General features: G+C 38.4%; 5 protein-coding genes and 1 long non-coding RNA gene across 10 annotated transcripts in view; 2 read left to right on the forward strand and 4 right to left on the reverse strand.

Annotated features, from left to right (window-relative positions):
* Positions 1-654, forward strand: part of LOC119779313 (basic proline-rich protein-like) — an 828-nt gene extending 174 nt beyond the window's left edge. The window contains exon 1 of the mRNA XM_038278913.1: positions 1-654. This exon is cut by the window's left edge and continues 174 nt beyond it. Coding sequence (XP_038134841.1) covers positions 1-654 — 654 coding nt within the window.
* A 19452-nt stretch (positions 655-20106) lies between these two features.
* On the reverse strand, positions 20107-114524 carry LOC119779305 (opsin-3-like). Of its 5 annotated transcripts, XM_038278902.1 has the most exons (5): positions 113806-114524; positions 103019-103347; positions 45820-46053; positions 23793-23858; positions 21748-23550 (listed from the first exon to the last, which is right to left on the reverse strand). In XM_038278902.1, exons 1-4 carry the CDS (start codon positions 114176-114178, stop codon positions 23802-23804), a joined length of 993 nt encoding a protein of 330 aa, XP_038134830.1. In that variant the 5' UTR covers positions 114179-114524; the 3' UTR covers positions 21748-23550; positions 23793-23801. The 5 variants fall into 5 exon arrangements, with proteins under 5 accessions (XP_038134829.1, XP_038134831.1, XP_038134830.1 ...); XM_038278901.1 differs by lacking the exons at positions 21748-23550; positions 23793-23858 and adding an exon at positions 20107-21179 and having other exon boundaries at positions 113806-114522; XM_038278905.1 differs by lacking the exons at positions 21748-23550; positions 23793-23858 and adding an exon at positions 41365-41535.
* Positions 114525-129816: 15292 nt separating this feature from the next.
* Positions 129817-131172, forward strand: LOC119779314. Its single transcript, XM_038278914.1, has 3 exons — positions 129817-130048; positions 130267-130451; positions 130560-131172. The coding sequence occupies exons 1-3, from the start codon at positions 129893-129895 to the stop codon at positions 131170-131172; spliced, it is 954 nt and encodes a 317-aa protein (XP_038134842.1). The 5' UTR covers positions 129817-129892.
* Positions 131173-131303: 131 nt separating this feature from the next.
* Positions 131304-132959, reverse strand: LOC119779320 (G2/M phase-specific E3 ubiquitin-protein ligase). The gene is made up of 3 exons (XM_038278923.1): positions 132849-132959; positions 132554-132768; positions 131304-131932 (listed from the first exon to the last, which is right to left on the reverse strand). The coding sequence occupies exons 2-3, from the start codon at positions 132762-132764 to the stop codon at positions 131688-131690; spliced, it is 456 nt and encodes a 151-aa protein (XP_038134851.1). The 5' UTR covers positions 132765-132768; positions 132849-132959; the 3' UTR covers positions 131304-131687.
* On the reverse strand, positions 132958-139493 carry LOC119779315 (G2/M phase-specific E3 ubiquitin-protein ligase-like). The gene is made up of 10 exons (XM_038278915.1): positions 139464-139493; positions 139345-139392; positions 139147-139272; positions 138891-139061; positions 135240-135425; positions 135037-135152; positions 134618-134928; positions 134351-134529; positions 134198-134271; positions 132958-132967 (listed from the first exon to the last, which is right to left on the reverse strand). Exons 4-10 carry the CDS (start codon positions 139029-139031, stop codon positions 132958-132960), a joined length of 1017 nt encoding a protein of 338 aa, XP_038134843.1. The 5' UTR covers positions 139032-139061; positions 139147-139272; positions 139345-139392; positions 139464-139493.
* A 28-nt stretch (positions 139494-139521) lies between these two features.
* Positions 139522-142507, reverse strand: LOC119779304. Its single transcript, XR_005280207.1, has 4 exons — positions 142385-142507; positions 141372-141620; positions 141166-141285; positions 139522-139535 (listed from the first exon to the last, which is right to left on the reverse strand). It is a non-coding gene; the product is annotated as an uncharacterized LOC119779304 (long non-coding RNA).
* Between the last annotated feature and the right edge of the window lie 1672 nt (positions 142508-144179).

A 144179-nucleotide genomic window follows, 5' to 3' on the forward strand; every position in this document is an offset into this window, starting at 1 on the left:
CCCCGGGGCACGCCAGGACCGAGCGCAAAACGCCCCAGCCCCAGAAGCCCGGGACAAGCAGCAAAAGAAAGCAGCGCGCGACCCCCCCACCCCCGCCACGAAAAACAGCACGACCCACCCCGCTCCGGCCCCCCAGCCACAGGCCGCGAGAGGAGGACGGCCACGCCCGGCCCGGTCGTCCCCCCCCCCCCCCCAAAACCGAGCAACCTCCCCTCCCAAGCCCCGGGACGTTGCACCCACCAGCGTCACCCGGGACCCCCCCCCAACAGAGCGAAACCACACCCCGCCCCCGGGGCACTCCAAAGGGGCCCCGAACCCCCAACCGCCACAACAGACACACAAAACCCGGCACAGGGGCGAACCCAGCCCCCCCGGCGAAACCACGGCAAGAAGGCCCAACCCCCGAAAAACCCCACCCGGGGGAAGGAGGCCCCCCGAGCCCCGCCCCAGCAGAAGCCCCCGGCCAGCAACAAAAAAACCCTGCCGGCGCCCAGCCCCACCAGCAGCAGACAGCCACCAGGGAGTAGCCCCCGTCGCCCCCGGAAAACCCCCAAGAGCACCCCACGCGGCCGCCGCAGGACCCCCCCCCGGGCCCCCCGACCCCCCCCGCGGGGGCAACAGTCCCCGGGGCCCGACCCCCAGGCACCCCCCTGAGCACCCCCCCAGCCCAGGACCAAGGACCCCGAAAAAACCCCCCCGCCCCAAAGACCCCACCTAGCCCCCCCAAACTAAGTGAGGAGGACAAAGGGGGCCCCGAGAGATCGGTTGTGGGGTGCGATGTGTCTCAAGATTAATATGATCCCAAAAACGTCTCTGTAATGATTTATGTTTAGTTTTTTTATCTTCCCAAAATGGGATAGTTTTCTTTGCGATACATAATGCAGTGAATGCCAAGCAAACCGTTTTTTTTTCCCGGCTTCCCCCCAAAATCACCCAGAAGCAAATGAAGGGGAAATTAGGATTTTTTAAAACCCCCGGGCCCGTGATGATCCTTAATACTGTACCAGAATTCTGAACCCGGGTGCAAACCCCTAGGCGTGAAAAATAATTTCAAGCGATTGCTTGCATGTGGACAGTGTTAGATTGCGCAAACCTCTTGAATAATCTTTGACTGTAAGTGACTTGGAGGGGTTTTGTATTGTATTAATTGTAAATTGGGGTTTTTTGGTCATGTTAAAGTTTTTAGACATATCTGAGCCCAGATGTTTTGTTCAAAGCGATGATAAATTTTCCTCCCCCTTTAGTAAAAGGAAAAGGGTTTTGTATATCCGTTTAGTCAGTGTCCTGTATAACTTAGACAGTAGTTTGGGGGGGGGGTTAATCTAGAAAATTATTTTTAGTTGGAATTTTTAAACCCCCCATCAATATGCTTAAAAATTTTTTTTTAATTATAGCTTTGATTTGTCATTTCTAAGAAAAATTTTTTTTTGTTAATGCCCAATTTTAAATTTTAATCTAGCGAATGTGATAAATGTACCTTAAACAAATGACCCCGATAGTAATACCTTTATTCTTTCCCGTAGGGGAAGTTTTCACTTTTTTTTTTTTGTAGAAAGTCAGGGTTTTTTTCCCGATGGGTGTACGACTGACGGGATAAAAGGGTGGTTCGTTATTTTTAAATTTTCCCCCCATGCTGAGGGGGAGAGTGATGTTAATATTTTTGAAAAGGGGGTTCCCTTTGATTTGACTAATAAACGGCAAATTGAGATTATTATATTCTGCAATATTGTTTTGTGTTATCCCGGGGGTATTAAGGATTATGTTTTATCCCCTTTAGAGATGTATTGTAAACTATTGCTAAATAGTTTATTGGAAGTTAGGTAAATTGTCCCCCTTGTCTTTAGTTTTCTGTATGTTTTTAAGCTGAACGGGGGGTTTGTCCTTCCAAAGAAATTTAGAGATGGAAAAATCGAGATTAAACCCATTCGGTTTATGGTTTATTTGGGATCATTTAAAATAGGTAGTTAATTCTGGGTAAAACCTCATTTTAATTGAGGCTTCCCGACCCAAAAAGGGGGATCGGAAGCGATTTCCAAAACTTTCTAGGTCCCCTTTTTATTTTTTTAAAAGAGGGGTGTGTTGGTTTTGGAACTCAGCTAGTTTAGATGAACAGTAATTCCCAAATATTTGATATTTCCTGATTTCAATTTAACCCGGGGTTTGTAGGAAACAATTAATTGGTGTATTACAGTTTGACCAATTTATAGAGTATTCTGAGACTTTTGAGAAAGATTCTAGTAAACTAATCACTTGAGAGAGGCAAGTGTTTGAGTGCTGGAGATAAAGTAATACATCATCTGCGTAAAGACTAATTTTATGCTCCATTTTCATGCCTTTTATACCTTTAATCATATTTGTTTGTCTGATTGTAGCAGCCGGAGGCTCAATAAAAATAGCAAAAAGTGAGGGGGAGAGTGGGCATCCCTGTCTGGTGCCCTCTGGAGACAAAAACTGGAAGATGTTTGATTGTTTGTCCTGACACAGGCTGTTGGGAAGCTGTATAATATTTTTAACCAATTTATAAAGGAATTGCCAAAGCCAAATTTATGTAGAGTAGCAAATAAAAATTTCCAGTTTACTCTATCGAATGCTTTTTTCTGCATCTAAGGACAATATATAGGATTTAAGATTTTTGCTGTAGGAATAATCTATTAAATTCAGCAGTCTGCGTGTGTTAGCAGCTGACTGCCTCCCTTTAATGAAACCAGTTTGATCTGGGTGGATTATGAGAGGAGTGACTTTATCTAACCGTTTTGCTAAAGCTTTACAGACTATTTTAATATCCACATTAATTAAGGATATGGGACGATAGCTGGTCGGAAACATAGGATCTTTGCCTGGCTTAAGCAGGAGACTAATGGTGGCAGAATTCATATTAACTGGAAATTTGCCATTATCTAGAGTTTCCTGCAGCATTCTGTGGAACGTTGGGGCCAGAATGTTCCAGAACTCTTTATAGAACTCAGTAGGGAACCCGTCTGGACCTGGCGCTTTATTATTTGGCATGTTTTTTAATGCTTCCTGAACTTCAGCTGTAGACAGCGGTGAGTCCAGGGTCGCTCTTTGACTCTCTGATAATTTAGGAAGAGTTATTTTATCCAGAAATCGCTTGATATCATTATCTGATGGATTTAACTGTGATGTGTATAAAGATTTATAGAAATCTCGGAAGGCATTGTTAATATCCTCCGGATCCTGTAATGTATTACCAATTGAATCTGTAACTGCAAATATAGTCGTTTTTTCTTTGTTTATTTTTAGCTGGTTAGCTAAGAAGCTTCCTGACTTATTGCTATGTTCAAAGTTGTCAATTCGAAGTCTTTGAATTAAAAATTTATTTTGTTTTTCAATAAATTCGTTTAGTTCTAGTTTTATTTTACGGATTTCCCCTAACTTTTCCTCATCTAGCGAGCTTTCTAGTAACTTTATTTTTCCCTCTAATTCCTGGATCTTTTTTTGTTCTAACTTTTTTTTATGAGATGAAAATGAAATAATTTTACCTCTCATCACTGCTTTCCCTGCCTCCCATAGTATAGATGCTGATGTTCCTGGTAAATCATTGCACACCAAGTATGATGCCCACTCTTCCTTGAAAAATTTGAGAAACTCTTCATCTTTAAGCAGTGATGTATTTAATCTCCAGCTCTTGTTTTGTGGGACTATTTTTTTTATTTATTAGGGTTAAAGTAACAGGAGCATGATCACTGACAGCAATAGGATGGATTACAGCATCTGAGACGTCAGACAGCAGTGAGCTGCTGATTAGGAAATAGTCCAGACGAGAGTAGGAATGATGGACATTGGAAAAGAAAGTGTATTCCTTACTGTTAGGATGAAGAGATCGCCATGCATCGCAAAGACCAAAATCACTCATGTATTGTTTGACTACATTTAATGATTGCCAACTGCGCTGAGTCCCTGTTGTACTCAACCTGTCCATTTCTCCATTTAGACCAAAGTTGAGGTCACCCCCAATAATTAGAGAACAATCCCCGTGCTTTGAAAGTGCATGAAAAACTTTGTGGAAGAATGAGGGGTCGTCAACATTTGGAACATATATGCTGACAATACACAACTTTTGGTTATAAATAGATATTTTAATTATGATGAATCTGCCTTCAGGATCTATAATTTTGTCTAATAAAGTAAAACTGAGGTTTTTGTGGATTAAAATAGCTACCCCTCTCTGTCTCGAGTTATAGCAGGCTGCAAACACATCAGGGAACTCAGGGGAGTTAAGATCACTTATAGATGCCGCTGATTTATGGGTTTCTTGCAATAAGACAACATCTGCATTTAATCTTTTAAGCTGGTTAAAAATCTTAAGCTTTTTCTCTCTGGTGCCAGCCCCATGCACATTCCATGTCACAAACCTTACATTCACCATAGGTGTGAGTGAGAAGATGAAAAGTACATGCCTCTGAATAAATAGTTATACCTAGACCCAGGTAGCATCAAACCGTGTGCTTGTGATTGTGTGGACCACAGGGAAGAAGCAGACGAATAAGGAAAAGGAAGACAGAAAATTAAGAGAGTGCAATGAGTGAGAAAAGGTGAAAGAAAAAGAACCCCAGCCCATGCATTCTGTACCCAGCTGTAACTAGCAGTCATACCGTGCAAACGTGCTCTAGAGCTGTGCATATATTTCATTTATCACTGTGAAATGTTCTATACACTTTAATCAGGTGTCACATGCTTTTAAACCTGCCTGTTGTGCATCTAATAAAGCCAAGGAGTGATCTTCTGATCCCTGAACAACTGACCATTAATATAAAGTTTGTCAACTGCTACTGTAGCTCTGACGCCTTCACTGATGTATTTCTTCCTGATTGGGAATAACGCTCGCCTGCGATCTAATATTTCCTTTGGATACTGGTCATTGACGCTGAAATCTGTTCCTCTCAGCTCTCTGCCCTGACTCCTGACCTGCTCTTTCTGCTTGTAATGCTCAAACTTAGCTACAATTGGTCTAGGACGGGATTTATCAGGCTTCTTACCTCCGAGCCGGTGAACGCCATGGAAGGTGATGTTTTTTACCTGGTCCGCCGGGATTTTCAGCTTCTTCTGGAGGAACTCACGTACTATCGCCTCAGGGTCCTCGTCCTGCTGTTCAGCGATTCCAGCGAAGACGAGATTGTCTCTCATGCTCCGCGACTGAATGTCCAGAATGGATTCCTTCATCTTTCTATTTTCGCCGGACAGCTGGATCATCCCCTCGGCGAGTTTGGTGACTTCCCCCTTCAGCGCTTCATTCTCGGCGGTGACGGAGGCCAGCTGAGCTTGGCTGAATTCCAGCGACTCTCTCAAAGCTTGAAACTCCTTATGCAGGACTTCTACCAGGGCAAGGCGGGCGTCCAAGCTAGTTAGCTTTTTGTCGATGGATTCCAGGACGTCGCTGTAGCTCCTGTCTGGAGACAAAGTAGATGTAGAAGCAGCACTGGTTGAACTAGACCGACATCGTTTGGAAGACGGTGTGTTCGTGGATGTGGGATTCTTCAGCTTCCCCATTACGATGTTGTCAAAACACTCGTCCAGGTAGCTCTCCAGGCTCGTCAAGGTCTCGTCTTCCAGTTTGTTCCCTCGGAAATACGGTACAATTGTCAAAGTTTAAATCTGCTTGTTTTATTTACATTTATTGGCTTACTTACCAGGACTGGAATTGTTTGTTTGCTCTGCACATAAATGCATTTAAGTGCAGAGCAAGAGCTACCATGGACCTATTGACTATTTTTCTAATCAATAGTCTTCTTGTCTGGACAGTCATTTTAAAGGTACACTATGCAACCGGTGTTGATTTTCCAGTGAGGCTCCTTCCAGAGGGCGAAAGTAAAAGTGCACTGTCGTAAATATGCTCAGCTGTTCTCCTGGTTTCTCCGTCAAGCCAGGCGCGGTTGTTTTGAGCTTAGCAGCGAATGACTAACGCTGCGTTCACACTGGACGTAGCTGGCGCGACAGAAGCAGCGAGTTTACATGCAAAGTCAATGGTTGATGCGCGTCAAGGCGCAGCAAAAGGTCCCGCGGCGCGTTTTGAGCACCAGGCGCAGCACGTCTGAGCAGCTGAAGCAGCGCGTCGGGTGCGTTTAACGCAGGGAGAGAGACACAGCGCTGATGATCACTCCTCTTAAACAGTTTATTGACGCCTAAATTAACTTAAAATGCAGAAATCTGCCGGCAGAATATGCAGTTTGGATTATTTAGATGAAAAACACCTACCAGCTGCCGCGGTGAACCGCTGCTGATGAAGGGATCCATACTGTCGGCGCCCCGCTGGTATGTGGGGGTCTGAGCGGCTCCGACAGAAAAAATATTGAAGGCAGGATAATAATCTGAATGAACTGACGGCACTGATTAAGTTTTCAGGTGTATTTTCTCACTTAAACACATATTAAAACTACTTTATTCCCACTGATCACAGCAAATATAGCTGCAAGGCAGAGAAAGGATAGTGAAGCTCCGCCCAACGCGCCTCAGACACACTTTTGCACCGCGCAGCCAGAGCAGCAAAGCTGCTTCAGCCGCGCGTCAGTAACTAACTGGTACAAGCAGCAAAAAGGAAGCAGCAGACGGGATTTTGCTGCTTTTGCTGCGAGAACGTAGCATAACTGCACAAAGATTGCCACTGTGCTAGCAACGAGAATGCTTTTAACAGGGGGCGTGTAGCAGTTCTCGCCGTAAAGCAAGACTGACTCTCACGAGACTTCTGAGCCTGTGGGTGCGCGTCGGTGCTCCTGCAGTTGCAAGTGCAGTATTTCTCCCACAGACCACCAGGGCGGCCGAGAATACCTTTGTTCAACCTGAAATGACTCATTTAGTCATCCAAAACGTTATGGAACACATTAATTAACTGAAAAATGTGTCCCTTTAAACTAACAGCCATGCCTTTTTAGGGTTGTACTGTAATTTTGCTGTCCTCTTTCTGTTTTAGAGTGATATATTGAAAAGAGCTCAGAAAATGGGGAAAGCTTAAGACATTGGTTTCTGACCCAACCTTGCTTTGATTCAGTTTTAACCCATACCTGAGTTCTGTCTTTCATGATGCTGTTTGTTCACTGATGCCCTCTAAACAACCCCTAAGGCCTTTACAGGGCATTTTTTATACATTAAATTGCACATAAGTGGGTTATTTCCTCATAAGTTGATTATTAAAAAAAAGAAGGCTGCACATCAAAAAATCATGTGTACTACAGTGTGACAATATCTTAAAGTTCAAGAGGTATAAGTATATTTCCGATGAACTGTGTACCTATGTCTACAGCTTCCACCTCCCTAAGGAAGAATCAGTCTTAAAATGGCATCTCTTGCAAGGTACTTTTGAAGAATTTACATTAGAATATATAGAAAACCAGCTATATTTTCTTCTTACATTCCTGCCTAGTTTAGAGCTTTATCGAACAGCTATAGAGTGCAAGGATGACATCCAAAAGCAAGGTGTATAAAACATATTTTTGCTGAGTACAAGTTTGACATTCTAGGGATGAGGCTTTCAGTGCAATACAAACACAGCAATTCCTAAAAATATGTATTTCCAGCACACACTGTTCATTTTATATTTGTAGGATGAAAGCTGTTCCACCATCTACTTAGGCAGCTGTGGGAAGAATGGAAATTGCAAGTTTTCAAACTAAAGTAAAAACTTCTGAGAATACTTTTCCTTTTTAAAATACCATATGAGAGTATTACAAATAAAAAAAATGTAGATATAATGATAGTTTTGATTAGCATTGTTTTATACTGTCATTTATTTGGCATTTAATGAAATTTTGGTATAATTTACTTTCAGCATTTGAACAGTTTTACAGTTCGCTTGGCTGTTATGTTTTGCATCTTCGATCCATTTCATGTCACCACACCACATATCATCTGAAAGACATCAAGATTTGGACATCAGAGCTCTACATGTTTTAATTATCAGCCAGTCAATGGTGAATTTGCTGGTATGCTTTGTGTTACATTGTCTAGTTCTGCTCCCTCATTATATTGGTGTGCACTGATGGCACATGTTTTTGGAAGCACTTTTAAATATACAGTGGAATTAATTAACCATCTCTTGGCATGTCCTGCACCACCAAACTATGATAAATGTAGCTCCATGCTTGACAGTTGCTCTGGGGGTCTGCCTCCAGAAATGCAGTGTTTGGTTTATTCCAGGTGTATATTCTGGTATCAAAATACCAGAGTACCTGGGTGTGACAGCAGTTGTTGGTATTTTACTCCACTTCTAGACTATCTTCTATTCAATGGCTAATCACTTATTTCGAGACTTTACTAAAACTCTTCCCAGATTCTTAGAGTGCTACTCTGCTATCAGAAGTCGAGGTCTGTTTCCATATCTTTATGGTTGTTATTGTCACTTACAAAGTCAGTAACACCAAAATAATTAACTGAGCTCCAGGTCAACCCTCTTTCACAATAATTAACAATATTCTAATTATGTGTACTTGATGTGATACATTTCTGTGATATTAGCCACTATACATTTGTATGGGGAACGAAAAAGCCAATTCCTATAACTGAGAAAACAATGGATTTGATTTTAGTGTAATCAAAGAAGTTTGTGACCTTCCCTGCTGATTTTATTTTCTACATGCAGAAAGGACTTCTTTGTCTCACTGCCATTTAATGTTATGACATCGTTATTTCAAGATATTTGGTCTTGCTAACCTTTACATTGACAAGCAGTGTGCTAGCTACGATAAAAGTACACACACACACATACACATATATACATATAAGTCATGGTGGCTGCTTTCTGAAACAGGGGAGGCTCTGTGGTGTTAATTAAATTTACATGTCCTGTATTCCATTAACAAATGTTCAAACAAATAAAACACATTACTAGAAGGAGTGAAAATAGCTGTAGTGAAGCACTCTGATATAACAAACTCCAGAAACTATGGCAGGAGTTCAGCATAAGACGATTGTTGTGACTGAATGACAACTTTTCCCTCTTGACTCATGAGGAAAACCTCCTCGCTGTCTGGCCACTGGCATTCAACAATCCTTAAGTATGTTTGACAATCAGCATCGAGCAGCCAGCTTCACTATATATATATATATATATATATATATATATATATATATATATATATATATATATATATATATATATATATATATATACACTCACTGGCCACTTTATAAGGTACACCTGTCCAACTGCTCGTTAACACTTAATTTCTAAGCAGCCAATCACATGGTGGCAACTCGGTGCATTTAGGCATGTAGACATGGTCAAGACAATCTCCTGCAGTTCAAACCGAGCATCAGTATGGGAAAGAAAGGTGATTTGAGTGACTTTGAACGTGGCATGATTGTTGGTGCCAGAAGGGCTGGTCTGAGTATTTCAGAAACTGCTGATCTACTGGGATTTTCACGCACAACCATCTCTAGGGTTTACAGAGAATGGTCCAAAAAAGAGAAAAACATCCAGTGAGCGGCAGTTCTGTGGGCGGAAATGCCTTGTTGATGCCAGAGGTCAGAGGAGAATGGTTCAGACTGGTTCGAGCTGATAGAAGGGCAACAGCGGCTCAAATAACCACCCGTTACAACCAAGGTGGGCAGAAGAGCATCTCTGAACGCACAGTACGTGGAACTTTGAGGCAGATGGGCTACAGCAGCAGAAGACCACACCGGGTGCCACTCCTTTCAACTTAGAACAGGAAACTGAGGCTACAATTTGCACAAGCTCATCAAAATTGGACAATAGAAGATTGGAAAAACGTTGCCTGGTCTGATGAGTCTCGATTTCTGCTGCGACATTCGGATGGTAGGGTCAGAATTTGGCGTCTACAACATGAAAGCATGGATCCATCCTGCCTTGTATCAATGTTTCATGCTGGTGGTGTGGTGTCATGGTGTGGGGAATATATTCTTGGCACTCTTTGGGCCCCTTGGTACCAATTGAGCATCGTTGCAACGCCACAGCCTACCTGAGTATTGTTGCTGACCATGTCCATCCCTTTATGACCCCAATGTACCCAACTTCTGATGGCTACTTTCAGCAGGATAATGCACCATGTCATAAAGCTGGAATCATCTCAGACCGGTTTCTTGAACATGTCAATGAGTTCACTGTACTCAAATGGCCTCCACAGTCACCAGATCTCAATCCAATAGAGCATCTTTGGGATGTGGTGGAACGGGAGATTCGCATCATGGATGTGCAGCCGACAAATCTGCGGCAACTGTGTGATGCCATCATGTCAATATGGACCAAACTCCCTGAGGAATGCTTCCAGCACCTTGTTGAATCTATGCCACGAAGTATTGAGGCAGTTCTGAAGGCAAAAGGGGGTCCAACCCATTACTAGCATGGGGTACCTAATAAAGTGGCCGGTGAGTGTATATATATATATATATATATATATATATATATATATATATATATATATATATATATATATATATATATATATATATATATATATACTACTGTTTTCTCACCCCTCTTGGGGTGGTATGTGTCATCCTCAAGCTCGGGTCCTCTACCAGAGGCCTGGGAGTTTGAGGGTTCTGCGCAGTATCTTAGCTGTTCCTAGGACTGTGCTCTTCTGGACAGAGACCTCTGATGTTTTACCTGGAATCTGCTGTAGCCACTCTCCCAGTTTGGGGGTCACAGCCCCCAGTGCTCCAATTACCACTGGCACCACTGCTGCTCTTACTTTCCACATCTTTTCTAGCTCCTCTTTCAGCCCTTGGTATTTCTCAAGCTTCTCGTGTTCTTTCTTCTTGATGTTGCTGTCGCTTGGGATTGCCACATCTATCACTACTGCCTTATTCTGCTGTTTGTCGATCAACACGATGTCTGGTTGGTTAGCCATCACCTGTTTGTCAGTCTGGATCTTGAAGTCCCATAGGATCTTAGCTGGGTCATTCTCAACTACCTTAGGAGGTGTCTTCCATTTTGACCTTGGGACTTCCAGCCCATACTCATGGCAGATGTTCCTGTACACTATGACAGCTACCTGGTTGTGGCGTTCCATGTATGCACTTCCTGCCTGCATTTTACACCCTGCTGTTATGTGCTGTATTGTTTCAGAGGCATCTTTGCACAGTCTGCATCGGGGGTCCTGCCTGGTGTGGTAGACCCTGGCCTCTATTGATCTTGTACTGAGTGCCTGTTCTTGTGCTGCCATGATTAGTGCCTCTGTGCTGTCCTTCAGTCCAGCCTTCTCCAGCAGCTGGTAGGATTTTTTGATATCAGCCACTTCTTCTATTTGTCTGTGGTATATGCCGTGCAGTGGCTTGTCCCTCCATGATGGTTCTCCTTCCTCTTTCTTGTCCTCGCTTTCGGTTTTCTCCTGCCTGAGGTATTCACCAAGCCATTTGTCTTTGGGGGCCATCTTTCTGATGTACTCCTGGGTCTTAGTTGTTTCATCCTGGACAGTGGTCTTGACACTCACTAGCCCTCGGCCTCCCTCGCTACGCTTGGCATACAGTCTCAGGGTGCTGGATTTGGGGTGGAACCCTCCATGCATTGTGAGGAGCTTTCTTGTCTTGATGTCAGTGGCCTCTATCTCCTCCTTTGGCCAGTTTATTATACCAGCGGGGTATCTGATGACTGGTAGGGCATATGTGTTGATGGCTTGGATCTTGTTTTTCCCATTCAGCTGACTTTTCAGGACCTGCCTTACTCTTTGTAGGTATTTAGCTGTGGCAGTCTTTCTTGCCATCTCCTCGTGGTTTCCGTTAGCCTGTGGCACCCCAAGGTATTTGTAGCTGTCCTGCACATCTGTAATGTGGCCTTCTGGTAGTTCAACCCCCTCGGTTCTGATCATCTTCCCTCTCTTTGAGACCATGCGACCGCAGCTACAGTGATCCTAGAGATGCTTGGCTATAAGACATATATATATATATACATATATATATATATATATATATATAGATATATACATATATATATATATATATATATATAGATAGATAGATAGATAGATAGATAGATAGATATAAAACCAAATTACGTTATATACAAAACCAAATTTGTTATTTGTTTATCTTTTGATTCATTAAAGTTACACATAAGACCGAAAGTAAACATCCATAGTAAGTCAAGCATTCTTTTGTGAATGAAGGGATTAATCTTGCTTCTGCCTTCGCACACCAGATGTTGACTGATGTCATATAAGTCATCAAATCCAGCAGAGGATACCGATGTCAGTGATAATCATGCTACCTAAAATATGTTATCTTTTTGTGAGAAGAAATATAGAAAGAGGCCTAATTCTCTCAAAGAGAGGTGAGTGAAAGAAACATAGTTAGTAAGTTATTCATATAGACTTGTCCCTTTGCCTATGGCTTCATTTATCAACAGATGAATTAGAGTCAGTCGCAGCCATGACTCATTACACCAGCATTACATCCTCCTCCCTGTTTCAGTAAAGGTGAGCAATACTCTTTTGAAGATAAGCCATTTAGAATTATTAATTAGCACATACCGGGACTTATCTCCCTATATGTTCTTTTACCATTGTAAAATAGAGCTGTGTTTATTTTGCAGATTTTATTTTGATAAAAATAAAAAAATCAACATTTAAGATGATGATATAATAAAAATTATATTATAAATTTTGAGTATATTTACTTAAAAGTAGTATATGTTCTGAGTTATTTATTGATAAAGGTATGTTTAAAGAGACAATATGTACGTTTTAAATAAACATATTAAAATAGCCTTTTTTTTTTTGCCTTTACAACTAAAATATTGTTTGATGAGCAGACTGACACCTCGGTAGTTCAGTGCAGGTGCATCTATAAGCCTGTAGCATATTTCCTTAATGTACTTTGGGTCAGAAGTTCCCACACTGTTCGGCGGATGTGATGTCAAGTACATCCATGTTAAATGTGTCCTACCTAACAAACAATTGATGTGTTACAGTATATTCAAGGTAGATTTTGTGGATCCAGCTCAACTCAGACACCAGTGGGAACTCCACATAAGGTGAAAAATGTAAAAAAAAAATAAACTTGTTAATTCCAAAAAAAGAAAATTCAAAGCAATCCACAGGACTTTGTTTCAAAGATTGAAAGCATTCCGCTTCCCATCCAATAAGATTTTTCTATTCATTCATTGAAAAAGCTTCCTGGATGAGAAGCGAAAGGTCTTCAAACTTGGAAACAAAGTCCTGTGGATTATTTTTTTGTTTCTTTTTTTGGAATGACTATGACCTGGATTACTGAGAATCTTCCCCAGCATAAACTTGTTAAGTACAAGTGCAAGCTACGAGAACAAGCAGAAGAGTGCTGCAGTTCTAGGTTTTGGCCTGTTGAAATTTAGATTTCTCTTTTTTCATATTTTAATTTACCCTATTTACTCACTATAAAAATTTTCATCTGCAAGGCCACACAATGCCCCTGTGTGAGGGTGTTTGTAGACCAGACATAGCTTCTTCCCAAAACAAGCCAGATTCTTTCTCAAGGTTTATTCATAACATGTTACTGTTAACCAAAATGTCTGTAATTTGTTTTGACTCTGACTACTTTTCCATTGTTGTAAGTAAGGGGGAACGAACGCTGCTCAGGCAGAACGCGTTAAAACTGTGCCATGTTGAATACTGTGTGTATAATGAACTGTTCTCTCTTTGCAAAGATATGACAAAATAGTTCGGACTGAGTGAAATCCATCGATCTCCGTTTATTTAATACTTTTTCCCACTACAGGCCAAAGCCTGTTGAAGGTTGCTACTTTCCTCATCTTTCAAGAAGGTTAAAAAGGGCAAAAAAAAAAACTTTTACAGTGTTTTTACAGTGAAAAACAGAGTAAATAAAATATTACTTTTATAAACATTCTTTATGTTTGCTGGTAATCTTAAATAAAAAAGTGATTAGCATATCTGAACAGTCTACAATCAGGATTAGTCTGTTATTACTAGCATTATACTGCAGGAAGAAAGACAGTGTGAAGCACATGGTACGGAAATCTTTTGGATTCTGTTAAATTCGAGAGATGTGGCGACAGCAGCTGCTCAGAGGCTTGGAAGCCAAATTATTATTTTTTGTCATGGGCCCAAATACCTGACAGCATCCCTGCCAATAAGTCTATGATTAAACCAAATATAACAAACGCAATTGCATTTTATCTCACTTTGAAGTCAAGTTTCACTCTTAATCATGAATCTTAGAAGTAGGCCTTTAGTAGAACTAAGTTTTAATGTAAAAAAGAAAAAACAAACAAAAAAACCCCAGCAAGGATCTCTAAATAGAACATAATACAAATATTTAGGGTTCGAATATGCATTTTAGTAAACATTCTGATGAGATCATTTCGAATCTAGAGGATAATGTGAATTTATTTTTCTCTGAGTAATAAGGCTTATCAAGGTGCATCTCACTTTTTTTCAGCATGACGTTTAAAACATAAAAGAAAATCCTTCTGCTTAAAGTTATCATAGATACACAGCTAATATTTGAAGTCATTTTATAAGTTGAGTGGATGCCTGTGTGGCTTTGGGACTGTAGGGAGTTTATTTAGTAGAAAATGTCTTGCAATGATGACTCTAGAAGGAAAATGTCATACTTTGCATATTTCATTTATTCAGCTAGCTTTTATCTGTGCCCACCAGGGGCTATATTGTAAACAGGGGAGACTCAGGCCCAGCCATTACACAGTAACAATTAGCAGAACATCCCTGAAGGTGCACTAGAGCCTGGAAATGATTTCAAATCGGGTTTGTGGGCAGAATCACTAAATCCGTGATAGAGTCAAAAGTTTTCAAAATATTTTTTTGTGTTGTTATCTAGATATAGACTAGAGAGCTGCTAACTTAGTAGTCCTAAGGGTTAAAAGGTTTGGGCAAGATAGCATCTGCAGTGACTAATGGTGGAAACAAATAAAGAAACTAAAATATAAAGAAAGATAAAGAAGCAAATAACCTTGGTTGTATTGGTGCACAGCTAGCTGACCTAAAAAAAGTTGGTGAGACTTTTTTGCAAGTAAAAACAGTAAGAAAATCAAAACTGTTAAATTTGAGGGACTAGTGGCCAACAAAAAACCCCATCAAAATGGAATCTGAGTAGATTAATTCAGCCAGTCATTATCCTTATCACCTCTTGTTCAGCCGTTCATTAGTATTCACCATGGTTAATGGATCATCAGAGTCAATTTCTGGCTCAAACATGGCCAGAGGCAATGAAAGTATATTCTTATCAGCACAATTTGAAAACAGGTCATTTGTATTGGAGTCACCATTCTTGTCATTGCAAAAATCTGGAAAATGCAGCTCTCAAAGTTAAACTTTCCCGTTTCAGTTAGTAGAAGTGCTTTGACTACATACTACAGAAGAAATTGACTCTGCTCAATGTTTGTGTTTATTTAAAAATGTTCAGTTTCGAAATGAAGGCTTTGTCCAAAGTTTTCGGAATATTTACCCTGGATCTGCCCACAGCCCCATCAGAATCTTCTGTATCTCAGAAAGTACAAGTCTTCATCTAAAATCCATGTCATAAACCCATATTGTATTAATGTCAGAATAAGTTGAAGTTTTTATAAAAAAGCAGACCTTTGCTAATGCCAGTGGAGGCTGGAATAGTCTCCCTTTAATAGCATTTTGAAAACATATCATGCAGATTCAATTTATCACCTTTTCTTTTTGCTGCCTACAGCACAATGTGAACTATCAACTTATTAAAAAGGTTCTGGAAAAACAGAATAGCTTCCAACTGCATCAGATTAAAAAAAGATTTATTGAACATTCCTCCAAAAATATTAAAATGTGCTCTGCTTTGGTATCAACTCATGTACTGTACATTAATAATACAGACTCTCTTTGTGCTTAAATTTAAACACCAGAAAAGAAGTATAGCACAGAATTTACAATAGCACAGTATTTACAGCTTCTCCTGCACATTTTATCTTAAACAATGGGAAGCTGAGTGAACAAGATGCTGGTAGGAGCATAGCAAACAATTTATACAAACCAAACATATCACGCTGAAAATAGATCTTTAAACAATAAAGTATTTTGTTCCCTTATGAAAGTATTTTCATTGGTAGACTATCACCTATACTGCATGTTAATTCAGAGAGTTTAAGACATTGCAGAGTGACTTTTAAAAAGGTAAATTATGAACTAATATCTCACTCATCTCTTAATTTGCCACCTTGATGACAACTTTTCCTTAGACTGTGGTTGCAGTCTTTAGCTGATAGTTAATAAGTTGCACTTTTTATGCATAAAATGAAATATTTGAAAATAAACCAACTTATAATTTGAGTACATTTAGCAAATGGAGCCAAATTATAACAGATAATTATTTGAAGCACAGGTACTAGTTGCACAATAATGAGTATCCTAACAATCCAGAGAAATCAAGTATTACCAGGTATTTAAATATTCTTTTGTTGATCAGAATAGGGAACTTCTACTTAATAATTCAGGTTTTCTGTCTGCCTCAGTAATAAACAATGAAATACAGTGGCCCTTTTGTTTTAAGCTTGTGGCCACAAGGCTGGACCAGGATCCATCTTTGCCATCATGCACAGTTATCGCAGTGGTAAAAAAAAAATAAAAAAAAATCAAAAGTTCACTGTAAAGTGCAGCTTCTTTCAAGCAACCAATTTTCTGGTCCCATGTGCATTACAGTACAAAGACGTCTGTCTTCTGCATTTAGCCCAATTCTTAGGGGAGCAGTGGGTTGCTTGCAGCACCCAGGGAGCATTCTATGACTAAGGGTCTTGCTCAGGGACCCAGAAGCAATTTGTGGGAATTAATTCAGGTACTTACAGTTTTTGTCAGAAGAGTGTGTGCTTGCGTTCTTTGTCAGAACGCACGCACACTGCTCTAACCACATGGCTCACCATGTCTCCATAACAACCATTCATTCCTATTACCATGCCAAAATGTTTTTTTTTTTTTTTTTGGTTTTGGAAAGTTTAGAAAGACAAAAGCAGTCTATCCATAAAATATTTCTCATCTGCCAGCAACAAAACCAAGCTAGCAGCAATGTGGTATAAAAATTCTGACCTTGAACAAATTTCAAAATATTTACCTGATAATTTAATGATTTTTCTTGTTATGCATTCATGCAGTCACCAACCAGAGTCATTGTGAATTACACCATAAACTAGAATGGCTTCTATTTGCAACAGAGACCCATCAGTTTTAAGTAATGCTTCAATTCACTTTTATCAGACCGTCTTCTTTTGATGCCGTGTGCGGGGTCATAATCATCACTGCTTGAATCCAGATCTTACCTGAGGCCTTTTGCTTACATTTATTTTTTAATACTACAAATTATGTTTCTTTTTTCATCCTATGCAAAACAAAAATAATGTGCTCACTGCAGCTGACTGAAGGGAACAGCAGACATTAGCAAGAGAGAAGCTATAGGGTCAATTTATTGATGGATACAAATACTGTTTAGTGGCTCTCAAAATAGTTAAAATGCCAAGGTTTTAGGGTGTTAGAAACCTGATTACCATAATGTACATATCCGCAAATAATTTTTTTTTTTTAAAAATATATAGTATTAAGTCTCTTTTGTTGGAATCAATCAACACCAAACGTTTTTACTTGTATTTAACATAAATGTTTTTAAGTCTATTGGACATTTTTTAAAAACACTCATATTAACAGCAACGTTTATGATGTAATTTAACTTTATGCTTAATTTAGTTCTGCACTCTAGCAGATACCAAAAGCTACATTTAAAACAGATTGATGGGTGGAAATGTAATCATTTTATCTAGTGCTGTCAAAATTATCGCGTTATTATCGCGTTAACGCGAGGCCATTTTAACGGCGATAATTTTTTTAACGTGAGATTAACGCTATGTGGTTTTATGGTAAAATTTTCCAAGTACATCCCGCTGCAGCCTGCGGGGAGGCGGGGCTATTTTCCCCCAGTGTATGCATTTCTCATAGGCTTCAAGAGCGGAGCTCCTCAAGGAAAAAAGACGCTCATACACTGGGTGACGCTAGTGCCTTTTCTTTAAGCCCCACCACCAACAAACAAGTTGAGTGTCTGGTAACTAGTAGCAACCTGAAATACGCTGAGAAAACAGATTACTGAGGTGAAATGGAATCTGCTACGGCACTCTTGCTGTCACAGGTCGGTATCGTGTGTGTGTGTGGGTGGGTGTGTCTGTGTGTGGGTGGGTGGGTGCTTGTGTGTGTGTTCTCATTTTTGTTAATAGTCTGAAAAGTAACTTTCATAGACTACCTCCATCTAGTGATGTCGGTCTATTGATTTTGATGTATTGATTGAAAATTGTTCATTATTATCTTGGTTAATTAACATCTAATGTTAACTGTACTACATTTTATAGCAGCAGGGTAAAATGCTTGTCTTTGTTCAAAAGACTGTATTAACTGTAAAGACTGTCTTTTACATCAGCCTGTTTTCAGGGCCTTTTTTTTGGCTACATATTTGTTATTTTTTGCTACATGCCTCCCCATCTTCTTGCCATATGTTTCTATGGCATAAATCAGTATCTGTGACCTGTTTTCATTTAAAAAAAAGAACATTGGCACAAACCTAGCCTGTATGTATTTTTTGTATGTCATCGAGAGTATTTAAATGATTTTCAATCAGAAAAAAAATTTGCGATTAAAATGCGATTAATCGCGAGTTAACTCAGGCATTGATGCGATTAATCGCGATTAAAAAATTTTAATCGATTGACAGCACTAATTTTATCTATATAGCCAGAAACCTCAATTTCATTGTAAGAAACATCACCTCAGAGCATCATGATGTTAGACTGGCATTTTCATAGGTTATAATCAGTGTTGATTTCCCTCAAGCACAATAGTGAAGCAGCATTCTATCAGATCCTTTAAATGGTATTCCAATGGGTGTTTCAAAAAAATAAAAATAATTCTTCTCCTGAGATACTTTTCTACAATGAGATCCTTCTGATTCTATCACTTTTATGGCTTTAAACAGACAACAATGTCTTTCAAGCCCCACATGCCTCAAAGAGCTTTGTTTCATTTTTAGTTAACCTGTGAAGCATTCATGTGACATCAAATGTGATAAACAGTTGAAACTTGTTTATCACAGTTTTGTTTCAGAAGTCCTCAAGAACTTGGCAGTTTACAAGTTTAAGAGCCGCTGTACTTTATAAAGCATGTCAAAAGCATAAAAGGTGTTACTTATTCACAATTTTAGCATTTTATATAACATAATCATTTATTTCAAATAAACCTTTTATAATTAACTATAATAAGTAACTGAAAATTAATAATGACCAAATGTCTTTCTGATACGCAGCAATTTCTACTTGGGCTTGGGGGAGGTGGCATGTGGTTGCCATGCTTTCATGCTGCTGTTCATCTAGCTTTATGTATCAGTCATCGAAATTACTTGCATGAAGTAGCAGCTTTACACTTTATATTTTATTATTCAAATAATAAGTTTTTTGATACAAGTTCTAAAAATGCAATTCCTAAGGTTGCTATAGTTTAGAGAACCACAGTAGAAATATATTTCTGAGACAAAAACATAACTATATGGTAACATGGACCCATATCTGCAATTGTTCTCATATTGTCTGTGGTTCCCAATCCTGCGTTTGCATATATTTTTAGGTGTCTTCTTGCTGCAACCCACCTAATGTATATAAATGAGAGACTAACAGGCTTCTGCAGGACTTGATGGATACTTAGGAAGTCAAGAAATCATTTGAATCAGGTTTACTGAAACACGTGCACCTAAAATAGGCAGGGCTGTGGCACCAGAGAGCCCGACATACTGTATAAACATCAATATCGCTATTTTCTGGCTTTTCGTAATTTCTCTGCCACACCACTAGCAGGTGGTATGTGTACAACCACACTTAAGAGATTTTGTAGATCAAGATAATATTCCCATGGATTGTCTGTCATTCATCTTATCCTAACAATGACCTTATATCTGAGAAAAGATGGAGCTAGCTATTAACTATATAGGCCTATTAAACTCATTCTTGTTATTATTATTTTTTAAAGCTTTTATTGTCATTACACTGTCACAAGTACAGAGCAACAAAATGAACTTTCTGCATTTAACTCCTCTCCTTGGGGAGCAGTGGGCTGCCTTTGTCCGGCGCCCGGGACCAATTTTGGGGTAAGGTTCTTTTGCTCCCACAGACTGCCACTCTGGGGCTTGAGTTCAGTACCTCTTGATTTTAAACGCAATGCCCTAACCAGTAGGCTGCCACTCCCCTAATAATGAAAATTTATTCAACCAATGCTTCAACTAATATGCAATACACTGTAATGGCTTGGATGCATGATTATTACTGATAGCCATGTCACTTCACAGGAACTCCAAAGTCCTAAGCATGCTACAAAAGCAATGCTACATATAAAAGTCCCTAATTTAAATAAGGTTCAGTTTGATGCAGGCTGTATTTCTAAAAATAAAATGGCAAGAAAATAAAGAAGATTAAAGATCTAAAGTAATATTTACAGTGTTTCTTGTGCCTCAATCTTTTTGTCAAAGACTTACCTTTAGTAACAAAACCTTAAAAGACTTTGGGTCATAATTAACCAAAGTTTCTTTACTGCACTTGAATTGCTGTCACTAACAAATCGATATAAAAATATAACTCAGTCCTTCTTCAGCTACAAAACACATTAGGCCCTTGAAATGATTCAGATATTTTCCTTTTTTATAACAGTGCTTCATCAAAATAAAAAATGTTTAAAACTCCTATTTTTTGCAGATAAACACAGGCTCCAAGGTGTTCAATGTTCACTGCTGTAGATTTTTGCTCATGTTGTCCAGAGGCATTTCACGGTTTCCCTTTGTTCTCTGTCTGACACCAGGACCAATTCAGCGATGACGTCAGAGCTGCTTTAAATCCCCCTGCAGAAGGAAGCTGCTGCTCGCTGAGCTCTGACACACCTCCTCCTTTATCATTAAAGACTATCAGGGCAAGGATTTGGAGATTTCACAGCATTATCCACTAATTAGCCATCAAATTGGGCCACTAGTGATACCACAACCACAGGTTGGTTGTCAGAAGATGGGGCCTTGGTGAGATCAATGGTTGGTTCACAGGACGGCCCCAGCTGGGGAACTGTAGCGGCAGGTTGACCCAGAGAGGCAACCATAAATAACAAATCGTTGGTTCGACGAGGGCCGGTCACTGCTACCCCCTTCATAGCCTTGGTAGCAGCCTTGGAGGAGCTCTTCATGCTGGAGCTTCCACGTGGAGCTTCACAGTGTAGCAGGGCTTGGAAACACCTATAAAACTGGGGCAAGTAGACAAACACACACCAGTAATTTAAAACAAGACATGGAAATGTAATGTTTCTAGCTTTGTCTCATCATATTGATCATAGACAAATGTTTTTTTTTTTTTTGTACAGTTACTAAATCTACCTCCTGTTTAATCAAAAGGACATTATTTTAATCATATTATGCATTTTATTTTAATGCTTATTTCCACAACTAACTATCCAACTTTTTGGTACTTAATGTTCCGTCTCAATTGTCTGTTTTCTCCATATATTTGAAATATTTATTTTTTGTGTTTTTATTGGGTGTTAACTGTGTCACTAGCAAAATACATCATTGAAAACAGGTCATTTGTGTCTAAAATGCAAGTTAATAAAATCTATCAAGTAGGGAGCAACACTGGTTTGCAAAGGTATGCTTTTTATTACATAACAAGTGATAGAAAAAGCCAAAAAAACAGTAATAACCAAGCATTGAGCAAAGAATTGACATACAATTCTATTCATAAAGCTCTTTAACAATAATATATGAAACGCATAAGATTCCAAAAAAATTTATAAAATAAAAAATCAAAGCATCAAACAAGTTGAGGCCATAACACACTAGGAACGATCAAAGACAACATCTCAGACCAGGTTAAGCCAAAGTAAACATTTGTTCAGATGGATTGTCTGTGAAAAGAGTAATGATTATTGTTCTTAGCAGGAAATGATTGAGGTATTTCATTAACAACATCTTTGTTGGCCAAACTACATTTACCTGCAATTTTGTTCCTCTTAAATAAGGCAGCTCCATCCTGTTCTTGAAGCAAGACTGTGTTACTTTGCCTTTGGGGTCTTAGCAAGTAACCTTTAGGTTTAGCATCCCTTAGATCAAGTGGCAACCCTGTGCTGTCACAAGCTTAAGCAGTCTCCCTTCATATTTTAAAACCTGATATACAGAGGACCACTTTGGACCAGCAGATTGAGTTGATCAATCATCAAGTTAGTTTTAAAACAAAGCCATATTCACCCTTCTAGATTAAATCCTAAATTAGAGACTCAAAAACATGTCAGGTAAAAGTTGTATCTGTTTTGTCGCCTAACAACAATTTTTAGCTTAGTTACCTCTGTGTTTAAGGGGGGCTCAGATGACTGGCTCATCTAGGTCACATGATTCATTCAGTGACATCTCTTTGATTTTATGGGTAAGTTTTTGAGAAGTGGAGTCTGCTTAGAGCCTCACTACGCATCAAGTGGCCTAATGTAGACTGACCTGAAAAATTCTTAAGTCGGGCATACACTGTGATTTTTTTCAATTGTTGCACGCAGCTACGACGAAAACGCAGGATTTTGTCGTACAGTGTGAGTTTACAGCTCACAATGCATGTTCAGCCCGACGCTCTGATGCGATCTACCTGCTCACACTGTATGATGAGAAAGTTTCCATGTCCAGGTTGGGCAGATGCAGTGTAGCTGACTACGAGTAATGATTACACTTTGTGTTCACAATAGAACATTATTTTTACCTCTCTTATCAGTGAATTTTAGAAGCAGTTGATCTTTCTTAATTCTTGCTAAGATTTACTGTTGATGCACAATAATCAAACAGGACCTCTATTTAACTAATTAATTCAAGAAATTTTACAATAAAATGACTTGAGCAATATTTCGGTGATGTGATTAATAACAAAAACACTCAATGCAAAAAAGGTACAGAACTTTCACATGTGCCAAGATGGTGTCATGTCCGTGTTTGTGTATTTTTACTGGGCTTCAGCACTTAAGTTCCACAACACCTCCTTTCTACATTTAACACATTTGTACATTTCGTTTGGCACATGCGCCTGGACTGTAGGATGAGATGGAGTTGGCAATAAAAAAAAAAGTAAATAAACATCAGAGACTGCAGCAAACCTGTCAGTCCTGACTTGTCCACTGCATGGGTCCATGTCACTGAAGCATAGGTGTAAATATGCCTTGAATGTGGTTTTGGGTCATAAAGACGATGATCAGTGAGTGCCCCAGTTTTGCCTACTATGATTCAAGTAGTGAGAAAAGTTTTATCATCCCCCTTCAAGAGGATAAAAAAAAGTGCCGGTAGTTCATGGAGAGCAATGACCAAACTGTCGAGCTGTGTCTGGTGCTGATATTGAACAGTCCACTCCACTCCTGATCAGCTCAAAACATGTCAAGAGTGATGAAGCAGAGGAAGCTTTCTGACTGTACACCTTTCTTTGGGTCAAAGTCGTTGGCTGTCGATCTGGGGCACACAATTATATTGTGCTGTGATAGAGACGCTTGCCAACCAGTTCCCTATGGCCACAGACCCATATTTTGCCTTCTTCTTTGGTACTCTGTGTCTCCGTTCAGCCTCTCTTTTTTGGGGGGTCCAGAGTTTCCTCATCTGTAGGGTTAACATATTTTTAAGATGTGAGTTTATGGGCTATCAAATGATGTGAGCAATGGAAACTCAAACAAAGTTACACATTTAGGCAAATATATTTTTTGATTTATAATCCCCAAATATCTCAAGTATCCTTGTATCTTTTTTAAAATCTTTTCCTAAAATACAACTGCCAAAATTGGCAAAGGAAATTAAGATGTTTGAAAACTCTTACCAGAACAAATTTCAGAATCTGGACTCACCTGAAGGTTTTAGTGTTCTCGATCTCTCTCACAAGGGTTGACTTGATTCAGGATCATGTCCAAAGCCTGCTAAGTGATGTTGATTTACATCATCTTCATTTCTTAGCGGACTGTCATACAGCATGAAATAGTTAAAGACAGTAGAAGTATAAGTATTATTTTTGAGAGACCTATTTATCCACTTTGGTCAACATTATAGTTATGCCCACCCTTCCTTCACAACACCTAGTAGGACTGCTTTTTCATCCATACATCCATCCATCTTTTTTATTGTCATTGTTTTGAAGGAGAATATCTGTGTTTGTCCACAATTAAAGTCAGAAAATACGTAGATCCAGGTAGCAATTTACAACAACCATCAAAACCATCACTTATAAATGGTAAGGAGACAATTCATTAATGACTAACAGATAGTTCTTCTGCAGTTTTAGTTTATCCCCAACCACAAAAATCATTTGCTTCATGCCTAACCCCAATCTGATGGATTTATATTGCTTTGCCATGTTGGTTTACCCTGAACCTAACATCAGTGGTCTTTATGCCTAACCCTAATCGGGCTGATTCAAACCATCCTGCCATGTTGGTTAACCCCTAACCCTAACACCAGTAGGCTTCATCTGGCTGATTTAAACCACCCTGCCATGTTGGTGTATTCCTAACCCCAACATCAGTTGACTTCATGTCAAACACTAATCTGGGTGATTTAAACCACCCTGCCATGTTGGTTTAACCCTAACTCTAACATCAGTAGGTTTCATGCTTAACCTTAATCTGGCTGATTAAAACCTCTCTCTTACATGTTGGTTTACCCTTAACCCTAAAATCTGTGAATTTCATGCCTAACCCTAATATGATGGACTTATATAGCCCTATCATGAGTGTTTAGACCTTGCCTTAACATCAGTGGATTTAAGACCTGAACCTAGCCTTTAAAAATTGTTTCGATTCAGTTTATAATGTAATTAAACTGTAATAAACTATCTGTTAATCCTCAATAAATAGCCACTTGATAATTCATAAATGATGGTAAGTGTAAATGTAACCGTAACATTTATTTAGGCAAGAAAAGACACTCCATGTGAACTCCTACAAATAAGATGTACTTCACAACACTCTTCAGTTCAGACTTTCAGAGGGTCAACTTCATAACAGAGTAAAAGAAAAACACAGTTGTTATCATGTAATAATGCCTTGTCTTGAAAGTCAGGTGGCTTGGTTACCAGAATTGCATTTTTGTGCCCTTGATATTTGGTGGAACAACAGAAAAGCAAAATATATATATAACATTTATGTTATTATTGTGTTTACACAAATAGGTATTTGTAGTTAGAATTGCCTACAAGTAAATGGCTTATTTGGAAAAAAGACAAGGGTGGGTTATTGACTGTTTAGCCATTATTTGTGAAAAAAATCTACACTGTTTTTATCTATTCGAAATTTCATCCTTACCTAATTTAGTCTACTAATTGACTGATACTGAATAAAGGGTACATGAAAAAAGTATGAGATGGTCAAAAGGTTATATGCTATTGGTGATGACTGATAATAGCGTGTTTTGAAAGCCCCTATGAGGCCTCTATGCTCTATTTAAGCATCATTGTCCTGCTGTAGAAGATAGCTGCTTTCAGCTTTGGATCATCAACAGATGGCCAGACATTCTCCTTTAGGTTTTTTTTTTTGGTAGACAGCAGAATGCATGTTTCCATTTTTTACAACAAGACTTCTGGCTCCCAAAGCAGCAAAAAAAGCCCCAGATCATCACATTACCCCCATCATATTTTACTGCAAGTATGATGTTCTCTTCCTGGAATGCTGTTACTTATAGCCCAGTTATAACAGGGCACACACCTTTCGAAAGGTTAAACATTTGTCTAGTCAGTCCACAAAATATTTCCTTAAATTCCAAATTAGTTAAGAGTTTTAAACACTTTGATTTTTTAAATTAAGTTGTCCTGACTGAGAGCAGTGTGCTGTTTTTTATTCCCAGAGTTTCACACCTGGAAGTAGTCAGAGATTACCAAAACCAGAGGAACAGATGGGCAAAAAATTGCTATAATGCGTATTTATGTATAGATAATTTTTAAAATGTGGCCATAGCCTACTCTGTTGGCCTCTGGCCACTCCAGGGAAATGAAGATAAGGGACCTAATTTTCTGTTTTTTCCACACTTACTCATATCCATATTTATGACCCAGAAAGAAAACGCTTTCTGCGTTTTGGTATCTCCACAAACAATGTGGTACCAGCAACACAGAAGATGATGTGACACAGGTTATTGAACTTTACTCAACAATAGGCCTGGGGGCTGTCATACTTTTTGTTTTTGTTTCTTTACATGCATTCATGATTCATCTAGGTCATTAACTCTGAAACTGGATATGGATGTCTCTCTTGGGGTGTGGAGCAAATAACAGGACAGTTGAGATCCAAAGGGAAATTATGTAGTTGAGCTAAGTTAAATACACTAAATTCAAATTGGAAATATAAACAAACAAGCAATAATCCAGACCTGGATAATTTATTCATTAGATGGGGAAAACATCCCAAAGGTTGGGGGCAAGCAGCAGTGGTAGCAGCTGTGTCCGTGGTGCGTTGTGCTGCTACAGAGCAGCTGTGGAAACGAATAAGAACTCTTCAGAGATAAGAGGTTGAGAGTTCTGGTACCCTCTTTATCTCTGTGTATCTCAAAAGAGACAAAATATGAAACAGAAGAGGCAAAGCTTGGCACTATTGTTAGATAATGACTGCATGGGAAATGAGGAGGGCAAAGTGGAGCAAAATGTACTCTTTTTCATAAATTGTGTGCAAGAAAAAAATATTGTTTAAAGGGAGTGTGAGGACTATATTTGTCCCCTATTGAAAAATTGACAAAAATCCCAGGAAGGTTTGTGTGTTGGAACTGCACTCAAGACACAGATAGAACAACTTAGTGTTATTACATTCCTAACCTTTTTATTCTTAATACTTTCCTCTTCTTTTTGCTTTCAGTCATGGCTTTAAAGTCTTTACTTATCCTAGTTTACCTCGTTTCAGGTTGTCTGTGTTTTGTAGTCACAGAAAATGGATTTGGGTCTTAATAAAGAGCTAGTACAGGTGCTGGTCATAAAATTAGAATATCATGAAAAAGTAGATTGATTTCAGTAATTCCATTTAAAAAGTGAAACGTGTATATTATATTCATACATTACATACAAACCCATATATTTCAGATGTTTATTTTGTTTAATTTTGATGATTACAAATGACAACAAATGAAAATCTCAAATTCATCATATCAGAAAATTAGAATATTGTGAAAAGGTTCAAAATTGATGGCCCCTGGTGCCACACTCTAATCAGCTAATTAACTCAAACCACCTGCAAAAGCCTTTAAATGGTCTTTCAGTCTAGTTCTATAGGCTACACAATCATGGGGAAGACTGCTGACTTGACAGTTGTCCAAAAGACGACCATCGACACCTTGCACAAGGAGGGCAAGACACAAAAGGTCATCGCTAAACAGGCTGGCTGTTCACAGAGCTCAGTGTCCAAGCACATTAATAGAGAGGCGAAGGGAAGGAAAAGATGTGGTCGAAAAAAGTGTACAAGCAAGAGAGATAACCGCACCCTGGAGAGGATTGTGAAACAAAACCCATTCAAAAATGTGGGGGAGATTCACAAAGAGTGGACTGCAGCTGGAGTGAGTGCTTCAAGAACCACCACACACAGACGTATGAAAGACATGGGTTTCTGCTGTCGCATTCCTTGTGTCAAGCCACTCTTGAACCACAGACAGCGTCAGAAGCGTCTTGCCTGGGCTAAAGAGAAACAGGACTGGACTGCTGGTGAGTGGTCCAAAGTCATGTTCTCTGATGAAAGTAAATTTTGCATTTCCTTTGGAAATCAAGGTCCCAGAGTCTGGAGGAAAAGAAGAGAGGCACTTCATCCACGTTGCTTGAAGTCCAGTGTAAAGTTTCCACAGTCAGTGATGGTTTGGGGTGCCATGTCATCTGCTGGTGTTGGTCCATTGTGTTTTCTGAGGTCCAGGGTCAACGCAGCCACATACCAGGAAGTTTTAGAGCACTTCATGCTTCCTGCAGCTGACCAACTTTTTGGAGATGCAGATTTCATTTTCCAACAGGACTTGGCACCTGCACACAGTGCCAAAGCTACCAGTACCTGGTTGAAGGACCATGGTATCCCTGTTCTTAATTGGCCAGCAAACTCTCCTGACCTTAACCCCATAGAAAATCTATGGGGTATTGTGAAGAAGAAGATGCAATACACCAGACCCAACAATTCAGAAGAGCTAAAAGCCACTATTAGAGCAACCTGGGCTATCATAACACCTGAGCAGTGCCACAGACTGATCGACTCCATGCCACGCCGCATTGCTGCAGTAATACAGGCCAAAGGAGGCCCAACTAAATACTGAGTGCTGTACATGCTCATACTTTTCATGTTCATACTTTTCAGTTGGCCAACATTTCTATAAATCCTTTGTTTTTATTGGTCTTCAGTAATATTCTAATTTTCTGATATGATGAATTTGAGATTTTCATTTGTTGTCATTTGTAATCATCAAAATTAAACAAAATAAACATCTGAAATATATGGGTTTGTATGTAATGTATGAATATAATATACACGTTTCACTTTTTAAATGGAATTACTGAAATCAATCTACTTTTTCATGATATTCTAATTTTATGACCAGCACCTGTATGTGGTTTTGAAACACAAAGAACAAAAATATGACCTAGATTTGAAAATAGTTGAATACGCAGTAAGGTAGCAAAGGGGGTGCAGCATTGTGAAGTAAATGAAGGCCCAGTAAAAAGAACAGCAATTCTGTGCTCAACATGGAAAGAAGAGGGCAAAAAAATGTAAAGTAGGCTAAAGGTCCTGAAAAGGCACCCAACCATGAAATTCACAAACAAATAAGCAAAAAAGGTATAACCCTCAGTCACTGCGCATGATTCAAAAAGACTTTTAGGGAAGTATTTTATAAATCTGGCAAATAAAAAACAAAAAAACGCTAGTGAGGTATTTCAGGTAACACCATGACAGCAGAAAACATGGTGCAGTGTGTTTTATTGATTGACATTGATGTTGTACAGTGATTAATGGTATCAATGGTATCCAAAAAAGTGGAAAAAAAAAAGTTAAAGAAAAACCACTGGACTTTGTTTTACAAGTTTGAAGACGTTTTGCTTTACATCCAGGGGACTTTTTTAATTCCAAATGTCTGGATTAGCATTGAGTAGCCCAGCAAAATCTTGTTATGGTTTAGAAAACATACAAATTGAACTGAAAGAGCAGGTCTGCCCATTAGTAACGGGGTGTCGTTAGGGTCATTGTTGGCCTGGCTGACAAGGTGAGATATTTTGGTCCCCTGCATAGCGATGGGGACAAAAAACAGTGGGGTGAAGTTTTCCACCAGAGCAATGTAAAGACTCATTGCAGGTTAACAGAAACCCTTGCTAGTAGTTTCCACCACATTGGGGATAGGTTTACCTTTAATAATTTAAAATATGATTTTCGTATTAACTCATGTTATATCCCTTATATTACAACTTTTTTGGTTTTGTAACCATTAAATGTGAAAAATGGTAAAAATGTACCCTGCATTATGATTTTTCACTTAGTGTTGAATAAAATATTAACTCAGCAACACCCTAATATAATACCACTCCTGGATTTGGTTAATCCCTTTTTCTTTCAGAACAGTTTGCATAATCTTAAAATGTTTTAAGAATATAGTGAATATTCTACTCAATTGGGCCAATTTAGAAAATGTGGTCTTTTTTACTAGTAGGTCAACATTACACCAGTGTCTCCGTGTAAAGTACATTGCATTGACACAACCCTTTTTGCAGTCCAACAGACTATTTCTTTCTCATGTGCTTAACAATAGCACATTAATATATTCTTGACCTTTAGTTCATTTAGACATTTAAAACTCATGTTATGCCTAATGGAAAAACATTTTATTTATTTATTGTTTAACTAGAATACAGGTGTGAACACATCAAGTCTTCCAAAATTACAAAAGTTAAGCTCTGAGCTGTACTTATCCAGCAGAGGGGGAGCAGAACATCTTTAGAATAGGCATGAATGGCAATATTATGTAAACATTTTTTGACAGAATACATCAGTCAGATTAACTCTTACAAAAATTTTGAACATTACACAACAGATTGGAATGCATCGGCTTTTTTCATGCACATGTTTACTTTATTACAACACCCCCTGCATAAAACTGTGCCCTTGTATTCCCAAGATAAAACCTGGCCAGCTCCTCTTGATGATGGACAGATAAGGATATCCTAAATAATTGAAGGCTCTAGCAACATGTTGAAAATAATGCAATATAGTCCATGTTTTTGCCTACATGTCAAATTTCTTGCACATAGACACACATCCATGACACAATGTCTCAGCACAAAGCAAAGCTCTGGTAAGTTCCCGTTGAGGTTTGCTGCGAAAAGATGCTGCTCTCGAGTAAACGTAGTATACTTAGTATACTTCCAGATTTTCATGTATACTCATAGTCTACTACATTTGCTCGCGAGTGCAATATCTGAAGATCTCTCACAAAGGCTGTTCTTTTTTGAGAAAACAAAGTGTTTTATTAGAAGATTTTTAGAGCATTTCTGATACAAGCATATAAGTTAGAGATGAAACCACATATTTACATTTTCATAACCTTTTTTTCTGCCAGTTAAGAGCCTAGTACCTAGTCTTTATTTGCTATTCACAAGAATGATTGATATTACAGAATTCTCACTGTTTTAAATTGAGAAATGTAGTACAGAATGATTTATATAACTTGAAAATAACTGGGGGAAGCTCAGTTGACAATTGTATGTCTGTTAGCTTCTGTTAGGTTGGTCTTAGGTGCCCGTCCCGATACTGGTATCGGTGATGGGGCAACACTACAAGTTCAAGTCATAGTGGACTGAAAGCTGACTGAAGACCACATTACTCTAAACGTATTATAAAAAGTGTTAGAAACATATTTTGTGATGTTTTGGATGATGTGTTTTAATATATTTGATTCATTTGGAGAAAATAAAGCTTGCAAGGCTGAGACCACTACTTCATCTGTAAAATATAAATGCATTAATGATGTGTGTAGTTAAGATACATAGAAATACATTTTATCAAAGACTTAGACTTACAAAACAAAATTTTGTTTTGTACAGCTTTCATAACATTTCCATTTCTTAAAGTGCAGCACTGATCAAATGAAGGGACAAAGAGACTTTATCTTGAAGAAGATAATATTGTTTTGAAATGCTGAAGAATAAATACTATAATGTGTTGATGGTCTGTGGCTGACAATGCCATGGACCATCACCTAATTTTCTGGCACAAGCTGCACTTTATGCAAATACCACATACCACATGTGTCCACAAGCGGGACACATGTGGTACACATATTTCTCATTGGTCATAAATGGTCAGTGCTGCAACTGCTACAAACCATACCAATGACATAAACACTGTTCTACCTGGTATCGCTTCTTCTAGGTACAATTTGGAAGCAGCTTAAAACCACCCTCTGTCATGATTTTACAATAACCTTATAATAACCCTCCTTGCAAGTTAGGAGTTAGAATTATGAACACAGAAAGGGTTGATTAGTGGTGTTTTTTAGGTAAGCATTTATTACCTATTAATCAGGATAGTGTTTTAATTTAGGTACTTATAATTATTTAGCAATATAAATTTCAATGTCATTTCCCCTCCCCTCATCCTGACACTTAAAGACCAAACCTCCAAACTTGGTTGTGTCTCAGCATTGTCCACTTTTGAGGCAACTTCCAAAATTTGCTTCTGGGGATTTAACTTTCACTGGATTTAGTTATACTTTGAAGCTTGGGCAACACTATGGACAATGACTCTTAGCTGTCATGTTTGGTGGAAGTTTGTTGAGGACCCAAATGCAAAGATGAGTAGACAGAGAAGGGTTCTTGCAGATTTAATTTAAATGCAGATTGCAACTAAAGCACAAATCCAGGAACAATATAAAGAAACCAAACCAGGAGGAAAAAGGGAGAAACACACATGAGGAGCGAAGCAATGCAGAGGATCCAGCAATGGCAACCTGCGCAAGATATATAGGGAGATAGAACAAAGAATGGTCTGATATGGAGCGGGTGTGGATAGAAGTAACTAGAAGGGAGCTAGGAGAAATGAGACTGGCACAAGGGGGAAATAAAGAGTAACTTAAAGGGGAACGCCGTTTTTTTTTTACATTGGGCCCCTGATTTTCACGTTATTACCTCATGTTCTACTCACCCATATGAGTTTTGAGTCATTTGGAGCTGTTCTAAAGATATTCCGTTCGATTATATCCAAGTAAAGTTGTCCTATGGGCAGTCAACTTGAAGGCACAAACTGAATTTTTCATAATTTATTCTTTATGGTATGCCAGCATATCTTCAGAATGGCTCCAAATGATACAAACTTATATGGGTGACTAGAACATGATGTACAGTAATAATGTAAAATCAAGGGCCCAATGTAAAAAAAAAATAAACGGCATTCCCCTTTAAATAATACAACACTGCGTAAAAATAACACAAAATGGAAAAGAAACCATCTATCTATCCATCCATTTTCTAACATGCTTAATTCCGAATCGGGTCACAAGGGGTGCTGGTGCCTATCTCCAGCTGTCAATGGGCAAGAGGCGGGGTAAACCCTGGACAGGTCGCCAGTTCATCGCAGGGAAAAGAAACCAATGACCAACAAAACACAGAATTACATAAATCAAAGTGTAAGTGAAAACTCAAAAAGAAACTTCAACAGAAGTCCACAAAGGGCGGAATCATAACATTAGATAACTACTGAATAAGTTACAGAATGTCTTTTGGACAAAAAAACAACTTATTGCCTTTAAGTAGCTATCACAAAATCCGCATCTCAGTCCAACAGAATTTATTTTAGCAGAGAGGAAAGATGAGTGTAAGAAACCCAACTTGGCTAAGTAAGGAATAGTCTATCAAAGACACTTATAGGGGGATACCCAAAATATTTCCCAAAGCTCAACAGTTTAAATGCTATTTTTACCAAATTCACTTTTTAGGATCTGTTGAACACAGTCAGGGTAGATTTGATGAAAAATTGCTTTAGGCAGGTCACCATCTTATTTTTGATTAAATTTTTTAAGCATTGTTCATGATGGCGAGATGGAGTGGGGACCCCCTAATTATTTATATTGTATGAAATTGTGTTATATCAAACTGGTCCTATAGTCACTCTATTACAGATGGAGTCATGTAACGAAAGTAAATTCGCCCTGGGATTATTAAAGTATTCCACATTGATGGGACAGCTGTTGTGAATGAAACGGTGACCGGCTTGAAAGAGCTCCTGTGTGTCGTTGAATGTGTGCATTGATGACTGACAGACATCTTCTGCCTCCATTTATCTGCTTACTACAGTGTGTTGAATGCATGTACATGTTTATTTAAAGACATTTCAATTAGTGGAAAAAATTGCAGGGGGGAATATAAAAAAAAAAAGTCTAACCAAAACTTTCGGAACCCCCATGCAGTACCTCCGTGGACCCCCTAGGGATCATGGACCCCCTGTTGAAGACCTCCGGCATACGAAATACTTATTAAAAAATTCAAAGTGCTATCAAACATTTGATGTGTACGAATGGAAGCACAGATGGACAGACAGTAAGAAATGCCCAAGGATATAACTATAACAATAACAACTCATTCTGTCTACACAAACAACACGTTCATCCCAATTGCCATTCAGCCCATAACCTGTAGGTCATCCAAAACAAAGCTTGTGAAGAGACGTAGGGATACAAGGTGATGGACATTAGGATCTTTGTGCCATATTGCGGATGGGTGACAAAGACTGAGGGGTGTGTGAAAGAGACGACAGGTAAATGAGGCAGGATGAAGTTTGTGAGAAGCATAGGCTGCGAGGCAGTGGACAGAGAGGTGAAGGCTTTGACAGATAAATACACAGAGCATGTCAGGGGGATTGACAAAGAAGATGCACTGATGGAAAGGGCTGGAGAGAGGAGCTTGTAGTGCAGATAACACAAGATAAGAGCATCTGACATCAACCACATCCAGCTTGCATTGGATTCTCTGTGATCATACGTAGCTCACCCTTGTACAGGGAGAAAAACAAAAACACCACAAGGGTAAAATATCACGAATCCCCTCTCTCAATTTGGAGCTCACCTGTGTGTTGAAGGATGAAGAGTGCTACTCTAGGAGAAGACATTTTTTTTTAATATGAGGTGCCTCATCTCGTTAATGATGCTTTAATGAAAATAATTAAAAAGTTAATTAATTCCAGTCACTGAATATAACAATGAAACTTGCAAGTTGTAGATTAACTACAAGTAGTGATATAATTCAGTCATGACTAATGTACAGTAAACCCAAAATTGATTTTATAAAATCTAATTATAAAACACCAATAACAAAAGGATGTTAACAGAGTTCAATCAGTCAGCTGAAAAGTTTGTTCACATACTTTACAGCATATTCATTCAGGTCATGGTTGAGACGTATTTAGCATGAATAATTAAATCTTTGCAGGGCAGTGAAGAGGTGATCCGCCTGCGGCTCTGATGAGGTGTTAGGGAAGTTGTGGTTGTTTCAGCAGATGCCTTCAGCTCATTTGCATCATTGGTGTTGCTTTTCCCAGCTTCCTCCTAACAATAAGATTCCCTGTGGGGTGTAAAGCTGGCCAATTTGACGGCTATTAAACCACATTGCTACCGTGGTCATTAAAACAGACACTGATGCTTTTTGCCAGAAGATGGCATTGCTCTCCAAATGAGTTTCCAGATGTAAAACTTTTGGTTGGACCACAGGTCCATTTTTCCTCAGCCCAGTTTACAGTAAAGGTGTCTAGAATTGGTTTCATACTGAGTTAACAAAAGTGACAGCTTTAGATAGAATGTGGGTACCATTAATTATGTGATCTTCTCACGGTAAGCCATTAGCTTGCTTCCTTTTACCCTTTTATCTATTCAGCTTTTTCCTTCCACTTAATTTTTCCATAAAAAACACTAACTATTTTGGCAAAGAAACTGAAATGTTTCCATTAAGTTATGTGTAGCATAATAGAAATAAATGCTTTTTGATAATTTTGATTCTGATTCACTGATATGCAACTGATTGTTAAAGTTTCTGTATTATGCCTGTTGCACTTAAAGGAGAGTACAGAGAGATACAGTGATGGGAATACTTTGTTTCTTTACAGTCATCACCAGATATCCCATAACTTGATTGCGACTAAATCTATTCCTGTTAACTTCACGGCGTTGTTGCAGTAAAGCCAACCCTTCAACAGGTTCATCAGAAAAAATTAAAAGATCCAAAAGTCCTCCATTCTGGAATGAGTGGAGGCAATCACAATCATCTAACTTCCTCTTGGGACGTCGGGCACTCTGCTTTGCTCTCAGCTTACAGTAGAACATGTTGCCCTGCTTATATAAAAAAATAAGACATTTTCTCTCAATAGAAGAGCCTTTAAAAACTTTTTTTTTGTTTTTGCTAAAATCCACAAGTAATTTAGACGGCTGTTTGATTGGGAATAAGGTAAGGGTTAAAGCAGAAGTTCACCTGAGTATGGTTACTAAAATAATCAAAAAGTAGTAAGCCTTTACTAGACAGACAATTTCATAATAATTAATAATAAAATATCTAAGTGATGCTCTTAGATACAGAATCTTTCCAGATTCAAACAGAAACACTGAAAATTAAATTTGTTTTGTTCTTTGAATTTACAAAACAAAATCCTGGCCTGTTTTTAACCTCCAAGAGGTAAAAGCTATTAATTGTTAATGTATGTTAATGTATTTTCAGTTAGAAAAAGCTAAGAATTTTAGTAAGCAACACATTCACAAAATGTGGAAAATGGAGCAGCTGAGTGTCCTTCCACATCGTCTGAAGAAAGTCTGTGCTGAGTTGGAGAGCTGAGTATGGTGTAAGGATTGCAACTTTAATGCTGATAAAAAATGCAAAATTAGAAATGGGGTTATAGAATCAAAGGTCTTTCTCTTTTACTAAAATAAATACATGCATTTACATGCTTTAAAAAGATAAATCACTATGTTTCCTTGAGGCAGAGCAGATCAGCCCTAAAAGGCTCAGATATGCTTTTAGTATCTCATGAATAAGAAACTCTGTGGAACAAATTGTTGAGCTAAATTTTTAAGCAGCGATGGGGCTAATGCCTTCTACATAAGATCCTCATAAATGGTTTCAGGATGATCTATCTATAGTTCAGGCTCTGAGGATTTGATATTTTCTATGCTTGTTTGTTTGTTAATTTCATTTGACTAAAAGCTCATACTCAAGCTACAGCTGATTGCTGTTTTTAATGGGAACAGAACAGCACTACAAGATCATCACAGAGATTTTTTCTATCAATACCATATGTCAAGGTACACAAACATTGATATTAATTGACAGATTCTGTTTGAGGGTCTACCAGCGAGATAATGAGTGTTTTAGTTTTTAGTTTCAGTTATGTAAATATCTGCAAGCAGATCTAATAGAATGTGCTACAGAACCATCAGCTTAAGGAGATTCTCTCCTAATTTAATTAAAACAAAACATACTGGACAATATGTCCCTCTTGGGAAAAACAGAAGGCTGTAAACTGTTTTTGGTTTCATGCCCCATTACCGGATCTAGACACGGCTGCTACTCTTCTAAAGAGAAACCCCGTCCTTCAATGCATTTCACCTGGTTTCCTATTTACCTATTTTATTGGATTAGCAAAAAAAATGTAAATCCATTTTTATTGCTCTAATTTCATGTGGAAACATTTGCATATCAAATAATCATTTTAAAATCAAGGTATCAGTTTTTTTCATTAATACTTTACTAATTTAAACTCTAACATCTTATTAGCGATGCATGGCTCTCTTTTTCCATGGGGGATAAACTGCAAACATGGTTTAAAAACAAAACAAATAAATAAATAAAAACTCTAAACACCTCTATTAGAGAACTGCAGCAAAGTGGCATCTTGGGGTTGCCAAGTTTCTGTAACAATGCTAACATAGTACATGCTTGCAGATTTTAAGGGAGTGATTCACGAAAAAGGTAATTTTCTGTTCTGAGATTTAAAATATAAGCAGGTAAAAGTTTGCAAGAAAAAAATTCTTGAACTATAAAAGGAACCATGTTTTTGTAAATTAAAGACACTTTATATTTGTAAAGTGCTGAAATAAACCCTGGATTTTTGTCATTTATAATATCTTTTAGTACACAGAGCGTTTAACTGTTTTGCACTGTTTGAGTTGCAGTATATTTTGTTATTTTTGTTTGCTAAATAATGCACGCGCATTCTTTGGCTGATGCTAGTTTCCATTGGTAAATCTTAACCGCCACAAAATAAAAAAAGTGTTTTAACGATTTGATCTGTTTTCACCTCTATGTTAACAGAGCTGTTTCTGGGTGGATCCTCAAAATAAGTGGTTCTGCTAATTGTCAATAATTCTAATGATACAGTATGTTTACATAAGGCCATCCTACGTGCTAATGCTTTGCGCTGAGAGCTCTCCTCGCAAACCATCATGAGATTTGCTGTCACAGCGGCCCACTGTCGCCATAGGCTGTCTCTACCCGACAGCGCTGACTAATAACAAAGAAAGCACAGGCACCACGCAGTGGAGGGGGAGTTATGTGATCAATTGGTAGCAAAAAGTAGTGTTCATGTGTCTGAACACTAGTTAACTGAGTTCGCTATAAAGTCCACTATATAATCCCTGATCTATATTGTGATTGAGGGATTTAGGGGTTAGGGTGGACATTCAGGCACAGTAAGTTTTTACGAGCTGTGAGAGCAGCAACTTTTAAACAAAGCATGCACAAGGAGAAATGGGCTTGTGCACGCTCTCGCACCCGTTAAACAAGCATTCCCTCTCGGGAGCGGATACGGGGATGTGCACTTATTTTTTTGAAGTGGAGGCATGTCTTGTCAAAAATTTGTAAAGGTATGCTTGGTAGTGACATTTTACATATTAGTGTTATTATATTGTATATGTAGAAAAGGAAGAAACAGCTCTTTATGTCAAGGTTGCTAGATGTTGTTGAGGACCCAAACGCAGAGTAGTAGGAGGCACATATGAGTTCTTGCAGATTTAATTTAGAAACAATTAGAAACATAAACAGGAAACCAAAAACCAGGAGACAAATGGGAGAAACAAACATGAGGAGTAAGGTAATGAAGGGAAACCAGCACTGAAGAACTGCACATTAGTAATATATAAGGGAGACAGAACAAAGACTGGGCTAATCAGCTGATAGGGAGCAGGTGTGGATAGAAGCAACTAGAATCTGGTGGAAAGGAGTGTGGCACAAGGGAGCAACAGAGAGTAAACAAGAGATATATAACAACTCAAATACAACCAGAAAACAACTAGAATGACACAAAATGGGAACGAAACCAATGACCAAGAAAACACAATATCACAGTGCAACCGGAAACCCCAAAAAGTCCACAAAGGGCAGAATTACGACACTTTACTCTTTTCTTTTTCTATTCTTAATCTAACATCTAATCTAATATCTATCCTTGCTTTTATACAGTCAACAGATTTTATAGTGAAATTAGCATATTGATAGAATTCAAACAAAAACACCACCAATTACCATGCTAGTTTGTACATTTGCAAATTTTTTTTAAGAGTCCTTTTTGTGCACGTTTGCTGATACTTGGTAGAGACCACACAGAGGGAGAAGGTAAGAAATTTCAGTATAAAACTTACCCCAGCTCTCTTCACCTTGATTGCTGCAGACTGTTGATCAGGAACAGCCGCACACCAGCTGCCACTTGTATCTGCACAGCATTTTTAGTCTTCAACTCGCCTCAACTCACAGTTTCCATAGTTACGGGCTGGGAGGAATTGAAGACTGAAAATGACATACAGGACATTTGGTGTTTCCAACTCTGTCCCTTTCTGCTGTCCCTTTCACGCTGTCACAAGGTTGATGATGTTTGGACTCAAATGTCTCTTAAAGGTCAATTGGCAGCAATGTTGGTCAGACTTCAGAGTGAAGAAGAAACAGAAACTGACAAGTTAAAAGTGACAATGAAAGCAGTGACCGGGTGTGTTTCCTCTTTCAACTTTCCATCCATACACTAATAAAACTCTTGCCTTTAACTCTGTAGAGAAAGTTTAAACTTCGAATGACTTTAGAGATAAGATTTTCTTTTCTAGCATGAAGTATTGTACATAAAGTTTTCTGTACAGTATAAAAACAAACTTACAAGGTCTGAAAGCAATATTTTTCTAAAACCTTACACAGCTTTCTGAGCTTTTCTTGGACCACAAAGAGATAGTAAAGATTACTTTGACAAAAAAAGGTTTTATCCGTCTACTCTGGTGGGACAATCTCAGTTATCTTCCATTATGTTTTCTCACCATGATGAACAATCTTTCAGGAGGGCAAGAAAACATCTTTAATCATCTGCCTAAGTGTGCTGGTTGGAACAAAGGGATTTGCTTTAGAGAGCGACTTGATAAGAAGGTGCAGAGAGCAAACGGAACGAAAATTATGAAGAGTAAACTTTGGTTGAAATTGCATATTCCAAATCATTACTGAAGTTATTAAATGACTGACAAAAAAATCTGTTAGTCTTCTAGGATGATGAATTTCTAATTAAATTTTTCTCCATGATTTGTGTTATCTAGGCTGATAAATAACGATTCGCAGCTGTGGTTTCTGTTATTTTGCAAAGTTGGCGTTAGAACTTCTAATGCATACACAGAGCTTTAGCAGGAGAATACATTAAATCTACTATGTGAATCCCTATGCAAGTAACATTAGCCATCTATAATGATGGATTGAACATATTAAAATATATATCTGTATAAAATAAATTACATATCATAGAAAAAATACAAACTGTCCCTGTACAAGGTTTTATTAAAAATTTAAAATTGGTCCAGCAATCACCAATAACCCCAACTCTTTCAAAAAATAAATGTCTGCAAACGAATAGTTTATGTTGCAATATAACTACACCAGTCAGAATGTTGTCTGACTTTTCTTTAGCTGATGCTGTCATGCAGGATGTCCTGCAAAAGTTTTATTGAGTGTCTCTATTAGAATACAAAGCCAATCTGCAAAGCTGTGAGCACCCATTTAATCTTCTCACATGTTGTCACATCACTGGTAGGGTAAGGGGAAAGCCCAATAAGTCTTTCATTATTTGTAAGTAGAAGATAATGATTCATGGTTTTCATAGAAGCAGGAAAGATTCCATTAATAAATTGATTCTCGCAGATTTTTACTGCTTACATGAGACAGTCTGTTGATAGGACAGCTGTTAGTTATGAAAAGAGAAGAAAATGGTGCAAAAATATTTGCTAGAATCAATATACATAAATCAGCATAGTGTTGGAAAAAGTCTCTGATCCGATGAGACCAAAATCCTTTTTTTTTTTTTGTCAACATGCAAAAATCAGTATTTGGAGAAAGTGTACCCTGTTCATCACCCAAGACATGTGGGCATGATCCTACTACAGAGAGTGCTTTCTTAAGCCAGTGCATGGTAGGAAGATGGATGGCTGTGAATACAGGGTACATTCTGAAGGATGATTTGTTAAAAGCTGAAAAGTAGTAGAAATTGAGTGGAGGTTTACGTTGTAGTAGGACACCAAAGCTAAACAACAAACCAGTGCTACAATGGAACCACTTCAATCAATAGATAAGACTTGATAACCTATTTTTATAGACACTTTCCAATCAATCTGAAAAAATTGAGTTATTTTATGATGAAGAATTGATAAAACAGATAATGCAAGACTTTATAGATTTGTTTGTCAACATGTTAAATAGCCATGATTCCTGATTCCCTTCTAGGTAACTTTTAGTAACTTCTTTCTTCCTTTTTTTGAAATATATGGAAGTTTTAAGATGTCAGGTAACAAAAAAGTCATATGCCATGAAACTGAAAGTTTCACTTATAGTTACCCTTGGGTGAATCAAAATAAAGGTACATTTTTTAATAAATGTTGCCTGGCACTTACACTAAAGGGTATTTCAATCTGAAAAACTCACACAGAAAGAAAAGATAATTAGAAGAATTTTATTGATATGATAGTATAGTCTTTGGCGCTCAGACCTCGGCAGGAACATTAATGCTGAATTATGCTTTAACATGCATAGGTAGATGAATGAGAATACGGATGTTCCCCCCTGGCCTGAAACTGGTGGTGGTTTAGTTCAAGCTGGTTAATGAGGTGATCTGCTTGAGCTGTATTGTGGGACCAGAAGACTGTGGGAGCTGACACCAGGACTTCACTCAGAGACTCAGGATATAGAGGTCCTGCTTGGTGATGCAGGTACCATGAACTGTCCATGATGAGCAAGCATGAAGCGACGGTGAAGAGGAAAAACTACCCTTTGGGAAGAAACCTCTGGCAGAACCGGGCTCAACATGGTGGTCTTCTGCCGGACCAATTGCAATGAGACGAGGGATGGTGACGACTGGGATTAATACTTTCTGATGAGGTTGAGGTGAAGTCATGTCATGGAAGATGACTCAGCTACGATGGCGGAGGAGGGGATGGAGGTGGGTGAATTGGTCGTCTGAATCGAAATCTGACATCATGGGATGCTGATTGCGCTTGCTGGATAGCAGGCTGAGATGAGGATTTGAAGGTGCTTTTAAAGTGAAAGCAGAGGCGTATCAGCTTCTGATTGGATGGAGGTAAGCCAGAGTTTCTTCAATTGAACTTCCGCTTGAGCTTCATTTTGGGTGAAAGAATGGGAAGATTTGAAAATATAAGTATTGCTAGGTAAATATGTGTTTTGTTGGCTTTATGATTGAAAATGCTATAGGTGTGAATATTATTTAATGCTCCTTTGAAAAAAAGATTTATAGTAATTATCAACATTACACTTCATATAATGAATAAAGCTACTTTGCCATAATAATTTATTTTAACATACATTGGTGTAATTAAAAACTATTGCTAGTGTGTCACTATCTCCCTACTCGATAATTGCTTAAATATCCTGAACTGAAATTTATATCAATTGTATACCATCTATGATTAACACTAATGAGTAAAGATTTGTTGGCTATAAATATGTCACACTTTCCCGACCGGAGTCAGCCCAAGACATTAGCCTCCTAAGTTCAATTAATCTACAGTGTAAATAGGTGTGAGTTTATATCAAGCTTTTGTAACGTGTTCTATTACTTACAAAAAAAAAGATTTAAAAATATAACATAAAAAAAAATAAGTTTCGAATAAGTTTAGATGATGCTGAAGTGTAATTCAACTAAAGATAAATATGGAGTATCTTCGTATGCTATGACATGCTGTGGTATGAAAACAAGAACATATAATTTTAAAAATGCTAATCTGATTGAAAAGTCTCTTAAAATGACAACGGTTGGGAATTGCTGCTATATAAATAAAACTGTACGGACTTGAAAATTAAAAGATTAATCAACACATAATAATTTGTTCCAATGTATTTAGCAATCAATTGGCCAAGAACTTTTACGACTCTCAAGAAAATGTTTCACAGCTGCAAACAAAATGTATTCTTCTTTTCAGACCGCATTTTTTTAAATCTATAAACATGTTCAGCAGACCACTGAAAAAAATAGTTTGAATCTCTTAATTATTGTGAATTCCATAGAATACAATAGAAAAGGGAATATCTATAGTCCCTCAGTGGGAAGAGCGTATCAGCAGCACAGCGGCAGACAGAAACAACACAGAGAACTGGCAATAATATTGAAAAACATAAATCGATGTCATAACTTTGACCTGTGCTGAGCCTTTGTTTAAAGGAATCCTGTTATCTTAATAAACCAATGTCATTAAATATCCAACCGGTTGTTTCCCATTTAGAACAGAGCAGTAGGAAGATACACAATCAGCTTTACATTATACATTATGATGAAGAAACAGGCTGACAAATGAGACTAAATTAAAAGTAACTGGAATCATGCTTAAGCAATTCTTGCCCACATCCCTTTTCCTTTGTGGCAACACTGTGTGAGCCTTCTTATTAATAGGTCAATGAGGGTCAGTAAATCCGATTTATATTCATCAGATCTTTGCTCAAAATAGGCTAATCAAATTTTAAGAAAGGAGAACCTTGGATCTGTTTTAGCCATTGTTTTTGACCTTCGAGCTCTAAGGTCCAGCAGAAGGGAGGAACAAAAACACGGTTGTTTTCATTGGTCACTGAATATAATCAAATAAAAAACTTTCAAGCATTGCATGAAAAATGTGACCATATTTTCATGGTCTGCATTGATGAAATATTTCTACTGGAAGGCTGTTTATTTCCAATTCCGTGTGTACATACAGCCATTGTAGCTCCTAATCAGATGCACTGTATATTTCTTTCATTTGCCACTGGGGCTGTGGTCAGAGGATTTACTAAAAAATATCTGATGGAGTTTGTTTCCAAGCCTTGTTAGATTTTTTGGCCTTTATCTTGACTCCCTGTGTCTACATCACCTCAATCATAACAGCATGAGCAGAGCCCAGACTAACTAGGTTATTCACCACTGGCCCCAATAATTCACTAACGCGTGCAATAGAACACACTTTTTTTCCCCATAACCAATAATTCAAAAGATAAAGCAGCTTGATTCATAAATAAAAATCTTTTATTAGTGATGCCAGTGTTGTATAATAACCTGGCAAGGGAACATTGAAGCAGCCTTAGATTTTAGTACATAATTAGTCTGTACTGGACCTGTAAAAAGGGTTACTGCAATATTTTTGATGTAGCAATTAAGAGATTATATGAGATGCATCCTTTTGCATCGATTTGATGTTATCACACATCTTATAATGTTGGCTGGTGATTAAACATATTCATTACCATGGTTTAAAACTAATGTGAGTTAAAACCATTAAGAAGAAAATTATGCTTTTTAAATTATTATAACAAGTGATTCGTGGATAAATGTGTTTTAGTTGGCAGAAACACATTTATTCATTATAATTCTGTTAGAAAGCTCTCTACTGTTGACAAAACAATCCAATTTCTGTTTGCAACAATTGTCAATCTCAACCTGCTGTTTCATACAATGTGTTACCTCTGCATGTATGGGAGTAAATGTTCCCAATACAGATTAATAGCATTAATATTAGTTAAGACTTTCTGTAAAACATGAACAAAATAAGTGCATTAGATAATAAAATAAAGTTTTCTTTATTTACACATTAATCAGATCAAATGTTTTGTATATGGTCGTCCATTTTAAACGTCAAGGAGTCAAACTGACCATTCCAAAAAGCTAACCAACAAAGCATTAGGTATCTGAAATTGTCTGAAATGTTATTGATTTCTAATTTGGTAAAACATTCTGTAGAACATTCTGTGTAACTGTATTTATAAAAATAATCTGAAGGACTGGTTTAATAAAATACAGTTTGATCTTTTTGGTTTGCATTGTGAATTGGTTTAAGCACATTACAATTGAGTTTAAGGGTTATTTTTAAGGAGATCTAACCTCATATTATTTTAAAACGTACTGGAATATAACAATAATTAAGGCTGAAACAATAAAATTGGATTAATCGTGATTAATGGATTATTTAAATAATCATCAACTAATTTAGTAATCAATAATTAAGTGGAGTATAGAGACTCTAAAACATGCCTGTAACTGACAGAGCAACCCAACTACTGTAGAGCAGCAATTATACCAAGATTGGAAAAAAAATGTGTAAACACTTTGCATTTAAGTTCTAAATACTTTTCGTCTGTCAATATGGTCTGTCCAGAAATCCTCAATTGGAAAAGCTTTATTTTCACTTGGTTTAATTTAGCAAAAAGTCTTCTTTAAGGAACCTTTTGCTATCTGATTATTAATTTAAAAAAAAAATCATCAAAGTAATCGATTGGCAAAATAACTGTTAGCTGCAGCCCTAAACATAGTGTCAGTATTTTATTTCTAATGGTTTTCAACAGTTTTAACATTTCTCTGTCTACCTTTCATAGGTACTAGTTTTAATAGTTTCTGTTACGACAGTTAACTCAGTCACCTGTTGTCTTAATACCATTGCCATATATGCCTGTTGTTCATCGGAAAATGTTTTATTGTTATTTATTTAGATATTTAACAACATAAATACATTTATTTTCACACAACTGTTTTAAATTGGAGGACTGTATTGTTAACATGTACTCTCTTTACCTCCAATAAAACAAAGAGTAAGAATCCATAAAAGTTGGTAATACAAAGATCCCAGATCCTTCTAACAGCAACACAAACCGTGCCTTTAAAGGCATACTATGCAACATTTTTCAGTTAATTAATGTGTTCCATAACGTTTTGGATGATTAAATGAGCCATTTCAGGTCGAACGAAGGTTTTCTTGGCCGCCCTGGTGGTCTGTTGGAACAAATGGAACAAAACAGTAATTACCGCAGTAGACATGGTGATTCGTTGCGTTCGCCTGTCTGCTAAGCTCAAAACAACCGCGCCTGGCTTGACGGAGAAACCAGGAGAACAGCTGAGCATATTTACGACAGTGCACTTTTACTTTCGCCCTCTGGGGGGAGCCTCGATGGAAAATCAACACCGGTTGCATAGTATACCTTTAAATATGAACATTTTAAATAGTGAGGGCTTTAATAACATGGAAAAAAGCCTGAATCTGTTTTAGAGACAAGAAGAGTTTTGATCAATTGATCACAAAACATGTCAGATTCATTCAGTTTGACCTTGGCTGTATGGAAATAAAATGATTACTGTCTTGTTAGCACCATAACATGCCACATTATTGGACTTTCATTCTTCTCCACAGTGTTTCATTTTGTTTTATGTTTCAGGTTAACATTTATATACTCATATGTTTTTGCACTGAAAATCATTCCGAGCTAAGATGGCATTTAAAAGTACCTTAATATAAAGCATTGGCTTACTCATATGATCTCAAGATACTAAGTGAGATTAGGCTGTTGTCAGTGGCTCGGATCCTTTCAGCCTTACAGGAAAGCCAAAAAGAAAGTGAAATAAGTTAGAATCCTCTCTCTGACCCCCTCACCTGTTTATTCATGAAGACATAGATGACCGGGTTGATAACTGTACTCGTCTTGGCCAGAACTGAGGGAATGATGCTTGCTTCAGGTGTGACAAGGCCAGGCGGCCCGAAGGTAGCCAACAGGGCCATGATCCCATATGGCAGCCAACACAGTAGGTAACAGATCACCATGATCACTACCATGAACAAGACCCGCTGCTCACGCTTCTTGCTAAGTGATGTATTGATCCCACTCACCTACAGACACCACAAGAAAAGAAAAGGGAAATAGAATCAGAGGCTTTGGGACATAGGACTTTGTTGGAAGGACACAATTTGTCTTGACAATTAGGTTTCGGTAGCTGTATCTCTCCCACTTTCAGAGCTGATAAAAAGGAAACGGGATTCTGAATGAAAAAAGAGCAGATCAGAAATGCTGATGTCAGCGAAAGGAGGTATTTGAACGGGGATAAAAAGTAGGAAGAAAGACAAGGACTAGGAGGAATGGAATATTAACAATGTTTAATACAGATGACTAAGGAATGACAGAAAATGAATGAATGCATCACTATTTCTTTATCTAAATAATTCTGATAAAACAAGAGACTTTTAGAGGTTAGCCCTAAATTAAAACTCGCTTTATAATTAAACACAAAAAGTTTCCTGGTTCCTCAGTAAAGGTACCTTAATCATTCCAGACAGTTTTATGGAGTTTTAGAAAGTGAAATGCTCTAATTTTTCTTAAAAGGTGGACAGCTTTTTAAGACTCAGACCATATTTGGTATCAAACCTTTGAAAGTATGCCGTCAGTAAAGTTTTGACTTGCTATATGATGCGGTAGGCTCAAAAGGAAATTGCACTAAAACAACAAAGGCTGCAATAAAACAAAATTTTAACACATACTTTATCTACAGCAGTGAAGTACAGCACTGTGGCAATTTTGGTCTTTTTAAAGGGCTTTATAAATAAAGTTCAGTTGAGTTTACCATTGTGGGCCATCTGTTCTATTCTATTTTATTCTATTTTATCACAACTATGTATGCATATGCAGCTACCAGCAGCAGAGTATTTACTCTTTGAAGAGAGAGCTGACATTTTGCTTGATGTAGTACAAGACCCTTGAGTTGATTAATTGTGATCAAATATTAATCATTAGCTGCAAGCCAAGTTCAAACCAATGTGACAGTATATAATATACCGTGTAAATACACACAGTGAAAGTTTAGTTTGAACATGATAATAAATGAGATCCTGAATAAAAATGTATTCAGAACTACGAGAAATTTATGTTCTGATCTAACCGTCCAGAATCACACCCAAAGACATCTTCTGATGCATCCATATAAAATCTAATAATTTCTCTGCTTTAAAGGAAGCATTCATTTAAACTAATATTTACTTAATCACGTAAAATATACATTTTTAGGAAATAAAAGCTTAGTTTAGTTTATAGAAAACTTCTTTTATATAAAACACTTTCCTTCTTAACAACAATGTGCTTCTCTCCATTTGTGGCTCTGTCTGACGACCATTTCTGTCACTCAGTTGCTTTACCAACCTGACAGACACTGGCAGGGCTCATCCTCTGAGAAAATCTCCAGCTGTGGCAGGATTTCTTTTTTATCTCACTTTACCTAAATGTGATGCTTGCTTTCTAAGAAATACTCCTTATCAGGGAGATAAAAACAAAAAAGAAAAGAAAAATACATATGTATTCAACACGTAAGAAAACCCCCAAATAATTTCAGGTGAAGAAACATCCTCCCTTTGGAGAGATTTTTACTGAGAACAAAACTCTGTGCAGATAAATCTCTATGATTCAACTTTCAACTTACAGACAAAAAAAAACTTTTTAAATTAATGGCTAAATTTGCTGAAATTAGAGGGTATTTGATTACTGTTTTCAAAAAATTAAACCAAATTCAGCCTTTTCTTTAACTGCATCAATTTAATATTTAATATATAAAAAAACAGCCCTATTTAGAAAGTCTTACAAAACTATTTGAATAAAAACTATGCATTTTATGTAAACATTTTAGTTAAAATTTTTATGTAAATTAAAAATTTTCAGTTTGTACATTACTTAAAAAAACATCATCATTGCTACAAAGGAAATATCGTCAATATTATTAATTATTTTTAATTCAACAACTTATGGGCTCAAATATGCTATTAAGTCTTAACAATTGATGCAGAGCTCCATAACTTAAAATGTATATAACTCTAGACAAGCTGATGTTTTCTGTCCTGCCATTACAAATGGAAACATGTGGAATAAGGACTTTAACCAGAAGCACATGCTTTGGTCATATGATACCAATGTCAGTTTAATACCTCCTAGAATGCTCAAATGTATGCTGGGTCACATAGTCTATGTAATTGTTAGGTATGGGGGGCATCACAGTCTAAAGAGTTGACACCATACACCAACTCAATTAGACTTAATCAATGAATGTCAGTTTGCTCCTACCTCTTGAGTTATTTAAGCACACTACTAAAGGTTATCCTACTGGCAATAGTTGGTGTTAAGAGAAATGACTTCAGAAGCGGCAGTGGTTGTTGTACAATTTCTTTATATAAAAACAAGATAACAGGTAGGGATAGGAATCGAAAACCCATCCTGTTCAGTACCGGTTCCAAGTGTTTCAATTCCATGGCACCGTTTGGCAGCTCGCTTAACGATTCTCTTAACGATTCAAGGCAGCACCAGAGCCTAGCACTGGACTTACGCCACGTTTTTAACGCAAGCTACACACATGGCATTCAGTAAGCAAGTACGACGTGACCAGGCGTAAGTCTAGAAAAGCAAAACAAAAGCGGTCAAAGCACTCGATAGTTTGGCTTCATTTTAAGGAAGAGAAAGATGGCAACGAGGCACTTTGCAATCATTTCAAAGTGGCAATCACATCCGTGGGAGGAAATACATCCAACATGTAGAAACACCTGCGCACACTACATGGCATACATTTTAACGAATGCCGTGTTTTTGATGCTTCCAGACAGAAGCTAAAGTTACGGCCAGCATGGAAGGCAAATCTGGTGGAAAGTAGCTAGTTTTATATCACCGGCTGTGCTTAATGTGGTTCCTACATCATATTCCATTTCTGGAAATAAACCCATTTCCTACCTCTCTTTGGGGTTATTAAACAGGCTATGAAGTTGCTTCACAGTTCAAGGAGCCAGAGAAAGGTGACGCTCGTTTATTTAACTTAAAGGCAGATGAGTTTATTTCCCAAAATTGTACAGTAATGCTTTTTCATTAAACAAATGCCTTCTCCATTAGATTTAGATGAGGGGTAGCCTGGCTGGCAGCTCCCGTTAATTGCTTTCTGTTTTCGCCAAGGCAGGCAGAAATAGATTGTCCCAGGCGAAGCTAGACAAATGTCACCGTGCTCTTACCAAGTTCATTGTTTCACAGACTCGATTAGAGAATCTATAAGGAATCAAATAATTTCACAGGATCGATAAAGGAATCGGAACCGTGAGAATCCTATCAATTCCCAACCCTAATAACAGGGATGTATTTTTCACTAAATAATAACTATATGTGTTCACTTTGCAACATCAAAGCAATAGATCAACTACATACGTGCTTCCAAAAGTCCAGAGACTTTGAGTATTGAGACGTATGATAACTTGGTTCACAAGACATTTCAATCAAAAGCCTATAAGACCACATGCAGTTTTAGATGCCTATATTGCCATTCATTCTTGGAGCTTTCAGCATTCATACCCACAGCTCTGCTTTCATCAGACAGGTATGTTTGTATTTCTTGAGCAGTAAGTCCCTGAGTGAATAAACGCTTCTCCATTGTGGCAGACTAATCAAACTTTTCCAGGGACTGACATCCTTTTCACATTTTTCTCATTTACCCCCAAGAGTCTTCAACAACCTTGTGAAGCAGACATTTTTGTCTAGAAAAAATACAGTATATCTGTGGAACTTTTTCTCTTAAAGGAGAATTCCGGTTTTTAACACTTTTAGCCCATTTTCTGTAGTGTCCAGGATGAAATCGAATGATCGACACCAAAATTTTGACGATTGGTCCTGTCTCGGCTATTTGTCTCATGTAGAATCCCCCCTGGCTGCTTCAGAATGGCTTGCATAGTGCATGTCCGATAATGTCCTTAAAACAACCTTAAACGTTCTTTTTTTAAAATATGCTACTCACCGGGTCGTCAGCGCTGTTCAATGACGTTCCAAAAAAAGTTTCGTGAAGAAAAAACGTTCCTGTAGTGTTTTATTTAGCATTTTGTAAATCCCATTGAGTTCTGTTGGAATAGTCAATATCCCTCCGCCACCGGAAACGGGGCCTGTTTACGCTTAGTTGTAGTCCTTTCGCAAGGCCCAAGTGTTTCTGCTTCACTCTGTGTACTCCGACGTCGAGGTGCTAACGTCTCTGTTAAAAAACTCTGAAAATTTGTTTGCTATGTCCTACACAGTGGTCCTACATTCCCAAAGTATAGAGATATTGTCGCCAACTAGTGGTCTGGAGTGTGCAACGCTTCAGATTCGAACGGGAAGCGGAAGTTTATAAGCGGTTGTGATGTATCGGAAAAAATAGTTCTGGGATTTACAAAATGCTAAATAAAACAAGACAGGAACGGTTTTTCTTCACGAAACGTTTTTTGGAACGTCATTGAACAGCGCTGTAGCATATTTTAAAAAAAGAACGTTTAAGGTTGTTTTAAGGACATTATCTGACATGCACTATGCAAGCCATTCTGAAGCAGCCAGGGGGGATTCTACATGAGCCAAATAGCCGAGACAGGACCAATCGTCAAAATTTTGGTGTCGATCATTCGATTTCATCCTGGACACTACAGAAAAGGGGCTAAAAGTGTTAAAAACCGGAATTTTCCTTTAAGCATCTTTGATAAAGTGAGTGGATGGGTTATAAACAGCTACTATAGATTAGTTAGTTATAGAACTGGTTTATGAGGTGGATCTACATAACTAGAAACAAGAGAGTTTATCTTCTAGGAGTGAGTTCATGAATTGATGTGAACTTTTCTTAGTATACTGTGGAAGAAGTGTTAAATGTTGACATGCAGATATAGTAGTGGAAATTCACTTTGACTTCATATAGCAAATTTATTTTGAAAGGTATAAAATACTTAAGATTACTACACCACATACTATGGATGGATGGATGACAGCTAAACCATTTATCACATTGTAGTACAAAATACATACCATGACATTTTTTTTAACTGTTAGCTCCAATGTATTCACATACAATATGCAGAGCAGAAAAAAAAACAGATGTTATCATTATCTCTTATAGAGGAGCTACAGATCTGATCAAATTCAAAGTCAGATCTAAGAGTTTGTTTGCAAGTTTATGTCAGTATGAACTTGCTGCGCAGCAGATAAAAGATTCTGTTGGAATATTATTACTCCATCGAAGTGCATAATGATGTTTAGCAACCAAATGTTTCAGATGGTGTTTATGGTGGATTATATTTAATGAATAATTTAATTTTTTCCCCATCGGTGCACTTTGAGGATTACACAGCCTAACTCCATAAATGCTCTAAAGGCTAAAAGTTATAGCATTACAGTGTCTTAATGCCTAGGGAGACTTGAGTAGGTAAAAAATGTAGTAATGCCTGATTATTTGACAGAGCATAGAATGATAAAAAAGAAATGGAACAATCCTTTTAGACATCTGGAACTAATTTCAGGATTCCTCTCAGGATGTCTGCTGCACCTAATCCCTCCGGATCACCTCTTATTACTTTTTTTCATTTGCATTTACACAGCTTTGTTAGTGCTTATGAAAACTGTGATAAACCTCGTCAGGCTGTTTATTTTTGGAACATGTTTGAATTTGTAATTGCTTCCCTTAAGTCTTTTGTAAATAGAGTAAAATGTTTTTGAATTAATATTATTGCAACCCCAGTGTGAGCTGGTAACCCTCCAAAAGATTGTGTTTGCACATAAAATAGTGAATTTCTTCTGCAGTGGGGCAGTATTAAAACTAGTCCTGGAGGCTTTTGGAGTTTACCACATCTGTTCACCAGTACACATTTCTAGACATTGCAGATTTTCACTTTTGTTGTTATACAAGTATGTTCTCATCAAATCATATTTTAGAACAGAAAGAAATACAGTTTTTGCTTTAACAACCAGCAGTGGTTTAGAATATGATGAAGATAAATGGTAAATTATGCTGAAAATTTAAACATGTTCGTCCTTAATTCCAAAACGAAGTAAGGTTACTCTGTCAGCATGGAGCTTTTAATCTAGAAGCTTGCATTTAAAGAAAAGGATATGGCCTTTCTCATTTAACAAGTTCCACATAGAGGTGCTATTTCTGAGCATCTCTATGTGGAAGCTGGATTGGAACCCAGGTTCCCCCATCTTAAACAGGATTTTTTTCCTACAATGTTTGTCCCACCATGAACCAAAGAGACAGGCAAACAAAAATAATATATCTAAGAAATCTGTTAGCTTATATGTAGAAAAACGCCTCACGTTTGCTGCAGAAAAAAATTATAATTCTTAAATATTTCATTTTTTTTTTGTATGAGAGAAAAACAGCAGTAACACCTGAAGGTGTGTTGGAACACAAAAGTAAATTCAAGAGAAAATCTGTTGTTTTTAACATTCTTAGTAATGATTACTCCTGAGAAAGTATGTGTGGAAGGCGATATTGACAAATAACAACAAGGCAAAAATCATCAAAACAAAACAAAACAATCTAAAAAAAATGTATTTGCCTTAAAAGTGAGCAGGTAAATAAAATTATGTTCCAATGGAATGAGTATTTTAGTCCCTGAAATAAGATAAGATTACATGTAAAAACGTTTGTTTTTCTAATTTTAAGCCCATAAATCTTATTCCATTGGCAAATCATTTTACTTACCTACTCAAATAAATCAATCCAGTGGGAGGGATCGTAGCCATCTTTTGTCCCCCTTGATTTGTTGTTAGACCTATGGTACATTCAAAATGGCCCTCCCTAGTCAAACGCCAGCTGAATGGCAGCCCACTTCCCTGCGACTCCCAGCCAAATCCCCTACAACTTCCAGCCACAGGCCTTCTCCTGGGCGTGCATTTTTCTTTTACTCTGACTCCACTCCACTTTCACTAAATCAAAGGGTCTGAACAGGAGATGCCGCTTCTCTTTAGATCTTATTGTCCACAAATCATGACAGAAATAATATTTTAGTACAAATATTTAAGTTAAAAAAAGGAATTGTAGGGGACCAGCCAAGGGCCCATCAAGGAAAGTGGGGAAATTTTGAATTTCTAGTACTGTATATTAATCTCAATGCTCCCCACCACAAGGAAAAATATCTTCTAGAAAACTTCACATCCAGTTGCCTAGCCTGAACTTTTTCAAGCTTACTCAAGTCAAGTGCAAATATAGTAATATATAGTTTAACTTTTACAGTAAAGCTAAGTATAGAGTTATGATTGTATCTAAAACCACTATCTAAGCTAGAGCAGTTAATGAACTCAGTACTACTGACTGTTATTCTAATGAGCGTGCTAAATCAGAGGTCAAGGATTAGAGGACCACGGTCCGGATCCGGACCTACCTGCTGGCTAATCTGGATCCAACCGATTTAAAACATTTATAAATTACAAAATGTTGTCTGAGGACAGTGTCTTAACGTCACTTGCGCCGCTTCTCCTGTTACCCCGAAATCCCACATCCTCCATCTCTGCTCCGCCCCGCTGCGCTCCAGACCTCCTGCACAAAGCAAAGCCTACAGCCTCTGCTGTTCATCCCGTCTCGCTGCGCTCCGACTTATCCTCGGAGCTCGAGGAGAGCATGCGTGATATTATCATTACATGCAGAAATGAACACTTAATTTGATATGACATATAAAAGAAATCCCCATCAGCATCCAGCATATGTGCAGTTTCTGACGGAGATGAGAAATCTGCTTTCTAGTCTGTTGAAGTACCAACAGTTTGCATCCAATCTTTTAAATAAACGGTGCTAGTTTTTTGAAAAATATAAGAATTATGCTCTGATTTTTAGTTACCGATCTGTTGTTACTATATTTTAATTTCACAAACCGAATCTTCTCGACATTCTTTTTCCTGTATGGTGTGATTGCAATAGCGGATCTTGACCTGGCCGGACCGGAGCGGAGCCTGAACATTTAGAGTATGTTTGGCTGAACCTGCTGCTGTGAAGCAGGATTTTCCACCATGAAAGTAATCAAAAATAAATATTGATCTAGGATCACGAATGAGCACTTTGATATGTGCTTGAGAATGGCTTTGTCTCCATTCAAACCCAGGTTTAAAGCCTTGCAGGGCAGCATAAAGCCCACTGCTCTCATTAAGCCATAAAAAAGAAAAATAAATAAACAGTTCAGGTGTTTTAAAAAATATGCGAATCAGGAAAATGTCTATATACTAAACAAAAAATTGTTGTTCTCTACTTCAAAAAACACTTTTTTTAAAATGGAAAAAAAATCTATCTTCTTTTATATTTCTTTATTAAAAAATTCAATGTGTAACATGAATGCATAAACACCTCATTTATTTTAGTGTTACATTCTCTTTAAAGTAACAGACTATAATTAAAAATGTTTCCGGACCTTTAGTGGTTGATGATTTTCTTTATTTGGACCCCGCTGATTTTTAATTGGTTACCCCTGTGCTAAATTATGAATACAAGATTTCAAAAACTAGCTGCTTGTCTGCTGATCAGTTCTACATGACTAACATTGGAATAATCTTTTCCAAATGTGTCAGTTGGTCAAAACCACTGTGTTTCATCATGTTGATCTCTAGTGTCTCCTGCTGTTATGTAAGAAAAGAAAACCTAGATAGTCCCTGTTGGATTCCTGTGGTGCAGTTTGAGTGATGCGTGACAGGTTGTCGATTTGAAAAGGCCTACATCTTGTGTTACATCAAAGAGCTGACACTGGCAGAGCAGAATGCAGCAGCAGAAGAAAACCACTGAGGGCATGCAAACTGCTGAATAAAAAAAAAGAAAGAAAAACTTGAGTAGTTTGGCCCAAATGAAGGCCCTAGATGGGTGAATTACCAATAAAAAGAGAGATGGACTAAAACCTGTGTAACATAAAAGTAGACTACTGTGCAGTGTGCTATCAGCAACTAAACCTTAAGAAAATTTTTGCTGAAATAAGAAAAAAAAATTTAGATATAAGATCAAGTGGATCAAATATGGGTAAAAAAGTTAAACGTTTTCATTATGAGCGATTGTTGAGGGTTGAGCAGGTGCCCAAGCAACTTTTAAAGTGCATGCAGGGTGCTTCACTTTCTGAAAGAAGGACATTTTTCCCTTCCAGATGTCAATAAAGCTGGCATTAACAAGCAGCTTTCTGTATGCGTCAGCCATGGTGCCCCTCTGTGTGGAAAGACAGTCGTTCTGCGGTCCTCCGCTGTCACACAGAGATGTGCTGAAGAAATGTCCTGTCTTTGGGCAAAGCCATCTATTCTAATCACAGCTTGTCAAACAGAAAAAGTAAGAATAATGGTGTGTGAAGTGAGCGAGGCACATAAACTGTGCGGCTTTAGAGCTTTTGACAGTGACTCTGCGCTGTAGGCATTTAAGCTGTTCACGCTTCATGTAAAGATGAGGACCTTGCACAAGGGAAATGGTAAAAAGCAGTTCCTACATAAAGCGCCACGCTACACTATTCATTTACCTTGAAGTTTTACAACCACATATTCTGACGAGTATTATATTTGGATTATGTAAAATCTAACTTGTACATGGTTGTAAAGGAGGATTTTTTTAAACCACTAAAATCTTAAATGTTTAACATAGATTTTGTACAGTTTTTGAGTTTCCACGGTACTTCCCTACCAGCTTACTATATTCTGTTCATTTTAATTGAAGATCAATTTTCAAGTAGTCTTACATGTCTCACTTGGATTTAGGTATCAACCGTTTTAAAACATTCTCTGGTCTAAATTATAAAAACTTTTGCTTTGGCTGTTTGTCCAGGCTTAGTCATTCTAGGAGAGTATTTTGCAGCCTCCAGCACGGGTCGGCACTTCCAGCTCCTGAAGGCCGGTATCCTGCAACTTTTGGATGTGACCTTGGTCAAACACCTGAATCAATTAATTGGACAACAGGAATTGACTGCATACTGAAAAGGTAATGCAGCCATTTCATTCAGCTGTGTAGGAGTCAGGACACATTTAAAAGTTGTTTTTATACGGACCCTCAGTAGCTGTAATTGCCCACCTTACTCTAACATAGGGTTCCTCTATGCCCGTCCTTGAGGTCCAGTGTCCTTTTATAAACGTCTCTGGTTCAACACACCTAAGTCAAATAATCAGGTCATTAGCAGGACTCTGGGGAACTTGACTGCATACTGGGGAGGTCAATTAGCCATTTCACCCAAGTGTGGAAGAAGAGGCACATCTAAAAGTTACAGGACATCGGACCTTGATGACCAGAACTGAGGAACCCTTCTCTAACACGTGTCAAACTCAGTCCACGAAGGTGTCAAGACCATAAACATAACCTATGATGTATGACACGCTGGATTTCTTCAAGTTACATTGCAAGGTATTTTAATTAGGACCATATATATATATATATATATATATATATATATATATATATATATATATATATATATATTAGTGCTGTCAAAATTATCGCGTTATTAACGCGTTAACGCGAGGCCATTTTAACGGCGATAATTTTTTTAACGTGAGATTAACGCTATGTGGTTTTATGGTACAATTTTCCAAGTACATCCCGCTGCAGCTTGCGGGAAGGCGGGGCTATTTTCCCCCAGTGTATGCATTTCTCATAGGCTTCGAGAGCGGACCTCCTCAAGGGAAAAAGACGCTCATACACTGGGTGACGCTAGTGCCTTTTCTTTAAGCCCCACCACCAACAAACAAGTTGAGTGTCTGGTAACTAGTAGCAACCTGAAATACGCTGAGAAAACAGATTACTGAGGTGAAATGGAATCTGCTACGGCACTCTTGTCGGTATCGTGTGTGTGTGTGTGTGGGTGGGTGTGTCTGTGTGTGGGTGAGTGGGTGTGTGTGTGTTCTCATTTTTGTTAAGAGGCTGAAAAGTAACTTTCTAGAGAGCATAGACTACCTTCATCTAGTGATGTCGGTCTATTGATTTTGATGTATTGATTGAAAATTGTTCATTATTATCTTGGTTAATTAACATCTAATGTTAACTCTACTAAATTTTATAGCAGTAGGGTAAAATGCTTGTCTTTGTTCAAAAGACTGTATTAACTGTAAAGACTGTCTTTTACATCAGCCTGTTTTCAGGGCCTTTTTTTTGGCTACATATTTGTTATTTTTTACTACATGCCTCCCCATCTTCTTGCCATATGTTTCTATGGCATAAATCAGTATCTGTGACCTGTTTTCATTTTAAAAAAAGAACATCGGCACAAAACTAGCCTGTATGTATTTTTTTGTATGTCATCGAGAGTATTTAAATGATTTTCAATCAGGAAAAAAAATGTGCGATTAAAATGCGATTAATCGCGAGTTAACTCAGGCATTGATGCGATTAATCGCGATTAAAAAATTTAATCGATTGACAGCACTAATATATATATATATATATATAAAATGGGGAAAAAATCCCATTGAGATTAAAAAACTCTTTTTCAAGGGAGTCCTGGCCAAGAGGTAGCAAAGAAACATAGATACATTAAAATGAATGACAGGTACATAAAAAAATATATCAAGTAAAACAATTACAGATCATTTAAAAGCACTTTAAAGATAAAAACTCAGTCAATTTCCAGTTTCTTTGTAAACAATTCCACACTCAAGGTGCAGCGTAGCTAAAGGATGTCTTCCCTAGTTCTGTGCGTGCAAAAGTAACAGTGAGCATCAGCTGATGGTTGGATCTCAGGACATAAGAGGCCATGCTTTTCTGTTAAGTAAGGGACTAATGTAAGAGGGCAGTAATCCAAGAAGGGCCTTGTAGGTAAAAGTGTACCAATGACACTGCCTTCTCATAGAGAGGGAAGGCCATCCCACCTGAGAGTACAGGTCACAGTGATGTATCATGGTGTATCATCAGTTTGTGGTGAACCTTAATGAAGCATGGTAAACAGAATCCAACATTTGAAGACATGAAGAAGTAGCATTCTTATAAAAAAGGTCACCATAATCTAAGACCGATAAAAACATGGCAGAGACAAGGCGCTTTTTCACTCCAAAAGAAAAACAGGTTTTAATACGAAAGAAGAAGCCCAGTTTAACTTTTAATTTCCTAACAAGTTTATCAATAAAAGGTTTGAGGGTGAGGGAGTCATCAATTACAATTACAAGGTATTTATATTCATGTACCACCTCAATGACATTCCCCTCCAGAGTGGACACTACTGGCACTCATACATATATATAGATAATAGATATGTAAGAATAGATAAAGATGATGTGTAAAAGGTTAGCAGTTTTAACTGTGTACTTGGGAGCACAGTGGGGATTAGGGTTTGTAAATGTGCAAAATATAGCTGCTGACTGTCCCACAAGTACAGATTCCTGGCAGGGTTTTATTTAGGAGTATAAGAGATTTTATATAAATGCATGCTTTTTTTCCATTTTTTTATTCTTTTCTCGTAGTCTCCCACTTCCTAATTATTAGCTAATCCATTTTGGTGAATCACATATAATCCAGATGAATATATACTGAAATGTGTGGTTGTAAGGAAACAAGCCTGGAATCTTTCCTCCTTTTTTAATACAGTGTACATTTAGAAAAAAGAAGTGAAAATGCACTAAGGCACCCAATGAGGTTAAAGAAGACATTAATCAAAACAACAAACAGAAGTTCCTAAGTGATGACAGAAAATCAATCAACTATGATGGAGGAGAAGGAAATAGACAAAAGAAACAGCAGCCATGCAGTCTCACAGCTGTTTCATCTCACAGCCTTGTTCAAAGTGCACACAATGGAAGGTCTTGTATGACCCGGGGCATGATAGGAGTTTTGGTTGGAGTCCAAAGTGTAGCGGCATTGCAGCTTTGTTGCACTACTCAGGCCTGAGGGTGATTAAAATTTCAACGAAGAGCAGGAAAGAACTCAGTTGAGGCATTTCGGATTTGATAGGTTTCACTCTGAGTAACCCCCATCCCCAGGTTATGGTTCCAGTGGAGGCTTAGTATGACAGTTCCTCTTCTAGAGGTAAGTCAAAACTCCTGCAGGTTTGTCAGTGGTGATGGAAAGATCCAGAGGAGAGGAAAAAGGTAGGAGTCTCTGACATCTACCTTATCCATTTTTCAGCATTACTTTTCAAATAGAATATTTCATTGCCTGTTGTTGGCAGACAATATATACCAGCCTGTATTGTTGGGAATAAAGTCTAAAATTAGAAATTAATTAGTTATTTTATTCCTGTTGTCACTCAGTAGTTTGCTTTTTTTTTTTCTATTTTAATCTTAGCTATGGTGCTGTAATATGTTACCATAGCAATAGATAGTAGAAAGACTAATGTGATAATTTTATGACTTCTAATTTGCTAGATAAGCTGTATAAATTACAGAACCCCAGAGCCCCAGCGAGGGAACTTGTCACTTGGATTGCTTACTCACTACTCTTTCCAAAGCCCAGTAGAGCAGGCCATAAAAGGTTGTTTATTACAACCGAGCATGAGGGAAAGCTGAGTCAAGAGTAAAAGCTATTTGGAGAGAAAATGTGTCTTCAAATCAGACATACTGTAGGCCTGGTTTTGTGGTGGCTGCATGTCGGCGATCTAAGAAATCAGAGTACTGGTACATGTCACAGTTTGCAAGCTGGATTTTATAGTAACTTCTTGCTGCAGCAGAATAACCATCCAACAATTGAAAGTTGGAAAAATACTTTTGCAAAGCAAAACATTGTTTATGTAGTTTATGTTATATACTAATATATTATTTTGTTTATATTTCAGCATGCAAATGTACTCCCAGCAACTTTTTTTTTGACAGGACAACTACAGCTTATGTTATGCTAATCTCAACAAAAAGTCTCTCTTTACCTTACATAATCAAACTTTAACTATTTCTTATTTCATATCAAATCAGTTTGCTGAGTATTTTTAAAAAGTTGGAAATGAAAAAAATGGTCCCACACGACATAAAAAAAAAAAAAAAAAATCTTTATCTGTATTTTAGTCCCAGTTCAGAAGGTTATATGGGGAAAGGTTATTTGCTGAAATGTGGTTAAAGAAAAACAACCAGCTTTTTTTTTTGTTTTTAAGCATGCAGACAAACTTAATTTCTGTTTGTCGTGACGTATTTAGAAGTTCAGGCCCGCTATTGAATTTGTTGGTCTGTACTCACCATCCCTGAGGCCTAAAAAAACCCATGAATAGGATCAGGTGCCTTTTATATAAATATAAACTGATGGGACATTGGATTATATTTACATCGATAAGTATAATCAAATAGTCTTAGCACGTGATACTTAGAGGATGACAGCTGCAAATGGAGAACTATGTCCTGCATTGTTTGTCTCTTAAAGAAGCCTTCTGAGATACATTTTAAGGCTAATTTTACATAGCCTTAATGTTACATACATATGCTACCTCAACAGTAAATTAATAATTTAGGCAGGGAACAGTTACTCTTATCCATAGCAATATATTTACTCTAAATTATATTTGCTCTAAAACCATTACATTAGAAACAACAAAAAAAAAAAAAAGATTTATAGAACATTCTCTCATTTCTCTCTTGCACGGCACGTAACAATCTGCATTTGTGGCCCTAACAGAAGTTGCTTTTTCAGAAATAGCATTTCAAACATAATGGGGTGAAAAATCACATTCAGCATGAAAATACAATAAAAAAAGAAAATAAAAAAAGGCTATAGGTGAATGGGGGAGACGGTTTGGCAGATGTGTTGATGCATTGCACCTGCAAGCCTAAAATAAATCAAGACATATCTATTTCAGAGACAGCCCTGACAAGAACTGAAGTCAATACATATATTTATTTGTTTCTATAGCTTTAGCCACACATTGTGTATGCCTGCTCTGCTACCAGCTCATTTCCCTTTTATAATGCATCATCTATCCCTGGCAAAGCGCCATAGTATGTAGTACAACAAAAAATTAAGAGCCTTTGAAAGAGCAAGAAAAATATACTTCTTTCCTTCACAAAAATACATTTTTCAGTCTCTGATATTTAATAGCTTTAATGACTTAAACTGGCCATTAGTGTCATGATGGGTTCACTGGTGTGACCCAATTTTGCAGAACACCACTGAGACGGAAACTGGAGTAAAAGGTTTAACAGAGTTTATTGACACAAGCACTGAGATAATGACTGGTTCTGGTTCAGGCCTGGGAAACTGGTTCACCGGAGTCTGCGTGGGAAACAGTTCAGTTAGCGTAGAGCATAGGAGTTTGATTCTTGACAGTTTCAGATTTGTACCTTGAGGGTTCTCGATTAAAGCCTTGAGAGGGAAACTGTTGGATCTGGAGAGGGTTTGATCAGCAGAGTCCGCAAGCTGCTTCAGCGTCTTACTTCTTAGGATTGAGCAGACCTTGACTTCGAGTTTCCAGCTCTTGGTCCAGAGCTGCACGGAGGTTCAGAGAGAGGCTTCAGGTTTGGCTCAGAGGGCAGGCTCGGCAGGTTAAGCTCTTCCAGAGCTTCACTGGAGAAAAACTGGTTTCCTGGAAGACAGAGACAAAAGTTAGAATCCAGTCTGGATTCAGAAGTCGACAGAGGTTCTCAGAGATGCTAGGCTTAGGTGCTAACCAACTGGATCAACACTGCGGCGTTGAGGCAAGGTCTGAAGACAGCTTAAGTACTGTGGATCATCTGATGATGGAATGGGCTGCAGCTGTGCAGGAGGCTCAGCTCAGGAGGATCCATGGCGGACTCTGCTGGAGAAAGGTGGTACTTCTCCAGCTCCCAACAATACCCCCCCCTCAACGACGGCCCCTTGGCGGTCCGGAAGAGGTCGATGGACAGGAACGCTCGTACTCCTCAATCAGGGATGGATCGAGGATGTAAGAACCGGGAACCCACTGGCGATCCTCCGGGCCGTAGCCCTCCCAGTCGACGAGGTACTGCCAGCCGCGACCTCGTCCACGATTCGACGGACGGTGAAGGCAGAATGACCATCGACTTCCAGGGCGGGTGGTGGGGAGTCGGATGGTGGGCACAGAGGACTTGAAACTACAGGTTTGACTTGGGAAACGTGGAAGGTAGGATGAATACGGAGAGACTGAGGCAGTTGAAGACGTACGGCTGAAGGGTTGATGACCTGGGAAATCTTATACGGACCAATGAATTTGGGAGAGAGTTTACGAGACATTCCCTTGAGGGGAATGTCTCGAGTGGATAGCCATACCTCTTGACCCACGGAGTACTCGGGGGCGGGGCGTCTTTTGGAGTCGGCAAAGCGCTTGGTAGTCTCAGAAGATCGATTGAGGGTCGTGATGGTTTCTCTCCATATCCGTTGGCAGCGTCTGATGTGCTGGTTGACTGACTGGACCGAAATCTCTCTCTCGTCTGCGGGAAAAAGTGGAGGTTGGTAACCGAGACTGACCTGGAATGGTGATTGGCCGGTGGAAGCAGATTTGAGGGAATTATGAGCATATTCAATCCAAGTGAGATATTGGCTCCAGTCGGTGGGGTTGTTAGATGTCAGACAACGGAGGGTCGATTCCAGCTGTTGGTTCATCCTCTCTGTTTGGCCGTTGGACTGTGGGTTATAACTGGATGTTAGAGAGGACTTACAGTCGAGAGCAGAACAGAATGCCTTCCAAACTTGGGATATAAACTGGGGGCCACGGTCAGAGAGGATCTCCTGGGGGATGCCATGCAGACGAAAAACGTGTTTCACTAGAAGCTGAGGGGTTTGGAAAGCCGTGGGAAGTTTCCTGAGAGGGATGAGATGACAGGATTTCGAGAATCGATCAACGATGGTAAGAATAGTTGACATACCTCGGGAGACAGGGAGACCAGTGACGAAGTCGATAGCTATATGGGACCATGGAGGCGAGGGAACCGGAAGAGGCTGTAGCAGGCCTGAAGGAGGCTGATGTGAGGCTTTATTTCTTGCACAGGTGGGACAGGCCAACACATACTCCTTCACATCTCTGTGAAGAGTTGGCCACCAGAAGCGTCTCGAAATTAAGGCGACGGTTCTACTGACCCCCGGATGGGCGGAAAACTTGGCTGCATGCATCCATTGAATTAGACGAGACCTGACAGAAGATGGCACATATGTTCGGTTAGCTGGACCATTACCTGGGTCGGGTTCTGTAGCCAGGGCGGTGTTAATTAGATCAGTGATCTCCCAGGTAACCACTCCAACTGTACAAGATGCGGGAAGGAGAGGTTCAGGCGTCTCAGGTTGATCGACGGAGTATAGACGAGAGAGAGAATCGGGTTTGACATTCTTGGATCCGGGTCTGTAGGAGATAATGAGATTGAATCGTGAGAAGAAAATGGACCACCTGGATTGACGGGGTTAGGCTTGTTTAGCTGACTGGATGTAAGCAAGGTTCTTGTGATCCGTCCAAACTAGAACCGGGTGCTCAGCTCCCTCCAGCCAGTGTCTCCATTCCTCCAGCGCCAACTTGATGGCCAGCAGCTCACGGTCTCCAACATCGTAGTTTTGCTCTGCGGAAGAAAGTCTTCGAGAGAAAAAGGCACACGGATGGATCTTTTGATCAGAGTCGAGTCTCTGAGATAGGACAGCTCCTACACCTGAATAAGAAGCGTCCACTTCGAGGATGAATTGTTTGGATGGGTCTGGCTGAATTAACACGGGTGCTCTGGAAAACAATGATTTCAGTTTCTCAAATGCAGTTTGTGCCTCAGGGGTCCATTGAAAAGTTCGTTTGACTGAGGTTAGCGAGGTTAAGGGAAGAGCTGTCTGGCTATAGTTCCTGATGAAGCGGCGATAAAAATTGGCGAAACCCAGGAATCTCTGTAGCTGCTTGCGGTTTTCAGGAACTGGCCATTCCAAAACAGCCTTTATTTTGTCCTCAGAAGGCTTAACCTGCCCGCCCTCGAGCACAAACCCCAAAAAGGTGACTGAAGGCTGATGAAACTCACATTTTTCAGCTTTAACGAACAGTTTGTTCTCCAGTAATCTTTGCAACACAAGGCGGACATGTTTCTAATGTTCAGAAAGGTTCTTTGAATAAATGAGTATGTCATCAATGTAGACGAACACGAATACATTTAAAAAGTCTCTGAGAACATCATTCACAAGGGCTTGAAAACAGGCAGGGGCATTTGTTAAACCAAAGGGCATGACCAAGTATTCGAACTGACCCAATGGGGTTTTGAAGGCTGTTTTCCACTCATCTCCATCACGGATTCTAAGAAGATGATAAGCATTCCTCAAATGTAGTTTGGTGAAAACAGTTGCCCCTTGTACAGGTTCAAAAGCTGAGGCGAGTAGAGGAAGAGGGTACTTGTTTTTAATTGTTATTTGGTTCAAACCTCTGTAATCGATACATGGTCTTAAGGAACCGTCCTTCTTGCCAACGAAAAAGAACCCAGCACCCAACGGAGAAGAAGATGGGCGAATTATCCCAGCAGCTAAAGACTCGTTAATGTACTTTTCCATGGTTTCTCGTTCTGGTTTGGAAATATTGTATAGTCTGCTGCTGGGTAGAGGTGCTCCAGGTAATAGCTCGATCGCACAGTCATATGGTCTGTGTGGTGGAAGGGACGTAGCACTGACCTTACTGAAGACAGGAGCCAAATCATGGTACTCAGAAGGGACAGAAGAAAGGTCAGGAGAGTCCATCTCCCCCCCACCTCTAGGAGGCCCCACCACGGGGGCAGCCGATCGGAGGCATGTTTCATGACATAACGTAGACCATGACTCCAAATGACGATCAGTCCAGTTAATATGTGGATTATGTTTCTCCAACCATTCAAATCCAAGTACCAGGGGAGAGCATGCGGAGGGAAAAACAAAAAATGTTATGGTTTCACGATGGTTACCTGAAAGTAGTAGCTCGAGAGGTTGAGTTTGATGGGTAACTTGGTGGAGTCTTTTCCCATCAATGGCAGAGACACAAAGAGGTTGGGTCAGGGGAATAGTTTCAATCTGAAGTTGTTGAAGAAGGTTAGAATCAATTAAGTTTCGTTCACAGCCTGAATCGATGAAGGCAGAAAAAGAGAGGCTTTGATTAGAACAAAACAAAGTGGCAGGGAGCATCAGTCGAGGAGATTTCTTAGAGTTTGTATGGCCCGCCACTCCTCAGAACCTCTGGCGGGCCCAGTCTTTTGATTTAGCTGGGCAAGAAGCGATGAAGTGACCACTCTCTCCACAGTAGATGCATAGTTTACTCATAAAATGTCTTTGTCTTTCCTCTGGAGTGAGCCTGGTGTGTCCCACCTGCATGGGTTTGGCATCCATTTCTCCGGAATGAGAGGCCTGAACAGGCAGAGGGAGAGACTGGGCCTTAGATCTCGGCTTGGGCAACTGTTCTGTGGGAGAAGAAAAAACAGTCACATTATTTGACGCAGGGGCAGAGGAAAATGATCCCAGACTTCTTGACTTGGAGCTGTTTCTAGCTCGGATTCTATTGTCCTATCTTATCGTCAGACGGATTAATTCTTCAAGTGTGGCTGGTTCGTATATTTTCGTTCAAAGCCATGAAAAAAGCCCCCTTTAAAGCACTTTGGTTCCAACCGGAAGCAGCAGCTTTTACCCGGAAGTTAATGGAAAATTCTGCCACAGAAGAACTTCCCTATTTAAGGTCAAAAAGAGCACGAGAGTCAATCGTTTGATCTGTTTCTTGGTTGAACACTTGAGAAAATTCAGAGATAAAATCGGTGTATTGACATCTGAGGCTTTCGTCAGAGGCAAACCTTGCCTGAGCCCAATCCAGGGCTCTTCCAGTCAAAAGAGACAAAATAAAGGTTATTTTAACATGATCTGAGGGAAAACTGCCAGGAGAGTTTAGAAAAATTAAACGGCATTGAAACAAAAATCCCTTGCAGTCCTTCATATTACCAGAAAACTTATCGGGGAGTCTAGGGCGGAACTCTGGCGATGACGTCACTGCCGGTGACCTTGGAGGCGGAACTGGAACCGGAAATGGTTGTTCAACTGGCGTGGTGTTAGCTCTATTCAAGCGGTTAGCATAGTTTTGGACAACATGGTTTTGAGACTCAATGTGGGTGTTTAACTCACTGAGAGCTTGAACATGTCCATGGATTTGAGCCTCCCGCTCCTCCAATAGGCGACGGAGGTGTTCTGCTGGGCCTTGTGTTTGGCCGCAGTGTTCTGTCATGATGGGTTCACTGGTGTGACCCAATTATGCAGAACACCACTGAGACGGAAACTGGAGTAAAAGGTTTAACAGAGTTTATTGACACAAGCACTGAGATAATGACTGGTTCTGGTTCAGGCCTGGGAAACTGGTTCACCGGAGTCTGCGTGGGAAACAGTTTAGTTAGCGTAGCGCATAGGAGTTTGATTCTTGACAGTTTCAGATTTGTACCTTGAGGGCTCTCGATTAAAGCCTTGAGAGGGAAACTGTTGGATCTGGAGAGGGTTTGATCAGCAGAGTCCGCAAGCTGCTTCAGCGTCTTACTTCTTAGGATTCAGCAGACCTTGACTTTGAGTTTCCAGCTCTTGGTCCAGAGCTGCACGGAGGTTCAGAGAGAGGCTTCAGGTTTGGCTCAGAGGGCAGGCTCGGCAGGTTAAGCTCTTCCAGAGCTTCACTGGAGAAAAACTGGTTTCCTGGAAGACAGAGACAAAAGTTAGAATCCAGTCTGGATTCAGAAGTTGACAGAGGTTCTCAGAGATGCTAGGCTTAGGTGCTAACCAACTGGATCAACTCTGCGGCGTTGAGGCAAGGTCTGAAGACAGCTTAAGTACTGTGGATCCTCTGATGATGGAATGGGCTGCAGCTGGGCAGGAGGCTCAGCTCAGGAGGATCCACGGCGGACTCTGCTGGAGAAAGGTGGTACTTCTCCAGCTCCCAACAATTAGGACATGTAATTCTAAAAAATAGGTGATTCTAATAAGAAAATTCACCCAAAACGTAGTCTTTGTAAGCATTTTCCCTTCACATCTATGCCAATGTATACAATTAACATGTGCATACTGAAATAAAAACAGATGACCGCACATTTTACTATTTTATTAGTTTGATAGCCTGACCATTTAAAAAAATACTATAAAAAAGTTCCTCACTTTTGTATTAAAACATTTTAACTTAAATGACATGAAACATGAATAAATTTGTAAACATCAATGCAGGTTTGCTAATGACCCCAGACTCTTTTGTGCAGCACATGTGTATTGGGATGAAGGGTGTACAATGAACTAGTGTGCTGCAGAATTAGGACAGAGTGGACTGCTTTATTCTCAAACGTGATTAATTTGTTCAGTGATAGCCCGACTATCTCAGGCCGAAGGTCCAGTGTGGTAAACACAAGCTGAATGTCCCAGATATTCCCCAAATTATCACAGTAAATGGTTATTATCAGGTTCTTATAATGGCATCTACATAGCATGGAAATAAATTCTAGATGGTGGGATTTTTTATTTCTTTTGCATGATATCAGCCAGTTAGACCAGAAGTCTTCATTAGCTAAGTTTGTCAAGAAAATAGAGCATCTCAAAAACTGCTTCCTTCCAGCTACATCTTACCAAGCTTGAAGTACACATTTTTCATACTGAAAATTCCATATAAATAGAATATATTTACTTTACCAGACCATGTCACATGCTGAGAGTCACTAACTAATTTTTTTTTGCATAATGTGACAGAAATCCTGAGGATTTTTTGGATGAAGGAGTTTAAGATTCTAAGAATTGATGCATGAGCGGTTCTAGACAGGGACCAACGGGGGCCAGGGCCCCTGTAGATCAAGTCCTGGCCCCTGTTATGGCCCCTGTACTGAAGACATAATACTCAAAGAAATTCTAATGGTGATATGCGCTGAAACAGACATGGTTACTGATAGATCATTTGGATCTATTTTATTTTTTTCTTTACAAATTCTGTTTTATTAACTGTTTAAAAACATATAAGTGGTATTGAGATAGGATCCCAGTTTTCATCTGCTAAATGTATTTTCCAATACAAACGTAAAAAAAAATACTCTACTTTTTACAGCTAATTTTAACAGTTTTTCTTAAATTCTAATTCAGATCTTATTAGGGGGGCCACATGCCGAAGGCATGGCCCACCTACTACTATCTCACATATTTATTCCGCGTATTATACTAGCTTATAGTTCTCCTCGCCACCAAAACTTCGGCACCTAACTAGTCCCGCACGGTTTGGCGGATCGGGCCCAAAGTTGGCACACGCGTCGGGACCAATGGTGCGATGCGTGCTTGTATAAAACTTTCTCATTAGTCCGAAGGTTCGCGAATTATTAGCGAAAACGTCGCAAAAAAAATCCCATAGGAAATGAATGGGGAGAGGGAAAAAAAAGCATAAAAAACAGCACTTCACTGTGTCGGCATACATTCATGTAGAAAAACAGTTTAAAGCTCAGTTTGTAGATAAATCCTTCGTCTATTTAAAACTGAAGACGGCATGTTGATAACTGCTACGGTTTTTGTATAATCAGACCTCAAGCGCCACAAAGTTTTAGCAAAATCCACCCTTCTAGAGTGGAGAGACTGAAAAGCTAGAGTGTGAGGCAGCCGTTTTTTTAAGACCAAAAAACATTTTAAACTCGCCCTCACGGCCACATATTTATAGCTAGAGTCACCATTTTTGGTCAGTTTGTAGACTGAAATCTCTGGACCCACACAATGTCTTCGGAATTACGGTAGGATTAATACTTTTCCTTAAAAACCCTCCAGACCGACCTAAAATCGATCAAAATCAGAGCCGTTTTTCATTGGTTTTGGAGCAGCAGTGGGGAGAAAAACGAATGACATTATGTGTTTTCAACTCGTCATAAATATTTTTCTGAAAGACACACATACACCAAAGTTGGCATAGTTGGAGTCGAAGGATGGCTGACGGTCACGGTGAAAGAATCTTTTGAATAACTCATACGGTTTTTGCTCAGCAGTCGTTTGTTCGGAGGACATTTTAAGCACCAGAAAGCTGGGTGACAGTGAGCTGCTGTAGCTAGCTCAGTTAGAAGCTAAGGACTGAGGACCCGTTTTTTCTTATTCTTTCTCTTCCCATTCAGGTTGTAGATGACCTACAGCCATGAAAGTTACTCCAATTGAAGACAAGATATAGCTGTCGCTTAGATAAAAAGAATTTTTCAGATATCATTTATGGTTTTTACTCAGCAGTCGTTTGTTCGGAGGGGTGCTTTAGCAGCAAAAAGATGAGAGAGGAGCTGCTGCAGTTAAACCAATGGTAGGAGCAGGTGGGACCCACCATTTTGTTTGTGCTTCGTTTTGGGTTGTGAAAGACCTACAGACATGAAGGTTACCCCAGTCTGAGACAAAGGATAGATGTTTCTTTCACTGAAAGAATTTTTCAAATACCTTTTACGGTTTTTGCTCAGCAGTCGTTTGTTTGGAGGGTAAGCACCTGGAAGCTAGCTGACAGTTAGCTTCTGCAGCAGCCTGCTAGTGTGCAGCTGCTGACATCTTAGTGTGAGGCGGCCGTTTTTTTTAAGATAAAAGATTTTGTTCTTGCCTCACGGCCACATATTTGGAGCTACAGTCACCATTTTTGGTCAGTTTGTAGGCTGAAACCTCTGGACTCACACAATGTCTTCGGAATTACGGTAGGATTAATACTTTTCCTTAAAAACCCTCCAGACCTACCTAAAGTCGATGAAAATCAGAGCCGTTTTTCATTGGTTTTGGAGCAGCAGTGGGGAGAAAAACGAATGACATTATGTGTTTTCAACTCGTCATAAATATTGTTCAGAAAGACACACATACACCAAAGTTGGCATAGTTGGAGTCGAAGGATTGCTGACGCTCACGGTGAAGAAATTTTTTGAATAACTCATACGGTTTTTGCTAAGCAGTCGTTTGTTCGGAGCTGTTGCTCCCATTCAAAAAAGCCTGAGAGCTAAGGAACGATAGTGCTGCGCTTTTCTCTCTGTCACTGACAGGCTCGTTAAGCGTTGTCAAGGTAACCGTGCTTCAAAGAGATTTTACCTCTGCTGTTTTAAACAGCACATATTAATCTAATGGAGGGTGAAAGCACTGATTTAACATTGGGAAATGGATACTATATGACTGCTGTCCATGACACTTCCCTTGCCACTCAACACTGATAGACTTTCAAAATAAGACTCCAGGGACCCTACAAAATAAAAGCCTCTATATTTTTTACATATATTTATTGCCCTATATGGCTCAACATTATGACCCAAACTCAACCCCATTTTAGAGAATAGACTCTAGGAGACTGTTTAAAACACAACCTAAGGCAAATTTCAAAATAAAAGCCTCCCATTTCATCTTCATCTACTGCCCTAATAACATGGAAAAAGAGTGATTTAACGATTGGAAAGTCATCAACTATCATTGCTGGGTCTGAACATTTTCTCTAAACACAACTCTGTTGGACTTTCAAAATAAGACTACAGGGACCCTACAAAATAAAAGCCTCTAGATTATACTAATGCAATAATTGATGCAAATGGCTCAACATTATGACCCAAACTCTTCCAGGTTGTTTTTATTAGACTCTAGTGACCTTTTCAAAACACACCCCAGAGCAAATTTCACAATAAAAGTCTCCCATTTACTCTGTAATACAGCAGCTATTCACCTAATAACATGGAAAACCAGTGATTTAACATTTGGAAATGGATTCTATATCACTGCTGGGCATGACCCATCTTTTGATGCACATCCATGATAGACTTTCAAAATAACACTACAGGGACTCTACAGAATAAAAGCCTCTTCCTTATACACACTCATACATTCTGGCATATTGCTCATAGCCATTGGTGATTTCATCACTGCAATGGCTCTTAGAAGGCGGGCGAAGCCCGCCATTGGTGATTTCATCACTGCAATGGCTCTTAGCAGGCGGGCAGAGCCCGCCATTGGTGATTTTTTTCATCGCTGCAAGGGCTCCTAGCAGGCGGGCGGAGCCCGCCAACTGCGCTTTACCCACTGCGGTTCAATATGGACAACCCATATTACCCTTGTGCATCATATGCTGTGCACGTCTATTTCCCAGATTTCAGCACAAGTGGCACACAGCTCTCTTTGCCCATGACCTAGCCCTCTTTCCTTCCCTCAGCAGCCCTCAAAGGCGTAAGCAGTTGGTCTGGGGAGCCCCAATGTCACTTGCCAGGGCCGTATTGGCCCAGTTACCCAGACGGGCAGTAGGTGGCCCCCCTCAAAATTTCTTTAGAAATTTTTTTTATTATAGCTTATAGTTCTCCTCGCCACCAAAAACTTCGGCGCGTAACTAGTCACGCACCATTCGTCGGATCGGGCCCAAAGTTGGCACACGCGTAGAGACCAATGGGGCGATGCGTGCTTGTATAAAACTTTCTCATTAGTCCGAAGGTTTGCGAATTATTAGCGAAAACGTCGCAAAAAATTCCCATAGGAAATGAATGGGGAGAGGAAAAAAACAGCATAAAAAACAGCGCTTCACTGTGTTGGCATACATTCACGTAGAAAAACAGTTTAAAGCTCAGTTTGTAGATAAATCCTTCGTCTGCATAAAACTGAAGACGGCATGTTGATAACTGCTACGGTTTTTGTATAATCAGACCTCAAGCGCCACAAAGTTTTGGCAAAATCCAGCCTTCTAGAGTGGAGAGACTGAAAAGCTAGAGTGTGAGGCAGCCGTTTTTTTAAGACCCAAAAACATTTTAAACTCGCCCTCACGGCCACATATTTATAGCTAGAGTCACCATTTTTGGTCAGTTTGTAGACTGAAATCTCTGGACCCACACAATGTCTTCGGAATTACGGTAGGATTAATACTTTTCCTTAAAAACCCTCCAGACCGACCTCAAGTCGATGAAAATCAGAGCCGTTTTTCATTGGTTTTGGAACAGCAGAGGGGAGAAAAACGAATGACATTATGTGTTTTCAACTCGTCATAAATATTGTTCTGAAAGACACACATACACCAAAGTTGGCATAGTTGGAGTCGAAGGATGGCTGACGCTCACGGTGAAAGAATTTTTTGAATAACTCATACGGTTTTTGCTCAGCAGTCGTTTGTTCGGAGGACATTTTAAGCACCAGAAAGCTGGGTGACAGTGTCCTGCTGCAGCTAGCTCAATTAGAAGCTCAGGTGTGAGGAAACGTTTTTTTTTTTCTTTCTCTTCCCATTCAGGTTGTAGATGACCTACAGCCATGAAAGTTACTCTAATTGAAGTAAAGATATAGCTGTAGCTTAGATAAAAATAATTTTTCAGATATCATTTATGGTTTTTACTCAGCAGTCATTTGTTCGGAGGGGGGCTTTAGCAGCTTAAAGGTGAGTGAAAGTGTGTTGCTGCAGCTAGCTCAGTTAGAAGCTAAGGACTGAGGACCCGTTTTTCTTATTCTTTCTCTTCCCATTCAGGTTGTAGATGACCTACAGCCATGAAAGTTACTCCAATTGAAGACAAGATATAGCTTTAGCTTAGATAAAAATAATTTTTCAGATACCTTTTACGGTTTTTACTCAGCAGTCGTTTGTTCGGAGGGGTGCTATAGCAGCTTAAAGATGACAGAGTGTGGTGCTGCAGTTTAAACAAAGGGAGGAGCAGGTGGGATCAGCCATTTTGTTTGTGCTTCGTTTTGGGTTGTGAAAGACCTACAGACATGAAGGTTACCCCAGTCTGAGACAAAGGATAGATGTTTCTTTCACTGAAAGAATTTTTCTAATACCTTTTACGGTTTTTGCTCAGCAGTCGTTTGTTCGGAGGGGTGCTATAGCAGCTTAAAGGTGACAGAGTGTGGTGCTGCAGTTTAAACAAAGGGAGGAGCTGGTGGGATCAGCCATTTTGTTTGTGCTTCGTTTTGGGTTGTGAAAGACCTACAGACATGAAGGTTACTCTAATTGAAGTAAAGATATAGCTGTAGCTTAGATAAAAATAATTTTTCAGATATCATTTATGGTTTTTACTCAGCAGTCCTTTGTTCGGAGGGGGGCTTTAGCAGCTTAAAGGTGAGTGAGAGTGTGTTGCTGCAGCTAGCTCAGTTAGAAGCTAAGGACTGAGGACCCGTTTTTTCTTATTCTTTCTCTTCCCATTCAGGTTGTAGATGACCTACAGCCATGAAAGTTACTCCAATTGAAGACAAGATATAGCTTTAGCTTAGATAAAAATAATTTTTCAGATACCTTTTACGGTTTTTACTCAGCTGTCGTTTGTTCGGAGGGGTGCTATAGCAGCTTAAAGGTGACAGAGTGTGGTGCTGCAGTTTAAACAAAGGGAGGAGCAGGTGGGATCAGCCATTTTGTTTGTGCTTCGTTTTGGGTTGTGAAAGACCTACAGACATGAAGGTTACCCCAGTCTGAGACAAAGGATAGATGTTGCTTTCACTGAAAGAATTTTTCTAATACCTATTACGGTTTTTGCTCAGCAGTCGTTTGTTCAGCAGCTGTTCCTCCCATTCAAAAAAGCCTGAGAGCTAAGGAACGATAGTGCTGCGCTTTTCTCTCTGTCACTGACAGGCTCGTTAAGCGTTGTCAAGGTAACCGTGCTTCAAAGAGATTTTACCTCTGCTGTTTTAAACAGCACATATTAATCCAATGGAGGGTGAAAGCACTGATTTAACATTGGAAAATGGACACTATATGACTGCTGTCCATGACACTTCCCTTGCCACTCAACACTGATAGACTTTCAAAATAAGACTCCAGGGACCCTACAAAATAAAAGCCTCTATATTTTTTACATATATTTATTGCCCTATATGGCTCAACATTATGACCCAAACTCAACCCCATTTTAGAGAATAGACTCTAGGAGACTGTTTAAAACACACCCTATGGCAAATTTCAAAATAAAAGCCTCCCATTTCCGCTTCATCTACTGCCCTAATAACATGGAAAAAGAGTGATTTAACGATTGGAAAGTCATCAACTATGATTGCTGGGTCTGAACATTTTCTCTAAACACAACTCTGTTGGACTTTCAAAATAAGACTCCAGGGACCCTACAAAATAAAAGCCTCTAGATTATACTAATGCAATAATTGATGCAAATGGCTCAACATTATGACCCAAACTCTTCCAGGTTGTTTTTATTAGACTCTAGTGACCTTTTCAAAACACACCCCAGAGCAAATTTCACAATAAAAGTCTCCCATTTACTCTGTAATACAGCAGCTATTCACCTAATAACATGGAAAACCAGTGATTTAACATTTGGAAATGGATTCTATATCACTGCTGGGCATGACCCCTCTTTTGATGCACATCCATGATAGACTTTCAAAATAAGACTACAGGGACTCTACAGAATAAAAGCCTCTTCCTTATACACACTCATACATTCTGGCATATTGCTCATAGCCATTTGTAATTTCATCACTGCAATGGCTCTGAGCATGCGGGCGGAGCCCGCCATTGGTGATTTCATCACTGCAATGGCTCTTAGAAGGCGGGCGAAGCCCGCCAATGGTGATTTCATCACTGCAATGGCTCTTAGCAGGCGGGCGGAGCCCGCCATTGGTGATTCTTTTCATCGCTGCAAGGGCTCCTAGCAGGCGGGCGGAGCCCGCCAACTGCGCTTTACCCACTGCGGTTCAATATGGACAACCCATATTACCCTTGTGCATCATATGCTGTGCACGTCTATTTCCCAGATTTCAGTACAAGTGGCACTCAGCTCTCTTTGCCCATGACCTAGCCCTCTTTGCTTCCCTCAGCAGCCCTCAAAGGCGTAAGCAGCCCCAACGTCACTTGCCAGGGCCGTATTGGCCCAGTTACCCAGACGGGCAGTAGGTGGCCCCCCTCAAAATTTCTTTAGAAATTTTCTAGTTGAAAACTGTAATTTCAACTTAAATTAAGTAAAAAAAAAAGTAAAATTCCTAAATTCTGAACGTATATTGACCTTTTAAGACATTTAGAATTTTAATGAAACCTAATTGAATAGAAATTTGACTTCATGCAGCTATCTTAATTTATTTAAATCCCTTGGCCTGTTTTTTTTATTTCATGCTTTTCTGTGCCCTCATGAAAACACGCTGGCCCCCTCCTGGCCCCCCTGGTACATTTGGTCTAGAACCGCCACTGAATTGATGGTCTGTAATTAATAGTATCAGATGCTTTAGCTGTGGTAGATAGATTCCCTGGTACAGTAAGACCGTTGAGAAAGTTAAAAAAAATAAACTCTTAGTGGTTGAAGTTGTCTAAAAATAATTTCATGGAACATCACAAACTTAAAACTATCCCTTTTAGGCTTTTGAAATGAGATCATAGGAAGAAAATATGCCTGTGAACTAGGAAATTTTTCCCTTGGATTTCCTGAATCTGTCTTTGCAATTTGCATAGTTTAAATAGTAAATAAACACATTTTTCTACCAAGGTGGTTCTTATTTTCTGTTTCCATTTTTGTCGTTTGTTCTGCCTCATTATTTACTTGTACTTACCATAGTGTCATGAAAAAGAAATTAAGCTGGACTGTGAATAGCAAGTATCATTAGAGAATCTCATTGCTCGGGATAAGCACAGATTAAAGAAAAGGTTGCCTATAATGACTTTTGTGTCCTACAATATTAAGGCTATGACACTGAATGCAAGTGTGGAGGACCAAAATGATCAAAGGCGTAATGTGCTTGTATGTCCAGCAGCAGAGAGCTGGTACCGGACATGTCAGAAACCAGTTAGGGTGAATGGTAACAGTCTAGTGGATCAGAGAGAGAAGTCTCAGTGGAGGCAGGGGGGATAAAATAGTGAAAGAGAGCAGAGATAAAATGTCACAGAGGAAAATGTGCACAGCAGGAATGACTGGGAATAGTGAAGCAGAGCGAAACAAGAGGAGAGGTGGAAAAGTGGATTCCCCTGAGGAGGAGAAATGGAGGGGAAAAGAGCTGATGTGCATGCAGGTGTGTAACTGATTTCTCCTCCTGTGAGTACGATATTAATGGCATATTAGCATTGAGGTACTGTGGCTGAAAAGCCTTCTTTAAAAGTCTTAATGGAGTGTCGAACAAAGGTCTGCCCAGCACTATCACCAGCGGGTGAGGACTCCAGTGTGAGTAGATAGAGCTCAGTATAGAGAAACGCACAGCAGCAGCGGTCATGGCTGACTTACCAGCTAAACATTCATGTGGTGCTCAACCTAAAGAGACAAGACCGTCATGTGGATGCGCTACAGTAAGCAAGGAGCCAAAAATAACTGCCTTATAACCTTCGAGGGAATCACACCTGAGCCAAGTGATATGAGGCAATTAGCATTTACCACAACCGGAATTCTTTTAGCAAGAGTGCTTTAAAAAAAAAACATCTGCAAAACCTCTAAGAGAAGTGAGCTGGAGCAGCTTCACACCTTCTCAACCAGAGAAAATAAAAAGAGCTGAAGAAATTTACTGTGAACTCTGTATCTGCCTCTGTCTTTCATAGAAAAGGGTTTTATATGTTCTTTAAGCCAGTCTGGTTCTGCAGTGTTTGGATAAAATATTTGCTCCCTGACAGATTTTTCACTTAAATGTTTCAGACAGTAAAATAGATTTAATCCCCAAAAAAAGGTAAGAAATTTATGGACAGAGGAGAAACAATAAAATCCAAGAAAAGTCAGGAAAGTGTTACAAAGTCATTTATATAACTCCAGACATACAGTTAAAGCCATTATCCATAATCATCCTCAATTAGAAGGTAATAAAACAGCATTAACAATTGAAGCTTTGAAGGTCTAACTGGCTTTAATTAAGGTCAGTGGGGATAATTTAGCATTAGCAAAGAGATACAAAAATAACATATCTCTAAAGCAAACTACTGCAGAACAAAAACAAAAAAACACAAAAGCCTATATCATTTTTTTCCAAAAAGGACATTTTATATAATAATCTCCAAGACCTTTCAAATCTGCAAATTAACATCTTATAGATTTAAAAAGAAAACAAATGGATTTAGAATAACCTAGTTAAAGATAAGACATTGTCTTGCTGTGGCAGAACTAAAGCAGTTATAGCTAAAGTTTTTTTTACAGCAATGTGGACAACTGCATTTTCCAGTTATGGGAAATGCATTATGGCAGTTTACTGCCAACTGTAACAAAATCACAAGATTTTAGGTGCAATTGTTTGTTTTTTTGTGTGTTTTTTTCTTCTCATCAGACCAGCTGATAGCATTTTGTCATTAATAACTGCATTTAGTATTTTATCATGTTATATTTGTCTGATATTAAATCAGAAAAAAATGTAAATGTAACAAAAAGCAAAGAAGAAAAAAAACTCCTAAAGGAGAAAAAAAGTTTTCCCCAGCACTGCAAAATTAAAATGCTATGAACCAAAGTTTTATGAGGAGAAGCATGCTTTTTCACTTAATTTCCTAGGGAACTTCTCATGAACTTCGGCAAAAACAATGTTTTCTCATAACTTATGTTCTGTTATATTAATAATTTATTAAATACAGACATGAGCCTCTGTCAAAATACCCCCAACTTCTGGCTTCTGACTGACAACCGGCGCTTTTTAAGACCTGCAGCAGCAGAATTATAAATGCAATCCATCTGATTTTGTTTCAGGCCTCAGTATGACAGCTGGAAATTTAAGTGAAAGCTTTAAAGTACATCTCTGTTGGTGCTCATTGAGAAATGGTATCTGTATGATTAGTTATTCCCAGCCCTTGGCAGAACTTGAGACGGCGGAAACGTCACCCTGGTATCAAAGCAAAGTTGAATCCTGGCAGTGGAACATGAATGCCTCAGAAAGCTACATGCTCACCAATCTAATCACACTTTTTCCCCCTTCCATCATCTTCCTTTCGTCTCTGCCAGAGCAAGGGTGGGTGGGGTGGGGTGGGGGGGGGGTGGGGGTTCAGTCGAGCCGATATGGAGAGTCACATGAAAACACACCAGTGATTGTAAAGGGTGACATTTGTCTGAAATTACTTAGTGGAAGGAAGCTTGATGGGGGTACATGGTGTTAATCAGCTGAACAAAACTCCAGAAGTTAGGGCTCTGTGGGTTGGTGAGGAACTCATGTGAACATGTGAAATATTTAGATTTTTGATTTTTAATTAAATTTTAGTAGTTTGCTGTCTTAAAAATAACATTTTTTTTTACTAGTTTTAATAGTAAATTCATGTTACCTAAAATACAAAAACTGCCCAGAATATCATATTGAATCAGTTTGGTCACAAATGTATTATTATGACATCGTGTAACATAAGTTTTTAATTCCTTTTGAATAATAAATAAGATGTTTTCCAAAACCTTATTTGTGAACCAACTTGGCACCAATTGATTCAACCAAACACCTACATATATTCCAGATCTCACACTTGCATTGAGCATCATAACTGTTCATCACTTTGACCTGCTGCTGCCATACAGTGACGGACCTTCTTCTGCACAGGGTATAACTGTTATTTAACCCTACACGGTAACACCTCTGCCTGCCTAATCCTTTGAATTTAGGTCACTTCTTGGATTGGATCATCCAAACGTGACCTTTGTCTGTCTGACCCAAAGAAATAGCCCTAATAAAACAATCTTTATTCTGTTCCACCTACCTAGTGTCAGTATCCATCCATGCTGAAGTGATGATAGAATATAAGAAGAATTCAACTTCATTGTCATTACATTGCCAAAATTACAAAGCAACGAAATTCACTCTCTGCATTCAACCCATCCCTTTGGAGAGCAGTGGGCTGCCATTGTGCATTCCGTGAAGGGCTAAACGTAGAGTACACAAGCTAACAGTGAATAGACAGACATTGATGGCCCATTGACCATTAAAGGCTCTCAGTAAGAATTCTTAATGCTTCACTGTGTCTCCATAATTTTTCACGTCCCCATATCACTCCCTTTGTGCCCTCCTCTTGCCATCTGATCAGACAATTAGGCATGATAAAAAAAAGCATGATTATAAAGTTTTGCTTAAAATATATCTGAGGCAGAGAGGGATAAAAATAATTTACATTCACAGGGAAATGAGTAGTAAGGAAGGGAACCAGAAATCAAATTGGCAAAATTATTAGGAGTAGATGTGTCAAATCAACGACCTTTACAATTGCATGTGTGTGTCTTTGGGTGTGCTTGCATGAGTGTGCCTCTACATTGAGGTGGAGAACAGGCGCATTCATTTTCATTCTTAGTAATAACACTCAGAGGACCAAGAAGAGTGAGGCACATAGTAAGAATGATGTGGAATTGAGTCGTTCAATTGTTGACCTTTTTTTCCCACCATTAGATTAGTTTTGGTACCATCTGGATATCCTGCCTCCTGTCCTCATTCCTAGAGTGCTGATGGGACTACAGATTGGGAAGCAAAAGAAAAAGGAACAGACCAATGTTTTTTTCAATGTCAAAAGTCTTTATAGAGGTCACAAAGCACTCAAGACAAAATGAATTATGTCCGCTGGCTGTAAGAAAGGTGTCAAAAATGAGTTTATTTCAGCTATGCTTTGAGCAGGAACAGCTAACATTTCTGACATACAATAACTGCCTCAAATTGAGATCCAAAAATATCCAGGTTAACCCTTACAGAAAGCCAAGTGACAGAACCACACCCTGTTAGATTTTCAGATTTTTAAAGTAAAGTATATATATTTTTATATTAAAGTATAATAATGAAACTTAGCAGGTAATTAGGTACAATTGCAGACACTTGCACTTACAGACCAAAAATGGGTACAAATAGTTTGATTTACAGAAATGTCAAATTAAGGAGATTACTATAGAGCATTGTAGTGGCATTACAAGCTGAGTGATATTTTGGCAGAATTTAACATTCAGTAAAAATAGTAAATGAAGGTCACCAGACACAGAGGATGCTTTAGAGACAGCACTATACACTTCCCTTTAAGTCTGGTTGATGAATAGAATACTATGAAGGTAAATGGGGAGGGGTCCAAATGGGTCAGTTATCACGGTGCACAGGGTAGAGTGGCCCTAAACCAGCACACTTTATCTATGGCCTGTAACAATCCTTTCTTATTTTTTTAATGTTTGCAAAGAAATACAGATTTATATTTAAGTTACATAAAGCATTTTCTTATTAAGACTTTCTTCCAATTATCCCCTGTAGTATTGGGGAAGTACCCCCACCTGAAATTCCTTCTAAATGGTTATGCCATTTTTTAAGGTTTATCGAGATACTATAAATTAAACTCACTACACTGCAGGCAGGAACATAAAGAACCTTATTCAAATCTTTTTATTGTTTTATACATGTAAGAACAACAATAAAGCAAACAAAAACAAAATGACAACAGGTGCTAACATCACATATTTAGGGGTGGGGTGGGGGGGGCTGTATGCTCAGAAGTCTGTCTCAAAATGCAAAAGAAATGGCTGCCAGGTGATATTGTATTGTTGGATTGAGTCATTTATTGTATGTTTCAGATGTTCAAGTTTCAGGTGGAACATAACATCTTCCATCCACTGCTTATGAGATGGAGGAGCAGCTCTTTTCCAATTGAATAATATTAGGCGTCTTGCAAGCAGTGTAACAAATGCTATAGCATTGGCCTGCTGCGTTGTTATTGGTGTAGTCGGAGGGACAACCCCAAATAAGGCAGTCAGAGCACTGTGATCAATATTCCTCTTGCATATAAATGTAATCGTCCTAAAAACTGACTCCCAAAAGGGGAGAAGCCTGGGGCAAAGCCAGAACATATGACTGAGATCAGCAGGGTTGTGTCCACACCTAACACAAGATGAATCTAGACCAGGATACATTCTAGCTAATTTATTAGGGGACAAATGCAATCTGTGCAGAACCTTAAATTGTAGCAGGCTATGTCTAATGCAAATTGAAGAAGAATGGATTTTTGAGATTGCGGCCTGCCACGCTGTATCAGTAAATAGTTCCCCTAACTCTTTTTCCCATGATTCTTTTAGATGTATAAGTGATGGGGATGCAGCGTTCTGAATTTTGCCATATATAACTGATATTAAGCCCTTATCAGTCGGATTCATATCCAAACATTCATCAATCCACGTTATTTGAGGCAGTGTTAATGAGAAATTAGTTTTCACGTAACTATGTACCTGGAGATACCTGAAGAAGTCAGCCTGAGGGACACCAAAGCGCCTTTTAAGCTGTTCAAAAGAAAAAAATTGACCTCTTTCAAAAAGGTCCTTAACGCAAGTTATGCCTCTCTCGTGCCACTTCTGAAAGGATGGATCTATCAAGGATGGGGTGAACTGGACATTGCATCGCAAAGGAGATGCAGTTAGTGCATTTCTAAATTGAAAATGAGTCCTAAATTGGAACCATATCTTTAGAGCGCCCGCAACAACTGGGTTATTCGTCCTGTGACATTTACTCAAAGGTAAAGGGCTACATATTAATGAGCTAAGCAACACTGGATTGCTAGAATGTTGTTCCAGGTGGACCCAATCTGGGGATTCAGGACCCGTCTGATCTATAAACCAGTACAAAAATTTATGGACATTAGTTGCCCAGTAATAGTAAAGGAAATTAGGTAGGGACAGTCCACCGTCCTCCCTCTGTCTCTCTAGATATTCCTTTCTAATTCTCGGAATGTTTTTATTCCAGATAAACACAGATATATGTTTGTTTAATTCTTTGAAGAATTTCTTAGGAATAAAGACTGGGAACATAAAGAACCTAAAGTTTCCCCTCCATCCTAAGTCAGTTGGAGGCTCTATCACCTTAACAGAGAAAGGGTACAGCGGCCTCACCTGAGGGAACACCTTGTGGCCCTCCAAAGAAATGCAACCCCCCACACAATTTCTGACCCACTGCCAAAGAGGTCAGGCTGAAGGATGTTGTAGGCAGCAGATCACTCTCCATGGTGTCTACAGGCTCTTTCAAGTCTGTCACATGAGCTCAGTGTGAACCTGCTTTCGTCTGAGCACTAGGAGCAAATGGCTAATTTGCCAATGCCTGGTGCTCTCTGGAAAATGCCAAGCATCCTACACAGTGTTGGGCTGTGAGCACAACCCCCATCTGTAGATGTGGGACCCTCATACCAACCTCATGGAGTCGCTTTTGGACCGATTGTGCAGACATTAACATTTGTGGTCTGCTGGAGGTCATATTGCATATTGGTAGCGGTCGCATGGTTCAACACAGGCGAGCTACCTCCTCCGGACAAGACTCTCTGTCCACCTACACTTTAAGGACAAAGGACACTCATTTTAAGACCAGAATGTTCCGATTTTGGAAAAAGAAGACAGAATGTTTCAAAGGGATGTGAAGGAAGCCATTTATGTTAAGAGAGAAATACCAACTGATGCCCTGTATAGGAAGGGCCAGAGCCGCCTCCACCTCCAGAGGAGGCTGAGATCCTTTGAAGTTAGCAGGCCCCTGCTGAAAACACTATGACTCTGTGTTGGCATCTGCCCTCCTCTACACTGTTGTCTGCTGGGCCTCTGGCAGTGCAAAAAGGGACAGAAAAAGACTGTTGTTGTGTTGCTCTACAATGCAACACTACAATGGCAGTAACTTGTGCTATGTATAATGTACAAGTACTATTTAATACCCTGTGCAATAACCTCTTTTCTTTATATCTGATAGCCAGTGCAATATGTATATATATAAATATCCATCTATATAAATGCCAATGTAAATACCCTGTGCAATAACGCTGTATAATAATCCTGCTATAAAAAAACTAAACACTTCAGCTGTCATGTGTGTTTAGGGTCTATATTCTGTATTAAACCCCATGCACCTTTTTCTTCCTTTAGCACCTTCTTCTTTTTTTAACTATTTGAGCTGATGTAACAGGTACATTTCCCCAATGTGAGATCAATAAAATCAATCAATCAACCTTTAACTGAGGTTTCTGCTCTCAAAAACCAACAATGCAACGATAGAGTTGATTCCCTCCCACTATCATCTCAATCCTCATCCCCATGCGGGGGATCAAAACATCTCACCTGTTTAGCCAGGCCAATAACAACCCTAACAACAAAAGGGTGAAAGGGGTGAAAGTTAAATGTCCTTTGGCAGCCTTCATTGACACTTGCAGATTTCCACTCAAACAATCCAAACTGTCCCAAAGGATTTAACTACTGTTTTGAACAATATTATGTTACATGTCATATAGCTTATATTACAAAAGTCAAATCTTAAAAATATAAACCATATTTGGGTCTATAAGATTGCACAACATAAGCCCCTATCAAACCCTTCCAAATTTGCAGCAATAAAAGTCTAGTAAGGCCATTTTAAAGTGCCAGCAAAGTGGACTGAATTAGTCCCAATTAAAGCTAATCTAAGAGTTTTTGTTGATCTTAGTAAAGTTTGACACTTAAATCATTCAAGTCTGCCATTAGCGTCTGCTGTCTCCTATTATTAACAAGAGAGTGAATTATATCTGTAAAATCTGCAGGACGCCCCTTTAACGAGTTTGCTGTAGGAAACCCTTGCTAATTGTGTGGACCACATGGAGCTATATCCTGCTCCCTCACATATGCTCAGTCATGTGTATCTAAGGTATGCATAGGAAAACACATGCATATGTGCATATAAATACACAAACGAAGCTAAAGATAACTGCTATTTCCTTGTGTTTCATCAGTTCACAGCAGGGGGGGTTCAGCTCATCAATCAGGGTGTCCTGGAACTGCCGTAACGCAAACACACACACACACGTGGATACAAATTTACACCCATGGTGAACCAGGGGTATTGCCCACTTCGCAGTTGAAACACCTTTCAGTTTGAAAGTTATTGATTGCCCCTGTATAGCTCTTCTTTAATACCTTAGGGGAACATTAAGTTCCAGAAGGAAATTAATCATGTGGAAGAAATATTTCAGTAGGAATAATGTTGGAAATGGCAATTAGGCAATGTTACAGATGGGGCTTCAGGATTTATATGTGCCCAGAGCCTCATCAAGCACAAGCAAGGTATAAACAGAGCCTTACATTTTTTAAGCTTAGTAATTTGACGGTGTTGCTACATTGCTACAAATAGTAATTTGTAAAAAAGGAAAGAAAAGGAAAAGAAAGCATTCAAAAGAATTTCAGGGTAGACACTGACACATTCTAATTATATTGAGACCCACTGTAAAGCATAAAGAAGCGGCTGCTTACCTTAGATTTATGATTATGGTGATAAAAAAAATTTTTTCAACAAGACGAAAAACAAATTTAACAATTAATTTAAAAATGTATTTAATGCATATTTCTTGCCTCACACTGTATCACTGGGAGATGTTGAGAGAGATGTCACAAGGAAGGAATTAATGCTTTGCTTAGGCCTTTTTAAGAGTTGTTGTAAGGAAAGATTTGAAGAAACTGTCCTTTGTATAAACAAAAAAAACTCAAAAACAAATGACATTTAGAACACACCATAAATAAAATGAGGATTTGATATTAATATTGTTTGTGATCCTTTTTTAAATGAAATACAAACAAACACAATCGTTTTAAATTGTGATAAGACTACAAAATGAAATTTTTTTTTGTTCAATAACCTTAATGGTTTGGTTTTATTAGTTGCGTCGAGTTTCAGTGTTGTTGTGTCTTTGGGCAACGCCCGGTGGCGCCAGTGTACGGCAGCCCCGCTTCATTTAGTGAGCTGTGGCTACAATGTAGTTTGCCCCCATCGGTGTGTGAGTGTGTGCGTGAATGACTGAATGTAGTGTAAAGTGCTTTGGTCAAGTCTACTGACTTGAAAAAAAGGGCTATATAAGTACAGGCCATTTACCGTTTGCCAATGTTTGTCTCTCCCAGTACTCCTTCAGATGAGTCTAAAAGAGTGTGCCATTAAATAAGGACTGGATTAAGTCACAGTTGACTTAAGTTTCATATGAATCCGGATCAGCAACTGGATTTTAAGAATCACTGGTGTCCATTTTGGTATGCGGAATCAAAGTGTTGCACAGTATAGTATAAAGTTAACACACATCTTTAATCTCTCTAATAAAGCTAAAACCATCAATCAGGGTCAAAATCTGGATCTAGTGATGGACTCGAACCTTAAAAGGCAAATAGAGACAATGACAAAGTCAGCCTTCTGTCATGCAAAGAACATCTCCAGGTTTAAAGAATTCATTTCTCAGCAGGACCTTAAAATATTTATCTGTGTGTTCATCTTTAATAAAATTGGTAACTGCAACAGTGTCTTCACAGGTCTACCAAACAAGTTGATCAGAAAGCTGCATTGATAAAGAATGTTGCTACCCAATTCCTCACTAAAACATATTACTTTTAGATGTGGCCAACCTACCAGACATTGTAATCATTACTCTGCAGCAGAGGATAGCTACAGAGTAGCTACAAAAAGCCATTCTTTTTTTTTCAATTCATGTACGTAGATATACACAGTTTTGTTAAGTTGGGTTTATAGTTCAGTCACATCAAAGTGCTTTGCAGACACAATTTAATTCAGGGGTGCTCAAGTCGAGCCCTCAAGAGATACCATCCTGTAACTTTTAGGCTACGTTCACACTGCAGGCCTTGATGCTCAATTACAATTTTTTTTGTGAGATCCGATTTTTTTCGCGTTGCCGTTCATATTTCCAAATATATGCCACTTGTATTTGATCCCCTGTGTGAACTGCAGTCATAAAACGCAAGTGTCCCATGCGCAGTAGTGGACGCAATGATGTCACAGGCCAGCGTGCTCCATGCTTACGGAAGTAATGGTTGTTTTTCTTGCCGCTTCTGTGTAGCAAGACACATAATAGTGACCTTTGTCGGGTATTAATGACGTTCAGGTCGGATGAATCCGACCTGGCCGTTAAGACACAGGTCGCATTTGAAAAGATCAGATTCGTATCGGTTTCAGGACCACATAGCCAAGTGGCCTGGGTCGGACTGGAAAAAATCGGATCTGTGTTGTTCAGACTATCATGAAAAGATCAGATCCAGGTTTCAAATGGGCCAAAAAATCAGATTTGGGTCACTTCAGGCTGCAGTGTGAACGTAGCCTTTGATGCATCTCTTTAACACTCCTGAATCTAAGGGCTTAATCCCCTCATTTAGCTCAGCAAAAGCATGGTAACGAGCCACTCATATGATTCAGGTAATGCAGGATAGTAGCTCTTGAGGACTGGACTTGAGCACCCCTGATTTAATTGAATCATACTGACACATTGTTTAAATATTGTCTGTCAATGGATTAGCTTGCTTCTGTTGGATGAACATGTAGCTCATTAGACATTTGCTTGCATTTTGTCATTGACTTTGCGGTAATCCTTTATACCAAGGGTTCAGGTTCTTTAGAGGTACAAAAAAAATTAAACTAATAAAATATTACTTTGAATAAGCCTAAGAAAAGCTATGATAAATGGTCAGCTGCTTCTCTACCTTCTTCATAATACACCCCTGTATGGTAGATTTATAACACTCGCAAAAAGACAAACAGAATAGAAGCACACAAATCCTCTCTGCCAGAATAGCAGGCAGTCATACTTAATGAACCTGGGACCTGTAAAATATAGCAATGGGAGTAATCTATAATTCTAAAGAACTCTTTGTTCATCTGTTTTGCTGAATAAATTGTTGTGAAATTTGCACCTTAGCCAAACTCTGGAGTGAGGCTCCATCTTTCAGACCAATGGCTTCTAAAATTGGCAGTTTCAGACTAAAAAAGATGCTCACTGTCCATGCAATCCACACATACAAAGAAAGCAAAACATAGATGTCCAGAAATAAAGTGGTGTGTAATAATGTGGAATGTATCTGTATGGATTGTTACAGACATCTGGTGAAAATTTCATTACAATAGCACCTCTAGAAAAATATCTACTGAGAATAATGGTTGCGTGTTCAATACTTATATTACCCGCTGTACTTTAGTTGACTTCTTAGGTCATGACAGACAGCGAGCAAAAGAAGACAAGGAAGAATGAAGAAAGAAAACTTGGGTATTAAGACATCAATATCAATACGAAAAAGGGAAAAAAACAATGACATGAAGCTTCTAATTTTCACAGGGTGGGTATAAATTAAGTTACTTCATAAATAATCAGTTCATACAGTAATGAAAGAGAGGAAACAAAAGAGCTTCATTAAGTTCAGGAAGTAGTGGAGATGTGCATAGAGCTCAATTCGAATGTGAGAGAATTTGGAGACTTCCTATCGTGTTATTACTTTTGCAAAATACTGTATTTGTGTGAGATACAACTGGACACTGTTTTTGGTCTTTACTTTCTCCATAAGTTTGATGGCCCCACTTCAATTTCCTCTTTGGGATGCCACATGAAAGCCTCATCAAAGCCAGAATGGGGTTGGTATATTTTCAGATCTTCCTGCCCTAGTTTGATTTAAAAGCACATGTGATGGGAATTACCAGATGCATGTCTCTGTAAACAGCATTTTTTAAGGCCGTCCAGCAAACTTTTTAACCTTTGGGCAGAGGGCTTTGGCTTATGTATCAATACTTAATGAAGCATCACTATTAATAATTAAACCACCCTTACCCAAGTGGTGAATGTCTTAGAGATCCTAGCTCGATAAATAAATACAGAAAGGTTTCTGTGTCACTGGGAATAACATGACCACCAAGTGTGAAAGTTCCTAAACTAAACACTTCTCATAACTTTTCTTCTCACAAGAAAATCTAATAATTTATCAGTCTTTGGTCCATTAAATCTAAATGCATTTAAAGTAGTTTGAATGTAATTATTCTGGTGGACAATCTTTAATTTCAGTTGAAACCATTTATTTACATATCTTGCTAGAATTATTTTTTTCTCATTGCCAGACAAATTCAGACCAAAGTGGTGGGTCATTTACAAATATGGCATTTTCTATGGACCTGAATAGTGAGACACACTGTATCACATTTATCATTCAAATATAGGGGAGTGCTCAGTGGTGAGGTGGTTAGCACTGCTGCCTTACAGCAAGAAGGTTCTGGGTTTGATTACCGGCCCATGGTCTTTCTGCATGGAGTTTGCATATTCTCCCTTAGAATGCGTGGATTCTCTCCGGCTGTTAGGTTAATTGGCTTCTCTAAATTCTCCTTAGATGTGAGTGTACGCGTCAGTAGTTGTCTGTCCTGTTTGTCTCTATATTGCTCTGCAATGGACTGGCGACTTGTCCTGTACCCCGCCTGTTGCACATTGACAGCTGGATATAGGCACCAGCACCCCCTCGCGACCCCATTTGGGATTAAGCGTGTTAGAACATGGATGGATGGGGTGTCTCACTGAACCTGGTAAGAAAGATTCAATTTCCGCAGTAAGACAATCAATGAAGTGCAACATGCATAAGACAATCGATGTACTGACATAGGCTGAAGTGACAACCACTGTGCAAACAGGAGTAACAGCATTATACTGTTAAGATGTTTTGCTGCAGGGCAGCATTATATGACAAAGATATGTGGAAGAGAAGCATATTCAAATTGGGACATTCAACAAAAAAAGTCTACTTGTTGATTAGTCAACTTAATTGGGTTGAGTCGACTCACATCTGGACAAGTATGGGCTTGCATGGCTGTGTGCAAAACTGGTCTCTGGAGTTTCATAGAGCAAACATTACAGTTAGTAATAAACCCTGGATAAGAACTAGCAGATATAACGAAGACTTTCGTTGCAGCAAGGCAAACTGTAAATACTTTTCGGCTGCACAAACAGGGTAGTGTGCCTTTAGGAGCAGGCCTGAAAGTTACTGGCTTAGCATATATATTCTTTAATATATATATATATATATATGCTGGACCAGTGTATAGTACTGTACAGTAATATGCAATATGAGATGCTGTTGCATCTTTTATATTATATATTAATAAAGATATAAAGTGAAAAAAATTTAATTGATAAATTGCTCTTAATTGTATAATATTCTTTCAGAAGCCTCGTTTCTACAAAACGTCCTCATTACGGCCTCTCAATTAATTTTTGTTGGTCACAAATGCAAAAGTTGTATTTGGTTGTGAAAACTTTTTATATATATATATATATATATTAGTCTGCACTCTTCACTCTTATCTAATTTTGTTTAAAATGTACGAAACCCTTTGGTGAGTAATTGGTCAGCTGTTTCATACCTGACACTCTAAGAAATATTAGTTAATAAAGCTTTTTTATTAATCCACGCTATGAAATATGTAAGAATAGTATGCAGGATTCAAGCTGATATTGTATCAGGTCAATATTACTATCTTTAAACAAAATGTATGGGAACTTTAAGGTTATATATAAATTAAAAAGGTTGGAAATATTCTATATCTTACAGGCAGTACAGTAGATAACTACCTTTGCCTCTTTATGTCGCATAAAACCAGATTAATAGGTCAAAGAAGCTGAGGATGACAGCTAGTTAAAGAGAGACAGAGAACAAAGCAGATGTCCACAATCTTAAAACAAGCCTCATCTAAAAACATCATAAAGGTTTATAGCAAAGCTGCATCATTGACCGTTTCATAGCTATCACATTTGCATTGCATGGTTAGTTATGCAGAAGTCTATTATGAAGAAGTTGGGAAGTGGAAGAAGGAGCTTCCCTAGTGAAACAATTACCGAGACGAAAACACGTAAAGCAGGATGATTTTACATGCAGTTGCTGTGTAAAAATAATTGGCTTTTTTATAAATACCTCTCAAATGTATTACGGACCTTAAAAAATGTAAATTCATAACAATTCTGTAACTTTTTTTTATAGAAGATCGTCTACCCAAAATTTATATTTCATCACTTCCTGTTCATCCATTTGCTCAAACCTTCTTTGTTGACTATTTTTTTTAAATATTATATCATTGTGACAGTGGCGCCACCAGAAATGTTTTATAAGGGTGCCCAGATAGGGCCACTAAAAATCTTTGGGTGGCACATTGAAAGTAAAAGCCATAATTTCAGGGTTTGAATCTACTATTGTAAACCTACCCGTAGAAATCATAAAGACTTTAGCTAAATTGATGGTACTACAATTACTCTTGGGGAGTGGGTTGGCCAGTGGGGTTTTGTGACACCACTGCTTTGTGGTAAGGTCAAACAGTGAAGGCAGAACTGGTGATTTTGGCCAAACGTATCATCTTGATATACCCTTTATAGTCTGTAGGCACTTTCAAGAGGAAAAAACTTAAAAGAGTGGTGGAAAAATACTCTCAACCCTTGTGGGAAACAGCTGCCAAGAAATTAAAGCCGTTACAGCAAAGATGAGACCACACCTCATTAAACCTTATGGGAGAGTGAATACTTTCGGAAACATCTAAAATATGTTACTGAAAGCTAAGTTGAGGAAAGATTACAGCTGCACAGATGTCATGATTTTGGATCTGTCCTTCTTTTGCTGGCTCACCAAACCATCCTTGGCTTGGCTCATGAGAAGTGCTCCAGCTGTTCCCTTAGCTACTTTTTTAACTCCCTGCTCATATTGTGCAGTGTTTCCATGATGGCACTAATGGCTCTGTTTATAAGTGGCACATCTGCTTTTCCTACCAACTAAAAGTTATTACTGTTTGACCTGATCTTGAACATGTAACAGAGTCAGGCATTGACCATTTATTTTAATACAGCTAAATCTGTGTGTAGGTGTGTTTTTATTTCGTTTGTTTTTCTAAGATTCATTCAAATTATTACCTTTTCAGTATGGCCAGCACAATCCACTAAATGCATTTTATTGTAATGCAATATGCTTCGAGCAATTCCTTGCCATAATGAAAATTGCAGAAACTAAACATCAAATAAATTCTGTTATGCATAATTCAAGATGCAATAACATTATCAAACACAGCTGGTTTGTCTATAGTGTGCAGTTCATAACATTCTGGTTGTTATACCCGAAATGTAAACAAATGAAAACTGTACAGTAGAAACAGCCTATAAAACCAAAATGTCTATACAAGACAATAAACAAAAAAACAATCAACTGCAGGGGACCTTTTAAAACTACATGCTGCTATGTCCTTTAAAATGAAGCATTGTTGTTCAGCAAAGTATAGAATGTTTGGAAAAGATTTATTCATATCCCATTTCAACCTGGACAGACTTAAAGGAGGCCATTACAGACTTTATTGACGTGAATTAATATAAATGTTTTTGGCATTCACCAAAAAAATTAGACAAACAGACCATTGAAGGTTTGGAAAAATCTAAACGACAAAAAAAGGTTTATAAAAAACACTGCATCCACTATAAAATAAATCAAACACAATAATCTACCTTGCTCGCCTGCTTGCCGTATTTTTTACAATAAGTGGCAATATTATTTTATTATTAGCATCCTGCTGCTTTAGTAATACCTTGAAAACACTTGGTTTCACTGTCTTCGTGTTGCATGATGTTTAAAGCCAGATTTTTACTTTTTCAAGCTGAAACAAACACCAAATGTTATTTTTTTGCAGTTTTTGCATGTCAGTATCATCACTTTAATCTTAAGTGTCCTTTATATGAATACCTCTTTGTTCTGTCAGAGACTTATTCTCTGTAAGCAGTGTTCTTGATCAGATTAATTATGGAAATGGTGTAATATAAATAGCTAGTCTTCCATGTTATGATCCTGAAAGAGTTAGCACTAAGTAGTTTGCAGCATCTAACAGCTGCCCTTTAACAATGTTCCCATCAACTATACAAACTTTATCACAGAGGAAAGAATCTACACACCATGATGCCCCAACAACCATGTTTCACATCCTTCTTCATTTGCATGAAGAGTTAAAACTGCTGTGTAGGTTTCCTCTAAAATAACACATTTTTAATATGTTAGCTGATGTTTTACAGTAAAAACAGTGACTTTCTTCCTCTATCAAATCTTTTTTTTTAAGATTTTCACAAAATACCTGAATTGCATAATGCACAAATGATGATTCTCCTGTAAATCCATAGCACCACCTTATGCGAATATGGACTAAACTATATTATGTAAATTATACTTGCAACCTAATTAGATTTAAATGTCTAGAAAAGTAAATCTCCAAATGGCAGCTCTGTTCCTTTTTGTTAGACAAACTATATTCACAACTTTCAACTTCTGTTTTGGTTTATGAAACCCATGTGGATCCAAGTTTGTTGTTGTAAAGAGATAAAATGTGGGAAACTTCAAATAGTTTGAATACTTTTGCAATGCAGGCTTCTACCATACAAAAGTTCCTTTCCAAGCTCAACATCTGTCTCGTTTCAACAAACTCTGCAATTTGTGTCGCTCTCTAGAGAGGTGATGAGGGGTGGAGATGGAATGGAAGTAATAATGGCAACTACGACAACCAAGGTGAAGAAGATGGATGATAATGGCACAGAAAGAGGGGGTCCTTGTGAACCAGGTATGCTGTGAGCTTCGAGATGTAAATGTGAGTAAGGGAGCTTTGTAAAGATTTGAAAGAGCGAGAGGAATGCTGGCATTGAGGCTGTCAGTGTATTTCATAAAAAGAGCTGCTGTTTTAACACGGTGTACGGGATTTTAAAAAGTAGGGCTTTAATGTGAACATTCAAGATGTGATTCAAAAAGTACAACTGAGAAAACACACTGATGCAAAGCAGTTATAGTCAGCAGGGAAGAAAGATAGTCAAAGGAAGACACTTAGAAAAATAATTGAAGACAGGAAGAAAAAACAAGAAACACCAAATCGAGTACCAAGCAGCAGAGTAAAACCGCCAATCGTTGCTCACAGATAAACAGAGCAAGGGCTTCATCCCGGCACCCTTCTGAGAACTAATTTCAGCTTAAAGTGTTCCGTCTAGTCTCCAACATCCCGTCACTCATATCAAGCAGAAGTGTAGCGATTTCCATTCCAAGCATTTACAAGACCTCTTTTCACAGCTGTCTCTCCTTCTGACTATATCCGCGACACTAAGCATTGTGTGTGAACATGCACAAGTCAATTACAAGTCGTAGTTCTGTTAGAGGGATTGGGGTTAAGACATAAGTCAAGAAGTAAACACAGACATCAGTATGTTGTTGATTTCTCAAATGCGTGACCTGGAGAAAAAAGCTGGTGTTTTTCTGAGAAGCTCACTTTGCTGTGCCTAAGTTTTGAGGCTTTTGGGCAGTCTTGAACATTTTGCTTGTTGTGAACTGGTGGTCAGACTCCCAAGGGCTTCCATACAAACAACAGAAAACTGTTAGCCCTTTTTTTTTGTTTCTTGCCTGACAGATGCTGGAAAACGATGTAATCCACTTGGGATCCTAAAATCTATCAAACTGGAGCTTTATGAAACAGAAAGAGTGCTTGAGTTGGATGCTGCAAAGTTTGAAGAACTCGTGGAAGCAATTTTATAAGATAATTGGAAAAAAATGTCAGTTGACTTTTCAATCTCTATCTCCAGATAATACACATACAGTTATGTTTTTTGTTGACGAGTAGAGATCATAAAAAGGTTGACTTTTTTCTTTTATACTTTTATAACAATTTATCATGGGCTTTTTTATTTTAACAATTGGAAGACATGACACTATAGGTAAATTACTCTCTCTGGTAGTGTATATTTTCACAATTCTTCACTAAATAAAGGACACTGAAAGCTGTAAACTAAAATTGCAGCAACATTAGCATTGTTTTTATGCCCAATTACCAAGATAATATTATATATGTTCCAATCCTTTGAACACAGTGAAAAAAACACTCTTAAAGCCGAGAGAGCTTTTCTGCTTCAGTTTAACATCCTCAATCTGTGCTGCATCACTATCACTGTCACATGACCAAGAAAACACATAACCAGTACATTCCCACTCCCCTCCCAGAAAAAAGTTAAGGGATGGAAATAAACATTAGTTGTTAAAATCAGCTAAGGTTTACTTATCTGACTGATACTGTTATGTAAAAAAAATAAGCAGAAATTGCCACCAAAAAAAAGGAAACTACACCCCAGACACTAAGAGCTTCAGGTGCTGTGTCATGAAAGTAAAATAAAAAAAAACACCTGACCAATATCCTTGAAAAAAAGAGGCAAATATTTTTACATGTAAAGCACAAAAAAACTCATTTGCAACATTAATGATATTGGCGACATGACAATTTGAGCTTGTTTTGCAGTCACAAAATCTGAACCTCTTGCTGTCAACCCCAAACCACTTTTTAAGTACAGTAAAATGTGAGACCATCTATTACACAAAAAACTACTTGGGTAAATGGAACAACGTTACCAAGCCAAGCAATACACATTAGAATTGATAAAAAAAAAGAAATGAATCCGAGTGTTGCAATCACCGAGTCAAAGACCAAGCAACCTGAATCAATTAGATCCTAGGCTATGCTGTGTATCAATGAATGTCTACAATTCTAAAATGCAGGAAAACACATCAAGTCATACAGAACATGACTACTACTGTTTTCCATGAAAAAAAAATGGAAAAATGTTACAATTTTGTCATCTATGTTTTGTTTGTTTTTAATACAGAAATTGTTTAAAATTGGGGTTGAATCTCAGAAAATGTATTTACATTACATAATAGCTCTACGGCAATCAGGGACACAGGTGAACGACCAAATGAGGAGTCCAAAGGGACTTGCAATGAAGTTTCGTTGTTAAGATCAGATTTTATTTTTAAGATGCAATTTTATTTTTGCAAGAAGGAGGGAACCATTTACAGGTTTATAATAAAGGAGAAGCTAATAAGTAAAATGGTGCGTCCGTGTGTTCACTCTGCAGATGCATCTTAAAGATTTCAGATTTACACAAGGTTTTACATCAAAGTATTTTGTAAGCATATATTGTCATTCTGCATTTTCTTGTCCAGGATATAAATGTACATAATTAGGAGAATTACTGAGAAAGTTGGGGTAACATTATAGTACGTTTTTTCTTATATTTGTAAATTTTAAATACTGTTTATTGAACAACACCATTCCACACAGGAAATAAATCATCTGTTACAAATACATTTACATATTAAGAGTCCAGGAGCTTATTTATAAAATATTTATTTACATGATTTATTGAGAAATGCTGGTTCCAACAGCTTGTTTCTTTAGTTTTTGATCTATAAAAGAAAAAAATTATAATTAATTTATTCAGCTGCACTCTCCTTTAGCGGATTAAATAGTTTTTCTCAGTTAGCATCCAACCTTGCCAAATATTCTCATTAGCAGTTCGTATGAAATCGTACGAAAAGTTATGCACACTATTTCGTACGTTTTGGACGTTTTTCCTCAACAAACCACATCAGTGCGAATGCGCTGGGAGACCGAAAAAAAAAGCAGATCCGCGGACGGACGTAAAACTGGAAAAAAACAGTGCAATTATCACTAATTCATGTCTCTAACTACGTTGCTTGCTGTTTTATATCTTAGGGTTAGGGTAAGGGTCAAGGTTAGGGCTAATTGTAATTTACATCTATATTCGTAAATGGTGCGTCAGATGCGCATGCGCATACGACGAAAAAAACGTCCAAATCGTACGAAATGACGGTGCATAAGTTTTCGTACGATTTCATACGAACTCATAATGAGAATACACTGAACCTTGAGCTGGTGTCTTTGTCAAGTCTAGGCTTTGCAGAAATTTATTTTTTATGTGTCTTTTTGTATATTCATATATCAAATACATTAGAAAGTTTTATAATTTAATTGAAAATGTATATCTGCCCATCCTGGTCTCTAGGAATTAAGGAACTTAAAGTATCTAATGTTTCTCAAAACAGAAAACCAATGCTTATTACCTATTCTTACCCTTCTATGATGATTTTACCTGTAGCACTTTTTTAGAGATTTTTTTTAAATGTAAAGTGCATTGCAAATAAAATATATTATTATTAATATTATTCTCACTTACCATTCAGATTTATTTGTATTTCTTTGTTAATCCATTAATTAATCCATTTTGACTGTCATGGTAATGTTAATATATCAACATCACATGTAAGGTAATCTGTAGTTTGTAGTGTACAGAAAGTTTGTGCTGAAAAACTACTGCTATTTGTCCTCTTGAAAATATCATCAGAGGCCTTATGGAGCAGAAACATGTGATCCTCTCATTGGCTTCCTCTCCATGGATTTTACCCACAGAGTGTGAAACACTCCAACACAGATACCACCTCTCTTGTGAAGTAGGTTGAGACATTTATTTGCCATTGTCTTTTCAGATAACAAGAAAGAAAGTTACGAAGTAAGTAATAACTGCAGTCATTTCTTAATCTTACTGCTCTACTGCACCATTCGCATACCCCTAAATATCTTGTATTAAATCTGGTTTCAGCTAATGTTATTACCAGTGCAAGAGTGCTACATCTGATGAAGAGCAGCACTTGGGGCTTTGCTAGACATATATTAAAGCTTTACTAGAGTTTGTACCTTCCATCTCACAAAGCACAGCTTTTTCTTTTATGGGACTTGTTCATATTACACAATGAACTTCTATTTCTAGATAATATTATTATTTAGAGGAAATACCTCCTACCAATCTTTCCCTAGTTTCACATTCCCTCTTACATTTCCAGCCTATTAATCTATGTCTTTATGGCGCCTCACAAAAGTATTTATAGAGCAGATTTAGATTTGATAATGTTTTGAGCTTTTTCACTATATAACTGACTAACATTTTACTGGGAACTATTCAATTCATCATCTCAAATAGAAGTGTCCATCAACCAAGGTTTAAACGCTTGCCAAAAGCAGCATTAATCAGAAAATGAGCCAGGAGGCCAAATTGTACCTCTTGATGAGGTTCTGACTTCCACAATTTAGATCAGAGAATCTAATGACAGAATGCCTATTAGGCAGGCCTCTCAAAAATTTAGGCATTAGGAAAAAAGTCTGGACCTACCTCAAATTGAGACACTGTGGTAACACTTAAAAATAGCTTTTCACAGATGCTCCCCATCCAGTATGAATAAGAATGTGATGGAAGGATTTCAGTGCTTGGATAATCCCAGAGCATATGTTGTGGGGGGGGGGCCTAAATGTCCTGATTAGACTATCCAATGCAAACAAGCGGTTCAAACAGCCTTTATTGTGACAAAAAATAAGAAAAAATTAAAAAGTGAGGCAAGTAATGTCCAGTACCGCAAACCTAACCCTGATTGCTGGTTCCCTCTACAGATTCCCAATCAGAAAAATGTCAAAAATGTAGCACTATCATGCATAAAATACCAATGATCAGCATTCTGAGATTGACAGACAATATGCTAAAGAAGTCACATATGACCTCCATCTTTTCATAGACCCTTACTGTACCATTCTCATCCACCACATACTGTAGTATTCAGAGGATGACAGAGCCACAGCAGTAAATGTTTATCTGTCCTTGAATGGAGGATGCAAAAGGAAAACATCTGCAGTGGTGCTGTTGGTCTAAATAACATCCCATGGGGTCAATTATGCCATCACTGCATTAAGAGTCTACTGCCCTTGGTGTTCCTTGAATCTTTGGTTCACTTTCTCCCTCTGTACTCCTGTGTGCAGTCATTAAAGTCTAATCAGGGGTTTTAATCAATGTATGTTGATTTTATTTTATACTAATTCAATATTGGCTGGCAGCTGAAAATTGAATCAGATAAAGCCACTTTAGCCTGATTTTCTTCCCTGAAACTCCACGGCTAATCAGTCTCAGAGCAGATATATCTATGGGGATGTTTGATGTTCAAATCACGATCCATTTTTTACATTAAATGTACAAAAGTACCAAACTTTATTAGAATAAAATAACAGAATGTTAGTTAGAAATGTATGATTCTACAGGCACGGAAAACAGTCAACCATCTTTTATCATTCTCTCTGACCACAGCAAGTGGTCCAGTCTGCTGTTTCATATATTTAATCGTACAGCTTTTCTTCATGCTGTTATGAATCAAATATGCTCTAAGCTACAGCTGCAGTCTCTGACAAACACTCCAAATGTGTGTTTCATGCTCCATACTAATAAACTCCAACAGTCACGTCATAGAGCTTCATAGCTGCACTGCACAGTGCGCCCTTCTAATGGCATGATGTGCTACGAATCTGACTATAAAAGCAAAATATTTAAGTCTACATCTAGGTCTACACAGACATATCCTTTACCTAATTCATATAGTAATTTAAATTGGAAATGTTAAAAATATGCATTAAACTTTCAGTGTAATATTTATTTCAAATCATTAAACAGTAGCAACATAAAAAAAAAACTTCCAGTTAAACTTTTTTACTGGGCCATGGCTTACAGACACTAACATCTGGCCTAATAAAAGGCTTGGCAACACCTACACGCAGCACAAAATTAGGACTTAGAGTAGGTCCTTCTCTTTCCATTTCTCCCATAACTGTCATCCTTCTGCCTCTTTCACTTGCTCCTGATGTCTCCATCTTCCTCCCTGTCAACATTCATGTGTGCACCACATACAGAGCCCTAAAGAAATGTTGCAGCACTCAAGAGTAATCCACAGGGACATATGAGTCAAATTATATATTCGGACCAAGGATACGGATGCCATTACCAGGAATAAAATACTGATTATCTAACCAAGGACCACTTGATATTTGTGTGTGTGAGAGTGTGTGTGTGTGTGTGTGTGTTATTATTACTGGTTCACCATTCAGCTTTAATAACACAGCCAATGTTGTACATCTCTTTAGGTAGCGATTTATGAAAAGTTTTATATTATTGTTTTTACCACATCAGTATGGTTTCAGAAGGTCAGCGATGTTATAGGCTCCAGGAAAAATTAGCGAGATCCGTGCCACCAAATTACAGTATTTCAGCATCCACAAAATGTGAATTCCCACATCGTGCACCTAGAAAAAAAATTAAACTACCTGGACAGCTACCTCAAGGGTTTGAAAACATAAACATCTGGAGACTTCTCATCTTTTAGCCAATTTTTTCAAGGCGATCAACAGATTGGGAAAAACTCTTGAAAATTAATTACTGCCTGTCTTGAAAATGTTGGACAGAGCTGTGTTTTGTAATATCTGTGTGCTTTGTATGCTTTGACATACATGCCTGGTTGGGGCCACTAGTGGGGCTGATTAACGTAGGCCTTTGTATCTCTGCTTCTTTCTTTATGTCTGCTTCTGTCTCCTTGAACCCCAGCAGGCCTCGACTCACACTGAGCCTGCTCTGCTGGAGGTTTCTTCCTGTTAAAAGGCAGTTTTTCCTCTCCACAGTCACTACAAGCATGCTTAATGTGAGGAATTGCCTTTGAGTCAACGAGTCATGGTTTTCCTTAGATAGAAAACTTTGAATCAATTTTACTGTATTGAATTGTTAAGTGACTTGAGTTGACATGTGTTGTGAATTGGCACTCTATAAATAAACTGAACTGAATTAATTTGGATGGCCTTGGTGGACTTGAATGACATAATTTAAATAATGAATAAAGTGAGAATGTGGAAATAAAATATCAATGCTCTATGACTTTCTCAGTGTTCAAATAATTACCATTCCATTAATCAGAGAACAACAACAGTTTTTACCACCATCCGTTTCATGATGTTGTGAAATTTTGTGTTACAGTGTCAAAAGTGTGAAACAGGGATGAGTAATCATAATTTTCTGCTGTAATGTCTTCCATTAAAACCAGAGGCTTACTCACAATAGTCAGATGGGTAATGGAAGAATTTGATCAGGGACAAACAAAACAAAATATTAGTCTGCTGCAGCTTTACTCAAGCTTATTAATAGTGATTAGTTTGTGGTTTCAAAAGCACATGGAATTCCTGCCATTTTCAACTCATACTGTTCCTTTAGGAATGAGAGGAAACCAAAATATGCAACCACAATCTGCCACGCCAATCGAGTGCTTTGATAATGCTAAAAATTTCATAAAGACTAAAGAGAATCCAGTCACCGGTGAAGCCAGTTTCCAATCAGAGATAAAACACTGACTAAATACTTTTCTCCCTGTAGTTAGTCTTTCGAAAGTAATGATCATTGGTTGCGGCTGCTTATTCCAGAATGGTTTGTTATTTTGCTGTCAAGATCCCTCTGTTCACCAAGAGATTTCAATGAGTTCCTATTGGCGAAAAAATTAATGCATCATTATTCTGTAAGCAAAAAATATGAGCCGTCTTGTGGCATATCTCTCCTGGCTAGATAGAATTTGATACAAACATTTTAATATTTGAAAGTGCAAAATAGAACAAAAACATCAATATATTTGATCATGATTTTACGTAACAGAAGGAAACTAGCTGGAAGTTGTTCCATACCCTTTCCAGTTTTTAAATATGGGGAAAGAAATAATTAAAACAGATTTTCAAAACTTATATTTTAAATTTACACCACCTTTTTTAAGTTGTTCACCTTGAAAAGAAACGTGGAAACCATTTGCAACGTTCCTTCCACGTCGTGTTTATACTCACATTGTTCATTGTGGGTTTTAGTTATAATGTAAAAAATGCTGAAAAAGGACATTGGGCATGAATGTTTTGTGTGGATTGGAATGGCACTTGAATTGTATAGAAATACAACAACATTGTACAGCTAGGTAAAATAAAATGCTTCTCTGTCATTGAGCATGTATTTTTACCTTCAGTTTCCCATCAAGCTATCAACAGCGGACGACTGCAAAGAATCCAAAAGGGGGGAAAAAAAACAAAGTATATTTTGAAGCCAATTTAAGATGTTCCTATGACTGGAATTGCTTTCTCTTGTTATGAAAGACCCCTCTGTCTCATAATCAGTGAAGAGCAGCAAAAAGAAGAAGAGAACTCTGATTCTGTCACTTCTCAGTTGTTTATCAGTGTTCCTTTCTATCTTTTTGTTTGTGTAGTTTTCCATTTCTCTTATGTGCATTTGGAACGGCATAAATATATTTTTATGTGCACCATCTGGCGCTAAAACGCAATGCCTCAGAGCAGAGCTGTAAAGTTCACCCAATATTGTGAGGGAACATGTAAACTGTTTGGCTAGCAATTAAAAAACTCCATATAAGAGAGGAGTGTTCATGTAATAATGACTTAAGGAGACAGCAAGGGAGAGAGAGAAACAACGAAACTCAACCTGACTAACTGTAGATATTTAAAAAGGGGAATAAAATCATTTTTTAGAAAGGCAAAAGTTCTGTAAAACGACAGAAGAAAAAGAACAAAAAAAAAGAAAATTGTTGGTATGAGATTTACGTCAATCTTTGTGCCTTATATGTTTACACCGAACTCCTGTTTATCAGAACGAAGAGAAAAGAAGCACGGTCATGTGAGAGCACGCATGCTTCACACTGTTCGTCTGGGAAAACATGACCCTCACAGAGCTGGAGTGAGCTGCAATAATGAATAAAACTGCTTCACCGGTGTGTGTGGGCATGTGTGTTACGTATGCATTTCTCAGTCAGTGCAGAAACCCAAACACCGGTTAACTCGTACATCAGTTTGTAGCCAAGGGGGAAAAAAGGTGGAAATCTCTGAAAACATGGTCTGATTCGCTGCTCCTCACTGCTCAGAGCAGGCGACTGCTGCTCAATATTTATGCACCAGAGCAGGGCAAATATGCATCAAGTGTCTGTGAATCCCTCTGAGGCCTGGAAGTTGACATGGGATTCCAAAAGAGGCACCTGTGATAAATACAGTACTAGTTTTTCAGGCAGCTTTAGTGGTAACTTTGCTGGCTGCATAATATCCTGGTCTCACTTTTCTGAAAAATCCAACTTTTAAAATCCATCCATTAAAAATTATTGTTTTTGGCAAAATACCTAATTGGTAGTCAAAATCTGATACTATTTTTTAAAGCTTCCTTTGCCAGTAAAACACCTCTTAACCTGTTTTAACATCTCAAAGAGGGAGCAACGATGGATCCTTCCGTATTTCTCTTAAAACAATCAATGCAGATCATATTCAATTCTTCTATATGCTTCCTCTTTTTTAGCTCAACCCACAGGCTTTCTACCTGATTTAGGTCTGGAGACCTGATGTTGTTTTTTGGGATTATTTTTTTGTTTGTTAACATGTTTACATGTTTTAGAGCCAGTGATACCACATTTTATGCTTTTTTTTAAAGGAATGGAGCAATTGTCTTCATGTTGAAATTTTCTGGTAGTCAACAAAAGCCTGTTAAACAAAAATAGGCCCACAGCATCACTTGTCCTACTTGTCATAATTATTAATGTGCTTGCCCACATACTCATCCCTAAGCCCAACTTTAATTATTGCTGAAGACCAGTTTAAATTACCATCATGGAAAGAAATATCCGATCTAAATTGTTGTGCTCCTTGCATTATCTAGGTAACATTCTTCAGTTAAGAGGACAATCTTTTATTTCCTGGTGGTTAATCTAAATAAGTGGTCCTCCTACTTGTCATTTTGGTGACATGTTTATGTAAGGCCATCCTACGTGCTAGTCCCCAGTAAGCTATCTTTTTCTGCACATACGCACTTTCAGGTGTCTATGCATGGTCAGCTACTGTTTCAGACAGTCATTGAATCTCGCCTTTTTCACCTCTGTTATTTGGAAATGGCCGAGGGTCGTTAAAGAAAAAGTGTCTACAAAGTGTATGAGAAGAAAAGAATGGCCTAAGAAGAGGCAGATATAACCTGGAATGCTTTGTGGGGAGAGCTCTCCTTGCAAAGTATAATGGGATTTGCTGTCACAGGGCAGGAGTTTTTTTTTTATCTTAATCAGTTTTATAACATGCATCTTTCCATCTATCTTCTGTCACGCCTATCCCAAGCAGCGTTGTAAGGGGTGCTGGTGGCTATCTCCAGCTGTCTACTGGCAGGGTGTACCCTGGACAGGTCGCCAGTCCATCACAGGGCCGTCTTATTACAGATCTGTTCAAATTCATTGCTAGTCCAATTTACTTTAATTGGCAACTTATCTCACCATTGTTAAATATTCTCAGCACTAAGGCAAATAGGTAAGTATATATCATTTTAACCAATTGAATAAATATATTTTTGTATATATTATAGAATCAGTTCATTTTGGAAACTGACTTAAGGTGATAGTTGTTTGGAACTGGGGCGAACTAAACAAAGTTTAACTGATGTTCATGCTTCAGTAGCAGCCATTCAAAACAGCTCTTCCAGGTCAAACACCAGCCGAATGGCAGCCAACTTCCAGCCACTGGAGTGACCCCCTCCTTCTCCTGGGCATGCATATTTTTTTACTCCACCCTTTCACTGAATTACAGGGTCTGACCATGAGATTATGCTTCTCTTTAGATCTAAATGTGCACAAATTATGACAGAAAGGATATTTTAGTACAAAGATTGATGTTTAAAAAAGGATTCTTAGGGGACCAGCCAAGGACCAATCAAGGTAAGTGGGGAAATATTGAATGGCTACTACTGTACCACTTTACATTCTATCTCAAAAAATATATTTCGTAAAATCAATGTGCTCATTTAAAACACAAACTTAACTTTACCATTGCTGTTCTAATATAATTAGCATTAGCATGAACAGAGAAGGCCAAGGCAGAAACCTAGGGTGAGCTGCATGAAAGCTCTTTTAATCACTCATCCTCAACAAAAAAAAAAGAAGAAAAAAACCCTACTGGCTCTCTAACGGACTCACCTGTTTAATGGCGCACCACAGTTTCCCATAGCAGAAGACGATCACCAGAAAGGGCCCGATGAGGCAGAACACAAACAGGCAGATGATGTAAGATATGTTATTTGCTGTCTTAGCTGTCCAGTCAACAGAGCAGGTGGTCCCAGGACCCTCTGGGCCATAGTGGCTCCAGCCAAAGAGTGGCGGAAGGGTCCACAACAGAGAGTAGACCCAAGAAAGAAGGATGCCCAGGGAGATCTTGCGGTAGTTCGATGAGTCGGCCTTAGTGGGGGTTATCATGGTGCTGTAGCGTTCATACGAGAGGACAGCCAAGGAGATCAGGGACACAATTCCTAAAGAACAGATAGAGGTTAAGTGAATGGACTTACTTTAAACGTAGACATCATGGATTCATGTCATACACTGAGACATAGGGCAGCCTGTTCATGTCTATATCCTTTTATTGACATGATAGGAGCATACAACTCTCTCTGGCAGTTCAGTATTCTAGTTTATTTTCTGCCATCTGCTTCGGGTCCCCACTGTTATAAAAAAGAAACAATAGCAACATCTGAGCTTGTACCAGCTAGTCAAAAGAAACATGCCAGATCATAAAAAAGCTCTTGTGTGTCTGTGTGTTGTATTGTAGTCCTAAGACTGAAGAGTAAGGGCCTTGAACTCAGTGTATACGTCGGCCCTTTGGACTTTATACCCCTTTTGCCATTTTGTTTTGAGGCTATAATGATCCATGGGGCTGTCAGTAAAGTCTATTGATCTTCAATGGCAGTGAAGAAGACTTAAAGTGAAAGCAGTTCTACGAAGGCCTTTCACTGACCACTCAGCACAAAAGAGGAGAAGAAAATAACTGCAAAGGATACCCATTAGAAGGAGATGGAAACAAACTTTAGCTCAGCAGTCAAACGGGTAATGGTCTGCTGGCTGATCAGACGCTGCCTTACATTTGAAATTTTCAATAATTGGTCACTTTGCAGCCAAAAACTCAAACGTGCTTTAGTAAGTTTACTAAATTATAGCCTGACAAAGAATGAATGAAATGAAAAAAGAAAATGAAAGAAAGAATGAATGAATACAGTTGAAAAGCTGAGGGGAAAATATAAAACATTTCTCATTTTTAAGCTATGAAATACTTTAAATGTGGTCCAGGTTTGCAGTCAGTCCCCTGAGTAATTACCTCGTAAAACCACATCATACTGCAGGTGATTTGAGGTATCTTTTTACCAGCTTTAAAGATCTGAAAACTACAATATTTGCTGCTTTATTACTTGAGAATTGCTTTGGCAAAGTCAAATAAGATTTAAGTGTTTGTTTGGCTTTAGATTAGAACTTCCCAGGACAAGAGTGATATTTGCTATAAATTCTATTCAATTGTAGCAGTGACCCTTAGGGTTGACATGGTGGAGTAAGATACTCTTTCCCTTAGAAGAGTTTTACAGCCTCTGGCAATTTTTTAACACAATAATTTATTTGCTTCATGGATTTGATTCCTATGACCAGAACACCTTTTTTCTTAAGGTACTTCCACATATTCCCTGCGTCTCCAACATGACTCGCTGAAAAAGTTAACTTTCCTTGCTTTAACAGTTCACTTTTTTCCAGGCTCTCTTATAAATGCAATGTTTTTAAAGTCTATGGCTAACTGCTGCCATGTCAGCAGATCCCCCCTACAGGCTGTGGACATCTGCACCTCCTCCAGAGTAACAATGGGCCTCTAACGTCTTCTTTGATTAATACTGCCCTTGTTACTGTTTGATAACCTGGCCATGATCTAGAGCTCCAAACGACTTTATTTCTGACCCTCTGCTGTGTTTGGTGGTACTAATGAAGCTTTTTGTTCACATGTGCTCACTTTACAAACCTCCAAGGTCTTCACAGAACAGTTCTGCTGAAATAAAGCTACATGTACAAGAGCTCCAGTGTGTAATAAGGGAACCTATAGAGACATTCCATTGCATTTTCTTACAGGGCATTAGAGTTAAGGGGATGTAAAACATGCACCCAATACTTTTAAGTTACATTTCTAAAAAACTCTCTGAACATGGTTTTAAATCCACTTCCTGGTGTATTATATTGATGTTTTTGATTGTAAAGCCTGAGGAGGCAAAGTTGGTCCTCTGATGCCACTTTCCTGCAGCTTTTGCATGCACCCCTTCTTTGTAAAATAAACAAACCTGATACATCTTGGATCACAGAAAAGCAGTGGGAGGGGTCCTCTGGTTTATTTGCTTCCTATTAAAGTCAAAATCCCTTCTACTCAAAACTTGATTTTCCTCTTGGCTACTATTAGTTCAGTATCTGCAGTAACACAGACCTAACAAAGCTTTAGAAACAAGATTCTGTTTGATCTGGCATGGCCCACTGCAAGCAACTTAAAAAAAATGCTTCCCATCTAGTGTATTCTTGACGAAATATTCCCAGCTCTCTCCTTAGCTGTTCCAGCTCATCTTGGGCTGCTTTCTCTTCAAACTCAGTCAGGTGTGAAATAAAACAACAGCAGTACTCTCCTTGCATAGCACACACACAAGCTGGTGTCATCTCCACACTGGAGACTTAGTGGGAGTGTTAATAGCTAAGTGTCATTACTAATTAGAAATGTACTGCTGTTGCAAAAATTGTGGGATGTTTCAGAGAGTATAATAACTACTGGTTTTGAAGCGTCTCTTGGAGAGTTATCTATTAGCATTAGAAAACTATTTTCAAGTCAATTCTGCTGATAAAGAGATCATCTAACGTTTCCTAAGCTGGACTGATAACTAATGGTAACGCTATCCTGAACATATATTATAATCAGCTGGGAGATTTTTACCAGACATATATTATTTTCAAGAAGCCGATTTACTAAAACGGTGATGAAAGCACCTAATACTGGTTAAACCCAAAGGGAAAGATGGCTGCTAATTATACGCCATCATAAACAACAAGAGGAACGGAAGCAATTAATATTTTCTTTCCAGAAAGAGATGTAGCATTGTGTATGATATGAAATCTTTTGTCTACATTTACTGAACACCAAAGAGCCAGATTTGGTTTAGCATGTTTTAATCAAATCCTGATGTTGTTAAAGTTAGAACACTCTATGCAATATAAAGCATTATGATGTAATAAATAATGAAAAAATGTGATGCAATATATTACAGTGCTTAAACTTAATTAAGATTTTTTGTGTTATTTTGATTTCTTAAAATTAAGAAAAAAAAAAGGTTTCTGTGTGACAGCAACAATATCATACAAGAAGATATGGGGTGAGTATATTCATGGGTGTTTAGATACGATACGTGTCACGATCTTTGGGTCACGATACAATATTATAACGATAATGCAGTATCATTATATATTGCGGTAATTTTCCTAGCTATCAAAATAAAATTTATAGATAAAAAGCTATTGCTGTATATGTTCATTAGAAGACATTGATCATTTAGTCATTTTGGTATCCATGTTGTTTGGGGTTTGACTGAGTCCAGGTCTTCTACTGTGACTGCCTCAATTACATACATGGTGTAACGCACAGAAAAAAGGCTCCTCAGCACTATCTGCTAGAGTGGCGGTGAAGAGGTAGTCCATTTTCCCTCACTGTTTTAGGTGAAATGTTTTGTTTTTTTGTAAATCAAGACTAGGAACTGAAAGATTTATGTTATATCGAGCAGCTGAAAATCAACAAATCGATTTTTCTTACCGCCCTAATAAAATATCATGCATGGTCATATCATGATCGGAAATTAAATATCTCTGTTTAGATCAACACTAAATAAAATAATAAGACCATAATGTGTGTATACTTGTACAAAGCATTCGATCAAATTAAATCATTTAAGCAAAACACAGATCTGTCTAAAACGTGAAACTGACATTGCACACATTAACAGTGGAGATTATTTTTGCTCCAACGATCCGAATGGGTGTGTACATGGACCCCATCAGAATGACAATAAGCAAAAACCACATCACTTGACATTTCTTTTGGAAAGAAATGTCAACATTTTTGATCTGATTAGGCCTTCAAAATGATTATTTGTGTCCATGTAAATATAGTTATTCTAATTGTAACATGACAAACCAAACACACTGATAAATATTCATACTCTCTATACCAATGGTTGATCCAATATGATTAACTGCTGAATTAACCTTCAGCTAAAATGAAAACCAAATACTCTTATGCTCCTTTTTGTTGCCAAAAAGAACTCCTTAGTTTTAACAAGGGCTTTTTTTCTAGCTTAATTGTGTATAATATTATTACTCTTTTAGGATTTCATCATCTGTGGTTACACAGCAGGCTAGGTGAGAGACAGAAAACCCTTTATCTGAGGAAATGTAATAGATTGTGAAAGGTCGTCCTTTGATTAAATTAGAGCTGCTGCTAAATCATAGGATGGCTCATTATCTTATAACATAATTAAGAAAAAGGAGAATCTTTCTTCTCCTGATTCTACCGCTGTCACTCTGTGTATCTGCCTGCTTTCATATTCCAATCTAAGAAGTGTTGAACCAGTCAAAGACTGATGGGAAAATACAAGACTGAAGAAATTTGTAATTTTTCTGTGAGTCTCATGGCGGCCTCTTTTCTTCTCTCATCACAGGTATATTAATCAGTCCACGCACTGCTTAGCTTACAAAAGATATTATTTGACATCTGGCACACAAATTCATCATCATTCACACTGATACATCCTAAATATTATCCTCAAAACCTTTTTTTTTTTTTTCGCTTGTCATTCTGACTGCTCTGCCAGCTCACGGCTGTTCTGCTTTGCTTCTTTTAGCTTCGCACCACCACAGCAAATTAACTTCACTCAGGCCAGGTGCCGCTTCGGACAACATGATGTACATTTATAATCACTTCCTCCCCTTTGTGGAGCCATTTCTGTTCTCTGTGTGTGTGTGGTGATTCAGTATGCTCCACATTGGCTCAGAAGTGCAAGGTTAATTCACTGGCTGTCTGCAGAGTCCACTTGTGGCAGGAGGCAGGCAGCAGCATGCAGGAACACGCTCCAGAATACAGAAAAAGAAATCCTGTGCTGTTCCTCCTCAGTATTGAGAAAGACAGTATTAGCTCAGCAATAGAGGCTGGAGGAGAATTTATAAAAGGGAGTAGAGAAGAAGTAAAGAAGGTAAAAATACTTCCAGGGGGACCATTGTAAAGAAAAGAAAGGTGAACTTAAGCATTTAAGCATGTAGCACCCACATGTCTTTGCTACACGTTCTCAGCTGACCTACTGACTAGTCACAGCAGATCTTACAAACAGAAAGCAGGAGGATGATAGAGTAGTAATCGATTTGAAAGACGGAACACGAACTCACCATCTCCACATCTCACAATGCATTTCACAAAGAGGCCCTCCAATTTGAAGAAGCATTGATCATTTGGGGAAGCTTTGTAGAATTTTAGCAAAGACAGACACAGGTCGCTTTGTTAAACCTGCACCAAGCATCATTCATCTGAACAATCTATTTTTCTCCTCTTTTCTCAGATCCTCCCTCATTTTCCCTTTCACTCCTATTGTATGAGCCCATTGAGGACTTACTTGCTTCTAACCAATAGCTCCTCTAATGATGTCTGGCAGCTGATGCTCTGGCCGTCTTTTACATGTTGCCATTCTGTCTGTCTTTCAGAAATGTTTCAGTTAGTTAAACATTTAGGTTCTGCTAGACGAATTTAAATAGACTGGCTCCCTCTTAATGTTAGAGTTCAGACTGCCCGAATGATTTTCACAGCAAATAAGAGACAGTGGGTACTATCATTGTATGACTGCTGAAAAATGGAAATCTATTTTTCAATATGATATGACTTAGAAATTAAATTTTTGTGACAATTAAACGATTTCTCATGAAAGTGAAACCAACTCTGATTTTATAGAAAGATAAATCAGGTTACTATGTGAATAGCTTTAAGTCTTTCACAAAAATCTGAAGCAAATTAAGGGTTCTTCATTGATTTTTTGTATTTTGTCAAAGCACAAGAACTTAAACTCAACATATTCTAAAACATTTTTAGGTAACAGGTTAACACATGGTAGCAAATAATGATGAAGTGAAAGAAAACCCAAATTTGGCCATCAAGAAAGTCGTTAAAAGAACACCACTATATAAAGCATGTGAACAAATTTGCTCTGCTCAAATAAAACCAAAGCTTTTTTAGCGTTCATGTTAACCAAAATGTGGAGGAAAATACTAGCATTACACATTAACCATCCTCCTTATGAATGGCGGAGGGAGCATCATCCTGGGGGTAGGAAGGAAGGTTGTTTGGAAGAGGGCTATAAATATTTCAATCTGAAATGGGAAAACCCAGGTAATAAGATGCAACAAAGTGTATGTTGGGAAATGTTAACATTCAGTGGTGGCCTAGTGGTTAGAGCAGTACACTTGTGCTCTGAGAAGGTTGCAAGTACCTGATTCAATCCCCACAGCCTGCACTCTGGGTTCCTGAGCAAAACCCTTAAGTCGACCTGCTCCCAGGGGCTGAACAGTGGCAGCCCACTGCTCCTCAAGGGGATGGGTTAAATTCAGTGAATAGACCTACAATAATAAAGCTTAAATTATCCCACTTTTTGAAATGCTCAGTCATAGTTAGTGCTGCAGCTAACAATTATTTTGCAGGTCGATTAATCTGTTGATTACTTTTTGGATTACTCGATTAATAATCAGATACCCAAAGGTTCATTGAAGAAGACTTCTTTACTAAATTAAATTAGGAAACTATAATGTTTACACTAGAGGTGTTCTGGATTGAACACATTGACAGACGAACATGTTTTTTTATGTTAGATGCTAAATATTTATATATTTTTGTACAATACTGGTATAATTACTGCTCTAAGTGGGTCAGTCAGCTAAAGGCATTTCTTACTGTCTCTATACTCCATTTAACGATTAATCTTAATTAGTTACGATTATTTCAATAATCAATTAATCATGATTAACCTGATTCATTCTCTAAGCCCTTGTCATAGTCAAGACTGATATCCAATTGAGACTCTGTTCTAAGACGTAAAGGCTACTCTTCACAAACCTTCTCTATTTAGTCCAATTGAGCTTGAAGTATTTTACAAAGAATTAAAGAGGCAGTAGTCTGGACGGCTCTGAAGGACTGGTAGCAGAAAGAGCAATAATGAGACTTACTGTAGCAACACAAGGGGTTCTTCTAAATTGGTGTCAAGCAAATCAGCAACAGATCAGTAATAAAAAACAATGACCTGCAGGTATATGCACTTTCATTCAGTAAGCGTCAATAAACAATAACTGTTTTTAGGAAAGAATATCCTCTTCCTTTGGACAAAAACAGAAATGAAAATCCTTACAGACCTGCAAAATGGAAAAATTATATTCTTCCATGAGCTTAATGTGCCTTTAATTTGAAAAAGAAAGTATGACAAACTTTTTGTTTGATTGTTTTAGACCTACAATGATTGGCAGAATGATATAAACAGGTTGTTTCATTTAAATATTGGGTTTTCTTAGACTTTGAGGAGCAGGTACTTCTATTAATATTATATTTACTTTGTTTTTCATGAATAAACAACCATAGCATTTCTTTGACGGGCAGAAAAAATGTTTTGTTCGCTTCTGTTTTTTTACATGGAACACTATCAAATATATAAAGTTTGTGGATGACAACATTAGAACATTTTTCAGAGAATTTCTTGATGTTTGGACGTTCAATCCCTTCCCCTCCAGTCCAGGGAGAATATTAAAGAAGAAAAGTTTTCAAAGTTCTGATGTTTAGTTTGAGTTTTGATTTTGGGTGGTTCTTGGAGGCTTAACTACTCAGAGCAAACAAGCTTCAAGAGTTTAGATCTTCTGAGCTGAGTGAGAGCTGTCAAAAATTCATGAGACCTTTACAAAAGTTCATCAAAGAAAAGCTGACTTTAAGCATCCAGCAATCAGTCAATTTGCTACAGATGCAGAGCACTATGTTACAGAGAACCTAAAAAAAATTTCAAACGATTGACATGTTTTCATTTTGATCAATAAACTTCATGATTTTAGAAGAATCTGCTTTTCTTTCATGATGTGATCTTTACCATAGCTGAACACAGAGCAAGTGAGAAATAAATGAACACGATGTACTCCTACAACAACCGTGAATGCCAAAACTATTTTTATTTTGGTTTAAAGTTTTTATGGCCAGCCAACCTTGTTTTCAAATTTATTAAAAGCATTCATCTAATACTTTAATAGTATTTCTGTCTTTTATGGTGTTGAAATAGATAAAGAGGTACGTCTGAGCCACACAGCAAGGAAATATGTATGGTATTCCTTTAGGCACATCTTCTAAATACTTTTTGTATCCTACCTGACATCTTCAAGGTCTTCTTTTAAAACATATAGCATTTATTTATTTTTTTTTTTTTCAAAAGTTTGAAAAGATGGCATAAAAATTGGATTTTTTCCAAACATTTACTTTACAGCTAAATTTGTATTACTTTCTTTTTAGGTGATCTTCTTATCAACTTTTCCTGACCCTGTAAACTTCTGTTACATTCATTCACTGAATCATTTTCAAATACATTTCCGCATTAACAAAAGTGACAACAACTTCTCAGGATTTTTATTTCTGTTCCCACAGTTTCTTTATTGCTGGTATTATTGGGTCCAGCATTAAACGTTAGGAAGTTAGATTTTAAGATGAATGAAATGTCTAAATGCAAATGGTGAAAAAACACACCTTAGAACTTAGTAAGCATAGTTTGCTAAGTTATTTGTCAGTTGCAACACAGAACGTTTTCAACTGCTTATTTGTATGGCACGTCCACAGAGAGCAGACATATTTGTGTTAATGCACCGTGTAAAGTATAAACTAAATATTGTAGCTCGCTAAAGTTGCACTCGGATAAATATGACCTGTTGCTGCTATAAAGGTCTTTCTCTTTTTGGTCAGGAATGTGGACTCCATTTTATCTTCTGAAAGTCTAAAAGAGACTGATGAAACCTAAATTAGATTAACCCACTGCAGATTCCTTTAAACCCAAATTGAAATTCCTTATGTCTTTTTTCTCAAAGCATATAAAGTGTTTTAATAACTTTTCCCCTTTTCATTGTGATCGGCTCTAATTGCTTTTTTTTTTTTTTTTTTTACAAAAGTAGGGGCTGCCTGTGGTGCCATCTATCTGAGGTTTATACAAGAATCTTCTGATAATAAAAATATCTCAGTTCTTTTCCAAAGGTTTTTCAATAACCAAAATCTCTTGAAAGGACATCCTGTGCCTTCACAAGGTTAATTTATCAAATATTCCTCCACAGTGTTCTTTTGTTTTGTTCTACCAGAAGCTCGTCTTGCAACTGGTAAATGGTTCATCAGACATATAAGTGAACATAGTGAGTGATCAAATCAATATGAATCCAAATTGATCCTCTCTTCCTATTATTTGTTTTATATTCTGCCAAACTTGTTTATAACCACCGAACTGACTGAGCATTAAAGGCAATAAAGACATTTTGTATTGTGAATCATGTTGAATAGAGGAGAAAAAAAAAAGACTCTCAAAAATCCATTTTGCAGATTGGCTGCTCTGTGAAGGTTGTCTCAGCGGAAATCTTTTAAAGCAATTACAAAAAAAAAGAAAGCTTACATGCTTAAAAACTTTAAGGCGACAAGCAAAGACAAATAAGAAGTTACATCCTTAATCAATAGCACTTTCTTTACAGTTAGCATCGAAATGACTCAAAGAAGGCAAGGAAAACGCATTTTGCAAGCAGTTGACATGAAATCCAAAGACACAAAAAAAGCATAATAATCATGCTCTTTGACACTTCCAGAAAGTTTTAAGTTGGGGTGTGGAGGGATGGCACTTTTTTTATATGTATATTTATACACATATAATATGGTTTAGGGTATGTATGGGTTCAAAAAATAAAAAATAAAGCGCTGAATGTTGGAAACTGTAAATCATATACCAGTCTTATACCAGTCAGATCACCATGTTTAGATTTTATCGCTGCTGCACTTTAAAAATGGCAATGTCTTGAGGGGGGTGTTAGAAAAATAAATGTTCAATTAAATAAATAAAAGGAAACCTCATTAATGTCCCTTTTGGGGTTTATTTTTTAAAACCCTTTATTGATTTATAAACTGATCTCTTCTTATCACATTACTTTCTTTTTTTATAGAACGTCTGAGCCTTATAATCTTCTGCGATCGAATCCCTCCTGGATAACTTCTGATTTTTGTTTTTTAAGGAGAGGATTTAGAGGATCCTGATCATGCGACATTTTACACCCTGGTGCAACACGTCATCACTCAAACCTATTTTCCCTAAAACATTACACTATTTTAAAATTATGCAAAAAAAAAAAAAATTTTTGCTCGTTTGTAAATGATATGGTTAATTGATTTTTGAATCGTCCAGTTGTTACACACATCAGTGCATATCTGAAAGTAATGGCATTCATGCACCTTTGCGGAGCCTGAACTGCAGATTCTAAGGGATCCTGAAAGCAAACATCAACTCAAATATTATTTTTTCCCTGATTTTCAAGATAAGACTAACAGCAAAGAATGTCATCAAACCCTTATTACACATTTTACGATTAATTAAAGAAATTTAAATTTCTATGCATTGAAATCGACGTCTGAATTTGCAGCTTATTGTGATCATCTTTCAAGTCTTTATCTGGAAGTTTTAAAATGCACATATTGCTTTTCTATTAAAAAAAGAGGCAGTGTCGCAACTGGGTCGTAACTCAAAATCACAGCTTAACTGTCAAATTCAATCTGGCAAGAGGCAATGCAGACATTTGGACTTTATGCCAAACGGGACTTACAGACAGTCCTGTTTGCTCTCTTTACTTACCGCAAAGGGAGTTGGCAAAGCCGTACCACACGCAGCCCTTCTCTCCTATGAGCCAGCGTCCCTGCGTGCTGGCAGCAAAGCTGAACGGAGTCCCGAGGACGCACACCAGCAGGTCGCTGATGGAGATGTTGATGAGCAGCAGATTAATGGGGGAGCGCAACATCTGGTAGCGGCAGAACAGAACCAGCACCAGAAGGTTGTTCAGCAGTCCGAACGCACCGATGAAGCCGAGGCACACGGCCACGACGAGGTGCCCCGTTGGGCTTAGGGTGGTCCGGAGCGTACCGCCCCCCGGGTGCCATTCTCCGGCTCCGGCGCACAGGGCGCTGTTGAACTCCGCGCAGCCGCTCAGGCTCGCGTTAGACACGAGCATGGCAGCCCGAGTCACTGCGGCGGCACACCGGGCGGCCACGGCGACTAATGTGGCGACGGCATTTCTGGTTTGCTCTCAGTGTGGGAAAAGAAGGGAACAGACTTGTTGCGTAAAAAAAATAAAATGTCAAGTAGTAAAAGTGGAGCCAAACTGGCGATTGGAGATGATAAATGCCTTAAGGTGGGAAATGTCAAACTTTTTTGTCGGTTCTTAAGGGGATTGGGGTGTTGTCAAATGTTACAGGGAAAGTTTGGTTAAGCTTTGCTCCACCGTGTGGCAGACTCTAACGCAGAGACGCTCCAGTGTCTCACCCAGGCAGTCACCTTCCCTTCTCGGACCGGGTTTAAATCACTGCTCTCTGGCAGCTGACGCACAGGGCGGAGAGTGGGGGCTGGATTGTTGGGCGGGAAACCAGAGGCGCCTGGAAATCCAGCTGTGGATCATCCACGCGTCAATCTGCATCTCAGACTGGATTTAATGCCATCATTGATCCGTTTCACAAAGCAGGTTTAACAAACTCAGACTCAAATCCTCAACTAAGGTTGGAAACTGTTTTTGGTTTCCCAGCAGCTGCTGTGATTTAGTTTAATCTACTCTGAGTGAACATACTCAGAGTTTAGCATCTATTTAACAAGTTTGAAAAGTCATGATCAGTGGAGCCCCTATTTTACCAGTCACCATGACAACAGGCAACAAGAAATGCCTAATTCATATCACTCTACCTAGAGAGTTTAAGGCAGAAATGAAAGAAATAAAGAAAATATCTAAAGGACAGCGTCAGTGACATTTATAGCAACAGTTAAAAAGGAGAGGGAGATGGGATGGCAGAAGAGAAGATTGCTGCTCCAGTTAATGTTTAGGTTTATTTTAGGGCTGCAACTAACGATTATTTTGAAAATCGATGAATCGGACGATTATTTTTTCGATTAATCGATGAATCGGACACAAAATATTTTTTTTATATTAACCTCTTTATTCCAAAATAAACATTTTAGACAGAACAAACAAGCACACAAGTACAGGTTTCTCATTAACTGTACTGGTGCTATATGAAAAATAAATGTTTGTGTTAAAACTATGCAAACTTACATGAGAAATGTAGCTGTACATCCACAAAATATAGGGTACTTTGTTTCATAAAGCGCAAAAAAATACATTTTTGTTTTTAAAAGCCCCTAAGGGGTTCAAACAATAGGTCCCCCCATTTCAACAAATGAGGTTTTTTTAGACTAGAAGAGTTCTGCCTTTTAAGACAGGAAAGTATAGCAGTTAAAGTTGCTACTTAAGAAAATACTTAACCATAGAGATAAAAATAGCCCTGTGATTCAAATTATAAATTGTATTTGGAATAAAAATGAGAGAACTAGGGGTGTTAAAAAAACACATCCTCCAAAGACAGATATTTACATGGGAATGTGGCAGATAATTAATTGACATATTACTGATCTTGCTGGATTTTATTCTGCTTTACTTCCATAAATTGCAGGATCTTCTTTACTTTCTTTGCCAGAAGATTTAAACTTTAAAAGCCTTGCCCTCATAATTTGCAAATTTATTTATTTATAAAGAAAATATAAACGCTGCTTAAGCTAATTCAAATGAAATTAAAAGTAAAATAAGAAGCCAACCTTATCACTGTCTGTAACCTACTAACAAGCTAAGGAAAGCATCAGATGAGCTACCTGAGAAACTAACGTTACGTTTCCCCACTTTAAAATGAAACAAACATGGTTACTCATCCTGCTGATCAGCTATCTTCACTGCCATTGAAGGCTCCAACGTGTTTTCTTTTCAGGTGCTGCGTCATAACAGTGGTGCTTCCGTGCCATGTTCATTTGTTTTTTACAAAAGTTGCATGTTACGACTTTTTTCACTTTACAAAGCGCAGGCTATTTTAATTATTGTGATCAATTTGCGCCGTCAATCCCGGGGCATGCGCGCTTCATTTGCAGTCTGGACGCTGAGGGTAAACTCCTCACTAAAATCCTGCGGCTCGGACTGCACGCTGAGAGGGATTCCTGTGGGAGAGGGAGAAAGGCGTTGGGATGGGGGAGGCGCCCCACGGCAGCAGCTGCCGCTGGAGGACAAGAGTAGGAACGATACATGCTTTCACGTAAGAGTCACCAAAAGCCGCCAGTGACACCGTAAAAAGTCGCCAGATTTGTCGCTAGTCGCTTTTTAAAAAAATAGTCGCTGGAGGGGTCTGAAAAGTCGCTGAGTTGGCAACACTGCAACTGCGGCGCTGACTCGCTCCGCCATATTTTTTTTTCTTCCCCGGGATGACGGCGGCGGCGGATGACGCATTAATCGCGCGACACAACTAATCGATGATTAAATTCGTTGCCAACGCTTTTAAACGTCGATTTTTATCAATTTTATCGATTCGTTGTTGCAGCCCTAGTTTATTTTAAAGGTATAGTGGAGGATGTTCTTGTCCCGGGTGGATCGTCAAAATAAGTGGTCCTCCTAATTGTCAATCATTCTGGTGATTTGAGTTCAGGTAAGGTTGTGCTACATGCTCGTCCCCATTTTCACTTACCGATGGTGATTATGACATAGTGGAAAAATTGCAAAAATTTAGGAATGTAAGCCTTGGATGAGTGATGCAAACGGCAACATTTAAATGTAAGGGGCAGAAAGAGAAATAGGCTCGTACATGCTTTTGCAGGCATTTGATAGGTTTGGGTGTTTCCTCTCGGGAGCGAGTACAGGGTTTTGATGGAGAATTTTTTTTTAAGTGGAGAGGGTGGATCTTTTCAAAAATTCACGAAAATCCCCCACTATACCTTTAAGTCCCCTATGGCAGGCCGTTTTAACATTTATTAAAAGCATGCTCCTTTATAGATCACTAAAATAGGATTCTTCCTAGTTGCAATCGCATTCCTTGTCAGAATTGTAATAACAGATTTTCTAAAATACATTTTTGCTGCAGAATTTCAGAGAAAAACAAAAACAAAAAAATTGTTCTACTAAGAATTGTTGGGATCCTCAGGCTTGCCCACCAGGGGGCGCCGAGGATCCTCTTCTGCTCTCTTTGTTTTTTCCCTTAGGTTTGGAGTTACTGTGGGGATCTGGAGATTACCCTCTGTCTCCAGTAGGATGCGCTGTGGGTCTTCTGGAGCTGGAACTTTCCTGCACACCTGTTCCTAATCCTCTCATTAGAAGACCTCTCCTTTATAAGCTCCTGCCTGACCTTGATCCCACGCGGCAGTGTTGATCTTAGTTGGTTAGCAACCTGAGCCTCTGTTACTGGAAGAATCTTGGTTATCTCTAATGTGAGATCAGATTCTAACTCTTCCCTGTTTCTGTCTCACAGGAATCCTGTCTCTTCGTGAGGCTCTGGATGAGCTTAACCTCCTGTCTCCTTGTGAAGCTCTGATGAGCTTAACCTCCTGTCTCCACGTGAAGCCCTGGAAGAGCTGCCTCACTGGTAACCTGTCTCTGGCCTGCAGCTCTGGGAGAGCTGCATCACAGGAAACCAGCCTCCAGCCAGAAGCTCTAGGCGAGCTTAACCAACTATCTGCCCTGGTGAGCCAACCCGAAGATTCCTACATGGTTTGAACCTGACGACTTCTATGAGGAGTTTCCCTAGAGGTTCCCAAGTGGATTTCCCCTGTTGTTCCATGCTGATAGCTGGATGCTCAGCTTGAAGATTCCTCTGAGAAAATCCCCTGTTGTTCCCTGCTAGAGCTGGAAGCTCAGCCTGAGATATCCTTCGTGTTTCCCCTGATGTTCTCTGCTGTAAGCTGGAAGCTCAAACCAATGACTGCCAGGCTAAGCCTGAAGCTAAACGCTTAGCCTCACATGGACTCTGCTACCAGCCATCTCCCTTTCCCTGCACAAACCCCAGTGAACCAGCCCCCTGCCTGAACTGTTCCAGTATATTATCCATGTGCTTGTGCCCTTTAATAAACTCTTTGGACTTTTACCCGAGTCTCCGTGTGTGTTCTGCATCTTGGGCTTTACTCTAGAAAACCCCATCATGACAAGAATAACAGGTTATATACCTAAAAATAAAAAAAATAAATTAAGTGGCCATTTTGACATTTCTCAGCTTGACTGAATATGTATTTCTGATATCAGAAATATTTTTCCTTTTGATCAAAATAATACAGATTATGACCTGTAACAGTAAGAATATGGAGATTCGAAATTTATTTGTAGACATCCAGAATGTTTATTTTAGAAATGAAGAAGATAGTTTTGTTTAAAATTGTCATTTTGACAAGGAAATATTCTTCTCAGACATCAGAAATACTGTACATGTTGACAAACTAATAAATATCAGAAAGGCCTGTCATAGACTGTTGTAAACATGATAGCAGAGGGGAAAAGTAGTTTACTTGTATTTGTAATTGAATTATTGCTTATTGAAGAAAAAAAAAACAGCATAGCTTTTTCAGCTTAATTCAGTTCAGCTTAATACAGCAAATACCTTAAATCTCTACGGGCCAACCTGAGGTGTAAGCAAACTTTGCAGCTGCCTAGTCGACTCATCCAGAAGGTTGTTATTTAATTCCAGCTGTATTTGTTTTAAACAAACAAATCCTTTCCTACCTGGGGGATGTTTCATTACAATTTTAGCAACTGATAACTTATAATATATTTATATCATGAAACCACCAGCTGCAGTAAAGAGAATAACTCCAGCAAATATCTCTTACTCTTACCTCTTACTTTGGATTTGTATAAGGTCATATTGTCACTTTAATTGGTAAGAATATGGAGATCCGAATTTTATTTCTAGACATCCAGAATTTTTATTGTAGATATGAAGAAGGTCCTTTTGTGTAAAATTGTCATTTGACAAGGAAATATTCTTCTCAGATATCAGAAATACATAAACTGACAAACTAATAAATGTCAGAAAGGCCTGCCATAGACTGTTGTAATCATGATAAAAGAGGGGGAAAGTAGTTTACTGGTAGAATGGTAGTGTATCAATGCATTATATTTAGGTTAAATATCACATGAGAGATGTGTACCTGTCAGCAGGTTAAGATAAAGTATAAAGATGTTGTTGGAACAGGTAGATTTGTGCATCATCTCGTAAATTTCCCCCTCATTTTTTATTGTCTTACATTAAACAGTAAATACTAAGTGACTGTTTGACTGTAAAATGTTTCTTCTATAATAATGTTATCGCATATCAATGTTCTCTCATTGATATCAAGGTCTGTTAAATACCTGTTAAAAAAGTCTTTGAAATGCTGCTAATGTGAGGACAAATAAGATTGTGGATGTGTGTAATGGAGTGTGAGGTAAAACAGCAGCGCTTATAAAGATAACTGAATATGGAAGAACATCTATATGTGGTGTGAAAACCCTCTATATTTAAGTCTCTGTGAATGAATGCCACTCATTCTTTTATTGGATCCTCGTCAAAAGGACATGTTATGTTAGTGTTTTTAACACCTCATCTGTCCAAGGGACTTAGGTAATGATTTTCTTTTCATTGTTCACACAAAACTATGACAGAAACTCTGCTCATTAAATATGATCGGCTATAAGGAGGACAGGGACAGAGGACACTGAGTTTATTGAAGAAAACCTGTTTCAGACCAGGTTTGTTCTGGGAAGAATGTTATTGTACATAGCAGAAGCACTGGTTTAGTAACTCCCTTTGTGAAACAGAAAACTTGAAGTTTCCTGTTTTCAGGTTTAACCCTGTAATGCCAAATGTATCAAATTTTTTAAACACATGGTTTCTGAAATGTTTTGCATCTGACACCTTTTGCATATTTTAATGGTAAAAACTTTGCTCAAAATCCTATTGTATACAATCAGATTTACCTGATAACAGAGGGCAGAAGACTACACAAAAAATAATCTTGACCTATCGCATAGTAATAAATTATTAATATCAAAAATGTATTCTGTTTTTTTCTTTTTACATATTTTGTTAAAAGGCCAAATAAGGACTTCAAACCAAACAAAAGTAATTTTCTGTTTTGTTTTATTCTTGGATCGGGCTTTAAAGGGTTAGAAGGGTGAGAGTTTTAAGTAAACCTGCTTTGTGAAATATGCCCCAGTCATCTCACACAGCAATTTATTCGCAGAGTCCATCTTAAGAAGCAGTTGCTCTCCTTTTGGTGCTGTCCATGGTGCTGAAAACCCTTTAAGTGGGTCCTTATTAAGCACCACTATATCATCGCAGGGTATTCATACTGTATCTTTCAATAGCATATTGAAAGGTATAGCTCAAAAGTAATTAAATGTTCACAATTTGTTACTTTCTAGTCAACAGCATGAATTTAACTTGTAGTTTATTAAGAAAAGAAAAAAAACAGCATAGCTTTTTCAGCTTAATTCAGTTCAGCTTAATACAGCAAATACCTTAAATCACTACAGGCCAACCTGAGGTGTAAGCAAACTTTGCAGCTGCCAAGTCAACTCATCCAGAAGTTTGATATTTAATTTCAGCTCTATTTGTTTTTAAGAAACAATTAATCCTTTCCTACCTGGGGGCTGTTTCATTACAATTTTAAAAACTTATAACTTATGATATATTTATATCATGAAACCACCAGCTGGAGCATAGAGAAATGACACCAGCAAGTACATCTTACTCTTATCTCTTACTTTAGGTTTGTATTATGTCATATTGTCACTTTAATTGGACAAAAGTCAGTGACCCACACTGTGGAATTAGAGTATAAATAAATACAAGTAATAGGTATCATTCAGAAATTCAAAATATATACAGAACTGAGGTAAATTATTCAAAAGACTATGGGATTCTTTTGTAATATTCTTAATATGTGTGAGGGATTGCTCTCCAGTCAAGGAGTTGATGCAATCAGCTAGTTTTTCCCTAGATAGAAAACGGAACCAATCTGTTTTTATGATGATGGTTGAAATGTTTCTGTAAAGTGCCCTAATATTACATGTATTGTGATTGTCACTATATATATATATATATAAACTGAATCAACTGGTTATGGCTGAGAGATGCAGACTCTCCTTCTCTTCTAGTCATTTCCTCTTTTTTTGGTTGCTTTTACCTTTGTTTCACTGGGCAAAGAGCACGTATGGTCCTCCAATTAAACAGAAACCATCTACAGAACAATTTTTATTTGTTTCCTTCTTTCTTCTACATTTTCTACAGAGAAAATACTCAGGTTCGTCAAGTTTGTCCCCTTTTGGCTATTGCTATTGAAGATGGCAAAATACATGAAAATTTCCTATGGGTGCACTGCGATATTAAGCATTTATAAACAACACTTTCTAAGCTATAGGAATGCTTTCATTTTTGATGTGGTTGCTTTTATACTTATACTAGAATATGCTTTTTTTAAGCAATACTTAATTTTTACTAACACAGAAGGAAAGATAAAACTTAGCATTTTGCTAATATGTATTCCAAGCTAGGCAGGCATGTAGGCATATAGATTTCATCTGTTGTCTTTAAGAGTTTGTGAACTCAAGATGCCACACTGTGAGTTTTTTTAATTTATTACATCTGCTTAATCTCTTGCTCACTGGCAAAGCTATGGTAGCTTTCAACACCTGACGTCCATTTCAAGAAGCAGGTTTTACAACTTTACATTCAAATCCCTAGCCAAAAGTCATGAACTCTGAATGTTTGATTGCTACAAATTAGTTCAATAAATTTTTAATAGGTCCACTCAGATTTAAGCGTATGCACAAAATGTATGAAAAGCCAGTATCAGTGAAGCATCTATTTGACGAGTCACCATGACACCAGAAAGTGCCTATTTCAAACCACTGGAACTAGAGAATTTAATGCAGAAATGCAAAAAAATAAAATAAAAAAGGAAAATGTGTTTAAAAGACACAGAAACAGCGCTACAGCTTTAAGGGAGATAAAGGTGGCGAAGGAGAAGATTGTTGCTCGAGTTAAAGCATCATTTTATATGAAGTGGGCTTTTATTAAATTTATTAAAGCACTCTCTTCTCTGTCGTCCCATTTGTAGATCCCTGAAATGGGATTGCTTGTAATCAAAATCACACTCCTAGAGCTAACTAATGATATATATTTTTATTACATTTTTGTAGCACAAACTGAATTTTAGAAAGTAAAAAATACAAAATTAAATGATTAAAGTAAGAATTAAGTTTTATATATCTAGAAATGTTTACACATTTAAAGTGGCTGTTCTTACATTTATCAGCTTGACTGAATATGTATTTATGATATCTGAAATACATTTCTTCATAGTTAAAATAATACAAATGCTGACCAGTGACAAGATGAATATGGAGATGTGAAATAAATTTATAGAAATCCCGAATGTTTATTCTAGATGTGGAGGAAGTCCTCTTGTTTGAAATGATAATTTAGAAAAAGAAATAATGTTTTTTCAGATATCAGGAATACATATTCAGTAAAACTAGTAAATATCAAAATGACCTGCCAGTGTGTTGTGACCGTGATGATATCACGGAATTATTTCTTGAATGATATTAAATCAATGTACCTATCTAGGTGAAATCATCTGGTAGCTGGTAAAAGTGGTAAAAGGCAGCCCCTTCCAGAAAACATAAAGCCAGGCAGATGAGCTCAGAGCCAACTCCCATGTCAGAGGATGAAGAGAGCAGATCCGGCCAGTCACGGTCAGAGAAACAGGACTACACAAATCTAGAGCTATTAAGAATCTGCAAAACCTATCAGACACATTACTTGCAGGTTTAGATTTAATTTACAATATATTCTTTAGCAAAGTATTATCCTAAAAGAACCAAGGAAACAACTGAAAATTAGCTCAAAAATAAATTGAAAACATTCGTAGGTCGTAGGTCGAAGAGGACACAAACAAGAGGGAGGCCGACAGAGTTTATGATGGAAAATATATTTTATTGAAATTCAGCTTTGCATTTACAAAACTAAAGGAATAAACAAAATCCCAATTTGCACGTTACAGCGCATAAACCAAAGACAACAGGGTAACAATAAGACCTAGTACTTAAGTTTTCTGTGTTGTGTGAATTCAAATGAGAATTATCTGTCAGATAAGAAAAAAATATATTACAATACAACAGCTGAGAAAAAAAATAGAAGTCAATGACTTAACAGCAACCAACACAAGAGGAACTCTGAAAGCAGAGAAGTTCTCGATCAGCAAGCAGAGCATAACCCAAAACAAGACTGACTGAAAATATAAAAACAAAAGAGACGCTGTAACTCAGGTTAAATGACACAATATAAATGCAAAATGCAAAAACGTAACCAGACTTTCAAAATAACACAGGAACTGAGAGAAAAACAGTTTTTGTTTAAAAAGAAACACTCACCAAAAGTAATCACTGTTCGGTTAAAAAACAGCTGAACAAGAACACCAGGAACTTTGGAATGAGACTGTCATGATCAGGCAGGATTACTAGCCCAAATGCAGAACTCTCAGTCACAGAGGCAGGATAAAAGTCCAATAGTTTATTGGATAACAGACAGGGGTCCTCCTGGAGAAGCAGAGAGGACAAAGCAGGTTAGGTTCAGGTTTACAGGGTCAGACAGGTAGGCTGGCTCAGGCTTGCTAACCATAACTAGTTCAACAATCTGGCTCAGAGTGAAGCTCCCCTCCAGCTTATGTAGGGAGAGCTTAATGAGCGGATGGGGATCAGCTGTTTCAAGTGAGCACCAGCTCTCAGGAGAGGATCCACGGCGCCCTCTGGTGGGCAAGCCTCTGGATCCCAACCGACAGCAGAACCCCTCAGAAAGGGATCCACATCGCCCTCTGGAGGGCAGACCTCTGGATCCCAACAGACAACAGAAGCCCACAGAAAGGGATCCACGTCGCCCTCTGGAGGGCAGACCTCTGGATCCCAACAGTACCCCCCCTCAAGGGCGGATACCAGACGCCCAAAAATAAAAAACCCGAAACAAAAAACAACCTACCCAGGGCGGGCGGAGGGGGAATCAGGCAAGGAGGGCCAGGCACAGAAACAGAACAGGGTCCGAAACTCAAAACAACCCACCCAGGGTGGGCGAGGACAAGGACAGTCTCAGGAGGCCGGCCGCGGGACCGGAGCTGATGCAGATGCTCCGGAGGCCGGCCGCGGGACCGGAGTAGAGGCAGACATTCTGGGGGCCGGAGTCTTCAAAACTGCAGGGACCCTGGAGGAGGACGCCACCTCCGCCTCAGCAGGAAGCTCCGAGGGGAACGCCACCTCCGCTTCTGCAGGAAGCACCGAGGAGGACGCAGCCTCTGCTTCTGTGGGAAGCACCGAGGAGGACACCGCCTCTGCTTCTGCAGGAAGCACCGAGGAGGACGCCGCCCCTGCTTCTGCAGGAAGCACCGAGGAGGACGCTGCCTCCGCTTCTGCTGCCCTGCAACAGACTCAGACAGGACCGCCCACTGCGGCTCTGTATCAGGAACCGAGGAGCCCGCCGATTGCGGCTCCAAAACAGGAACTGAGGAGACCACCGACTGCGGCTCCACATCAGGAACAGAGGAGACCACCTACTGTGGCTCCACATCAGGGACAGAGGAGACCGCCGACTGCGGCTCCGAATCAGGAACATAGGAAACCACCGACTGCGGCTTCGAATCAGGAACACAGGAAACCGCCGACTGCGGCTCCGAATCAGGAACACAGGAAACTGCCAACTGCAGCTCCGAATCAGGAACACAGGAAACCGCCGATTGTGGCTCCGAATCAGGAACACAGGAAACCGGCGACTGCGGCTCCGAATCAGGAACACAGGAAACCGCCGATTGCGGCTCCGAATCCGGAACAGAGGAAACCGCCGACTGCAGCTCCGAATCCGGAACAGAGGAAACCGCCCGTTGCGGCTCCACGTACAGGAGCGAAGAGGGCTTAAAGGTCCATGGACGGTGCAGAGAGGACAATAGACGGCTCCTAGCTGACTCTCGACGGCTCAGAGCGGGCTCAGGGGTCTCCAGATGGCTCAGAGCGGGCTCAGGGGTCTCCAGACGGCTCAGAGCAGGCTCAGGGGTCTCCAGAGGGCTCAGAGCGGGCTCAACGTACAGGAACGAAGAGGGCTTAAAGGTCCTTGGACGGTGCAGAGAGGACTCTAGACGGCTCCTACATTCCTGCATTTCGCGCCTCCACTCCGCTTGATGTCGACGCCACGCCACCCACCACGGTGGTGGTGTCGAACCAATCCATCCGACCGCAAACTCCCCCAGGAGTACGTCGAAGGAGTCTGCTGGGCTAGTCTGTTGGCCGGATTGTTCTGTCATGATCAGGCAGGATTACTAGCCCAAATGCAGAACTCTCAGAAACAGAGGCAGGATAAAAGTCCAATAGATTATTGGATAACAGACAGGGGTCCTCCTGGAGAAGCAGAGAGGACAAAGCAGGTTAGGTTTAGGTTTACAGGGTCAGACAGGCAGGCTGGCTCAGGCTTGCTAACCATAACTAGTTCAACAATCCGGCTCAGAGTGAAGCTCCCCTCCAGCTTATGTAGGGAGAGGAGAGCTTAATGAGCAGATGGGGATCAGCTGTTTCAAGTGAGCACCAGCTCTCAGGAGAGGATCCACGGCGCCCTCTGGTGGGCAAGCATCTGGATCCCAACCGACAACAGAAGCCCACAGAAAGGGATCCATGTCGCCCTCTGGAGGGCAGACCTCTGGATCCCAACAGACAACAGAAGCCCTCAGAAAGGGATCCACATCGCCCTCTGGAGGGCAGACCTCTGGATCCCAACAGACAACAGAAGCCCACAGAAAGGGATCCACGTCGCCCTCTGGAGGGCAGACCTCTGGATCCCAACAGAGACAGCCAAACTTCTTAAACATTTAAAACTCAAAGGTGCATAAACCAAATCCAATAAAAACCAGAAATAGAACCTAAAGCTCTATAGAACCAAAAAATAGAACCAAAAACTATTTATAACTTGCATTTATATTCAGTGTCATGGTGGAAGTAAGACATGAACATCTGTTGAGGTCAAGATTCCAACTCGCAAAATTTTTTTTTTTAAGTTTCCAAATTCAAAATAACTTGCCTGCATACACACCATACTAAAAACTGCATTGTTATTTTGTTAGCAAAGCAACAAACAGGAAACTGTTGAGGTTCAGAGGTTTTGGAAACGAGAATTATATTGCACTCACAACTGAACAAAGCTCCTCTGTTGGGTCATTTGATCACTGCAATGCATCCACTCTTAGCAATGCATGCAAAGGGGGGATTTATATTAATCTTATTTAGGAGCATTCATCTAAAAACAGTTTGTACTGTGTGTCTTTTGGTTTAACGTGACACTGCACCAGAGGTGATAATTACTAGCCTTTAGCCATAAGTATTGCAACTTTGTACAGTAAGTGTCAGCAGCCTGCATAATATTACATTTCTATGTGAGAGTTACCACTTTGGTGCATTTTCTGTTGTGTTTCCAACTGTGACTATGAGCACAAAAAGAACTTACACATCTGAGTGCAACCAGAACAATGAACACGAGAGGCCCCAAATCTAACACTTACAAGAGCTGCCACATGTATAAAGGGGGACAATTGTGTTTTATTTAACCCCTGGCAATCACAGAGCTGTGCAGCCTTTGAGTTGGAACATGCTTTTTAAGTGTAGGTTTTCTGAACTAACAAAGGCATTAAGCAACTTCAGTTGGAAAACCATAATTTCTTATCAACTCACAACTTTGCTGCACTTGATTTCTCCTCAATGTACATGTAAGCTTACACTGCAAAAAAAAAGTAGAAGTAAGTAAATCTTTATTGAGTTGAGCATGTAATTGAAACACTTTACCACATAAACAGGACATTGTTCAATATAAAAAATGTAACAACTGCACTGAGTTATTTCAAATGCATAACTTATAATTATCTTTTTGTAAGCACAAAAATTCCATTGACAAATAATCTTAGTCACCTGCTCAGAGTAAGGGCAAACACACTTGTTTTAAGAACTTCTTACTTGTTTTCTGATCATTCTTGCAGTGTGGAATTATGCATACCTAAGCTGAGCATGTTCTAGTCACAAATTGAAGAAAAAATATACCAACAAAACACAGGGCTTAAATATTTTTTGCAGTCGATGTCATTGAACACAGGAGTTACACGTTCTCTCATAGATTCTGTTCAGTATGGTGTGTGCCACTTGCTTAATAAGATACAACCTGCCAGAAGTGCTAATACATATTTTATACCTCCAACTCCCACAATGTTTTATATGTGTGGCAGCAATATTAGATTTTGACCTCAGAGTTGCTCAGGGGTCCCCGACTCTCCAAGTTTTGTTTCAGATTTCAAGGGACTTTTTGTCATATTTTCTTACTGGAAATTTTGAAAGCCTCATCCGAGGTAGAATTATTATGGAGTCCTAGAACACACTTAACTTGAGGATGACATTATTGCCAGATCTGTAAATTCAGTGCAGCATTAAGACCTAGACCATTGAGAGGGATTATATCAAGTCAGAGTAATTGGAAGAACATAAAAAATAGGTTGACTTAACATTTCTACAGTTGTCTTTTTGAAAAAGTTAGGGGAACATTTTTGGATTAGGTACCTTGTTGATTTCTAAAACATAACAGATAGATGGGGAGGTTTAAATGCATTACATAAAACATGCTGCTTATAACCACTTCTAGCTGAATCACTCTTGTTTACTAAGTTTTTTTATTTTATTTACACAGACATTAATATCTAATGCTTTCAGTTTGCTTGTTTCCAGAACAGATCTAGGGTGATCACCTGGTAATTAATAAAGCTTTGTTGATATCGTCATATGGCAAGCCGATTTAACATAAATTCGGTTTCGTCTAACTATCCATAATTACATTCCAGATATCTTAAACTACTTTTTGACTAGACAAAACCACATTTTGACTATCCGGAACGGTAATTTAAGATATCTCTATTTACAATCTGATTAGGAAGAATAATAATTCAAGATATCTTAGATCACATTTTGACTAGTCAAAATTCCTTTCAAGATATCTCAAATTACGTCACCAGATTCGTCATTTAAAGCGTCACACATCGGCAATTATAATTTAAGATATCTCGAACGTAATTATGACTAGTCAGTACTACAATTTTAGATATCTGAAATAAGAGATTGCGTGTAAGCCTCTTATTGGCTGTACTAAGCTGTTCAAACAATTGCCTGAAGATTCAATGGCGCTGGCAGTTTTGGACAAAATTGTGAGAAAATGCCACAATATCGAAAGAGCTTTTCATTATGGGTTATGCGGGGAACTAGAAAAACGCGGTCTTGAAGAATGCTTCAGAAATTTGGAAAGAATTTCTGATCAACTTTCTGCCGACACACACAACGCACTTAAAAACGGCTTAGATGAGCTGAAAGTGCTAATGTCGACCCATGTCCGATCTGGAAACAATGAATATTCCGCAGCCCGGGCCGGTTCAGGTAATAACCAGATGCAGTTTTTAATACTGTGGTATAGCAATGGCAAGCCATTTTAACATAAATTCGGCTTGCCATAGTAAATCTTCCTCTTCGGAAATTATAGTAAAGCCAGCTAGCTCTTGATTTTAACATGCTAGACGGCACAAGGCATTACAGCACCCTCCTTGAGCTCCTCTGAAAATAAAAGCGCACCTCCGCTTCATGTCTGATTCACACTTACATTTTTTTAAATTTTACTTTTATTTAAACAAATTCAAAATACTATTTCAAACAGCAGAAAAGTACAATTGAACAGATGCAATCCATAACGGCTTTTAAAAGATAAAAACAACAATATACACTTAAACAGACAATTAAAAAGAACCAGAAGGAAAAAATAGAAATAGAAAAACAAAATAAAACAAGTAACACAGGGGTTTAGCTGAAGTATACTGCTATAAAATCTGAAAACCTGAAGGATTTCTTATTTTCCAGTAACTTAATTGAGTCATGAAAACGTTTTCCTTGGAAATTGGGAGACATTTTAAAGAATCTGCACTTGTGAATAAATCTTTTTCTGATAATGAATACAACATTACATTAAAATTCCAAATTTCTGTCTTTTTATTTAGGAATCAAATTTTTTGGTGATAACCAATCATGAATCTTTTCCCAAAAACCTCACAGTTTTGACTCACTCATCCAAACCACACAACTGTAAAAAAGATGTTCTTGTGTTTCTAAGTCTTTGTAACAAAAGCTACATATACCAACAGCAAATTTAAATCATAAACTTAAGAGCTCTGCACAGGGATAGTCATTTTTAACTTCGATCTCTGAAAACACGTTTAAAGATAAATTCCTCTTAACTGGGAGAGGGAAACTTTTATTTATATGTTCTCGTATCATTTTGTTACTGAATTTGAGATCCGTGAAATTGTATTTATCTAACAGAAGAGTGGGGAAGATCGTTGCTACATCAGAATATTGAATCATTCCTTTGACCAAATTTATCATGGTTACCAGAATAGCCTTGATCAAAGATATAGTCTTTGTGGGCAAAATAAATTACATTTTCTTTTAAATTCTGTGTATTCTAGAATATCACCTTTTATGTCCATTACATGTATGATTCACACTTTGTTGCTGTAAAGGTTTAAAGCTTTGTGTTTATGCAATTGCAATAGAAAAATATGTATATAGAAATAAATGTATACATTGTGTGAAATGCAGTGTCACCCTTAGAAGAAACAGGAACACACTTCTAGAGGATATACAGATATAAACAGATGTAAAAGTAAACATTATTCTGATACATTTGAATATGATTCTGTTTTAGGTGGTCGAGGTAGACCAGCTATTCATATTACAAGAGAGCAGATCGACTTTCTTTTGGCCCAAGGACACACGGTCAAGACGATGGCAAACATCTTTGGATGCTCAACATCTTTTCTTTATAAGAAGTCCAAGGCACTCGGTGTACCAATCAGGGGAAGGTTAGCTGCAGTGACTGATGAAGACCTTGAAACTAACATCAGACAACTTCAATCCCTGTACCCAAATTCTGGGACTGAGGTATGGAATCTAAATATATGGTTTCTGAACAATATGTTCAACAGTGGTATTGCAGGATACTAATTATATTATTTAATGTCAAGTGTCACAAATAATAAGACAATCATTTATCTTATGACCACATGTGAAATCTGAAACCTATTTTTAAAAGATTACTTTCAAAATGTTAAATTGTGAGGTGGTTCAAAATTGTAAGACCACATCCTTCCTTGAACCAGATGATGCGAGGCTTGTTGCATGCACAAGGACTACTGGTTCCACGGCGTAAGGTCAGAGACATGATGGCTCGAATCAACCCAATGGCTACTGCAAGGAGGTGGAGCAGTGCAGTGTCTCGACGTGTCTATCACGTGCCGTATCCCAACAGTTTATGGCATATTGATGGCAACATGCGTCTCATAAGGTATCTGAAAATATCATAGAAGTATTTCAGAGTCGATGTCTTAGAACTAAATTCAATATACACATTTGCATACATTATTCCTTATACATTTTTTGTATTTCCATTTAGGTGGGGCTTTGTGGTCCATGGTGGCATCGATGGATGTTCTCGCCTAATTACTTACTTGAACTGCAGCACAGACAATTGCGCCTCAACAGTGCTATTTCATTTTCTCAAGGCAACAGGCCTCTATGGCTTACCTTCTAGAGTGAGGTCAGATCATGGTGGCGAGAACATGCAAGTTGCACTGGTGATGAACCTCCTTCAGGGCATTGAACGTCGGAGTCATATAACTGGGGAATCCATCCATAATCAGAGAATTGAGCGTCTTTGGAGGGATGTTTTTTTACATGTTCTGGAACCATTTTATAGTACGTTTTATAATCTTGAAGATTCAGCCCTCTTGGATCCTAGCAACGATGTGCACAAACTTTCCCTTCATACAGTTTTTCTTCCTGAGATTCAAAGCCGACTAGAACAATTTAGAAACGCATGGAATCACCATTCCTTGCGTACAGAAAACAATAAAACACCAACACAAATCTGGACTGAACGGATGTTGGCAAACATGGGTGCCAACAGCACAGCAACAAACAACGTGTTTGGTGAAAATTCCAACACACCAGAGACTCTTGAAGAACTTCTGCAAACAGCATGGCCTTGGGCCGCTAAGAACCACTGATGCTGAAGAGCTTCCTAGTGTAGTTGTAGAACCACCCCAAACCAGGCTCAGTCAGCGGCAACTTCAAGCTGTTAATCTTGCAGTCAATCATATTTCAGATCTGAAGGAGAAATACCAGGCTTGTTGTGCAGAAATTGCAAATGCTTTATTGATTTAAGTACATGTCACCATGTTTGAGTGAAAATCATCTAGAACATACTGTATGATGCATTGTTATTAAGATGCAATAACTACAAATAAAACTCATATACTCAAAAACCCTGAGACATTTTTTTTTGCAGTGTGGCTCAAACATCCACCTTTAAATTGTGAAACCATAAAGTGATTAATAAGAGATCTATTTGCAAAAATAAGAAAAATAATAAGTGCAATTATTGAATTTACATTTCAATGTTTTCCAAGTTTGGCCATTACATTAACTGTACAATAATACTGTAACTTGCTTTAAAACAATTAACTTTTGAAAACATTTCAACTTTTTTTTTCTTTTCTTAAAATAACTGCTTATTAGCTGATTATGCAACACCAAAGGTAGGTGCCTGCAGCACCCCGTCGGTCATGTACTTTGTGAAAGACTCATAGTCCGAGTGTACAGGAAGCCGGAGTACTATAAGGCAAGTATTTGCTTCTGGGAAGACTTTGTTAGCCTCATGGAGGAATTCAATTTGTGGACGATGGGGAAAGCCCAGTGGAGGTACCTTGGATGCTCCAGAAGCAAACTCCAGAAGCATTTCAAGAGTCATGGGACTGCATTCTCCTTCTGAAAGACAAAATGTTGAAATTATGACCTTTGTTATAAGGTTTCCAGTGTGTACTCTTAACGACATGGAAGAAAATGTGTTAAAATCCTTTGTTCGTTCCTCCTCCAACTTGTTATATTGGTGATGACAATGCATCTATTGTTCGTAAATATAAAAAACATTTTGAAGACAAATCATGACCAAGTATGATCATAGTAAATAGTAAGTAAAAGTATGCATTTATGCAACAAATTACCCAATAGATATTCACTGGTACAAGACTATTTCTATGGCAGCTTAACAAAAAAATTTCAGGAAAGATTTTTCTAGTAATTTTACCATTTTTGGTCCTGTCACTAGCCATTTAAAAAGTCTGCATCTATACTATGATTACCTCATTTTCACGACTATAAGACGCATATAAACGTCTTTTTTTCCCCTCAAAATGTGTGGCGCGCTCTATAGTGCGGTGCGCCTTATGTGTGTTAAATACAGTAAAGGCAAACATGACTGAGACTGCGCCTTTTAGTACGGTGCGCCTTATGGTCGTGAAAACACGGTACTTCTTTTTGGACAGTGGTGACGAATCAGTCAAAATGTATTTGATACCGATTTTGTTTACAATATCACAATAAATGTACCTTCAATATCCACCAACCAGTCTCTCCAGTAGCATATGGTTAGATTTTCTATCCTCCTTTTATTGCTGCCTTGCACAGAAAAACACACTTGGAAAAGTGTGTACAGGTCCCGTGCCAAGAGTGGTTTCTCCTCACAGACAAACAATTCATGAAAGACTGCAGGGTTTTTCTGAATCTCGTCCAGCACATTCAGACTCTTCAAACCTTCCATAAACCTTTAAGAAATGAGAATAAGGTCTTACTTTTATAATAGAAGAATTCTAACAGAAAAAAGAAAAATTAGGATCTTGCTTACTGTTGCAACGCAGCGCACACTCGACCATTTACAAAGAAGTCTGCAGCAGATTGCACGAGGGAGTCCCTCTCTTCCAGAGTAGTTACACGCCTTAATGCTCCAATAATGCTCAAGGTACACTATATTGCCAAAAGTATTTGCTCACCTGCCTTGACTCACATATGAGCTTAAGTGACATCCCGTTCCTAATCCATAGGGTTCAATATGACGTCGGTCCACCCTTTGCAGCTAGAACAGCTTCAACTCTTCTGGGAAGGCTGTCCACAAGGTTTAGGAGTGTGTTTATGGGAATTTTTGACCATTCTTCCAGAAGCGCATTTGTGAGGTCGCACACTGATGTTGGACGAGAAGGCCTGGCTCTCAGTCTCCGCTCTAATTCATCCCAAAGGTGTTCTATCGGGTTGAGGTCAGGACTCTGTGCAGGCCAGTCAAGTTCATCCACACCAGACTCTGTCATCCATGTCTTTATGGACCTTGCTTTGTGCACTGGTGCACAGTCATGTTGGAAGAGGAAGGGGCCAGCTCCAAACTGTTCCCACAAAGTTGGGAGCATGGAATTGTCCAAAATGTCTTGGTATGCTGAAGCATTCAGAGTTCCTTTCACTGGAACTAAGGGGCCAAGCCCAGCTCCTGAAAAACAACCCCACACCATAATCCCCCCTCCACCAAACTTTACACTTGGCACAATGCAGTCAGACAAGTACCGTTCTCCTGGCAACCGCCAAACCCAGACCCGTCCATCAGATTGCCAGATGGAGAAGCGCGATTCGTCACTCCAGAGAACGCGTCTCCACTGCTCTAGAGTCCAGTGGCGGCGTGCTTTACACCACCGCATCCGACGCTTTGCATTGCACTTGGTGATGTATGGCTTGGATGCAGCTGCTCGACCATGGAAACCCATTCCATGAAGCTCTCTGCGCACTGTTCTTGAGCTAATCTGAAGGCCACATGAAGTTTGGAGGTCTGTAGTGATTGACTCTGCAGAAAGTTGGCGACCTCTTCGCACTATGCGTGTCAGCATCCGCTGACCCCGCTCCGTCAGTTTACGTGGCCTACCACTTCGTGGCTGAGTTGCTGTCGTTCCCAAACACTTCCATTTTCTTATAATACAGCTGACAGTTGACTGTGGAATATTTAGGAGCGAGGAAATTTCACGACTGGATTTGTTGCACAGGTGGCATCCTATCACAGTTCCACGCTGGAATTCACTGAGCTCCTGAGAGCGACCCATTCTTTCACAAATGTTTGTAAAAACAGTCTGCATGCCTAGGTGCTTGAATTTATACACCTGTGGCCATGGAAGTGATTGGAACACCTGATTCCAATAATTTGGATGGGTGAGCAAATACTTTTGGCAATATAGTGTATCTGCAGCCTGCATAATGGCTTCGTTTGCTTCCACAACTGTGTTTGCATCCTTAATCTAAAAAGAAATCAAAAAGGTTGTGAAACTGAATTTAAGCCATTTATCAATGTCCAAAACTCTTAAAATTGATACTAACTTCGATCAACTGCTGTCTGAAAGAATGGTTAACAACTTCCTCAACCAGGGTAGGTTTAGACAATGTGCCACAAATGTGGTCATACAGCCTTTGAGAGAAGAAGTGTGGTCCAATGCCTCCATGCACCAAACAGACTGATATCATTTTTCCAATACAGCTGTACATCTTTAACTCCAGCGCTGAAGGAGGGGGAAAAAAAAAAAAAAAAAAGTTACTTGACAATTTTCTATCCTTAACAATTGGGTGGGAAAAAAAAAAAATACTGACCACTTGTGTTCAAAGCTAGATGGCGGTCATTCTCATGCCCCTCAAAGACATTTGATTGATGAATGGCCCTCATTAAAAGTCGTAGATATTCTCGTGTGGGACCACCTTCATCAACTGCCCCTTCAGCGGTGTCCTCTTCATCCACAAAAACAACATCCAGTTTTGCTGCTGGATCAAAACGGCGTCTTCTGAAGGCATGCAGGCTACATTCTAAAATCCTGTCCCTGCACACATTTATTTGGTTGCTTGTAGGACAGGAAGTCATATCAACCTTGCTGTATAGTTTTGCTAATATAGTCTGAAGATCTGTTCTGTAAAAAGAAGATATATCTTATTATGTATTGTTAGAGTAAACAATGGTTTGCAACTGTCAAAATTGATTACACAAGACACTGCTAGAATATGCAGTTTTGACTCACTCATCCAAAGGCAACTCTGGTGGATGTTGAGAATCAGGTGGCTCTTCATCTTCCAGTAAAATTATAGTTTGCTCAGTTAATGGAGAAGTTGGTGCCTGGTCCTCAATGGTAATCACCTGTGGAGTCAGGGTAGAGTGGGGGGAGAGGGGCAGCCTTGAGGTTGCAACCAAAGAAACTTCTGAAGACAGCAAATCTGGTTGTACTTGAGTGGAGGGGTGGAACACAGGCGACTGGGAGGAGAATGAAGTTGATGTTTCTAAGGAGTTAGGCATGGTCGACAGCCATTGAGGAGATGTTGGGGCCAGTGGTGACTGGGCTGACAAAGATGTCTGTGCTTGCTGAGACAGCGACTGTTCCTGCACTACATTCGCCTGAACTGGATACCTTTCCTAAGCAAAATAAAACAAAAAACTAATCACGTCAATGTCAATTTGTTGTTTACAAACATCTTTATCTAGAGGCAATATTTGTCGCTTGTAGTTAATGAAGAGAAAACTTTAAAATCAAAACCCAATCTTGATTACACTGGAAAAAAAACAATCCTATTAAATGGCAATAGCAATATTAAGATTTTTAAAAATTGTGATTAGATAATTTTCTAAAATCATTCAGCCCTAATCTAATTTTTAAAGGTAGGTTGTTCAAAAAATTAGGAGTAGTGACAGCGAATGCTGCTCCTATTCACTGTCAGTCTGGTCCAAGGAATCTGTAAGAGCAATTTATTATTTGACTGAAGTGTTCTAGTACTGGAATGTTCATAAAGAAGGTCTTTAAGATAAACAGAAGCAAGGCTATGTAAAGTTTTAAAAACCAATAAAAGACTTAAAATCAATCCGATAACCATCTAGTAACCAATGCAGAGAAACTGATCGTTGAGTTATACACTCTTGTTTCTGAGATCCAGTCAAAAGTCTAGTTGCAGAATTTTTAAACATTTTGGGAGAAAAAAGAAAAAATACCAAGATGACATTTTATGGGATTTGTACGGTGGCTGAGAAGTGCAAAACACATTTACAATTCAAAAACACATTAACAAATAAAAAACAAAATAACATTTGAAGAAACAAAATTATATTTTATGAAACAAATGTATTTTTGAAAAGTTAAAATTTTTAAAAACAAATTCGCATTTTAGGAAACAAATTCACATTTTAGGAAACAAATTCACATTTTAGGAAACAAATTCACATTTTAAATAAGTTAGATTTTAGTGAGAGAAAGTTTCATTTTAGAGAAAAAAAAATACATTATAGGGAAACAAATTTACATCTAAAAAAAATTGACCATTCGGAAACACTTGTACAAGTGCAAAGACAAAACTGCAAGCAGCAAAACAGTTAAATAGCCAAAAACAAATGAACAAAAGACGGCTACACGGAAAGGGAATGTCCCAGTGGGCGGATGTGACGTCACCATTACCCTGACTTGTAGTACAAACAGCTCAATCTGTAGTCCTCCTGCTTCACGTGAAAAGTCAGCTGCGATTTTAGATGGAAAGAATTGCACTGAAGCTGTTTTTCTTAAGTTTACACTAACCAAACAATGTTTTGCCCTTATTGTGGTCTCTGGAACTTTTACGGGAAACGGACCAGGTGGCAGGACCAAGCAGCAGGGCCGAGCTCAATTCGTGGCAGTGGCTGCGTTGCAGCAGTTCCGGTGGTCCTGCCATCTGGTCCGTGTCCCGTAAAAGTTCCCGAGAGCGTCCGCACGAAGAACAAAATGGTGTAAATTGGCTGAAATTTGCTCCACAATAATAAAATCGCCGCTGACTTTTCATGTGAAGCAGGAGGCCTACAGATTGAGCTGTTTTATGGAAGTAAATATGTGCCATCAGAATTTGAATAAAAAATACCTCTGAAATTTGAATGTTGTATATTAGTGCTTACTTTTTCAGTATTAAAATAAATTCAGAATATATTTTTAACTTTAAAAAAATTCAATGTCATTATTTGTACATTAAAAAAAAATTCAGTGTAATTTTTTTTACATGGTTGCAATTTTCAGTTATTAAAAAAATTCACATTCCTATTTCAAAGTGATAAAATTGTCAATATACATATTTTTCACAGTCTAAATTTTCAGTGTTAAAAAATTCAGCATATAAAAAATTCAACTTTTCAAAATTCAAATGCAATATTTTCGTTGTCCTCCAATTCAACTTGCTCAAATTCAGTGTCTCAAATTCAGCATCTAAAAATTCACTGTAAAAATGGCCAAGGTTACTTCAGGTCACAGACATTAGCAATGGATGTCCGATTCCAACATCCACCTAATCACGTGACACAACTGTCATATTGAAGAAGTACCAGTATCACCCAGGCTGGCGACCATGGAGGCGAACTCAAACCCAACGGTGAGTTTACTGCTTTCATATTTCTGTAGTATGTTTTATTTTGCGCATGAAGTTTGATACATTATCAATATCAAGCACAAATAAATCTACAATTTGGTAGGTAACTGGTATTTTGAATGATGTTGTAATGACAATAAATTTCTTAATTAATTCATAAATGAAGTCACCTAACAATACAGTAGCTGATCAGAGTGGGGTCGGAACTGTTCACAGCCCCTCTTTGAAGCACACAAGGCAGCCATATTAGCTTACTACATTAGCGGTAGCATCTCCTGAAAAATTACAACTTTACTAAGACTGCCTGGAAAAGTACACCAATAAAAAGAAATGGGGGGGGGTGTGTGCTCGGAGGTAGCGAGAAGTAATATGCCGGCACTACACGGTGTAAGATTAACAACGGCCCAAACCAGTGTTTTAAATCGGGCTTTAAGATAATGTATCAAACTTCATGCGCAAAATAAAACATACTACAGAAATATGAAAGCAGTAAACTCACCGTTGGGTTTGAGTTCGCCTCCATGGTCGCCAGCCTGGGTGATACTGGTACTTCTTCAATATAACGGTTGTATCACGTGATTAGGTGGATGTTGGAATCGGACATCCATTGCTAATGTCTGTGACCTGAAGTAACCTTGGCCATTTTTACAGCGAATTTTTAGATGCTGAATTTGAGACACTGAATTTGAGCAAGTTGAATTGGAGGACAACAAAAATATTGCATTTGAATTTTGAAAAGTTGAATTTTTTATATGCTGAATTTTTTAACACTGAAAATTTAGACTGTGAAAAATATGTATATTGATAATTTTATCACTTTGAAATAGGAATGTGAATTTTTTTAATAACTGAAAATTGCAACCATGTAAAAAAAATTACACTGAATTTTTTTTAAATGTACAAATAATGACATTGAATTTTTTTTAGGTTAAAAATATATTCCGAATTTATTTTAATACTGAAAAAGTAAGCACTAATATACAACATTCAAATTTCAGAGGTATTTTTTATTCAAATTCTGATGGCACATATTTACTTCCATACTGTTTGAACTACAAGTCAGGGTAATGGTGACGTCACATCCGCCCACTGGGACATTCCCTTTCCGTGTAGCCGTCTTTTGTTCATTTGTTTTTGGCTATTTAACTGTTTTGCTGCTTGCAGTTTTGTCTTTGCACTTGTACAAGTGTTTCCGAACGGTCAATTTTTTTTAGATGTATATTTGTTTCACTATGTATTTTTTTTTTCTCTAAAATGAAACTCTCTCCTCTAAAATCTAACTTATTTAAAATTGTGAATTTGTTTCCTAAGATGTAAATTTGTTTGCTAAAATGTAAATTTGTTTTTAAAAATGTTAACTTTTTTTTCAAAAATACATTTGTTTCATAAAATCTAATTTTGTTTCTTCAAATGTTATTTTGTTTTTTATTTGTTAATGTGTTTTTGAATTGTAAATGTGTTTTGCACTTCTCAGCCACCGTAGATTTGGACTTAATTACTTTACCTGAATATCTACAGTTGAAATCCAAAGCACGTACAAAGTTACAGATGTTGTTATGCCATGATCCATCAGTGAGCCTGATGAGGTACTCTCAATTGGTGTGGATGACGTTGCTTGTTGAACACTGAATATTTCACTGGCCATTTCATCTTGTCCAACAAAGTCAAACAAGAACTTTAAAAAAAGGGTAATGTAATTTTAGTTACTTTAAAAAAAATAAAAAATAAAATCACATACAATCTCTGAATTAACACATTACCTGAATTGGATCAGACACATTGAATGTTCTCTTTGTGATAAATCCATTTGGATATTTGAACTTCAAAAGCAGTCCAGTTGAGGGTTCTTCATGTACCGCCAGTCTTTGCCGGCGTTCTTCAATTGCCTAAAACATGAGCACTAAAGCTTTTTGGGAATTCATAAGCAACTATCATCCTAACAATGTAACAGTTCTAACCTTTATGCGTCTTTCCTCCAAGGCCTTGTAACACTGTCTTCTCCTTTCCTGGTAGAAAAAAAAATTGTGAGTAACAACAACAGCAACAACAAATGATGATATCAAAAATGGTAATTCACTTTTTCTTGGTCTGCTAACAAAGACTCTTCATAGTCTTGCTGGGACCGCAGAGATCGGCAATCTAGAAGTGTCTATTGTGTAGGGCTGCAACTAACGATTATTTTGAAAATCGATGAATCGGACGATTATTTTTTCGATTAATCGATGAATCGGACACAAAATATTTTTTTTATATTAACCTCTTTATTCCAAAATAAACATTTTAGACAGAACAAACAAGCACACAAGTACAGGTTTCTCATTAACTGTACTGGTGCTATATGAAAAATAAATGTTTGTGTTAAAACTATGCAAACTTACATGAGAAATGTAGCTGTATATCCACAAAATATAGGGTACTTTGTTTCATAAAGCGCAAAAAAATACATTTTTGTTTTTAAAAGCCCCTAAGGGGTTCAAACAATAGGTCCCCCCATTTCAACAAATGAGGTTTTTTTAGACTAGAAGAGTTCTGCCTTTTAAGACAGGAAAGTATAGCAGTTAAAGTTGCTACTTAAGAAAATACTTAACCATAGAGATAAAAATAGCCCTGTGATTCAAATTATAAATTGTATTTGGAAAAAAAATGAGAGAACTAGGGGTGTTAAAAAAACACATCCTCCAAAGACAGATATTTACATGGGAATGTGGCAGATAATTAATTGACATATTACTGATCTTGCTGGATTTTATTCTGCTTTACTTCCATAAATTGCAGGATCTTCTTTACTTTCTTTGCCAGAAGATTTAAAATTTAAAAGCCTTGCCCTCATAATTTGCAAATTTATTTATTTATAAAGAAAATATAAACGCTGCTTAAGCTAATTCAAATGAAATTAAAAGTAAAATAAGAAGCCAACCTTATCACTGTCTGTAACCTACTAACAAGCTAAGGAAAGCATCAGATGAGCTACCTGAGAAACTAACTTACGTTTCCCCACTTTAAAATGAAACAAACATGGTTACTCATCCTGCTGATCAGCTATCTTCACTGCCATTGAAGGCTCCAACGTGTTTTCTTTTCAGGTACTGCGTCATAACAGTGGTGCTTCCGTGCCATGTTCATTTGTTTTTTACAAAAGTTGCATGTTACGACTTTTTTCACTTTACAAAGCGCAGGCTATTTTAATTATTGTGATCAATTTGCGCCGTCAATCCCGGGGCATGCGCGCTTCATTTGCAGTCTGGACGCTGAGGGTAAACTCCTCACTAAAATCCTGCGGCTCGGACTGCACGCTGAGAGGGATTCCTGTGGGAGAGGGAGAAAGGCGTTGGGATGGGGGAGGCGCCCCACGGCAGCAGCTGCCGCTGGAGGACAAGAGTAGGAACGATACATGCTTTCACGTAAGAGTCACCAAAAGCCGCCAGTGACACCGTAAAAAGTCGCCAGATTTGTCGCTAGTCGCTTTTTTAAAAAATAGTCGCTGGAGGGGTCTGAAAAGTCGCTGAGTTGGCAACACTGCAACTGCGGCGCTGACTCGCTCCGCTATATTTTTTTTTCTTCCCCGGGATGACGGCGGCGGCGGATGACGCATTAATCGCGCGACAAAACTAATCGATGATTAAATTCGTTGCCAACGCTTTTAAACGTCGATTTTTATCGATTTTATCGATTCGTTGTTGCAGCCCTACTATTGTGAATACAGCACAGAGATTGTTAAAGTCAACATCAGAAATGAGATAAAAATGTAAAATGCATATATTGTTCTTGAAATGAATGACCTGCTCTTCCCCCAAATTTCCGGTGGTCCTCTCAACCTCTGGAGAGATATTCTGTACTTCTGGTGCAGTTGAGGGTTCTGGAAACAAGGTCCTGGACATTGCTGCTGTTGAGTAGGTTTCCTAGACATGGCAAAGACATTTCAAATTATGATGGAATACAAAATGGTGGATACATCAAATTATTTTTGTGTACAAAAAAAATATACCTGTGACACATCTGCTCGTGGTAGAATGTAGAGTCTGCTTTTGCCAACCTTTTCCTTCAGCTCCCTCACAGAATTCACCTGTACTTTTTTTTACCTTTCGTCCTTTTCCAGCTCTTGCCAGTTCAAAGCCAACCAGATTTAGGCTAATGTGTGGGTAGCTTTGACACACAAAGTTGTTCAGTTCAGACAAGCTCCAATTCAGGTTAATTTTAGAGCTCCTGGTTTCTGTCCCCTCATGCACAGGGTTGCCTGAATAATCAAGGGTGACAAAACAATGTTAAACACAATACCAAAGACCACACCAATTAAGTTTAAATTAGTGCTGTCAGTTTTAAAACGTTAATACGTAAACTTTTTTTTCCCCACCCATCTCTCCAGACTGTTTATTACACTCTGTGCTTTCCGTAGTTTCAAGAACACTAGAGACTAGAGCAAAACTTACCCATGCTCACTGTTGCCAACACTGTATTTCATGCAACTTTGGGCTTCTTTTTTCTAAAGTTGTTTTTAAAATTCACATTAATTTGCACATTGTGTTGACATCAGGGCATCATGATTAATGATGTAGCCATTATAGGCAAGAGTTTAACATTTTATGATACCAATTATCCATTTTTCCATTTTCCATTATCCCAGTTATGAAAATTGCCAGAAAAGTGCTTGAAAAATAAAAAATGCAAATATGTTTTGTATAAGCATGTTTTTTATTAGTATTATTTTTTGAAAAATTGCACATTAAAATGTCCAGACAGGCTACTACACTTTCAGAAATAAAAGGATTAAATATGTAATTAATCTCAAGTTAACAATTGAAATTATGTGATTGATTTTGATATAAAATTTTAATCGTTTGATAGCCCTAGTTTAAATTCATCAGCCCACCAGATAACTCTGGTGAAAGACTAAAATTATGAATTACAACCCAAATAGAGATGTTAAAAGCAAAAGTAACTCCGTCTGTCACATTATGAGGGTGTAAGAAATAATGTAATTTTTTGAAAACATATGCCCACCTAATCCATGGTTCTTCAGTCTTTGTACATCCGAGGGAGAAGGGAGAACGTCAATATTAGGGCCAGAAAGCAAGAAAATGTTTGTCTTCCATACAGGGCTTGGCAGCCTCCCAACCGAACCTGCAGTGAACACAACAGAATCACACCATTGATCCAACATAGAGGATAAATGATATCCTATAATCAAGTGTGCCAACTGGGGTTGCCACTTTCCATAACTTTCACTAAGGAACGCCCACCATGGTTTCTCAGGTAGATATTGAAAATTGTGCAATTGCCAAAGTAAACCACCTTATTTGTTATGTGTTTTTTGGTAATGACGTGATCAACAAAATTACTCATACATAAAAAAAAAAAAAATGTCAATGAAGAACTTACCGAGAGAAACTGGTGTATATAAGGTGCTTTTAAGTAACACAAAAAGTAGGGTTGCCAACCGTCCCTTGAAAAAAGGAATCATTCCGTATTTAAAAATCAAAGTACCTTTCCTGTATTTAGTGTAAAAGAAACACTTTATCCCGTATTACTGTGGGAGTAAAAATTGTAAAAAGCTAATGGAAAATGAACAAGGGCACATTGGATACAAAAATTATGCTAAACTTGTTCCCCTCCCTGTTCTGCATTGTGACCAATGAGCTGACAGCATACATGTAATGATCCAGAATCCCCTCATCCCATTGGTCGAGCCAAGTTTTGCTCACGGAGAAGATAGCGGGAGCAGTATGGGGGACGAAGGAGTCCTGTAAATGCCAATGCTGCTTCTGGGGGCGGTGCACCTTCGCACAGCGATACCCCTCAGCATCCCATCTTCCACTGGTTTTATGGAGAGGATTTTTATCCTTAATGAAGAACAAATGGATTGATGTGCAGAACAAATGTTCCAAGAATTAATTAAAGCTGAGCTCATTGTCAATTATGAACTTTCCTGCTCAGAGTTTTACTCTGCAGCACTGAAAGACAACTCACTGCTGCAAGTGCTCAGAGGAAATACAAGTGGATAAAGTATGCCATCACCACATTATGTGCCATTGAGCTAATTATTATTATTATTTTTTTTTTTTTCAGTTTTACAACTGAAGTCTACGGTCATTGAATTTAAGGCACAAATATGTTTAAAAGTCTGAAGAAGTTTACTGTTGCACCAAAAATATATTATATTTATATATAATATATTAATTTTTACAGTTTGAAGTTAAGCAGGACATGCATGTTTAAGATACTTATTTTATTCAGCAAATTTTGTTATTTTGTATTAAAGTGTATTGCTGGATAATAATTTGTTTTTCCATGTGTTCATGTCACTCACAAATAAGCATTTAATTCAATGCAGATTTTAGTCAAATAGTAAAAACAAATATTTTCACGCACAAAGGGGGGCTAAAACAAAATCCCCACACCAGGAGGGGTGAAGGCAATCAGGTCAGCTGGCATACCATAAGGTGTCCCTTTTTTTTTTTTTTTTCCCCCCCCAGGGAGTTGGCAACCCTAGTAACAAGACATCACCATTTTGAATAAGGTGCTTATAGAAGTTTTACAAATCAAATTAAAAAAATATGTAGATAATCAAAATTGTGAAATTAAAATGTGAAAGCCAATAATTACATTTTTCATAATGAACAAAGACTGCGATGGAGTTGCAACATGTCAAAGGTGTACCCTGCGTATCGCCTGTTGCTGGTGCAAAATGAGGAACAAATGAAATACTCCCACATCGCTTCAATACTGGAGTATTCCATATTTTATAGACAATTCCATATTTTATTTTAATAGGGCGGATGCCAACTCCAGGCTGCTT

Source organism: Cyprinodon tularosa, unplaced genomic scaffold (assembly GCF_016077235.1).
Source record: "Cyprinodon tularosa strain WSP-4 unplaced genomic scaffold, ASM1607723v1 ctg145, whole genome shotgun sequence".
Classification (NCBI taxonomy): domain Eukaryota; kingdom Metazoa; phylum Chordata; class Actinopteri; order Cyprinodontiformes; family Cyprinodontidae; genus Cyprinodon; species Cyprinodon tularosa.

What these genes read in the sequence shown, in the direction of transcription:
- LOC119779315 (XM_038278915.1), bottom strand. Translation starts at nt 139,031, where the DNA reads ATGGCCAGTGAAATATTCAGTGTTCAACAAGCAACGTCATCCACACCA. An exon ending in TGTTCCACCCCTCCACTCAA is followed by an intron (nt 135,153 to 135,239) that starts GTACAACCAGAT and finishes CTGACTCCACAG; the next exon opens with GTGATTACCATTGAGGACCA. An exon ending in TCTAGCTTTGAACACAAGTG is followed by an intron (nt 134,530 to 134,617) that starts GTCAGTATTTTT and finishes CCCCTCCTTCAG; the next exon opens with CGCTGGAGTTAAAGATGTAC.
- LOC119779314 (XM_038278914.1), top strand. Translation starts at nt 129,893, where the DNA reads ATGGCAAACATCTTTGGATGCTCAACATCTTTTCTTTATAAGAAGTCC. An exon ending in ACCCAAATTCTGGGACTGAG is followed by an intron (nt 130,049 to 130,266) that starts GTATGGAATCTA and finishes TCCTTGAACCAG; the next exon opens with ATGATGCGAGGCTTGTTGCA. An exon ending in GGCAACATGCGTCTCATAAG is followed by an intron (nt 130,452 to 130,559) that starts GTATCTGAAAAT and finishes ATTTCCATTTAG; the next exon opens with GTGGGGCTTTGTGGTCCATG.
- LOC119779320 (XM_038278923.1), bottom strand. Translation starts at nt 132,764, where the DNA reads ATGGAAGGTTTGAAGAGTCTGAATGTGCTGGACGAGATTCAGAAAAAC. An exon ending in CTGGTTGGTGGATATTGAAG is followed by an intron (nt 131,933 to 132,553) that starts GTACATTTATTG and finishes TTTGTCTTTCAG; the next exon opens with AAGGAGAATGCAGTCCCATG.
- LOC119779305 (XM_038278901.1), bottom strand. Translation starts at nt 114,178, where the DNA reads ATGCTCGTGTCTAACGCGAGCCTGAGCGGCTGCGCGGAGTTCAACAGC. An exon ending in TGTGGTGCGCCATTAAACAG is followed by an intron (nt 46,054 to 103,018) that starts GTGAGTCCGTTA and finishes TGGTGTCTGTAG; the next exon opens with GTGAGTGGGATCAATACATC. An exon ending in ATGTCTTCATGAATAAACAG is followed by an intron (nt 21,180 to 45,819) that starts GTGAGGGGGTCA and finishes TACTTGCCCCAG; the next exon opens with TTTTATAGGTGTTTCCAAGC.